The sequence below is a fragment of the Bactrocera oleae genome, chromosome 5, assembly GCF_042242935.1.
Source record: "Bactrocera oleae isolate idBacOlea1 chromosome 5, idBacOlea1, whole genome shotgun sequence".
Lineage (NCBI taxonomy): Eukaryota > Metazoa > Arthropoda > Insecta > Diptera > Tephritidae > Bactrocera > Bactrocera oleae.
In genome coordinates, this window is record NC_091539.1 from 44,128,040 (window position 1) to 44,272,218 (window position 144,179).

Here is a 144,179-nt window from a genome sequence, read left to right on the forward strand (position 1 = left end):
ACATTTATCAATGTATCTGTAGATATGTATATAAGTGCATAGTTATGCAACAATAGAAATAATATACCATATATGCTAAATTGTCAACCTAAGCGCATATAATTTTACAAGTGCCCTTGCCCGAAGGACATCCCTATGGAACTCACTTACGCATCTGATAATAAACATTTCACAAATAAATACTGATCCCTATAGTGAAATCTATCATTTTAAAACTTATTCGTTTGTAACTTATCAGGCGGTATTACAAGTTTACCTTCATCCTTTTTCACAAATAAGACTACGTTCAGACTCGACAACTTTTGTTGCGATAACCCGAAGTGACGTGAAAAAGTGAAGAGCCCCGAGTTACTCGTGTTCAGCTCAATATTTGTCAAAACAGATTTTTGATGGTTTCAAAGCACCTGAAATTCAACATCAAGCGGTTTCTGAAACCACAAATAACTTGCCATTAGCCATACAATTCCGATCTCCGAGACGGGGTAGAAGCTTCACTAATCTTACGTAACCAACATAGTCTAATATAATATTTTACATACTTACATCCATCATATCAAACGTGAATATAACCTATAAACCGTGCCACACGAGGTTGAATGCAGTATTTTCAGAATTTCAAAAAAATCTGGTCAATATCAGTTTTGCACAATAATTTTTAATCTTCATATAATTTTCAAACAGCTCAATTATCTAAGCAAGACTAAATTTGACTAATCGTCTTTCGTGTTCAATTAGTGCTTAACTAATAGTTGACGGCCGTGTATGTAATTCTTAAATCGACTTCTTATATAGTTATAGCTGTTACTCTGAGATTTTACATTATAAGGTCTTTAATATTTAAATACCACGAACTAGTACGAATTTATGCTAAATTTTCCCAGTTCTGAACCATATTTTCCTAGTTTCACTTCAGAGTTATCATCATTTGTGGGTTAACCACAGGAGACATCTGGCGTTACAATGTTAGTTTGAACAATCATATCGTTAGTTTGCCATATTGTAGATTTTCTACATATACATACATATGTATGTACGTGCTCCCGAGCCGTAGGAAGTGAGTGTATTAGCGCTTTTAAAAAGCTACCCCCTTTTGTCGTTGTGGCTTTTCACAGATTGTGCGTTAATCTTTCATGATTTAATGTTTAGGAGAAACTGAAATATTTCATAATTTTACTACAAAGCGACTTAATAGAAACTTGTTTAACTACCATTAAAACATTAAAATACATCGATAAAAAGACGACGATAGATTTGCAACGGCATGTTAGAGTATACAAATTAACAGAGGTTATTCAATTTTAAACATTTTTAACAAGAAAATTCCTGGCTAATTTTTAAACCATTTTTTAAATATTTCATCGAAAGGCTATAAAATATCTCAGCTTGCTTGAGATGCTCCTTAAGGGGTAAGGACCGACCTAACTTTGGAAATATATTTTTGGCATAGGGCAAATGCAATTGAATTTCTTTGTTTCAGGTTTTATTAAACTATAACTTTAGTGTATAAGAAATCTTTTATATTAACATTTTGAAAGAAAATAGTTGCTACGGAGGCAAACTTCGGAATAACATCTTTCAAGAGGGGCTTGACGAGCCACGATGATTTTACGAATTCGTGCTATCTAAAACAAAACAAAACACAGCATTTTTACTTGCTTAACAATTAAGTACCTACTAAGAGGTGTGATGATAGCCTTGAGTTCCCTGACCTTCTGACCCAGGGTAAATCTGAAGAGGTCCAGGGAATTTTTCGCTCTTCACCACCTATCATTGGTTGTAGGAGTTTTAACTGTACCCTGTCCGATCGGGATTCATGCAGTAAGATTGAATATCTTGAAAGAAAATGATAAGAATCATCTTTAAATGTCCCGCTTTTGATAAATCAAGGCAAAAATCTCATACTTTTCGACATTTTCTCTTGATTTCACAAAGAACTGTACATAACAGCCTAAGTGTGATCCAGTTATCTAACCTAACATAACCTACGTTTCAAACAATCTTTCGCAAAATGGTTAGTTATGAACTTTGCATACCTTTTTGTGAGGTTCTAACTGCCTCTTCGCATATACCCTTAAACTAATTTATCTAACACTTCTCTCTATATAATCCAACTCAGTCAAAACAACTTGTTTCCTTAATCCAAACATTAATCTAATAACAATTCATCATTTCCTACCATAAGCTAACACCTAAAACGAGCAAATGGGCTTGGTGATTCGAACATACAGCCTATCACTTTCACGTGTCAACCTCACCTTCACGTGGTACCCCCTGATCAATACGAACGAGGCTCTGACGGCCGAGTAAAGGCGGTATAACCTTATCTCCAGTGTTGAGGTATATCTTTTGCTCTGCAAGCCAAGCGGCAAACCCGCAGCCCCGGAGCCAAGCTTGGATGCAGAAGGCTAATCTCCTGTTGATCTTAATCAGATTACTAAAACCAATATAAACATTTTTACCACCAAAATTTTATTCCCGAATAAACCCCTTTTTATATAAGATGACGTTTACACACATTACGATAGACATGATGCCTTATGTGACATTAAGACATACATACAAGTGAATAACTTGAATAAGTTTATTTTCTGTAAATTTTCCATTTAAATGTATTATAATAACCATTTATATATAATGTATATAACCGCATCACATCGTAATATACATTTTAGCTTATATATTTTTATTTAAAATTTAGAAACATTCAGGATCATAGTCCAAATAATCATTTTGTTCAAATGCGTGGTTCACTTTTTTGACGCACACTAAACCAAATGACAAAGTTTTCAAACTCACTCTCTTTTTCTGTACAATATATGCCATTGTACTTTTCGAATCTCGTCCAGATGTTGCTTCTCACATTCACTCCTTTTGGATATAATTGTTTCAGCCTGCATTATAAACTGGCGCGCTCTCAGTAACTTCAGTGCTCACCGCTTAATTCGATAAGCCACATATTGTATTTTAATTTGTTTCGCATTGTCCCACTGTTAAATTTGACATTCACTGATTTTCGTCTTTGTGACATGCTCCTTTCTAATTGCTTAGTTAATCCATTTTCCGCATTTGATTGTTCTTCAGCTGTTTCCGGCTCATAGCCATCTTCACTAACCTCACTCTCGCCGAATTTTGATGATTTGGTAACTGGCGGTAATAATAGTTTCTTGTGGCGTCTTTTATACTTAACTGGTTGGTTATCCATTTGAGATTTGCATGTTTGCACTTATTTCCATGTGTGAAGTACGATTGCTCGGTACGCTTTTTCTCCGAATGAGTTAATTGTCTCACATACTCAGGCGTTAATTCAGTGTATTTGATATCAACTTGATCCCCGATGTCGAATTCTAACTCGAAAGTCTTTGTATAAATACTGGATTAGCCAACACGCCTCTAACTAACTCTAACCTGTGACTTAGCACAGAATATTTATCCATGATAGCGCCACTCTCAGCTTTTTAGTAAGGTGTTGCAAAAATCTTCCTATTTTGAAAGTAAATCGTAGTGCAAGATAAACTTATTTTTAAAGCTCTGAAAACCGTGTAGATAAACTCCGTAATTCAATTCATTTGTAATTTTCACAAATGCGCAGTTTTACCCAATTCCTTATAGAAATATCCGCCAAGGTAGAGAACTTTGAGAAAAGAAAGTGCCAGCTTCTGCTGGAAATTTTTTTGCCAGAAATAAGGGCTGATCCATTTCGAGGTTTCCTACTTTTTTAAAGAAAAAAACACAGAAATTTAAAGTATAATGAGGGTATGGTTAATTTCCATTCGAAAGAACATTATTTGGCAAATTATCCGCATGGACTTTAGACTTTACATATCCCCACAGGAAAAAGTCTAACAGTGTGATATTCACGATCTTGGCCAATCGACCGGCCCAAAACGTGAAATTATCTGCTCTCAATAAAGCCATTGATTGATGCGATGTGTGGGGAGAGGCGCCGTCTTGTTGACACCAAATGTCGCCGAGATCACGAGCTTCAATTTCAGCCATCAAATAGTCGGTTATCATGGCGCGATAACGGTCGTCATTGATGGTAACGTTTTGACCGGCATCATTATTGAAGAAATACCTACAAACCACACCAAACCCTTGTTTTTCTGTAAAAATGACAGCTCTTGAATCAGGTTGCTCTTCGTCCAAAATGTGACAATTTTGCTTGCTTACATACCCATTGAGTCAGAAATGGGCCTCATCGCTAAAGAAAATTAGGCTCGAAAACGTCGGATCTTCTTGATACTTTTCAAGAGCCCAAATGTTGTTCAGGCATATATCTTTCCATAATAAAATGCCAAAGAATACTGAACAAAAATAACATGACAACTTGACACGACTCATGCGTGATCTGTCACAAGAAGATTTATTTATATATCTGATTAAAAAACTGAATTTGTATCGTGTATCGGGCTGTCACAAATATAAGAAAATAAATACTCATTAGTACGAAACGAATTACAATATTATTTAAAGAATAAGAAAACTCCATTTGTTTACTACATTAATAACAAAAACAACTTCAAAAATATGGAGAAAGGGTTAATTTTCACTGCACCGAAACCATAATACCCTTCACAGATGAATTATAGCCTAAAATGGTATAAAAAGATTTTTATTCTGATAATAATCTATGCCAAATTAATTTAAGATACCTAAATAATAAGAAATAAAAAAGTTTCCCATACAAGTACTTGATTCCGATCGTTCAGTTCATATGGCAGCTATATAGTTGTCCGATATCGGCAGTTCCTACAAATGAGCAGCTTGGCCTTGGTGTGAAAAGGACGTGTACAACTAAAAAACTAGTTCGCGTATATACAGACAGACGAACATGACTAAATTGTCTAAGCTCGTCATGCTGATCTTTTATATATTTAATTTTTAGGGCTTATAACGTTTCAATATGTTCTGAGTATAATTAGTTAGTGAACGCAACTACGCCAATTATTGTAATTTAAACTCGACCATATATCGCAAACCTTACGTAATTCATCAGACATAATTTTTGGACGAAGGTTACTCAAGTTGAATCCTCATCAGAGTTGTGAAAAATATAATATAGCAATATTCCCGAAATAAACTTCCTACTCTTTTGAAAAGTCTATAGAAACCACCTTACTAGAAAGCCCCAAAGTTTCTTGATCTTATACTATGCAAAACTATTAATGGAAAATTTAGTTTTGTTTAAAAATTCTATATTTATAATTATGTATATGGTATAGAGATGTGAACACATGGATTCGAACTTGTGAAAAGTGATAGCAAAAACTTTGACTTTTTGACACTTTTCTGTGCATATTCTTTTTTTTTTGCATACAATTCAATTTTACATTGAAAATAATAAGAAAACATGAATTTCAATATTCAATGTCATATCGTTTTCAGCAGCTGCTTTCACCTTGACACGCCAACGCCACAACCCCAACAATTTCGTATTCGTTGCACGTCAGCGCCGTGGCTTGCAACAGAAAGTTTTGGACACTTTGTAGCACTTTGTTACGTGCAAATTGGTAAATTTTTCACTGATCGCCAGAATAGTTTGAGACAATTTTTATTTAATACAATTTTTTACAAAATTCAACGCACATTCTGACTTAGTGGTTGCTCGACATAAGTATTGGTATATGGGAATTGGAAATATTAAAAAAAAAAAATCCGATGTTATGAGTTGCTTTTCTGGAAATTTTGTATTTATTACATATGCAAACGTACACATATGGTTTAATTCGACAAAGACTGCAGGTATTATATATATTATATAATAAAGAAAGAAAACACTTCAACCTATCAATCTATTCAATCTAATTCGCTTTTCTAACTTATCAAAATAAAATTTTCAAACATTCGTATACCCAATTTCAGTATATTCTATTTGCCTTAGTGTGTGATCTTAACACATTGGCTCTGGTTAGATTGTGGAAGAGTCATCATGCAACATATACTCGTATTTTGATTTTTAGCTACATACATAAGTGGGCCATCTTCAGATCCGGTATGATCTATTTACCAATCTCTATATATCGTCTTAACTTTTCAGTAAACATTTCGAGTTATAACTTCTAGAATATGGTTATTTCAACTCCAAAAATATACGCTATCGGCTCACAATTTTAATAAATAAGGAATACTGATTTTATACGATATATTTTTATACCCTAAACAGGGTATATTAAGTTTCCTACAATGTTTGTAACGCCTAGAAATAAACATCGAAGACTCTATAAAATGTATATAAAAATTATCAGCATGACAAGCTCTAAGGCAATGCTGCAATCTCCAAATAAATTGTTGAGATAGGATCACTATAGCATACAGCTGTTATATAAACTGAACGAACGAAATCAAGTGCTTGTAAGGAATCTCTTTTATTTGTAAAGGAAATTATAGTTCGGTGTTGTGGCCGAAGCTAACGTTTTTTCTTGTTTATAGCAATTTGGTTAATAAAATTCTACAGACTTCTATAAATATTTCACAGATCCCATCTCACAAATTGCGCGAAAATTACGATACGCCCAAACTTTGCCCTTTCTTGGTTGTTTGTTTTACTAGTTGAACCCATCTAACAACTAAATTTAATATTAAAGCGTGTATATTATGCACATGCGTGTGTTTAACAACCCCGTTGACCTAGTGGACGACAAAATTCGCAAGTCCTGCAGCATGGAAAATATATGTTAATGCACAAACTTAAATAACCGACGGCAGCTTCATTAAAATTGCTTAAGGTCAGTATTTGACAGCAAAGAATCAGAACCACCTAAATTTGCTCGGCAACAACCTCATAACAAGTCGCGACGATCATTGAACAAATAACTTAACATAGCAGAAACCAAATACACGGACTGTGGGGTATAGGGGTTGGAAGAATGATTATAAATGGATTTTTAATTACGCTGATGTTAGCATATTTGCAGGCGCCAACGCATAGAGCCAACTAGTTAGATAAAATAAACGTGAGTGTGTGAACGAAATTATGTTCCCTGCATGAAACTAGAAAGGCAAATATTTAGTTCAAAAAGTAGGGCAATTTGAAGAATTACACAGAGCATTTATAAATTTTAAAAATGTTTTAATATAAAATATATAATTTCATACGATAAGAAAATTAAACAAAGCATATGTTTTATTATTTAACTTTGCAAATTTATTGTACTTTCGTTCTATTCAAATTTTTGGCCGCCTCGATCTACATAAATAGGAACTATAGCAAAATATGATAAGACTGATCAGTAACCCATCCTAGGATATCACAACGATCATGGAGAACAGGAAGACCACAAATTGTATTACTGCTTGGTGCTTTAGAATGAAGCGACTCCCAATTAATTGCATTTCTCTACAGGGTATGTCTGTGCGAGTAGTTTTAAATCGAAAATTGTGGGCGCAATAAAGCTCGTATTACGCGATGGTCATTATACGTGGAATTAATTGGTGGGGAAAACTGATTATTTGATGCTGAAAATCATGTATTTCTGAGCAATGAAAATTTTAACATGAAAATTTCGTTGTTTGCCTAACACGACAGTGGATTCGAGGAGATTTTATGCGGTATTTGCACAAAAGCTCTTTGCAGATTCAGACGGGAGACTAAGTGAGTCGGTATATTTGCTCATCAGTTGTCTGTGCTGTTTCGCGTTGGCATTAAAATTAAATTAGAGCGTAAAATGCAAAAGGCTTTTGGATTGGTAATTAAGTTTTAAGTTAAAGCATTACGTACTTATATAAGTATACTACAGCTGGTATTAATTCGTAACAGCTGGCGTATTGGTTGCGGCAACATACCGGGGAAAGGAGTTAGGGTGTTTGAACTTTTCATTTATATTTATTAATATATAAATTTCAGAATATCATTTGATCTTATATACAATACTTATGTAAATGTGGAATAAAAACTTACCAAATTTATATATTTCTTTATTTTTGAATTGTCTTACTTACATAAAATTATTATGAATTTTGGAGCTTTATATATGGAAGCATATAGTAGCCGATGTTGAATCCGATTATGCTTTGAAATTAGTTAACAGTTCTTAATGGCGGCTTCTGAAATATGCTTTCTTCATATGCATTCTATTAGTTTTTTGCGACTATATTAGTGAGCATATGCTAATATGCAATGAACCCGACGCCTTATACCAGGAAAATATCAAATCTTTCCGCATAATCAATTTGATAATAGAAAAATCTTATTCTACCCTGAACAGGGTATATTAAGTTAACCACGAAATTTGTGTCACGCAGAAGGAAATGTCGGGGACCCTATAAGATATTCATATATGTTGGACCAGCGGGAGTAAATTAACTTACAGATATTTTCAATTTAGCACTGGTTGCTCTTAAAAATACAGATCAGGTCAGAAACGACGGCAAAGAAGTCCCATATAACCTAAAAAGAACTACCAAGACAAAGAGAACATGAATAATGTACTAAGAGCACCTACAAAATAATCACACGAACAATACTACCGATGGTATCGAGTTCATCTCAGAACCATCGTATCATTGGCAATATTAATTTTTGAATATAATGATGCAATATCGCGGTCATATACGATAATTAGATTATTTAGCCTTTAATTTTATGCATTTAACTGTACAAGCCGCACAAAACTTTAACGTTCCCATAGTAATTGAAATATAGCCTCCACAATACCCGAAATTATAAACGACTACGATGGAGGAGAGTTGTAGAGGTATACAATTATGGGTTAAGCCAATAATTAAATCATCTTATATAGAAAACTTTCTGCAACATTAATTTCTTCAAAAATAAGTCCTTTATTTATTAATATTTTACCTTGACACATTCTTTATTTTATGTACTATCAACTAAAAATCTTAGTATTTTTTTTACTAGCCCGAACAACCTCGGCAACCACAATGCACGCATTCAACAATTCGCCCTTCCTCTAATTTCGATTTTGGTACTCGGCATATGCAATTTGTACCGAAGTTTGTATCACGAGTTTGTATGCAACGCAGACAGCATAGATTCTCATAGCCTGATTTTTTCCATTTCGCAATTAAATTCGCATCTGCTATTTTCTCTTTTAAACAATAATCGTACAGCTCTCGGCTGATAGCTTTACGTCTATAAAACAAGTCATAGATGTAGCGAGACTTTTGATGATGTATTTTAAAGATGGGCCATAATGATTCTGTGATACGTTTCCCTTCATGAGGTTCCGTCTCAGCTAAGAAGAAATAACACAAAATTAACAAATTGATGTTAAACGATAGAAATATATACCTTCACGCATTTTTTGTTCCAATTCTTCCAGCGTCGGTTCGATCAGCTCCCAACCATCTGGGGGAGGCTTTCGACTTCGACGCACTTTCGGCATATTCAAATCTTATATACTTATATGCTTAGAATATAGTTTTATCTTTGCTATTATAGAACGTTTAATAGTATTTTAGAGTTTTGCACAATACGCTAAATATTAACAGGATGCGGGACGAAATCACAACGGAATAAACAGCTGTTTTCAATCATATTACAGCTGCCACCTGTTTGTAATATCTTCATAAATGAGTGATGCCGTATAGACATATTTAAGCAACTGTTCCTAGGCTAAAATTCATTATTTACTGTCCAGTCAGTAACGGCTACCGAAATCCCAATACTTTAGAAGAATTGCTTATGACTTCGTTTACATTGAGGCGGCAAAGCAAAGCAAAATTTTGGGCAACTCTCATTATTTTACACTTTGCCAAGCAAAGTTCAAGTTCTTCGTGTTTATTAAAGTGAAACATAGACACCAAAACGTTCAACTTCGTTGTTAAAATATGCGCTGTCAAACAAACCGAAAAAACTCGTTTGTTATACGTTCAGTAGCCGTGTTGGGTAATTAACCAGTGATTTGATAGGTGTTTATGAAAATGTTATTTTGCAAATAAACTGTATTTATGACGATTATAACAAATAAAAATTAATATTAGATATTCCGAACATAGTATAGTATTATAGTATTGCTAATAAATTGAGATTTTAGGCATTAAAATTGTTTATTAAACAATACTTAGATTTGATTTACAAATATTTAATTTAGCATATTGTTAGTTTCTCAAAGACTATTATCGACACTAAATATTGGATTTCACAAAAATAACGAACCAATTAATTCGATTTTTATAGTAAAAATAAGTTGTTGCGAGTCAACGTTGTTACTTTTTAATCGTGCTCACAAAAGTTTCTTTATTCGGCTTATTATTGTTCTATATATAAATTTGAAACTGGCAATCCTGACGTTCTTCATTGGGATTAGTTAGTTAGGACTACAACCACAGTTATGACAACTGTGCACAAAAAAACATACATTCTTTAAATGTCAACAAATGTATAATGATAAAAAAGCAAATTACCTCTTTTATTTTGTTTTTGGATTTTAATTTAATATGTTTTGTTTGCCTAAGCTTATTTTTCGTAAATAAAAGATTTATCTCCAAATCCATCGAAAAAACTGAGATAATGGGTAGGTGATGGTGAAAGAATTTAGTATTATACTGAAATATGTCAAAGAATATACAACTAATTTGTCGAGTCTGTTTGAGGAAATGTAAAAGCAGACATGTTTCACTATTAGAAGTTTTTCAAGTGGACGTGGAACAGGAAACTGTTTCATATGCCGAGGCCTACAAGAATTGTACGCAGCTGGAAGTTGAAATTGGCGTGGATGGCTTACCCGAGTGGCTGTGTAATAGCTGCAGTCGTGAGTTTACCAAGTAGCAATCCGTAATAATTTAAAGTTAATAACTAATATAATATTGTATAATATTTTCTAGGCGACCTTCAATATGCCTATGATTTTTATATCAAAGCAAAGAAAAGCGTTGAATCACTCCTTATTCAGATAACAGCACAAAGGGAAGAAAATGCACGACGGGTGCCATCAGCATCCGAATTTGAGTTACCCGATAACAATGAAATGTTGGGTTATACTCTTGCAGATGCCGTTATAATTGATGCATGTAGTACGCAAATCATAAACTGTAACAAAGATCCGCTGGAGGAGTCAGACAGTGACAATGTTAGTACAGACGTTGGTAATCTTAAAAATATTGTGTTTTCGCATACAAAAGCAATATATAATTTTATAATCCATAAGGAAGTAAAAGCTGAAATCGAACCAACTAAAAATAAAGCGGAATCGCCCACCTTATCTCATACCTTCTCTGACTTCATTTATGACAGCGAAGACGAAAAACCTCTAAAATTACTTTTGAGTAAACGTTTGGAATATAATCATAATCATTAAAATATAAATATAATAAAACTGAATTTCAGCTGCTAAAGGTTGCAACCAAACTGAAGTTGTGAACTTTTTTGAACATGATCAGCGTTCATTGGATGACGATGACGAGTTCATTACTGAAGAAAATACAACTAAAGAAAACGTTACTGATTCAATGTTTTCGCCAGAAGCACAAATTTTTCCCAAAGGTTGCAGTATTTATTAATTTTCCTACTTCTTCATATAATACGAGGCATTTGTGGAAAAATACTGATTTATAATTGTTATTCTGATATTTTAGGACGAATCAAATGTGCCATTTGTGAACAACGGTATTTTACTGCAGCTGGTCTGAAAGCTCACATGGAAGTTCATTTAGCGAAAAGTAGCATAACAAAGAAGAAACGTGGACGAAATAAACTACGTAAAGCACCAAAAACAGTTATTAATGAAGACTGTGAAGACTCGATTTTGAAACCAACTAACGATGGTGAAACACCTGCAGCCGAAGAAGCAAAAGAAGAACAACAATCACATGAAAAACCGCGTAAATGGAAAGAACCCAAACCAAAACGTATGTTTCCGTGCCATGTATGCGGTAAACATATGATATCGGCTTCCAAGTTGCGCTACCACATGGTAATGCACACTGGTGAAAAGGACTACCTCTGTACAATGTGTCGTAGGTTAAGTTTTCTCTTTAGTTTATTTCTATACTAAACACAATATATTACAGCAAAAGCATACTCCACAATTTATGCGCTCAAACATCATATACGTACACATACTGGCGAAAGGCCATATGAGTGTAAGTTTTGCGGTGATCGTTTTCTGCGACCAACTACGCTGAAAAGCCACCAGCGTCGCCACACAGGCGAACGTCCATATGGTTGTGATATATGCGGTAAACGCTTCATACAGCACTCGTCGATGACAACGCACATGAAGCTTAATCATATGGACAAAACTATACAATGCTCGCACTGTGATAAAAAATACGCACGTCAAACCGATTTGAATACGCATTTACTTAGTCATACGGGCGATAAACCATATTCCTGTCAGTTGTGTCCCAGCCGCTTTGTGCGTCAAGCAAATCTCAATAAGCACATGAACCAACAGCATGCTGAAAAGGCTAATGCATCTAAGTTGACGCAGCTAATTGATGACACAAAATCGGAAGGTATCAAGAATAAGTTTAATTCTTATTTTAATATGCATATATTGTTGCTTATGTTGCAGCATTGGAAAGTGTTGATATTTCACAAAAATCGAAGGATTACACTGTTGATAAATTAACAGATAAAAGTATGCTAATTGAAGAAGTTGCAAGTGATTTTGGGGATAAGTGTTACAATTTCAACAAGTAAGACACATGCTCTTTAATTATACATATATATTTATAAAAATTATTTGTTTAAAGCGCTTCTAATGCTGAAAATTCATCGAAAGTCCAGCCAATGCAGGCAACAGCAGAAAAGGATTTTGCCCAACTTGATAATGATGATTTAGTGCCTTGGAGTTGAGTTACTAATGCATAAAAAAGGACTTAAATATTTACATATATATAATGTATTATTTAGTTCTCAAAAAATCTACATATGTACAACAGTTCCTTAATAAAGCAAACAGTATTGCAATTAAAAAATTTTCATTTATTTTGTTTATATTTTACCTTCTTTGGCCAAATTCTAATAGGTAGAATGAATATATGCTGTCAAACTATTCGTTATCCTCTTTACGCCTTGTTCGCTTTATCATTACTATTTTTTTTTTGACAGTATAATTAAGTTCCACTTTAGTATTATTATTTTGTCCGTTATAAATTATAATAATAATATCATACAAATAAACGAATGGTAACATAAGCTCAGAATCACTGCACTATACAGTACATCTGTGTATACATATATGTACATATATACCAAATGAGTGATACATGTATATACAAGCAATTTTATAACGAATGCAAGTATATTTATACATATTTACTTCGTATGTGCACCTTAAAACTGCTCCGTCCGACTAACTTTTATTTGCGCCTAACGTTGCGCAAAATGTGCAGATAGTTGATCTAGGTTTGTCGCTTGAAATCATATTTTCGCAGCGATATTGACTGGAATAATTTGCACACGGTCTGTCGCTATTGCCTGTAAAATATGTTTGAATATTTTATTAAATTTTACTATTTTTTTAAGTTTTAGTTTATTTTCAAGTGCCATATACGATTTCGTTACGTGCCTGTCACTATAACAGCGTCTAGATGCGCTATGTAACTCTTAGCCAGGCGTAGTATTTCGATCTTTGATAATTTACGATCACACGGTTCGGTAGGTATCAAGCTGCGCAGCGTTGTAAAGGCGGAATTAACACTAGAAATATTTTATAAACAATATCAGTTAAATAAATAATAATATTTTAAAGAAATTTTGCTTTTGTATGTACAAAAATGGGACAAGTTCGGGAAGTGTCTGCGATAGTAGGTCGAATCATAAAAAAAAATCGTACCAAATAAGGTTTGTCTATAATCGCATTGAAGGGAAATTTAATTTATTTACAACTATACCATGAAGATGTTCGTTTGGGGCTTATCAATACCTTATAGAGATATAGGATACAATTGGGAATTAATTGGTCTCCACAACATATCTTCAGATAGTGTCCTAAAGCTATCTGTTGGAGACTAATTCATTCCCAATTGTACCCTAATCTTTAAAGATTACATTAACAAATTCCTATAGCGAAGCTTTTCGACAAGAGTTAATTTGACAATTAATGTTAATGGGTTTCTAAAAATAGATCAAAATGTCTGCATTAAGGACAAAAAATATGTGTAAGTTATTCAAAATAATAATAAAATATAAGAATACTATAAAATGTCTTAAGGTTAGGCTTCAAACTGTTAGAACAATTGTTTATTTAAAACTATTTTGAAGTATTTTGAATCAATTATACAGAGGAATTTCGTAAAGTGATGGTTTGTGAACATTACATTGGATACAACTCAGAGAAAAAGATCCAGTATTGTAAGTGAGCGACATAAAGGCACCTTTTGAAGTTCTCTGGATAACATATACATACTCTTACATTAATTGATCCCCAGATTATTGGAAACTGTAATGTAAACGAATAAAAGTTTAAACATTTTTAGTAAACAATATTGCTGCCGCCACTGGAGGAAACTTTTTTACCTAATAAGGTAAGGATTTTATCTAAACATTGCGCGTACTTATTTTGATCGTTTGGCAGATAACTGCGCCCATGCTAAGGACTTAGTTATGCTCTAACAGTATGACAATGGCAGGAATACACCCAAGCTTCATGAGAAAATTGGGACAATACCAAAGAATCTAAGCAAACTTGGTTGAGATTTCGGTATCAATTACTACGGTACAGTGTAGCGCATTTCCTGCCTTGGTAATTACACTGGTAAACACTGTTTTTGTCGCACGAACTTTTTGATGATTTTTGTTTACGTTGGTGTACCATCCCAATTAAGAATATATAGTAATTTTGTTTGAATCACGTCGAGTTTTTTTGTGACAGCTACATATTCATTTCTGACGTTATATACGTGTCTTTTTATAAAAATAATTCATTTATACAACTGTATAACTATTGCATTCGACAAACTTACATCAAATATCATATACGTTTGTTAGATCGTAAACATGCCACGAAAGTGTTCTTACGACCCCGACAGTTTTTGTTAGAACGAAATCGATCAGAAAATCAGGATTCTACTCCGGAACTTGTTCTAAGCGAATCAAAAATTAAAGAGTGAATATTTGTAAGTCAAAAAATATGTAAACTGATAAAGAATAAGTAAGAGCTTGGAAGAAAAACTGAACGATCAGGAAAAACTCGCCTAAAATTGTTTTGTGAACGTTGTGTAAAGTTTTTTAGGAAATCATAAACCGGAATGTTACAAAGACTTAAATATCTGTAATGTAATAACTCTCATCTCGATTTCTTTCCGGCAAATTTGGGACTGTAAGTGATGAACAAGGCTAGAGGTTCAAAGGTTTGGTGCTTGAAAATCTTCGATTGACAAAGAAACAACAACAAATAATATTTGAGCGTTATGCGTCAAGCAATCCGTCTGAAACGGTCGGAAATATGGACGAACAACTCTTGGTTCCAACATTACGTCACACTCGTTCTTTGCGACTTTTTTGCCAAAAACTCGACTCATATTTTTCCGCAACCGCCGTATTCGCCTGATTTGACTCCGTGCGACCTCTGGCTATTCAGCAAACTCAGAAAGCCAGAGCGGGTACAACGTTTTGACACGATTAAGGAGAAAAAACCAAAACGAAGTATGTCTTGAAGGCAATACCGGAAAAAGACTGTACCGAATGTTTCGAGGCCTGGAAAAAGTGTTGATAAAAGTACATTTTATCGGAGGAGGATTACTTTGAAAGACATGCAATTTATTTGGAAGAATAAATAAAGAATATACATTTTATAAACGAATTCACCTCACTCTTTGATCACAGTGGTATATATATTTTTAAAATATTCTACCAATAGTTATATTATATAATATATTTGATAATGATTATAATTAAATTTCAAACAAATCAACACTTTTTCAACTCACAACCTTTGTGTACGACTACGCTCCCGTGCATTTACTTCTTGTCGTGGTCTTCCCGATTCGCTGCCGTTGGAGATATCCGAGTGCGCAGGACTAATACTCTGAGGCTCACACAGCATATCCATCACCAACGGATAATGCAATAATTCGTAATCCATAATTCAAAAGAATGGTTTATGAAGAAATAGTATGATAATACACTATTTTAACTATTTATATGAATAAAGAAGCCACTTGTTTGGTGAGCACAGTTTTTACTTATTAATTAGTGAACTGTATCAATTTTATCAATACATTAAATATATATATATATGTATACTATTTTGCACATAAATTGAAATGCTTTGTAAAATTTCACTTCCAGTCGAGTTAATTGACACTGCTGGACAATTAGTTGGCAACTAATTGTAGGAGAACGATAGAAATGCGCGTCCGCTCTTCATGGCGATGTTCTTTTCAATGTTTTCCACTTTCAGCGAACGGTCTTCAACGCTTACGAATGTGCACTTGTGTGTGCGCATTTTTTTTAACTAATGAGTTAATGATCATCGCTGATCTCTTATTTCAGAAATTTCCTTCTGCACCTCCCACCACTCAGCCGTCTGCATAGTTGTAGTGCCGTTAGTGTGCCGCTTTTAAAATTAATCATTTGAGCAACAGTAGCCGTGGATATGCGAGTTTGATGTGGTGAGAGTACATTGGTGGCGCGCTGTCTGTGAAATGAATTAAGTCGTTAGTGGCGACAAATTGACCATAAACTATTTACGTATGTAAGTATACCATTTATAATCATGTGTACAAACACAACAATGCTGTGTACAGGGACATGCCTATGCACTTGTAGGAGTTTACTGCACACAACAAAAGTCTAAATATTTGACAACAACTGGAACGGGCTGTGAAAATTCTTTGTTCTGTATTAAGATTCCTTTATAATTTTCTCTTTTCCATGCTTCAACATTTGGTTTGGTACTTGTTTTGCGGATATGGGCACAGCAGGCTACCCGCCGCACTTCCTCACACGACCCCCATAAACTATTTAATATACTTAACAGCAACAACTGCTTGAAGATCCACTTAAGCCTTAATCCCTCATTTGCGCTCTTGATTTTCAATTATTACGCTAAATTAAATTGCGTTAACTTTTCGACAGCGCTTACTGTTACTCCTACATATTTAATTCTAAGTAGTGTTTGTGGCTCAAGCTCTTCCAGCGCGTAGCAGCATGTGTATCGCCATTAATTAAAAATGAAGAGTATCTCTGATAAAGTGCTGATAAGCGTGCATAAATAAAGCATTTATTCCTTAATGAAGTGAGAATTTTTTTGTGGTGACGTCAACTTAGCTCTTATACTTAGTTGAGAGAATGTTAGTTTTCTTCGATTGCCCTGTCCCAGTAGGGGGCGTGCCCTTTTGAAGTGGACATGAAAATAGTTTGTTATGACATGTGTTTGCACGTGCTGAGGAACATAGTTAAGTGCAACCAAGACGGTTGTTATTTTAACAATTTGATATTATTAGCGTTTTCAAAATTGCACAATACTATATACATATATACTAAGTAAATATAACGCAAATAAATATTGTTGTTTTCTTTAGATATGTGATTTTCAAGAAGAAATGAATTATAATTCAATGTTATGGCCAAGAGTTTAGCTTTATTGTAAAGATAATGGCTTGCCATTATGTTTTAAAAATTTTTTCGAGGCGTCAATCGTCTCGGGCTGCTCTACAAACCTACAGAAAATAGTCCAGCGGGGTTAAATCGCACGATCTTGGAGGCACTGTCATAAGCCCACGACGCGAGATAATGCATTCACCAAAAACTTCCTTCAATAAATTGATTGCTTCGTTGGCTCTGTGGTATGTAGCGTCATCTTGTTGGAACCAAAGGTCACACACATCAACATCCTCCAAAAAATCTCGGGCACGAAAAAGTCATTAATCAGGGCTTCAATATGGCCGTTTTCATTTTTGAAGAAATTTGGACCAATGATTAATTCCGCCCATAGAGCACACCAAACAGTGACTTTATAAGGATGTATTGGCTTCTCAACAATGGCTTGGGGATTATCATCACTCCAAATCAGACAATTTTGTTTATTAACATACCCATTGAACTAAAAGTGAGCTTCATCACTGAACACAATTTTGTTGTGAAAATCGGGATCGGTGGCCATCTCATTTGGACCCATTCATCGAACGTGCGACGCGCTTGATGGTCTTGCATTGGCTTAAACTCTTGCACGGGTTGGATTTTGTAAGCCTCTAACCAAGATCCTTCCCCAATATCTTCAATGAAGTGGATTTTTTTTTGCGCATGGCGAATGGACTCATTTGGGTCTTCTTCCGGAGTAAGTGTGAAATAGCAAACCAAACTGAGTATAAATCAAATATGTTAACAGCTGTCTGAAAGACAGATTCCGAAAGAAATATAACCACATTGAAAACTACACGTCTAAAAAAGAACACCCTTTACATACAATAGTGCAGCTGCTGCAGTTGATTTTGATAGTATACTCTATTGGCTGTAAATCTATAAACTTAACCTACAGTACTAACCTGAACTAGAATACTCTCCAAGGCGAATTACGTGTTTATTCTTGATTATTTCCTGATGGGAAAAAATATAGTTGGTGTAAAACAATGGCAACCCCACCAGACTCAACGATCATGCATTTTTTGCAGACTTTCTCCGTAATCGTACCGGAAAAAATATTGTACACTGTTCAGCAAAATCACAAGGCGCACTAACGCTATGTAGAAAACTTTATGACAAGTCGTGATATTTTGTTTGGAGATCAACATGAAATGATGAAACAGAGTGAATTAGTTAATATCATTGGCCTCACGAAGGAACCCATAAGCACGGATCAAACACAATAAGAACGAGTTTCTGTGAGGATCTGTGACAGAAAGTAAAACAGGGATCCATGGATTCCAATCGGTTATCTGGTAAAGGTTTCACATGTAATCGACTACCCCGAACATGGTAAAAAATTATTGATTGAGCTCGACTCTAAGGCTGCATTTTTAAAAGATTTTTAACACAGATACTTTTGCAATTTGCAAGAATTATATGCGTATGATTCCATATAGGTATATTCATGTTGCCGTATTTTCATTTAAATACTATGTATATAGGGGTTAGGAGCAGTACTGGACCTATTTTGACTATTTGTGGCATCAGGCGTCATTATTATTAGGAAAAGATGCCTAGATGTAGGTAGATTAATAAAAGTATATATCACAAATTGGCCGATATTTTTAGTATAAAGTCACCTATGTGTGCGAAGATCCTCATATTCGGTACATAAGGCTTGAACAATTATGGGACGATTTCGGTTTATTATGTTATGAATATTTGAAAGTCAGAAAAGCAATGCCAAATTCACTAGCAGCGAACTCTAACAAAAAATAATACAATGTGTTGCCTGAGCGTGAGCAAATCGGTGCCCTTTTCTAGTTTTTGCTCTCCTATAAACTACGAGTTGTCGGAACAAAAAATGCTGCATCGGAACGGATTCATATGGGTACCTACTTGTGCCAACAATTATATAATATCCCTACAAAATGTCGCAATCTTCTATGAGTATACTTATGTGCACGAAACAGCACAAACAGCAAAGTAACATTTGCATAATTCATTCATGATTACGACGATTTTCACTATCCGATGATTCATTTGTTTCTGTACTCTCACAACATGCTACATTAAGCATAAGTAACAAATGTTTGCAAGAGCAAAAGAAAGTATAGATGCAGCATACTCGTATATCAAAATAATCAAAATAATAAGACGATTTGTCATGTCTGTCTTGAAGTAATAAGGTGAACTTTTAAATTATTAATTGTATAGATTCTGAGTCTAAAAAAGAAAAAAGTTGTGCAGCAAAGTTGTACGTAATATAATAACATTTATTTTAACACCATTTTCACATAAACCTCAAAGTTTATGTGAAAAATTTAATTAACCAGGTTTTTATTTAATTCAATCTATTTAAATTCATAAACAAAGAGAAAAAAAATTTATGTGAGATTCTGGTATTAAATATGCCTCTCCTATAAAACGATATTATTTAAAATTCCTCAAAGTACATACAGTCTCATTGAATAATTTAAGTGCTAAAATTTGTGCAGCATGGCGCTTGGCCTAATTTATAGAGGTAGTTTTCTCCAAAATAACTTCTTCTAACTAAATGAAAAGTCAGAAAATTGATTGTCTTCTATTTATTAGTTTTTCAAAAATACGATAGCATTGAGCGACGAGTATAAAGAATGTTTCCATCAGAATATTGCTACATATATGTAGTGTTATCACCAAAAACTCGAATTGACTTTGAAGTAGATATCTCGAATAATTAGTTGTCCATTAAATTGTGACAAGACAACTATGTTAATTATACACTTTTTCCAGAAAATATTTCTCGCTCTTAACATTCATACCACTTACAAAAATATTTAATGATCGACTCCGCACGCACATGATCTTCCTTATTTGTGTTTACTTTATACAGTTTTAGTGTTATCGAATATTTCATTTAAACTATACATACAGACATACCACAATTCTTTCATTATCAGCTGACAATTACTTTCACAAAAATCCGGTGGTACTCTGCACAGTAATAAATACAAGATTTGCGGAAACAGTGTCGTTCAGTAATTCATCATATGATCACACAAAATGAAATTTTTTTCTTTCGCATCGATCATATTTTTTAGCTGTTGTTGTTTTATTGCTACCTCAGAAATTTTTATTAATAACAATTTAAATAAAGATTCAGGTTTAAGGGCCATAATATTTCGGGTATCTTGTAGAGGATGGCATCATAGCGGTCACTGCCTTGGGGTGAGTAAATGAGTTGTGCATTAATTCGGTATCTTAACCTGTTTATGTTTGCAGCAGAACTACAACCGATTTCATGATGAAACGATCAACAAAAAATTTATGAACCTGAAGACGAAGAACAACGAAAATCCTAAGCCCATATTTAAGTTTTAATTGTTGAAAGTAGCAGTGACTAAATATAAGAAGTAATATACCGCAAATAGATATTTGGCTGCATTCTCCAGTTATTTAATCCGTTTGTAATTTTTGGTAAGAAAATTGTAAAGATTTAATAAAATGATCCAACTAATTCAAATGTTTTGTTTTAAATACGTCGCAGTAAGAAATAATTCCTCTTGAGCTCTTTTGCAACTTTTTATTTCCTACTTTTGTGGCTTTTGTTGGTGAGATTTTGTGAACAAATATGCTATAATCCTATTACATAAATATAAGGTTGCCGTATTTTATGCTTGCACAAGTATGTAAACAGATGTGTTTGAAATCTCAACTCAGTAAAAGGTTTGAGTAAAGCATTTTACTTAAAAATCGGTTTTCAGTCGTATTAACTTATCCCTGAACGTTTGATTTCAAAAAGAGGTAGCAAAATAATGGTTAGACCGACCGAGTTACTAGAGAAATGATTGGAAAACTTGAAAAAGTATGTAATTTGTCTCTGACCAATAAAAGTGGTTGCTTGATTCTTGTTGCTTTGGACACAATGGTTCATTTAAATTGTAAAGAACAAATTAAATATCGGACCACAGCCGCGCTTACTTCCTACCAATAGGAAGTTATCGAAATAAACCTCCCCAGAAATAGTTCTTTTAAGATGTGACCCTTTTTTTCTAAAAAGTGGGCTATAACTTTTCAAGCGCTTAGATATCGAATATGATCATCTCAGACTTTATAGCAAAAATATCGGTCAATATATTAGATAATATATCTAAGTAGGCTATCTTTACATAATTGAGATTTAATTTAAATTTTCAGTTAATAATGTGGCCTATTGGGGAGTTCCCTAGCCCCCATATAATACAATATAATGATTTTCTATTTTCCGGCTTGACTTTGTACCATATATAATATATTATATAATATTATAGACTGATGTAACATCTCTCAACAGAATAAACTCCAAGTATTGTATTATTTTGTATGCATTGTAGTTTGGCGCCAAAGATTTGTCTATGATGTTTGTTATTCTAGTATAAAATCGCATGTATGGGGCCATGTGTGAGGCTCCTGATGACTACTTACTGAGCTCGCTAGCCTGTACTTTAGTTCGAGTGTATATACGTTAGCGGTTCAGGTTGTAATTATGTATGTTTCAGCCAGCTGAAGTGTTTTAGTCAGTTCTAGATTCGCTACGGAGGAGACAGAGGTAGTATTGTTCACTAAGAATCAGAAAACTCCAGAAGTTATGCCACCGTTATTAAATGGTACCAGGCTTACAATAGGGGATAGAGCAAGCTACTTGGGACTAATTTAGACATGAAGCTTTCATGGAAAGCAAAGTGCCTTCCGAGCGGAGATCACAGCAATTAAAAGAAGACTTCTTGTTCAGACAAGTAGTGTGCTCACAACGAGGAATATACGATCATGTACTCGTATATACAAGTATGTATATACGCATACTAGGAACGTGATATAACGACTATTGTACAAGCTGTTAGAAGGTAGAAGAAGAAGAGGCTATAGAACATCTTCTATGCAAATGTAAAGCTCTCTATAGAAAAAGAATAGCAACCATCGATCGAGGGTTTCTTGATGATATTTCGGAGATTGCTCAGATTAAACTTTTTGTACTGATGAACTTCAGCAGAAGCACGGACTGTGTTAGAGACGAGAAAATTATATGAGGGGATTTTAGTCTCGGTGGTATCACAATGGGCCTCCTAAAGGTTTCAAATTTATAACTTACGGCAAATTTCGGAAGCGCCACACTGTACGTCATTGTCAAAAAGGTCATAGTCGCCTTAATAGCAGCAGAAAAACTTCAAGTTTTTAGTATTATTTTTACTTACGTACTTTTATTTACAAAATTAAATTTACAGGCAAATGTACATCGAATTAAAGAAAGTTAATATTTTCTGAACAGTACGCTAATATTTGCAGTACAAAATTTACACGTTTTTTTATATTCTCTATATGTATTTAACAAATGATCCATATGATTATACAATTACATACACTTTTAGTAACTCTTAGTTGGTAGTAACTTGTACGTGACGAGTTAAGAGCTTATATTTGCATGTTAACCATTTATAATTAATTTTTGTTTTAAATTTGCTTAAAACGCTGAATAAAATTCTGTACAAAAACGTAAAGTAATCGTTTAAAAATTAAGAGAAGTAATGAGTAACTAAAAACCACATATGTATATGTAAATAAAAATGCTTAAATTAATTATATATAGGATTTCGTAAATTATTTATGCCAAATAATAATTAACAACATTTATAAAGCAGGAGAATTTTGACAAGTAATGCGCTTTTGTCGCAAACACTATCAGTGTTGCAAGTAGGTCGAGCTTTGCGATTTTTTCTTTAAGATTTTTAACCTTAAAAAAATACAATTTAAATAAAGTAGCTATTTAAACACCACAGTCAATTAATGTTTCATTCATAAAGGTATATATAAAAGGAGTAAACAATAGTATAAAGAAAGGAATTTGTATGTACATAAAATACAATAGACGTTGTAGTTGTGTTGAATTATTAAAAAAAGTTGAGAAAAGTAAATGAAGTAATAGCCATTATAAACACTAATAATAATATCAATTAAATTTTTTAGCTGTGCGCCTCATTACAACGCATTCCTGTATCTACGCTGGGAAAATCTGGCGCAACCAAAATTTTTTGCACAAGCTTACATGTGAGCTTACGAACACATGAAAGTTCGTTTGACAAGTTATGTAAATTTTTTATTCACTTGCTATCACCGCTAAGTTCGTTGAGAAAAGATACACTCTTAGGAATATAACATATCTATTGTGTGTATTTATGTTTTGTAGTTAGATTGTATTTGACTACGCTTCAGTTTTATCATTCTTGCCGGTAGTTTCAAGGTTATGTAATTGGCGCATAAGCATTTCATGAATGTTGCTTTTGGCGATGCGAACATATCGTATGCATTTATAAGTATTAATTTTCTACATATTACAAGTTTACAATAATAGTTTTTGACGGTTTTTCGTATATGTTTCAGCTGCCCCGCAATGATTTTTGTTTGATATAATGGCAATTCCAATTTCAACTAATTTATGAGTTTGCTAAAGCGATTTCTTATTGTGTATGTGCGTGTATGTAAATGTTGTAAGAGTATTGAACATGGGCAAAGGCAGTTTTTTGTGATATGACGACAGCTGTAGCTGCTAACTGGTGTGTATTTAGATAAGCGCTGTGATAAGCTTGGCCTTGAAGTTGACGAATTTCTCGCTGGTTGCCGCAATACGCTGGAAATTAAGATAAATTTGGTTTAATACTTCCATTTCTGCTTTACAGCGCGATTCGCAGGATTAATTAACTTACCAATATCAAATCTTGTATCAGATTGGCCAAGCCTCTGTTTGCCAGCACAACCAATCGTGTAACCGGTCCGGGAATACCTTCCGTGTAGCCATCGGCAGCACGATTCGCATCACTATCACCATCGGCATCACCGCCGCCGCTCACACTGTTGGCGCTGTTGGCCGCCTCATCGCCAGCTTGAGTTTGAACACTGCCTGAGAACAGCTGTTTGGTAGAAAATATATGCGTTAGTAGAGTAAGAGTTAACCGCTGTCTATGTAGGAAGATGGACGGCTATAATATTATATTTTAACTCACGCGTATGATGTCGAAGAGGAAATTTCCCGAACCACCATTAGGTGCGGCATTACCAGTGTTGCCGCTTGAACCGCCCGCTACTCCGGCTCCACCGAAGCTCAGGAACCTTTTGAACAAATTACTTTTGAAATTTTTTCATATTGGTTAGTGTGTTTTGTGTTACCAGAATTTCTTTCATGCTTTTTTGTAGATGTATGAAGTTTGATGTTTAGGCGTTAATTGTACGTGTTCAGCCAATTGGTTTGATCAAGTGTACATACATACTTATATACAGTTAAAGTAAATAATTAATGGTGAATACAAGAGCTGAACTGCAAGGTACATATATTATATATGTAGGTTGTTTCTTTGGAGGTATAGAAATTACTAAAGAGATAGCGCAAACCAGCTGTCAAAATGAACTCATATGCCTGACGTTTGCAGCAGTATGTTTCGGCGAAAAAATGCAAATCGGAATAACATTTGAAAATTGCTCTGATTTGTTTCCAAAACTCACCGACAGATCATCAACAGCGATGTTCCAAATTTCCAACTTAACGGAAAGGTTAATAAGCAAAATTATATTTGTGGAATATCTAAGAGACCCTTGAGGCTTTCTTGCATCAGGAAAAAGGTATGATTTGCAAACAGAATCCCTTATTGTTCTTTAATATTTACAACTGGAAACGCATCTATGTATTAGCGCTATATACAAATGAACCACAAGCTTTTGGTTCCCCACGTCAATAGCATTCTTATAAAAACTGAGCAATACCAGCAAGACTTTTACTTCAATTCCTAGTGACTAACTTTATGCAAAAGAATGAAATCAAGAAATAGATCTAACAATTTATTATGAGGGTCCTGTGGTTGTATCAACTAGACTATGTATAGTAATACTTAATATCGTAAGATTCCGAGCTATTGGTAAATAAATTTTTTCTATAAATGTATTTCACTTTAATCAAAAACTTTTAAAGGATCACACTTATTAACTTGTTATTATTATTTTCGAGTGAATTCAGAGCCTGCCAATTTCTCCAGCGGTTCGAATGTGTTAGATCAAAGCTGAATTGTTCCCTCTCTAAGTAGGGTCAGCATGTACTCAGAGTCTACAATAGCTCTCACAACATAACATGCAGTTCGCTCACTTCAAATACTCACCATTAATGGAGAACTCATAAGACTTACCTCTTGTTACGGTCATCTAAATCGGCTGCGTCCTCATTGGAGTCCAAAGTAAGCTCATCAATGGCCGGGGATTTCGATTCGGTCAGACGTAGATCATTATTGACGGGCTTTGAGCTGTCACGAGCTTCGTTGTTGAAACTCAACTGAATGGGCGCATTGGGATCGGTTTTGCTTGGTATCGGCAATTGTGCTGGTAGCGATGACGGTGTTTGCTGTTGTTGTTGTTGGGCAATAGCTTGTGCCGCAGCCTCAGCTTCCTTTACTTGTCGTGCCACTCGTATTGTCTCCTCAAGTTGTTTATTTATGGCCGATAAATCGATTTGTGTATCGGTTGCACCATTCTGGGTTTTGTGGCAAAGATTTTCAACGTCATCGCAACACCGTGGTTCGAATTGCGTTTAAATTACGTAATAATTGCAAATTTTTTTTTTTGGTAATGGCCAACCCAGTTTAGTTGTTTTTTTTTTTTTTTTAATTTATTTTATGTTGTGATCGTATATTTATTGAGTGATTGTGGCAAGAAAGTTAGCGATAAAGATTTATCGAAGTGGATATTTTCCGAATGTGGTTCGTTTGAATTTGTTTGATTTATCATGTTTATTATTTGTTGTTTGTGGGTTTTGCGTGTACGTGTTTTTATTGTAGTGTGCAATGGTTTTTTATCATAGAGAAATAGTAAAGTGTGATAGTGAGAGAATATACAAGAGCGCGTTGAAGGATAGGTGTATGTATATGTGTGTGTGGCGTAATTTATGATGCGTTTGTTGTGTGAAGTGTTTGTCCAGGATAAGTCATAGATATAGTATGGCAAAAAGGTTGTGTAGAACAAGTTATGAAAGTGGGTGAGATATTTGATTTAATAAAAGCATTAGCAAAGTGCAACAGTCATAAGTGCAAATACGAGCAGGACAGATGTAGTGTTTTGAAGTTTTAGCGTACAGTATTTACAGTTAATAAAAATAATTTGTGAACGGTTTTTAAAGATGCACGTGCAAGTGATATTTTTATAGTTTTTTTGTGGAAATTTGTAAAAATTTTGCAATTTATAGTTTTTGTAATTTTATTGCAGAATATTTGTTGTTGCCATTTCAAAGTTCCAAATTAAAATGCACAATTTCATTTGAAAATTTTATGCGTTTAATTTATGATTTATTCAATTTTTTTTTTGGGTGTAGGTGTGTGGGTGTTTGGTGGATTATTTCACAGTTCGAATCATGGTATGCGTAAATATGAAAGTAAATAGAAAGAAAAAGAGAAAAACAAAAAGCATGAGAATTATGAAATTTCGTTTTAAGCCAATTAATTAACAAAATAATTTCCATAGATGCCTACCATTTATTAATATATGGAAAAAAAACTATGCCACATATGTATAACATAAGTGCAAATATATATGACAGTAGATGATGAGTACTAGCTTCAATTAACTTCAAAAGTCGGAGAAGCACTTTAAAGAACGCTTGATAAAAATGTTTTTTTTCTTATATTCAATCAGCGTTTCTCTTCATAATCTACTGTTATAAGAAATTTCGTAGGCTATACAGTAAAGCGATTCCTTGCAAACTTTTTAACTACACTAAATAAGTCTGTAATGTAACCAAGCCACGATTTTAATATTTTTCTCTGCAGAATTTTCATAAATTTCTGTAGTGCTGATAAGCCATACATTTACATAAGAAAGCTTGTCGCATAATTTTTATCATATATTTCCAAAGTAAATTTTGCTAAATATACAGACCTCATTGCGCTAAAACTTTATTCCATTAATACCTATCTTTTTAGACTGAGTTCACACACGAAAATTTTTGTCACCTAAACTGTACTTTTTGTAGGTAAGGGGACGACGAGGAAAGACATTCGTGCTTTAGTTCGTAACAGTTCGCTGTTACGCAATTTGACATTCCTTTTCATTTTAAAATACTTTCCATGGTTGCAATTGCACTCAGTTTTAAATGTATATTTTCAATATGTTCGAAATTTTGATTTTAATATCTACTTTTTGTAGTTGTATGTAAATATTTTTGTGCACCGTGTATTTGAAGCATACAAGAATTTGAATAAGTGATATGAAAAGGAATGCAAAAAATTTAATTTTTAAAATTGCCGCCCGTGTGATTATAAACAATAAAAGTCTTCGTGTGCAATCTCGGTTTAACTATACTGAAAGTTTCATAAATATTCAACAGTTTTTGGGAGCGACAATGCGAGATAGTGAAACATATGGAGCGATACAAGAGAGTATTTGCGTGAGAGTGAAAATAGGGAAAATAAAGTTGTCAGTTTTGCAATAATTATGACAATTCAAATGACCGTCTTTTATGAAAGTACTTATAAAATGATTAATGAAAATTTACAACACACGCTCGTACATACAAAGAGAACAAGTATAGATGCTGCTAGACACGCTGGACATGTATTAAAGTTAATAAATAGTTAGTTAAAGTGAATGGTGGAAAAGACATTCAAATGAGAATTAAAGACATAGTGGAAGAGTAAAAGAAAATTATGTAAAGTTAAAGTAAGTAGTTTTTATTTTTCACACATTAAAGTATATTCATTTAGTAATTTCTCTCAGTGTTAGACTGACAGTTGTTGCGTCTGTTGTAGCATCGACCGTCTTCATAGTTACAATTATTATTTTCCATGCGTTTTACGTGTGTTGTTGGTTTGGTGTAAAGTTGTACGCTGCCTTGCAATTGTTGTTTTGTCATAATTTTTGTTGTTTAGATGCATATATTAATTTTAAAAATTTTTATACTAATTTTATGTTGCCAATTCGTTTTAGTTGTTGCCAATTATTCGTTAACAATCAAATTCAAGAATTTTGCATTTCTGTTAACAATTAAATAAAAAAAAAATAAAAGAATTTGAAAAATTCGAATTTTAAAATGCATTAAAATTAAGTATTTTGCAAAATAGTAACGTTTGCGTTACATAGGCGCACGCCACTGTCAATTCAACCGTTAAACGAAATGTCAAATTGACAGCTGTTGCATTACATTCCGCACAAAGTGTATGCGCCCTACACTTGCAGTACATTTTTTACATAGTAAAACAATACTTAATCGCACACGCCCACTCACATTTCGTGCTGCCAGTAGATGTCGCTACACCGCTGGAAGTGTCTGCGCTGCCCACCTCATTATTCTCATCATCTTCATCCGGCGCAAAAGTTGGCAGCTCAATGGAGACGCGTGTACCACTGCCGTTGCTGGAACTAAGGCTAGAGCCACTGCTGCTGCTACTACTGTTACTACTGCTGCTACTGCTGCTACTGCTGCTGTCATCATCATCGTCAAAATCGGCGTCGAAATTGGTGCGTGCGCGGTTTGCGGTGTTACCTTGCACGGCGGTACGCAGTACAGTGGGCCCCAATGTGCGCAGTATTTTCGAAATTATACGATTCACTTGATCATCGATTTGCTACAACAACAGCACAGTCAGTGACGGTTCGAATCGTGTTTTGATTTTTGGTAAGAAACATAGGGTATATTTTTTTTAAATTTCAAACAAGTAATGAAAAGATCATGCTTAGGTGCCCACTTTTTTCTCGTATGCGGACAGTTAGACCAAAGAAATAGTATGTGCAAAATGTAGGTGCAATTATTGTGTATATAAAGTAGAGGAGACAACCGTTAAGACACGAAGTTTTTAAAAACAATATTTACGAATGAGACAAGGAAGGTGTTAAAAATATTTCCCTTTCTCAATGGTCACTAACCATATTAAGAATTTTAATTTTACAATGCAAAATCAAGAAAACTTTTCCAAATTTTCAATATAATACATATTTTTACCAAATTTTGCTTCTTTCTGAATTATGAAAACTCTCATGCCTTTTGCTGACGATTTTACGGCAATGTATGAGGATGAATGATATACATATATACTATATAGTTTTTATATACTTTCATGTATTTTAGTTACTGGTTGGTTACGAAATATTCAGAGGTTATATTACTTATTTACTTAGCGCTGCAAATAATGTATAGTATTCGGCAATTATTGAGATTCATAAGATTTATTTTTTACCATATATAAAAGGAAAACCTTCAAGAACAATTTTTATTAAGACAGTTTTCTAAATTTAAAGTTTGTTGTCTTGTTGGGTGCGAGTTCATAATATTTGTTTAACCAAAAAAATATTTGAAAGCCTTCAGCTGTTTGTTAGCTTAGCAATCAATTTAGTGCTGAAGCGATGTTTTATTGACCATTTGTTATATTTTGCAATACTTAAAGTGCTGAAGGACTCATTAATTTTCTAGAAAAGCATTTAATAGCGGCACTGTTTTCATTGATATTCAACAAAATGCTAGGACCATTCATATTTATTTTTGGTTGGTAAGGCAAGATAAGCTTAAAAAGTAAGTTGTAGAATTTGTATAAAAACTTCTTCCAGAATTTTCATGAATACTTAATGCTACTTGTTACAGGATCATTCCTTAAGATTTCTTGTTAGCTCTACAAGTAATGTAAGATGTTCTCCAACTAATGTAAGATTCCTTTTAACGGCTTTTTAACCAAAAAATCTGGTTGTGGCATAGCTGATTATAGAATCGTTTTCTGTCTGTCTTAAGGAGCTATGATTGATTTTCAATACCTTTCCTATTCTAATTATTTTAAGTCATATAAGTAATAATTTTCATTGCAAGAATATATAAATTTTTTTGCAGCACGTACATATATGTATATACGAGTATAGGTTATTTAGTTGAGTATTATTAGTATGTCAACGTTACGTATATAGGTAAGTAAATTTCAATGCAAGGATTCATATGTCTACAAAACGGCAATGCCTTCAATTTGTGAATAAAACCGGAACTGGTGCCACATAAATGTAAAACACACACAAAAATGATCTACGATGAGTGCACAGGAACCTTAATGAGAGGACAAACTAAAACACCAATAACTCACGGTCTTTGTAGGGAGTAATAAACGATGAAAGTGCACTGAAGATAACGAACTTCTTCAATGACACAACTAAACCAACAACATAAACAACCATATATACATATTTATATATGTAACTATTTGTATATATGTTTGTATATCGTTGGTGAATTGTAGATGTGGTGAGAATATGAAACGACTACAACGTGGGTAAATAAGAATATGTAACGTACGATATTACAATACGATAAAGTTGCTGAGAGGAAATTGACGATCGTGGTGAACTAGCGAGCTACTTATTTATGCACTGATGCATTTAGTTTGTGGAATGTGTTGCTGTTGTTGATTAGCTGATTTCGTTGTTGTTTTTTTTTCTCTATACATTCGCTTGTGTAAAGATATTGTTGTTGTTGTTGTATATAGTTATACTAGCCAATTACATAACGGAAATTTCCAACATGTGTTCGCATTATTGCTGCCAGTTATATTAGTTGTTGTAGTGATTTAAGTTTTGTACTTGTGATAGTTGCTGATAGGTATTTCTTGTTTATTTTTCTATGTTTCCAATTAATTGGCCACCGGTAGAAGTTTAGTAATATTCGCAGTTGAATTTAACGCCGATGATTGTGTTGAAACTGCTTTTAAAGGCGTTGTTGTGATTGGTATTGTTGTTGTCGTGAATTGTGGTGTATTTAGATTATTGCTATTGGTAATAAGAAGATTTGGTGAATTCAATAAACGATTTATATTGTCGACTAAAGCAACAAGCTGTGATCGATCAACATCAACAGCCAACGGCAACGCATTCGATGATGATGGTTGTTGTGATGTGGCGGGTGATGCTACATCACCCTCAAATCTACCTATATAGGTGGCAGGTATTGTAGGTGTTGGTAGTGTTTCGCTACCAATTGTGTTTGTTCTGGGTGGTGTATTTAAAATATCGGATATTGATGGAGAATCGGTAGGATATTGTCTTGTTGGAGCGGTTTCGGCAGGAGCGGGAGGTGTGGGTGTGGTGACGGTGTTAAAGGTATTTTCGGTGAACTCTGTGGTTGGATTGACAGTACTGCTATTTATTTCGGTTGGAATGACATTATTTCTACTTTGACTTTTAACTCTAGGTATAACAAGAATGGAATCAACAGTTGTTGAGGGTAATGTTGTTGGTGAAAGGATCGTTGGTGTGGGCGTAGGAATGGTAATTGGGCTAGTTGCGCTGGCAGTGGTGGTTATTGTACTTGGTAAAGTGGTGGGAGTTTCAACGGGCCGACTGGTAGTTGTTGTCAATTCAGTTGTTGTCTGGGTACTGGTGGTTGCCACAGTTGTAATTGTGGTGGCGGGCGTTGTTGTTGCGATTGTTGTAATTGCTGCTGCTGTCGTTGTTGATGTTGATGCTGCAATGCCAGTTGTTGCTTGCTCTAAACTCACATTATCTGAAGCAGCTGGTGGCGTTTGAGTAGTAGAACCACTCTCTGGTGGAAAAGTTGGCAAGGCAATGCTTACACGCGAGCCACCATTTCCATTTTTCCCAGCATTTGTGCTGGTACCGTCGCTATTACCATCCCGAGAACTAACATCATTGCTGGTGTCATCATCATCTTCAAAATCGTCATCGAAGTCTGAACGTTCGGTCGTGGGTCGATTGCCGAGCAATGCTGGCAGTAAACTCGGTCCGGCAACACGTATAACCTGGCCTATAATGCGATTAACTATGTCGTCGATTTGCTATAAAGGGAAGGGGAATAGTGCATAAATTCAGAAAGAGCAACAGAAAAAAAGATACTACTTTGTGAGTCGGCTACGGTTTGCATTTCTGAAGATGAACGGAATTTGGATTCTGGAATGAGTTCGTTGTTATTATAATCCTGGGTCGATGCGTATGTTATGAGAGAGCGAGAGCGCTTTTGATTATAAGCCAATTAGGTTATCGTTTTAAATATATTTTTATAAACCAATTTTTTTGTTTTGTATGACAACTATTTGATGAGAGTTTTTTTTTAGTTCGCTTAGCGGAAAGTAGTTATAGTTATATAATCGAAAGTATATTTAAATAAAATAATATAATATTAAAAGAAGCTCGTCTAGCTGAGCCAAAATTTCAACGGAGTCGCGAATTCATTTTTACTTGGTTAATGGATAAGGTTTCTAGCTCTTTCAATATATTTCAACTATATTTCCAACAAAGAGTGTTATTATGAGCACATTATAATTTAATGTGAATCATAGTGCCTACAAAATCGACTTACATAACTGTAGTTTGTTGTGTAAAATGTAGCAAAACTTGAAAGCAGCTAAGCAAAGCATTCAAAATTTTAGCATAATTATATATTTTTTACAAGCTTTGAACAAAAGCGTGCCTTTCCAACATACTGTAAGTAAGTTCTAATTCGCATCTATTGGAAATTAACCTCAATTTCTTACAAAAACAAAATACACACAGAAATTGCGCATTTTAACTAATAACACATAACAAAAGTCTTAAAAATCCAAAAATATAATGGTCTGTATATACTACGAGTACTTGGTATGTTGTTTGGTATGGTGTGTGTGTCAGAGTTGGTGTTGCCAGTATTTTTATTGACACTTCCTTAAAGCTAAATTATGGTATTAATACTTTCTGATTATTCTCATTTGAGCTTCGTATTTTAGTCTTCCTTTTCAGCACTCAATTATTGTTATTTCGCTCAAGCGATTTTTTATATTATTCAGATTTTTTCTTTCGTCCAAATTCAGCATCTGGCACGAATACTGTTTCCGGTATTTCATCTGAGTCGTCTTCAGTAGCGCTTCCGTCAGCTCCATTTTCATAGTTAAAATCATCGGTATTGAAGCCGGTGTCATTCGTATTTGAGTCAGCACTATTAGCATTATTATCATTATCATTCTCTGCATCATCGTTTAAATCTACCGCAGCAGTATTGTTGGTACGGCGCCCAGCATTCAAGGTTGGGTTGAGCACAGTTCCCAGTATTATTGGGCCCACTTCTTGTAGTAAACGATTTACAAAACGATTGACCTCTTCATTAATGGTCTGCATGTAGAAGTGAATTATCCATATGAGTTGAAAAAAAATTAAGAATTAACATGTCAAATCTTCAAAACTAAAAGCAGGAGAGGAATTGGGGCCTTTAAGGAAATCTGTCAATTTCGGTAAAATCTGTTTTTGGTTTAGAAATATATTATTTTTAATATTATATGTAAAATATTTCATTTTACGTTATTTTTGATGTATATTCACAAATTCTGGTTTACGCTGTCGTTTTGTGTCTTTAGTGTTGTAAGAATAAAGAATATTGTTTAAAATATATATTTTAATAATTATAATTAGTTATGTCGCTAAAGTCCAACGGAAATTTTACAAATAATACTTTCTTTCGACTTGAATGAAAATCTTCAATCCGCTGATGAGAACTTATATATTACATACTAGACTAGAAAATTTCGTAAAAACCTTATATTTATTATTAAGAAAATAGTGTCTTTTACGTCTGCAGGAGAGCAGACTTCTTACCAATGTTAAAAGTTCTATGTAAGATCGAAGGTGCTAAAGAAGGTTATACTAGCTAAAGAGCTTGAACGTGTACAACGAGCGCCTCTTATATGTATTTGTGACATTTGAAATTCTGGCAGGGTAGTGATTCTGAGTAGTACTATGTCTCATATATAGATACATATATCTCAGAATGCAGACTCTGAAATTTTTGTGCAGCCTTCTTTCAGATTATTCGGATCAGTATGTACACTAGAGCAACTCCTTCGATTTAATGTATCATTCAGAGAGGTAAATATTCCATCAGATTATAGAGTAAAGCTAGTAAGAAATTGGTTAACCTCACTTTATAAAGCAGCGAGCTTTTCTTTGGTAAGCTTCCTACCACATAGCGTAATCACAATTAGTTGCAGGGCCTAAAAGTCTCCAGTCTGGGGTACGTTGTAGCTTTAGAGTTTCGTCTGCTCAATAAGGCATATTTTCCGTTATTGGTACTTATGCGCTAAGACAAAAACCAATTCTCTGTCTACAATCAAAGATGTTTCAGAAATGGTGAACACATATTTTTATATACATATATTCAGAATAAAGTGAATTATCTGTTATTCGTTTCAGGAATTATAGTATCACTAAAATTAAGATTAAAATTTTCCAAGCATAATCTCCTTACCGGGTACAAGCCGTAATACCTGACTTCAATACTAAGAAGTAAATTAATAAGGGCTAAAAGAGCCTCGCGGCTGCAGAATCTATTCTATTGAAAAAGTATTTTTCTAGTAGATGCTCTTCGAAAATATAACTCGAATATTTAAACAAAATAAACTTATTGTCAGATAATTTGTAAATGTTTAATATATTTTTATTATCCTTGTAACTATAAACAATAAAGGAGCAAAGAAGAGTCAAGTTGCTTTAGTTAAATGAGTCTTCACCTCCAAATAAAACCTGGAGTTACAAATTTCACACGCGACTAAGTCTCTTCTCTACGCTTACTTCCGGGTTTTCCCATAAATTATGCAAGTAAAACCTACTTTATCTTATATCAGAAAGCTACATACTTACAAATTTATATAACCACTGTATTTCTGCTGAAAGGAGTGTTTTTTGTTTATACGCTTATTCTCGTCAGGTTCAAGCTCACGAGCAAGCACACCTCGTTTTATGACACTACGAGTATTTCTACTTATTTCCTTAAACTTATAGGGGGATCATCAGCACAGCGATTTTCACACATCCAATGCTTATAAAGGTAAAAATTATATGTACGTAATATGTTTAATGAAGAATTCAAATAACATTTGTTAGTATGCTATTGGAAAAGTGAGCAAGTGAAATAACTATTTGTCATTCAGGCGCTAACAATTGACAAAAGCTGTCGTCACAATTGTCAATATGACAGATACGTCAGTGCGGACAGTGCTAGTTATTGTTGTAGATTATTATTTATTATGCGCAACGGAATGCGTCTGTTTGGCCACGACTTTACGTAAGTAGACAAAGAATTAGTGAAGGCGATGCTTTGCTTGATGATTCTTTCATGTGTCTTACATACTATTCTTCCTATACAGAAGTTATACTTGTATAGATAAAGTTATAAGTAAATAAGTTATGCATGCTTATTAAAATGATAAAAATGTTGATTTTTCAAAAGTGTTTGATGAGCAATATACTTATGTAGACATTTATAGATGTCTGTAGTTTATACCACTGAAATATTAAATGAAAGTATCAATATACCTTTGTAATGTCGGGAAACAGTTCACGCAGTAGACCAATCGTTCGTTTATTTCGTTCAGCAATTATTTGTTCCTGATCTTTGGCGCCAAGTGTCAAAACATCTATTTCCTACAAGGTAAGAGGTAAGACGTAAGTTAAAACTTAAAAACAATGAAAGAAATAATATAATAGTAATTGTAATATTTTTATTTCTGGTTTATATTGAATATGTATTTGTCTATCGAAGGGAGGAATGAAAAAGTTCCCTTAGATCGGCAGCTTTCATAATATAATATAAAAATTCATAATTTTAATAAATCAGTGATTTATCACTTTTCGTAATCACCGATTACACCGAATACATGTTTTTTTTTGTTAATAAAAATTATTGTTGTTGTATACCAATAGCTGCTCTTATCATTTCTGCTCATTTAAATGCACCTATGTTTTTAATGAGAAAAGTTTGAGCGAATGAGATAATAGTTCATTGAGAGAGTACGGTGGGTATATAGTTTGGGCAATTCAATACAAGGACAACGTCTTCAGCTAGCTCTACAGCATCTACCTTCTAAAGGAAAACTTTTGTCATAGTCGCTGATATTAGAGCACTTTGATATATGGCTGCCATACAAACTAAACGATAAAAATCAAGTCCTTGTACAGCAATTTTTTTAGATTGATGAGATATCTTTACGAACTTTGGCCAAGATTATTTTCCTAGACAGCGCTAAAATCTCTGTACAAATTGTTCGATCGAAATCAAAAAATCAAGATAATAATCATGTTATTATTCGATGCAGCCGAATAAACACTTTTCTTGTTTCTTTTAACATCTGTTGCACTTGATGGTAGCAATCAGTTCATTTAAAAGGTCACGTTTCTTGGTTAACAGCTTAATTGAATCATTTATATATAAATAAGTAAATATATAAATGTATATCGTATATAAATGCGACTGCATCAGCCAACTAATCGGTGTATCTTGTGACACACCAAACCAACAAATTGTTTTGAAAACAACAACCTCGGCAAATACCACTACGTTGTGGGCAATCAGCTTTCAAGTTCATTGAACAGTGAGACATTGAGACTCTCCACATTGTTTAACAGAAACAAAACAATAGTCACAATAAAATAGTTAAATAATTTTTATATATTTATAAATGTTATATGTGTACAGAAGTCACCTTTGCAAGGCTTTTTAAAATAGCATTTCGATCAACATTTATAGCTTATTCTAATAGAAATGTATATTCATACTGTTGTCATTGAGAAATTATATCGCATCCATTATCGGGATGTTAGGCGCTTATTCGCAAAGGAACGCTATAATAGCATTGCCAACTTTGAAAATGAACACTTTGACAGCTGGCATAGCGCAACTTTAATTTATGAGGTGCATTTGTGGGTAATAATTTGCAAGTTTGCACCGCTGATTAGCGTTAATTGCATTGGCATGAGCTGAGCGCACGAGATAAAAGAAAATTTCGCAATGTCAAATTTACCACAACTTATTAAAATGTAATCTTGTATAATTTTCTATTGGATATATACAGTGAGCCAAATAAACAATTTAATGTGGCATCAACTAGTTATGGATCACTTCAACGAGGTTATAAAATATTAGAAAATTTAATATTATATCCCAATTATACTGATAATAAATTTTTGCATAATTATACAAATATCCAAAAAAAAAAAAAATATTAAAAAAAGTTCAGTTATGTTTAAATTTAGAGCTGGGTACGAAAATTGTAGAGTAAACTTATAAGTAAATAAGTTTGTCACGAAGTTTGTAATACCCAGAAGGAAACGTCGGAGACCCTACAAAAAATATATAATATATTAATGATCAGCATGACGAACTCATTCGATTTAGCATATACGCAAACTAGTCGTTCAGTTTTTGAGATATCGATCTGAAACGTTGACACGTCTTTTTCCTCTCAAGAAGCTGCCCATTTGTCACACAAAACATTTCTTTATATGGAAAACTTTTTAATTTGACAATCTTCACGAAATTTAGCATGACAATGGTATAAATTGTTCAGATCGGACCACTATAGCTTATACGAGCTGCCATACAAACTGATCGATCAATATCATGTTTCTATATGAAAACGTTTTATTTGTGAAGGACGTCAAGTTGCTTCATAACCGATGTTAACGTTTTTAATTGTATATAACATAACATAACGTAACATAACAAAAACTAACATAACTTAACTTAACATAATATAATACATAATTGATAGCATAAGAAATTTTTATGAAAATTGTTAATCAGCCAATATATATTTTACTTTCTTAATAATTCAAAATGTATTATGATATGTATAATGACGTAAGTACCAATCGAAAATACGTTAATCAGCACAACTCTGTCAACTGGTTAAAGCTGAATTGCGGAAGTGTTCAATCGGAGTTTATAAGTTCCAAAATTTTATTTCCTCTATTCAAAAGGTTACCCTTAGAAGCAATCAAACCCAAAACCGCTGGCAGTCATGCAATTAGCCGATAATCTTCGTATCAGAAAACCTGCTATGCCAATTTGCACACAACAAACAATTTACTTTTAAAATATCTCATTGCAAGCATACACATACATATATATATATATATATATATACAAGTATATACACATGTTTAAGCAAGTCTGTTTTATGCCTTGTTAACGATGTCAAAGTGTCATCAATTTTTTGATTTACTAGCAAAATCAATAAAATTGAATAACACCATTTATTTTAGGTTTTTCTATGGAGGAAGTTTTTTTTAGCTATTAATTTAAAGCGAACGACTTTGACTTCAGCATTGGCTTTGGAATGCGCATTGATTTTAACGCCGACTCTAATATTTGTCATTAGTTTTATTCCTCAACACGTCGTTGCCGCTGCCATCGTGCGCATGCGTGTATATTTAATCATAAATATTTATATACATGTACATACATAGGTATAATATGGCTCCATAGTACCATCACCGATGACTGTTTTGTTTGCTTAGCGCGCTCATTCCAACAGTAAAGGTAACTAACTCGTCCACCTTAAGTCGGTGAAGGTCACAAAAATTGTTAATGCAATAATTTTTATCGTAAATCCATTTCATTATAATAGCGCTTTCGGCAATCAACAATCGACATGGCATTCAAGTGTGTAGTCAAGCCCAAGTTGTGTCCATGTATTGTGTGCATGGTGTTTTACATATGTAGATACAAGATTTGGATATAAAACATACATATATATTAATTAATAAACAGTAAATTAATGTTTTTGTATTAGAGAGACTTGCAACATTGTGCGCCGCTTGGTATATTTAACTTTAATATGCCTTTCTTTATGCATTTGTGTGTATGTATCTATTTTGATTCTTATTGTGCTAATGTGTCTATAAAAAGCCAAAGTGGCAGGCTTAGCAATTAGTACTGTCTTATTCCAATTAAACATTCTATAATAGTGTTTAGTGAATAGCGGTTATTAAAAATACCGCTTGCTGGGTTACTCAAGTGAGTAGTGGCGATTACTATACACAATATTGTTGTCGTCTATACTATAGATATGTCTATTTATATACAAAAGTGTTTGATCCTAAGCATTTATCAATGATTTGAAGTCGTAACACTTATACAATTAGCGAGAACATGTTTAATTAGTTCGTCATTGAAAGCAATTTTTATTGTGAATTATTAGATAAAAAAAGTTCACGATATGTACTTATTGTGTTTGTGATGAAATATAAAAAATACAGCTGAATTATATTAAATGTGTAGGATGAACTAATTTGAGGAATCCGATATTCATATCGTAGTGTAGGAACCAAGAAAGAAAGTAGTGTTTTTAGAAGTCTGAAAACTGCTTGAAATCAGTTTAAAAACATAAATCATTCGAAAATCATATGAAGTTTTCATAGTGCTTGCTTCTCTGTTTTTATTTCCCCTTAATATTGCTAAATAAATATATTTTTCGTGGATTTATTTATTATTAAAACCAAAATCTATTTTTTCGAACAGTTTTGGAGGACTGTTCAGAAGAAACAAATTTTATTGTACGAATAGTGAATTCCAAATTAATTATTAGATGTAAACTATCCTAAGTTATTTTGATATAATTTTATTTAGTATATATAAGACCTGCGCTAAATATTTTTCAAGGAAATTTAAAGAAAATATATTTGATTTTCATTTTAAATTTCGCGATTGAGTTTTTTTTTAACTTGTAACCTTGAAAAATGTTGCTGCTTTAAGTAAACGCATATTTTAGTAAGCTTATAACTATATATAACATATTATAACTATAATAAAGCATCGGGTATTGGAAGTTGATAAGCTTACTCATTCCTATGAGTTATATAGACTACACATGTAATTACAGCAATTTAGTATGTGAATATATACATATTAAAGTACAAACACAGTAGTATGAATTATTAATCCCTGTAAAAAAATTTATTTTTATTTATACAAATTCATTGTGTTGTCCGAAATCCATGCGCAATAGAAGTATCTTTAGCCAGTTGAAAACTCCGGTAAATTAAACGAACTTAATTAGAGGCATTTAAATATGACTTCCAAATTGAATATGCAACATGTGTAATTATGCAATATCTGCTGTGAACCTTTATTTCTGATTGTCAGTGTATAAACACAGATATATTGCGTTGTCAGTTTGAGAAAAACTTTGACTCGTAATTTGCTATAATGCCATTTAATTATTGAACACAAAATCACGCGTAGATTGGAGTCGGTTGCGCAGATTGAAACCAAAGGAAACTTTTTGTTTTTGTCTGTGCAGATGTTGTTTATTATTTATTCACAACATGCGAGTACTCGCAAAGGTGCCCATTCAAAATGCATATGCATTAGTGAACAAAAACTTAAGTGGAGCAGCTAATGAATTGTATTTCTATTGTTGTTGTTGTGTTTTTTTTTTGTACGATTTGTAATTGTAGTGGACTTTCAACTATTACGTGTATAAATATTTTTTCTTCCATTTTTAATATGTCTGACACATTTTGTTTGATTGAAGCATAATTATGATTTCATACGCAGCAGTTTTGTGTGTGTGTTGGCGGCGAAATTGATACAAATTGCAAAATCTGGTGAAATAAGAAAATGTGAAATAGAAATTTTTGCAAATTTTGAAATTTTTATGCAAAATAATAATATATTTTAAGAAATATTACTTTTTAGATGAAAAATATATTATTTTTAGATGAAAATTATATTTTCCGTGCGACGAATGTGCCAGTTAGCATGAGCTAATATTCGTTAGAATTAAATTACCTAAACCAAAAACTTTAGTGTGAAGTCGTACACTAAATTATACAATCACTTTTCTAACATCAGAATATATACAATGTAATACTTGATTATATATTTGCAGACTAAGCGCACGGTTGAAATTGTAATGTGTTCATTAAGGTTATTATTTGAATTTAAATTGAGTGGAAAAGTGTTTTGCATTTGCAAAACTGTACTGTGCGCATGCGCGTGTGTCTATTTCTATTTCAATTGCTATATTTCTTACGAGACGTGAACTGGCACATAATCAAATTTCAATTATGCCGACGTTTTGTTTATTTATTTTGTTCTTTTTTTGCAGAAAAGACCAAAAAACGAATTAAAATGTAATAAATGTGTAAAAAACATTATTGAGACATGCATGCAAATTATCGGCTCCAGCAAAGCAGTTTCGTGCTAGCGTAGACCTCGAATGTTGCGCACTTACTTGTGCAGTTGATGTGTCTGGTTAGCTTAAAAGGATATATACATATATTTATGAATATACACGTATATATTAATATGTGTCGATGTCTGCATGTATTTGCAAAGAAAAAAATTGTGTGCAATTGTATTTTTTATGACATTTGACATGCTAAATGGTGGTAAAGTGCATGTGCTATGATTAGAGTCAGAAGAATACTATTTATTCCAAAAAAAAATGTGGGTCATATTTTATAGAAAAATTATTTGCAATTATATTTCTTGTATCTTTTAAGCAAGGGGTGGAATGTAGTAAAATTAAATGAATTTTTTTGATATGTTAAAAATATATCTCAGTTTAACACCTGGAGTATCTTTTGACAACTTCCAAGCAGACTCTTTATTGTTAAAGAGTTCTAAAGCTCTTTAAATGTTTTGAAACTTTGGCTCCCCGAGTTGTAACACTTGACGCATGAAGCGGCAGTTCCATACTTAACAAATACGTCCCCAGCGGCCATCTAATTCACGTTTACATAACTGTAGCTGAACAGTAGCGACGGACAATAATCAAGTGATATTCAGCGCGTATAATTGCGATACCACATCTGCAGACGCTCATGAAATTTGATGAATTTAAACGCTCTCAACCCGTGACCAGCAAACGGCGCGCCAGCCATATAAAGCCAGCCAAAAATTGTATGCGAAATTCGCAATTGCTTGCTGTAATGCAACTCGCAAGTAAAGCTCTGTACCTCAATATATTATATTAAATCATAAACGCTATTATTTGAAAAAATTGTTGGCTTGCGCTCTTCGACAAATTACTGCTAAATCATAAAGACAGCAAAGCAATGCGGCGTACAGCAACCACAAGCGAAAATAGAAAAATACGACATGTAAAAATAGTTGCCGAAATATAGCTGCGAATATAAGCTATGCCAACAAATGCTTAACAAGTTGTCGTTGCTGCTTCAATTGCCATGCACTTTGCCAAAGTGCACGTACTTTGGCTCGAGTTCGTCGCTTAAGTCTTTTGTATTGCTTGAAGTGTGCTGGTTGTTGACTGATGAAGGTGACTTTCGGCGGCACTTCAGCTTGTTGCCACAGCTGTGGAGGCATCTGGTGTTGATTGTCTTGCAGACAATTGTGTTTGTTGCTGTTGTAAGGTACTTTTACTATTTTTAATATTCTCTGTTATTTAATAAATTTACGGAAATTGTATATCTACTTATATAGGAAAGTATCTTAGTAGGTGAATTCAATGAGTTGATGAATAAAGTCAAAATTACTTCACAGACCTTTACTATATTTAGTTCAATTCGTTTAATTTGGCGAGGCAACAAAATTTAAGTGTTTGGAACTCGATAAAACTTTTACAAACCAGAACAAACTCTTAAATAAGATATCCGTAAAGAAAAAAAGGCCCAAAGTATTACTACATAACTCGATATACTATCACTTATATCAAAAAACATACCATCCGATGACTAGGTAATTAATAAAAAAAAATATTTTATATTAAAATATCTGCAAACTGAAGCATACTTGCAAAAATAATAATAGAATGTTTAGGTATTTAATATCTGAGAAATATTTACGAAACAACTAATTTAATAGTCTTCGGAGACTATCGCACTTGATATCTATTTATTATATAGCAAATTTTTTAACAAACATTTTACCGCTAAATTTTTCTGTTAAACTGTTTACCTCTTTTACAAATCCGAAATAATTTTGTAAAGTTACTAGTTACTATGATACTAGTTCCTAGGATTATCGTCGACTCTTTCTTAAAACTGATAATTCCGTGCAATGGCCCAGTGTCTACCATTTTGTATGATTTCTTTTCGTTTTTTGAAATACTCAAAAATATACCTTTTTAATAAAAACTGGATGATATAAATTCGACTTATGTGTTTACTCTCAAAATAAACTGGTAAAGTTAGACCTGTTTTAGAGCTTTAGACTAGCATAACTCCTTAAATTGACGGCTCATAAATTAAATACTTGAATATATTTTTGACGATGATTTACTCATTTACAGATTTGCTAGTGTTTTAATAGAAAAAATAAAAAAAATGTTTCTTTTTTTAAAAGAGAATTTCCAATTACAGAAGATATAAATCCTAAATCGGGAAGTAGTTTAAAAAATGTTTGTTGTGTAAAAAATGTTTGTAACTGTAGGCCTTTCAGCGCTCTTAGCACTTATTCAGCTTAAGATAATGAAAGCTGAATAGAGAGCTGAATAACAAAGCGCCTCAACATATAAAGTTGGAGCTTCAGTATTTTCGAATACTTTGAATACACTCTATTGCATACTAAAAAAATATCAAGTAGTCTTTAAAGAAAATCCGCTTTAACTCCTAAGCAATTAAATGTAATTTGCAAGTCTTTTGCTGTGACTAGATATAACGATTTGGTGTTTGAGTTAAAAATTACCAACTTCAATCCCAGTTATGACAAATAATGCCACAGTAATTGCGAGTTTAATATGCGGCATCATATGTGAACTATTCGCATAAACGCAACTCGTTGTTATGGCATTCTACTTTTAGCTCTCAAGTCAATATCCGACTTAAACTAGTCGGCGCCTATAAGTGTAGCTATTAAAATAGATTTAAGTTTATATATGTATCGATGTGCATACACACACTGATCCATAATTTTAGTTGGTCAGCAAGCCAGTCGTTTACTCCTGTGTCCAAGTGAGTGACGCCGATTGTAGTATTTAACTATTTGGCTCTTACTGATTGTATAGGAGATTTTTGAAAATTTTTTTTTCTGGTTTTTTATTGCTTAAACTAAAAAAAACTGCGGGTATTAACTTTAAGTTGTTGCTTTGGAGGATATTCAGCCAGCAAGATACGACCGGTATGTTAACACGACCGCCGTCGTAGTGCTTACATAAATACAAAAATACATATATGTTCGCGTATGTAGCGAACACTCTCATTTTCAGTATCTCGCTAACTGGTTAACTGGGCAGTGTCTCAATGTGTCATTTCCGCGCATATTGGTTATTACACGCATTGAGCAGGTTTTGCAGGATTTGTTGGCAACTCGTTTTGCCTATATGTGACTGCGAACCTGGATACCCACATTTTATACAGACACAAAAGGCGACAATTTCCAGTTGGTAGACAATGAAAATTCGATTACATAGTAGGAAAAAATAAAAATACTAATAATCGGTACGTGTGATTGTACAAAGCGTGAAGATAAGGACATAATATGAGTCATTCAATGTTATACATAAGTGAACATATCTGCTCATAGCAACTTAGAGTAATGTAGTTAAATATAGTTGGGTTACTTGTGTAGTTTTCCAAAGAGTACGAGAACGAGTGTCTTATACAAAAGAGGGCCAGAAATGGCACTATTGGAAGAATTCTTGTTGGACTTAAAATGAAAATTATTCTTGGATATTTAGTTTTGTTGCAATATCAAATAGGGTTGATGCGTGAGAGATTAAAGCTAATATTAAGCTTAATGTTTTGCGCGCTAGGTGATACCTTTAAGTTGCCATACTAGTAAATATGCGAGAATGTTGTCAGAATAAATTTGATAGTTGAATTCCTCTAAAAAACCAGAATAAACATGATATTGCATTATACATATATAGAAGAAAAATCGTAATAGCTATTTCTGCTTCGAAATTTTCCAAATGTTGTTAATTTGTTTGGCAGTTGGCTTAATATACATACATATAACAATGACCATGTCTACTAGCTAAAAGATTGTATGAAAGCGTATCAAATATGTTTTGCCATATATACCATATAGACTGAAGTTTAATTTCCAAGAGTAGACGACACTAAAATTGAATCAATCTAGCAAGCAGTTGGATCTAACCACCAAAAGTTACTTGTATAAATTCAACAGTTGTCGGACAATTGGTTGTTGATATAACAACATAAATTTTAAGAAAATATTCGTATATGGTTTGCTTAATTCACATCACCATCGAGGGTGATGTACCTAGTGAATATCCAACCGATACTGTTACGTTGGAGATCATCAAGAAAGTCAACACAATTATGTTGAATATATCGTTTATGAATATTTGTTTCCACAAAAGCTCTGTTTAAAGTTCTTTGAGAGTTCACTACAAAAAACAACAAAAAATGTATGACTATATGAAGAGTTTAATGCCAATAGCTTGAAAATGGAAAAACTTTAACGAGAAATTATTCTACATAGCCTTATTTGAGCGATTGAAAAATGAAATCGAGAAAGAGCCCTTTTTCAAAGAGAAGAAGCATTGAGTCAAAAGCCACTGCAAATATGGCGGAATTGCATGAATAGGGCCCCCAGCGAACAGCGTTGACACTTAAGAGGAAACTTAATTTAATAATATTTGGCAAAAATATAAGTATAAAATATTACTAAATTTCAATAGCCCTATGGGTGGTATTTTTCTATTTGCACAGTTTTTAAATCCTACGCCTACATGGATTCGAAAATAACCTTCAATTAGCATTTCCATGAATCCTTAATTGCAACTTCATCTGAAACAAACAACCTTCCTAAGCCTGGAACTTAAATTTTTATGGTTTTTACATATCCTAAATCAGTCGCTTTGAACTTCTCCTCTACATAGAATATTTTTATACTCATTCATTGCTTTTAGCTTTGAGATTAAATAGAAGACAGGTATTTAACTACATATCCTTCGAAATTGCTACTAAAAATTGTGCTTGGCAATGGAAAGCACCGAAACTGATCATGATTAGCTTATGATAATTTCAAAAAAGTTATTCCTTTTTCTGCTGCCTTTTAATGAAATTACGGAATTGTTGGAAACTAAACCACTCCGCGATTATTTTGTTCACTTTGCATATCTAAAATAAGTGCAGCTTCGTGACAACTCCACTTCACCTTTAAACACTTATCTAATAGCAGCAGTGGTAGAGAGCAAAGTAAAAGTTGGAAAAACTAACCAAACATGCAAATTCGTGTACTTTCGGTGCTTGTTGACATTTAGTATCATTTTAAGCAATTAACGTACAACAACAACGTACTTATATAGCGTAGGAAATGGGTTGTAAACAAAATTCACACTTTGCACAATTCAAGCAGCACTGCAGTAAGTTCAACTCACTCAACATAAACAACTGCGGTTGCTGCCTTCGTACGTGCCCACTAACACATGCATAAATATTTGCTGGTTCAGTTAGTAATGACGACTGCGGCGCTGATGTAACCGATTCGCTTGCATTTATTCAATCTGACAATAGACTTACCTTGCCATCTGAAAGCGGAATCTGTAACACATCTAATTCCTGGTTGCCGGCAGGCAGCGGCACAGCGGACACGAGCACTACGGCGGCGCTGCACAGGCAGGCGGCGATTGCAAATAAATGTTGTTGCCTCATAATGTGTGTGTGTGTGTGTGGTTGAAGCACTATTTGGTGGTGATGGTTGACTGCAAGCGGTTAATCAGTATATTCAGGGCTACGCTAGGAGCACTATGAAGCGTTTGAGTTGACTAAAATAAACTCTGAAAAGGTAAATATAAGAAATTAAACTTTTTATTACTGTTGCGTTATTTTAATATAAATATATATGGTTCATTATAAAATCCATGTGGAATAAATAATTAATATAATATTTGTTGGCATTGGTTGAGAAATATGTTTCAGTTTATTTTCATTATTGAAAATTTTTATTATACTTGATTTTATGTAGATTGAAATAATTGTATGACTTTGTTAAAATTGTATATTCATAAAGTGAAGATAACATGTTAGTCTTTGTTAAATTATGTAAAGCATGACATGTCTTGAATTACCTATGCTAACTAATAAAACACTTCTAATAAAATGTATAACAACATACAAATATGTTTCGAAATAGTCAACGTTTAGAATTGTTATGTTCGATTGTTTCTTTGAAGGTATATCGGAAAGTTAGACGTGGAATTCAAATGTCGAAATTTTCACAATAATTATTCCTCTCAAAACTTGATCGAGCTAAGTGACAGATCGATGGGAGAGTTACAGATATTTTTTTAGAATCTTTTAGTTCGCAGTTAGAAAATAAAGATCAAAATTCAGCAGCAAATAACTGCTAAGTATAAAAGGGGAGTATAAATTTGATGCACTACCTACAGGGAAGTCAAGAACATAGCCTACAACCTCTTTTCTATACAATAAATGGATTCTTGGGCTTCGGTCAGAAGTATCTCAATTGCGACAGGAACATAACTGTGGCGAATTTTGAAAAATATTTGTTTTTATTGTCTAACATGATTATTTTTAGAAGGTATCCATCAGTAACATCAAGTAGGACATAGTTGAAAGTAGAGTTTCTTGGTTGCCCTTAAGGCCATGGTGTATATTTATCAAATTCATAGTTTAATAAACGAACGAACGTTTTAGAGTTGTTTGCGAAGAGCTTTAAATTATGTTAAGCTCAGTGACCACTCAATGTATTGGAAAAAGAATAGGCAGCCATTAGAGACAAAGGTTGACTACCAGAAGTTCATGCACAATTTTCACAGCTAAATGATAGTTCGGTGTAAAAGAGTCACAGATTTCATAACAACAAGATTGTTAGTAACCACTTGCATAAACTTTGGTTTGCAAGTCTTATAAAAAAGCTTTATTTCTTTTGTATGCATTTGTTGTGCATTTTTGCAGAGTTTCTTATACATTCATTTATAGATAAAACAACAAATATTTCATTGAATTCGGAAAATTTACTAACTTCTTCACTAATTTAGCCAGATGTCGACCTTGAACTAGATCACCTGGCAGTTTTTTTTTAGAAAAACAATAAAGCTCTTTTTGAAGTATTGTAAATGAAGAAGACCTGAACATTTATTAGAGTTTATAAACAGGTTACAGTTTACTCAGTATACTAAACCTGATATTCACTACCGATTGTTTTGTTTTATATTTTGAAACGAATGTTTGAAATTTATGAAAAGATTTTATCAGAAATATTCATAAGGTAGAGCAAGTACCATTCAAAATGCTCTTAAAATGTGCCGTTATGCCGCAGAGCATTAACTTTTGCGTCTGGGAAGGTCAACACTGAGCCGCAATATATGCACAACATATTGGTATATATTGAGAAGTGGTTATGTGGGTATGTATAGTACAACTTTTATTATAGAGGTCTGTGCATCTATTGCTTATGTTTGCTCGAATACACACAACTATACGTACTATATGGTATACATATATGAACCTATGACTATTGGATATTGCTTTGACAAAATTATGCAAATTACTTTGTCAACAAACACGTATTCACACGTACGTACTATGAATACAATTTGTATTTGCATAATATAAAGTTCGAAACAAGTATCTGTGGTTATGGCGTTTGCGCATGCGCCAGACAACTTTGTGTCAAGTTCAACGGAAAAAACGTTAGGAAAACGTTATTAATTGTATGTGGAATTTACTAATGTACAGAAGAAGCAAATACATTTTCCAACTACATTAGGGTTTAAAGAGTCGAATGGAATTTTCAGGAGTTTTAAATTTTTAGAGGTATTTTTAGGGGTTTTATTTACTTTGAATATTAATGTTTTTAGCTGAAAAATTTGAAAAATAGGTTACAGATTACGTATATGTCGAATCGTAGTAAAACAAAGCGAAGCAAATTGTTGGCAACTCTAATCTTTTTACGCTTTGGCATTTGACATATTTCTATTATTTGCCAATATTTTCTACTAGACTATTTGAAGATCTATTTTTGTTATACAAAAATCAATGTACTTCGAATTTGATTTTCACGATATGGCACATAAACTTGCCTCCAGAGACTTATCGGATGTTAAAGAAAGATGCAAGAATTTTCTTTGTTGTTTAGCAGAGCAGATTCAGTAAATATGGAATTGTAAAAATTGTTACTAAATTATTATTTTTTGGTTTATTTATAATTTTAAATTTATTATTAATTCAATAATATTTGTTGATATCTTTTAAAAAATATTTTTTCCATCGAATCCAATGAACCTTATGTAAATCTAATTTATTTTTTATTTTAATAAATAGTGGAATTTATCGGGTTTTTTGGTGTTTTAGGGAGAAAAAGTTTTGAGAGTTGACAACACCGCATTCGCTTGTAGTATTTCGTCGATAGTTTGTGTGTTTCGGACCACCGCCAGTTTTAGCTGCATGCATAAAATAATTAGTATGCATATATTTTTTTCGGCTTGCGCCCCTATCATTAGTCGCATAAGTTTTTGTTGTGCCTTTGCATTTTTTTAAAAGCCTTCCGCTTAAAAGCTGAATCAATAAATTATGTCTAGACTCATTTCTGGGGCCACTTGCTTACTGCAACTTATATAATGCACAAAAACTAGTTAACTTATAGTTATTTAATATATTCAAATCTGAAACACCAGTTTTGTACGTTTTATATTAATTTAGATTATATTGCTTGTGTAGCAGGTATGCTTTTGCGGAATCTATTTCTATAACAACTTAGATGAGTTTATAACATAAATGAAGAGAATTCAAAAGTTGTTTAAGCCAATTCGTTAACCTACTAAAGCAGACGTTATGATATTTTTTTCTAATTGGACTGGTTTAAAGTGAATAAATTGTCAAAAAAGTCATATAAGTATAAAAAAGTAAGAATGAGTAAACTTCCTCATAATGCCCATTAAGGTGGAGCGAACAATTTTTTTTTTGTTTTTTGCTTAGCCTGGGGATAAAATCTGTAGATTATAATAAAAGAAAATTTTTTGACAAAAAAACAATATTTTTTAACATCGAGAGGCGGAAAATTTTATTTTTGGTTTAAACTCTACATTTATATAAAAATTACCGAATGTGACGGTTTTTAACCCAAAATTTATTTTAACGCTTAAGGAAAGCATGTTGTCGTTTAAGATTTTTTTTAAAACTTCAATAATGACCACAAAACATTTTTTTAGTTGATAACTTTTAATTGGCCAGAAAGAGGACTCCCTACAGCTTCTAGAACAGCTATCAATTTTTTTTTACGAAATAAAAATTTTACCTCGAAAATTTACTTTAAAACTGAGCCTCTAGATGTTAAAAAAAATTTTATTTGGTAGATTCGGGGGAAAAAACACTAGATTCGTAACTGGTGACGCTTATAGCTGCGCTAGATGTATCGAAGATTTTCTCCTTTAATTTATGAAGTGTGCCGGTTGGAAACTTGGTTACGGCTGTTGGAAGACGACAGCTATGTGTAAGAAAAATATTTCGATGTTGTTTGAAACAGGGATCTAATAACTGCATTCTAATGGTTACCAAGCTATATTTAATCCCTAACAAAATCCGAAAAAATTGCTTTTTAAATCACTTCGAGTTAACTTGCCAGCACCAAAATAATCTTCGAAATCATTGTTATGTCTATAGAAACCTTTTTCCGAACAGTTTTGTAATGTAATCATCAAATTGATATCTAAGTACTACACTACAGCGGATGCCACACTTTTTTGAAACTCTACAAAATTTAGTTTGCTTTTAGAGTGAGTGGGAGCGAAACCAACCCCCACCAAAATCATACTCGAAATTACTTTTACTCTCTATAAAAATGTGTTTCTAATAAAAGATTACAATTTAAGCAAACATTATATATATTTTTAGAAGAAATGTGTAATTAACTGTTTATAATATAGTGACAGACACCACTCTAACTTATTTAGCCACTGTAGTGTTGGAAAGTAGTAAGTAAATATTTTAAATATTTGCGAAAATGCACCTTGAAGCAAAAGTCGTTGTTAAACAACTTACACGTAAAAAATTTCAATTGTGAGTGTACAATAAATATTAAAACTATAAGTATAAATGTATATGGGTATACCATATTACACAATCCCTATTTACAATTGTATGTTAATGGATTATACGAAACATTTGATGACCTCCATCGCATGCAGCAATCTATGAAAATCAGCAGACAAATAAAGAATAAAAAACACTATTAACCTTATTACTTAGCCATTATTGGCGGGGAATTGCTAATGACAGTATCAATGAAGTAATCGGGTTTCGGTGTAAAGCTGCCAGACGCGGACATGAAAGTGAGCGTGAAAGAGCGCATCACTTTCTCAGAAAAAGAAAAAGCAGGAAAATAGGTGGCTAAACGGAATTGAAAAGCAAAACAAAAAACGAAAATAAAAAGAAAATTGTTTACGGTGTGCGTTCATAGACTCCAGAGGCTGTTTTTGTTGCGCATGCGCGCTGGCATGACTGCCGAGAGCGGATGGATGGTTGGCTGGCTGGGTGAATGGCTGAGCTGTTGGCTGTGCTCAAAACCGCTTTAGCTGTTATGTCATAGCTAAATGGTTGCGCACGCTAATGTTTTCTTTTTTCTTTTTTTTTCTTGTTTTTGCATTTCGGTATGGTTTACTGTTGTTGTTATGGCCTCTTTCATACAAATATTTACACTTTCATACACTTACGTTTATACTCGCTGATATTTTGTTTTATTGCATTTTTAACAGCAGTTTTATCTTCAACCACAATCCAATCACGCTGCTGCTCACTCTTGGCTGTCGTAAATGACACAATAACAACAAAAACAACAGCGAATATTTTGAATGGTGTTTTCCAAGCAGCAAAAATGACTTGGCAACTGTTGCGAAAAAGTGCCTGCTGTCTTTAGCTGCTTCTTCAGGGAAGGGTACGAATGCCATACAACTTTTGAAATTCATTTGCATGATGCTGGCAAATTTACTCTGACACCAATATGCCAATATTTCGAGCCATTAATGTGGGTTGAGCGCAACTAATGTGCATTGCAACTCTTGCAAGACTCAAAATAAATATATAACTCTTGTTCGTAAAAACTGTGTGCAGTGAAGAGAGTATTGATTAATTTATTTCATTTCGTACATTCTGAAAATATATCTACATTTGTCTTACTTTTACTTTCAGCTCTTCGTCAGTATGCTCAATGTGAGCGCAACTGAATACAACTGTATAATTTTGTATTGCGGCTTTTGTAGGCACGCAACTTACTCTCCTGTCGTTGAATTATCTATTATTTTGTATAAAATTTAAAACTTGTGATTGTAAATACTTGTTATTAAAATTTTTTTATAATTTTTTCAATAGGGAATATATGGATAGTAATTAACCTTTTGGTTTTTCTTGAAATTAATGAAGAGCTTGATTTTCAATATTTCTTCTTCTGTCATAGTGATCTTATCAACTTAGTGAAGAGGTTTTTCAAGTTTCCTGTTTCTGAAATGCACGCTGATCGAACTTCTGAGATCAGCTCCATTTCAAAGAAAAGATCAAACGTTATCGCTGGCTGTTATAAACAATGCTAAAATAGCCCTAACAGCTGCATTTCTTGTAGCAAATATAACCTTTCTGGCCACGTTGTTTGACATAATCAACCTTCACGAATTAAGATTACTTAATAAGGAAAAAAATCTTTTATGAAGATCTTTGTCTCCATTTTGATCAGTCAGTTGGAATGGCAGCTATATGCTAAAGTGGTCCACATGCAACAATATATTCGGAGATTGTAAAGTTCAAAAATATTTCCAATTTCTCCTAAACTCGCTGAAGTTTAGCTAATGTAAGTAATAGAATTTTGTATTCTACTTCTATGAATCTGCTTAAAAATAAAAGATTTTATTAATGTATCAGATTGTGCTCGCTGTTGAGATATAATCAAACTTTAGGAGTTATGAAACAACTAAAATTACGTAACACTTTTATCTTCTTAAAAGAAATAATCATTTTGCGCTGATATAATATACATTCTAATTCGAATAATATGCAAAGAAAGAAAATCAGTTAACTCAAAATCACCAATACTCTTATTGCATAATAATTCGATATATAAATAAATTCATTTATATTGAAACTCTTAGAGAATTTTAAATTGCGTGTCTTTTATAAACAAAAGAGAACAATTTTATGGCAGTCAAAAGTCCGAAACTTTACCAGCTAAATATTTTTATACGTGACCCATTCAAATATTTTCTTTTCAGGCATTTATTTTGACTATAGCATATGCACTTTGTACTTTGTAAATTTTTATTACTTGATAGAAATTAACACTTTTAATCTGCTGGATACATTAACATTTCGTTTTTTTGTTTTTTTTTTGTCAAATTTGTTTGTGAGGTGTGGATAAGATAGGCTTTATTTATGAAGAGAAGTTTTCGTTTAAACAATTTTTATATTTCAGTTTAGGTAAAATAATTTTATTCAGAGCTTGATTCTTTGATTAATTAATTACTATTATATTAATACTTTTGACTTCGCGAAATTGAAAGGGGGTTTCGAGTGTCCAGAAAAGTGCAAAATTTTAATCATGCTTCACATTCGTATTCTTAAGTATGAATTGTAATTATTCTCAAGACAGTCACAACAGAAGCTCAGAGTTTGAATAATGATTAATTTATTTTAAATTGCAAAAGTTCTCCATTTAATTATCTCAATTGCTTGTCATACGTTTTATATGAAATTTAAACAGATTTATTACAGACGTGAAATTGAGTAGAAACTTATAAAGCTTGCAAATTAACCAGCAGTGAAACTAACTGGTTGTAAACTGCCTAAAATCTAGTAAGACAACTATCTTTTTTTCATACTATTCATTAGTTACAAAGCGATCTTTTTTGATGTGTCAACTGTCAGATTTAAAATATAAGTATATCAGCTTCACAGTATGCACAAAAAAGAGTTTAGTTTGTTAACTAAAGTAATTAGTTTAATATAAAAGGTAAAGACGATATGGTTATAAATACACAAAAAAAACTTCTTAAAATATATCTGACTATAACTTGTTGTTGTATTGTGTTTAATCATAGAGACCAAATACATATAAGAAATCGTTTTGTAACTAATCTTTCTCTGACTTGCTCTTTCGCAGTACGCCAAAGCTAGTGATAAACTAGTATTTTTCAGACTAATTCTGTCAGAAATTTTTGCTTATAATCCTATATTTTTGCTGACCAGTTTGAAGTTTCACTGCAGGGTGCAAATAACAATTTCGTGGTTGTAGTTAAGTGCTAAAGCTAAGCGGTTCGTTAGAACTTTGCCCCGGATGAAAAATTATTAGCCACGTGGTGGAGCGGTGAGTGGAGAAAAATCAATTAGTTAGTTTAGCATGTTAATCCAATGGACTAACAAGTGATGCATTCGGATATTTTGTGGTGAATGTTAATGCAATCATGTATGTAAGTGCATTTACAAATACTTTTTAATTTAAACAATCAAACATTTAAAGTTTTACTCTATTATAGGTGTAATTGACAAATGAAGACAATCAAAATATCATTCAAATTAAATTATAGTATTTTTTATTGCTTTGTATTTAAAAATTTAAATTATCAAATTTTAAAACTTTTTTTCTAGAGTTTTGTATGAACGGAAAATAATTTAAAACCGACATACATATTTAAAAGGCTTAGTGGTTACCTAAATTAGAGAACTTATTGAAATAAAAATAGTTAAAACGTTAACTTCGGTTACGCCGGAGCTATAATATCCATGAACTTGATTTTGATCGATTAATTAGAATGGCAGCTATATGCTATAGAGCTCCGATTTAAACAATTTCTTCGGAGATTACATTCTTGCCTTAGACATTAACTCATGCCAAATTTCTTGAAGATATATCGTCAAATAAAAAATACTTTATTCCGATCATTCAGCTTGTATAGTAGCTATATGGTATAGTGAATCGATATCGGTGGAGCAGCTTCAAAATTTCAGATCGACATATATATTAGAGGGTTTCCGAAGTTTCCTTCCAGGTTTTACTTCGTGGCAAACTTAATATACCCTGTTAGGGGTATGTATACAAAGTTTTCGAGACAACACATGACGTTCCATTTCTGTTTCTACTTGATAACAGGTATTCTGTTTAATTGCTATCTTAAAATTCAGTGTAATTAACTTTTGGCTAAATATGTAATCCTAAGCGCATTAAGACACGACCGCCGTCGTGTAAAGGTCAAACGTACTCAGGACCAGTGCTCATTCTTCGTTCCGACTAACACAAAAGTAATATGTTGTAACGGTGGTTGATAGTCTAATGACAATGATAAGCCTTCTTTTCCGAAAAAGTTTCTTCCAAAATCAACATGTTCGGATATTTTTGTCGCGAGTTGTCTCAGAAAACGAGGATTTACGGTATATAAAATCGTTACCAACAGCTGATGGAATTTCGAGACGATTTTTCTGGTCAGAAATGCATTCAGAGGTTTAAGATTGTCTTCTAATAGTGACAAAATCAAACACTTTTAGCAATTTTAATGAAACTACAAAACAAAAACCTCAATGATAATTACAAAAAAAAACTAATAAAAGAATTTTAGTTACCTAAAACTCTTGCTTACTAAAAAATACTGCATCCTCGAAAAGTATTGTAGTTATGTGTCTGATAAATTGCCATTAGTTACTTCTATAAAGAAAACAGGTTTTTTGTCGAGTACATAAATCTTTAACTTTGTCGGATTTTAAAAGTTAGGTTAGTTTTTGAATAGAATACGAAGGATCACACTTGCACAGCTAAGAACGCCGGTTCGTTGTGATGCCAATAACTCTTAAGGAGGGTTTAAAAAGCTCTTCTACGCGTTTTGAACCCACGAATTAACAAATACATATACTTGTTAGGTCCACAGAGGACTTTCTGGTTGCTGTGGAAATATGATTGGTTTAGGGTAGGAGTGTCTTTGCGGTTATGAAACCAAGACAAATGCATTTAAGTCTAAATCAGCTGATAATAGGAAAGTTATAACTAGAGATAAAATATAACTTTTAGTAAAGTAATTTAAGTGGAATCAATGGGTTATATGGCTCTTAGGTGTAGGTAGCCGTTTCTTAAAAAAAAACTAAAATATCTGTGTAAATACTTTCGCTACAAGAATATATGGCAAAGATATGTATATGTTTTTATGATATTTTTATTGATAACAGCTAGAAAAGTAATACTGAAACCCATTATAAATACGATAATATTGATTAAATTAATAAAGGATAAAAAATAAGAAATACCTAGAACGAAAACGTTTGCTGTTTAATGGAGATGATGCATATATGTTTAAGTATAAGGTTAAAAAATTCCACATATACATATACAGCCTTGCAATAGGTTGGCACAATATAATGCACTATAATAGAATTTTTTCAAATTTTTTTGGCACATAATCCTTATATTTTATAACTTTTTATTTGGATAATTTTCTTTACAATTCCCATATCCATCCCGCAATATTATATACTGGCAAGGCATATACATATATAACTCTAAATACGAAATAGGAAGTGAAGGCGAAGGAAAACAAAAAATAAAACTGGCATACCACTATTAATAAAATGCATATAGTTATGAATTGTTTCTAGCACGCACGAAATTAAAATACACATATTTATTAATTCATATGAAGTAATGAATTTGCCATGAAATCGAATGTTAATAAATATGAAAATTCAAACACGTACAATTTTAGCGTTAAACGCTTTGGTTGTTTGTCGTTCTGCAGCAAAATTTGTCAATGGTTCCAAATATTCGAAAATAACTGCAAATTATCCACTCAATAGCAGGTGTACGTGCTGCTCGAATCGCTGTTACTGCAATTTATTGTTAATAATATAAGTTTTTAATTAAATCGTAGTTCTAAGTTTGCAACACTTTTCAATATTTTTCAACAACACGCTCAATATTAGTTACTGCTGATGTTGTATGCTGCTTACTATGTATAATTATTATGAAAACGACTAAATTAGCGATTGTAAAACCACGACGACAACGGCGAAGGCGCGTCTAAATTCCGTGTCTTGGCAGTTGGGCTTGCAATTGATTACTAACGTATTTTTATCACACGCCAACGGAATAAAGCTCAAAACGCCACACAGTTAAACAAGTCAACGAGTGGCGACGCCACCACCGCCATTGCCGTTGAGGCAGCTCACGAAAAGGCGTTGAGACTCGCGCCTGCAAGGTGGCAGGCTAGAGACCACCGTCAATCAAGACAAGTGCTTTGAGCCAACATGAGAGCCACTAAGACAGGCTAAACGTACTTGGTTACGCTCATGGCTTAAAAATTCGCTCCTAAAGTGTTGTACAAGTATATGAGCAAAAACGGAGTACTAGTTCAAGTGTGAGGGGTTGTCATGTGCGATGTTGTGCAGGTGATAATGAGGGGTTTGAGATTTCCGCTGTCACTGGTGCTGGCACAATTTTGCTTAATGTTTGAGTGACTGAGCAATTGAGAGTGATAATTACTGGTGTTCCAAAATGCCTAAACTGTTTGAAGTCTGATAGTAACGATAAGTATTATCTTAGCTGCTTGTTTCTCAAAGCTTCAGCGCCAGCGCGGCTGCCAAAAATAGTGGAAGAGCATTGCAAAGAGTACTTTATTGAAAACGCTAATAAACTAAGAGATCTCGGTAAAAAATAAAAGCGCGTCAAAAATATTTTTATACATATTGCACAAGTGTGTGTTAACGCAGTAAATCCACACCGTTGGTGTAATTGTATTAATTATTATGTTTTTTTTGCCCACATACACTCGCAACCTTCACACAAGTCACTCGTATCGAAAGCGAAAGTGAACTATACTCAAATCCAGTTTTATCAGCTGCTGCTTTGGGTTAGATGATTTTTTTTTTACTATTTTAGGCCATATTTAATATTGCTATGTTTGTTGCTGCCCTTTGTAGCATTCGTTACCAGAAAAATGCACACACACATACGCGTTCGTACGCACAAAATAAAGTGGCGCAAAGTAAAAGGTTTGCACAGTTTTCGTTTTATCTTTTGTATTTTTGGAGGTTTTACCATTCGCCTCGTATTTAGTTTTATTAATATTGTTTTTATCATTTTTTCTTTGACTATACCTTTTTTTATGACTACTTACTTATGTTGCTGATTTTTATTAGTACTTGTCGACAATGCTGACATGGTTTAGCTCAAAGGAAGCTGATAAACAAATAGAAATAATAAGCTGAATGCATAGAAGCTGATAGACAATGATCAAAAATAAAAAATAACAAAATAGTATCATGTGCAAGGGCATAGAATGCATATGCAGTCATATACCATATATGTTTACCTATGATCAGATTCGTATTTGTTGACTAATTGCCTTGGTGGATAATGAGTTCACATTACATTCCTGTAGGTTAATTTACTTTTCTTAAATTTTTTTACTTAAAAAAATAATAATATCCTTCGCAGGTGCATTTCTTGTAGCATAAAATGATATAAACAGATCTTTATCTTGATTTTTATTATTCAGTTTTTTTGGCAGCTATATGCTATAGGGGCTCGAATAATATATTTGAAGATTACAGCACCGCTTTGGATAATGATTCGTTTGACTTTGAGAAGTTATCTGGTCAAATAAAACATTTTCTTGTACAAATATGTGATTTTGATCGATTACATCTTCTTAGAAAGAAAAGACGTGTGTGAAATTTCAGCTCGATATGTCAAGAACTTAGGGACCGGTTTGCGTATACATGGATAGGTACATATTATATATACCATATAGGGTCTCCGACGTTTCCTCCTGGCAAACTTCGTGCCAAACTTAATATATGGCACACAGTAGTAGTTGTTGTTATTGTAGCGAGTACCTAAGCCTGTTTAGGGAAATTACAAAACCAATCACTTTAGCGTTAGATCTAGGAAACGGACTGTTTCGACTGGGTTGGAACAAAGGAAAGGGGTGTTCCGAGAGTGATTTTCGCAGGGCATGCAAGGAGGTGGTTAGTGTTATATGGATTGTTCTGTTTAGTATATCAGGGTCTAGTTTCGATAAGTAGGACTCCCAGTCTGATCAGTGCCATCCTCTACCTTCATCTCAAACCAATCCTTGTGTAACACTTGAAGTTCGGCCTCATTGGTACCTTTGTTATATAAAAATTTTAACAACAATATGTTTTTTAAATCAATGCAAGCAACTTAATGGCATAAAAAATTACATTCAATTGGTTGGGATTCAAGCGAATTCAAAATGAGGTTTCTCAGTAGTATTTCCGCAGCAGGAAGAACGATTAAATATTAAATTAATTGTTAACAAAATTGCAATTTTAGTTATACTGTATCCATATACGACAACCAATGAAAAAGAAAGGAAATTTTACAATTTGCCAAAAAAGAAATCGCTAAAAAAGTGGTATCCGAAACAATAGCGAAAACAATCGCAATGGCGCAATAAACATCCTGACAAATATAATTGTGGCATCAAAGCTGCCGCAACCCAGTTAGCCGTGTCTGCAACACAGGCATTGGTTCAATTTGATAGCCGAAAAGTTTCCGCATTTTTGAATTTCCTTATGAATTGCCACACTGGCACTTGCGTTAGTTGCCATTGTTACCTTCGCTCTTACATTGTATTTTGAAATGTATGTACGATAGTGTAGTTTGTATTTGTGGTGGTAATTTTCTGCTGAAAATTTTCTTAGTGAATTGGAAACACTTGCTGTCAGCTCTTGTGTGCTCCTTCAGACACCGTTGAACATATTTCTGTTTTTGTGTAATTATGATTATCATGCTGTTACTGAGCCAGCAAGAAAACTGAATTGAAACTAAGTTTGCCAAAGCAATTGCTCTGCAAGCCCTCTAATACTAGCCTATGTAACATTACGGTTTCGTAATTTTACTCCCCTGTAAAATGAATTTACGGTGTACACACTTACAAACAAATGCGAATTTATATTCACTTAAGAGTCTTTTAATAACTTTTAGACCTACAAACCACAAAATTGTGTGTGCAATATAAAAATCTTAAACACAATTGCTTTGTTGAGCCACCTAAACTAATCATAAATCATTGCGCTTTAGTATATCTTTTTCATGCCGAATTTGAGAGTACGGTTTTGATGGGTTGCAACAAATTGCTTGGGTGAGTGTTGGCGAATACTTGCGTAAAAATTTTATAGATAATATATTACATATAATTTTTTTGTTTTTTTTTTAAGCACATACAGTAAAAGTATACTGGTATACGTATACTATAATATAATTCTCTACCAATCATTCACTGTATAGCTAATAGTAGGGTGGAATTGTCAACGGAGGTGGTATTATTCAATTTGTATAGCTTACTCTGCGAATTATGACCCTTTCGATTACTAGATGCGCGGTTAGATAATTGACATCTTGGCCTAAAACTTTAGTGAACAGTTAGTAATAATATAAAAGACCTACTAAAAGTACGATCATGTATACATATTGGTAATTAACATACTCTTGCATACGTGCTTCTCCCTATGGACAGAAAAAAGTTTCAAGAGAAATAACTTTGTAGGTTATTCTTTATTCATCGTCTCTTCCAAGCGGAAATTGCCTGACTTGAACCGTTTTACACTCTGCAGGAGCAGACTAACTTTTAACGTAATTAATAAATCAAGAGTTTTGACTCAATACAAATTTTTTGTTTTCTTTCTATTTCGCTAAACAACATTCCTCTCTTTTTATATTACACTGCGAATTTCGAAGAATTATTTCCACTTTTTTCGAAGGGAAAATATTTGGTGTTATACAAGTATGTGCTACATATTGTTACATATGTGGTTTTAATAAATTTTGAAACAACTTTCAGTCTCAAATTCTTCACATATTTTATCAATAACTTGAAATTTTTTCATAAGAGATATTCTTTATATTTTCAAATATTGTATACCGTCAGACCAGTTAGCAATTTGCAAAATTTATAATATATAATTAATTTCCAACGTAAAGGAGTAATTTTATCCTCTCGCAACATGTTGCAATAGAGTATAATAGTTTTGTTCATCTGTACACTGTTCCTTGGCACTAAGATAAAGTTCGTATTACGGATCGGCTGAATCGGATCTTTGTCATCCCCACAAAATTCCGTTAAAACTTTAATTTAATACACGGAATTTCAGAAAAATTGGGCGTGGAATTCGCATATCTCGAAAAACCACCCATTGGTGTATATGTACCAAACTTGCTGAGGACAATCATTCCGGTACCTGCTCAGACAAAGTGGAAGTCGAAGCGTGTAACCGAACACCTATATCTGAAGAATTACTCAACCCAATTTAGTGCATAAGACTTTCCTGACATTCTTATATTATTAAAAACATTTTATATCGGACTCTAACTGTTCAAGCCACAGATACCTAATAGTATGTGGACCAAAGTATTTATTTCTGACTTTTTAGCGAAAACATGTGGGATATATTATGCGAATTCAGACAGAATCTTTTCTCGGTAATATTGTGCTCTTGTGTCCAAAACAGGTAAAATCGTTCAATAGTTCCCCTAGCCCCAAAATATTTTCGAATTTTCGGTTGACTTTATACCATATACAATGAAACTCAGAGCACATCTTTATGGTCAATACTATCCATAGCCCCCTACCACTTGCCTTAACCACACCAACTTAAACGCATTATGGTATGTGCGGCTCATATCTTTCACTTTTTGGCTTATATTAGGTTAGGTTGGCTAAGTGGTCGATCTTAAGAGGGATGTCACTTGCATAGCTTGGAATTCCGATGTTTTGTATTACCTCAAACTATAGATCATACGACCCTTCCAAATCGATAAAAAGCTTTGAGCCTATCACAAATTTGTTGAGACGGCCAATGTCGATTTGGCTTACTTTAGTTTTTTTATCGGAGGAAACTTCGATACGATTCGATACGATTCGATATGAACGATATATATATATATATATATATATAAATTAAAGATTTTCAAATATATATGTATATAGATATTTTTAATTATCTTAGTTTTACTTTACTTTTGCCTTGCCATCTTAAGAAATATATAAATTACAAAATTCCTTAAATTGGGCCTCATCCTGGCCCACTTTCAAATGTTTTTAGTCATTCCTTTCTGGAAAAAATTTTGGGCCAACGACCAGGTACTTTAGAAATCATGAAGTAAGATGACAAGTAGTCTTTCTAGAAAATTGGGTACAGTCGTTTTAGGATTTCTGTACAGCTATAGCTATAAGGATATTAATGAAAATAATGCTAAAAGTTAATTGTGATCCCTTCATATTAACGAATTTCTAAATGGATGGTGACCATAAGGAACTGTAAAAAATCATCTTCAAAACTAAAATGGAACTTTTTATAATCTTGGAGAAGATTGCTAGTTTTGGTTCAACTAACGGTTGTTTCTATTACCTAAAACTAATCGAGATGACGAGACGAGTTGAATTCCGAGTGTCTGTCTATCCGTCCGTCCGCAAGCTGTAACTTGAGTAAAAGTTAAGATATTGAAACTTGGTACGCATGTTTCTTGGATAATTACAAGTAGTCTTTCTATATAACGGTACTGTTAAAAACTTCTAAAAGCGTGAAAAATCAATTAATAAATAAAACTTAAAACTAGGATTGACAGCTGACCCATTTAAGAAGTAGAGGAAAGTAGAAAATATATACATTCAAATAAACTTGGCAGAGAGTATATTAATATGCGAAAAGAACTTGATAACTGGTTGACATGCTAATTAAGTGCAATTGCAGCACATTAAGCACAAACAATGAAAAACACCATAATTTGTTATGCCATGAATTTGTTATTGATTTGATTATTATTTTTTCTAATCATTAAAACAAACATCCACTCCATTATGAAGCTATATGCACGACAATCAAATTTTGACAACAACAATGTGTATACAAGTGTAGCGAAGAGCCTTGCCGCAGGCAGCCGAACTTCCGATCAACCCAGCACGCATATAATGGACGCGACAATTTACTGACTACGAGTAATTGTTTTGACCTTTAGACGATTGTTCGAGACCGAATATCTCACACAATGGTTCCGTATTGGATGTTGAATGCTGGCTGATCATTGTTGAGCTGTCAAGTTGTTGAGTTATGTTGACGTTAAGAAGTTGCCTACGTTTAGTTGCGCTACGTTTGTGTTGACTTTGTTTTCATATGTTTTGTTCGACAACATTAATCTAATTAACAACATAGTCAACTACAATAAGAGCATTAAGAATTAAAAATAAGAGTAATGTAGGTAAGTACTTTACCAAATCGAGGATTACCTGTTATTATAGCTCATAACATTTGATTGCTCTGGACGCGCGTAGACGCTTGTTATTATGGTAAATACATACAGCTGTCCACAAAAAAATAGGAGTGCCAATATGCAAAATGTATGCTGCATAATTTTTCTGAATGACATGGAATGATGGGGTACAATAGCGTTACACATAACGGAATATTGGCATAAAAATATAAAACAAATTTTTATTGTGATAATCGTTATTCTAGTACAGCTTTGTTAGTTCTAGGATACCTTTGTTGTTAGTTTCCACAAAAATAGGAGTGTTTGACATTTCCTTTTTAAAATAATATTTAACCTAAAATGTATTGATTTAAATTAGAAAAGCAGTTTTTATTGGATTATTATAGGAATAAAGATGAAACAACTGGCCAAAAGCGCAAAATATCTATTAATGCTTTTGCGTCAGCCAAGAGCAAAAAAGAGGTTTGGAAATTAATACCATTTGAACGGGGCCACTTTCTCATGGACTCTCTGATCGTTAAGTATGCTGCTCTGTTAAAAAACCCGAAGCTGTGCAATGAACTATTTTATTATTCTGTTAAGTTAAGTTAAGTTAATTTAAAATTTGAAAATGATCTAGTACTACGTAAAATACTCCTACTTTTAAGTGGAATTAGTCTTATAATAAACTGTGATATAAAATTTTATTTACGTTTAATATTTGAATTGCGGTTTTAGAAATATTTATTCATCATTAGCGAATAAGTTGTTAAAAATAAATTTGAAAAAAAAATTTTTTTTTGAAAAATTAAAGATTTGTTTTGTTTAAGTGGCCACTACTATTTTTTTATGGGTAACTGTAATTGCAAATATAAGTAATATAGACTAATTTTTACATTCTACAATAGTTTAAAGGTTATAGTACTGAAAAAATAATCATTAAATGCTTGAAACCGGAAATGGTGAGAAATTATGATTCCTATATGAAAATTAAGTGCGCAAAACCCATTTCAACTCCACTTTAATACATTTCGAATATTGCTGGAAAAAAGTGACTTCGTTGAAGTGTATATTGACCGGCGTAATAAAACAGATGCCAGCACATGCAAGTTGAAGGCCGTTCAATGGAGTAGAATACGCTAGGTCCACAGGTTCAAAGAACGATCTCACTTTTACGACCAATGAGTTATGATTTGCTTGTAAAATTAACGAGTTCAACTAAAAATACAAACAATAAATTAAATGAATGAGCTACACCCTAGGGTGCGCTGTGTTTGAGTTATGGTTACAATTCAGCGCTTCACTTGTCACATTTTTATATGGTGGCTCAGTTACTAGCTCATATATAATACTATTAAACTTTAGTAGCATAATAAAACTTCGAAAAGTATCAGTTTAACCCACATACCGTTCCTGCCAAATTTCCTGACAGCCAGTGCTAAATAAATATTCCTTCTTCTTATCTTATTTTTAGTTTAAAATACAATGTATTAAGTATTCATTATTAATATTATACGCACAGTACAATATTTTCACTCGGAATCAGCTTAAATAACGTTTCTATAGGATTAATCTGAAGATATTAAGTCTCAAGGTTTCCTTTAAACGACTAAACTGTTCGAGTCGTAAACAAACAGCTGAGAACCATACACTAATTGATATATGGAGATCAAGCTTTACACTAACATAAAAAAGGTTGTACCAATCTAGGAAAACAATTTGTATGGATTCGCTTTGCGCGCGCAGTTTTAATGTCAATTTCAAAATTTATTTAAATATCACGATAATGAAATGAAAAGCGGTTGCGTTTTTTTTTTTTTTATACTCTCGCAAGCTGTTGCTACAGAGTATAATAGTTTTGTTCACCTAACGGTTGTTTGTATCACCTAAAACTAATCGAGTTAGATATAGGATTATGTATATATAAATGATCAGGATGAAGAGACGAGTTGAAATCCGGGTGACTGTCTGTCCGTCCGTCCGTCCATGCAAGCTCTAACTTTTATCTCTGGGATGGTATGATACGACTTTATAGGAACCGCGTTCAAAATTAGTCAGTGGCGTGGCACCGCCCACTTTTAGGTGAAAACCCATATCTTGGGATCTGCTTAAAAGATTTCAACAAAATTCGGTACATAACGTTATTTTCATATTTCTATGTTATGGTGCATAAATTAGAGAAATCGGACTACAACCACGCCTATTTTCCCTATAACACCATTTTCAATTCCACCTGATTCTTTCACTTTCCACTATGCATATTAAGCAATAATGATTATATCGGGGTAAAACTTTGCGTGAATAATACGTTTAAAGTATGCCACCTTTTGACCAAAAATTGTCTAAATCGAACCAAAACTGTTCAAGCCCCTAAGTACTAAATATGTGGACCCCAGTGCCTATAGTTGACTTTTTACCGAAAATATCGGTCAATGTGTAAGATATATAATTGAAATTTATATAATAAAATAAATAAATGAAACTCTCGATAATAGTATTTCTTTGTGTCAAAAATGGGTAGAATCGGATCAAAATTTCCGTTAACATAAAATTTCGCCAACACCTGCAGTAATTTCCCGGGCTTTGATCCTTGCAAGTTGCGAGAGTATAAAATGTTCGGTCATATCCGAACTTAGCCCTTCCTTACTTGTTTCTTTCTGGCTTTAAACATGAAATCTTTCAAACCCTATACGCAATTTCAACAAAGTATATTATTTACTATAACTGCTTATTGTTCTGTACACCGAAATATGTTACGGAGAATAGCTTGTAATGTTGATGACTGCTTTCATAAAATATATGTATTTCACTGTTTACAGCTACCAGAATTTCTAAAAATTGCATCTTTTAAAAGAATTTATTTTTTTGCTTTATTTCATCATGATCGGAAGATGAATGTCAGCGAGATAGACAGATTTCCACTTTTCGAAATCATTTTTGTAGTACGATGTGCTTTTACTTCAAAATAAGTCACAGTCCTATTCCATGCGTAATCCTGTTGCGGCCTGTTGTGTCTTTTCACGATTTGTATTTGGTTCAACGATGCAGTTCATCCATGTTTTGTCCGAAGCAAAATTTTACCGAAGAAAAAATGTGTACCATGTACTATTGAAAAGGCTGATGAGAATCATCAATTCTTTGTTGGTTTTTGATCGTTAGTGAGCTCGCTTAAAACCACAGAGTTTCTGCAAACATTAATATCCATAAATGATGTGTCTAAACCATTTCTTTAATATCTTTCTCGTTCGATTGAGAAAGAGTCACGAAATCAAGTGTTCCTTGGTCAAACCGGGAGGACGAGTTCGTAGATGGGCGTAATCGGCCACTGCCACGCTCACAAAACGCCATTAACCTATAAAATGACATAACTAAGCTGCAATTTAGGATACAATGCTGTTATTAGGGTTTGAAAACCATTAAAAGGTGGAAGTGGCTAAAACCCTTAATAAGAGTATATGTATCTTATAAACCATACAGGCTATACCACAAATTTGCACAGGACAAATCTGATGATAACAATATATAACGGTTTTGTTAAAAAGAGCGATAAATCATTAACTAAATGCGTCACGAACATTAAATTTTACATCCAGGACGGCACAAGAGGGCTTTATATGAACTGGCGTCAAAATTGGTCAATGGGCGTGGTGCCTCCCAACTTAAGATGAAATTATATATCTTCAGACCTGGTTAAACAATATCAATAAAATTCGATATGTAATATTATCCTAATATTCCATCTGATTCATTTACTTTCCAGTATAAAAATCAAGCACTAAAGAATATATCGGCATAAAACTATGCACAAATAGTGCTTTTAAGATATGCTATCTCAAGTCTATGGAATCATAAGTGTTCAAGCTCCCCATAAACCGAAAATGTGGAGCTCAGTGCCTAAAGCTGATTTTTTGTTGAAAATATCAGTCAATGTGTGAGACATATACTTGTATTTGAAATTTGGAGAGAATCCTTTCCTGATAGCGATATATCTGTATATCGAAAATGGGTTGAATAGGGAGAGTAATTCACTTAGCCCCCCAATTATCTAATAGAAAGATGTTCGAACTTCCGGTTGACTTGCATTGATTATTAATGGAATTGATCTAGACTTTGATCTCAAGTTCGTATGCCTAATATAATGAATTCTGATCCTCTGATTGACGTTTCCCGCATCAACTCAATGATGAAACGAGAATGATTTTAATATAATTTAGCTGACGCGAAGTAAATTATGACAATAAAACTAAGTGAGTCTCTGACCTACAATATAACTAAATAAAATACCAAATTTGATTTTAATCCGTTAACGATTTCATCCAAAAATTAATACTGAACTCTTTCACAACATTTTTTAATATAAAGTTTTGTCAACACCTGAAGGTATTGCTCCAGATTTGAAACCTGCAAGTTGCAAGAGTATAAAATGTTCGAATACATCCAAACTTAGCCCCTCCTCACTTATTTTAAATTTAAATATTGCATCACTGCTCAACTATTTAGATCAAGTATACATTTTCATTTGCTAATTAATCGCTAATTATCGTTCCAAATCAAGTGTTAAAGTGGAAATGTTAAAAATAAATACCTATAAATTATATGTATGTATGTATTGTATGTGTTTAATTAAAGATACTGCGAAGATGATTTTATAGTCTAGTTTTATTAAAAAATCAAAAAACCATAAATTCTTCGACTCCATACAAGGAAAATTTAATTTAGAAATAAAGCATACGTTGAAAATCCTTATATGGCTTCTCTTTGTTTGCATAAAACACTGTAGTTATAAACATTCAAGGGCGATAAAATTTCAATTATTTTATATATGCTAATACGTGTTCCAGTTAAGTATGCTTAAGTGACCAATAAAACTTTTATGTTATGTTATATGCAACCATATGATTTATTGGCAACCTTCAAACTGATAAAAAACAATTTCTACTTTTTTCCAAAACTCTACCGCTTATGCAAATGCATTCATCAACAGACTTTCATTGTTGTGTGCACACCATAAACGGCGAAATAAAAGACTTCCGATTCGATGTCTTTATTTTTATTGCAGAAAATGGTGTTGTTTAAAAAAAATAACTGCAGGCCAACTTTTTGTTGCCGCAACACTACTACCTTCACACTGACCATTGCTGATTAGCATGTTAGCAAAACGACAGGTAATTTTCAACTGCAAATAAACTCAACGACACTTAAAACTTGTCTGCAACTAGAAAAAACACACGTAACTTAGTGGAAAAGATGAAAAAGTAGCACGCAAATAAGGTCTTATCAAAGTATAATTCACTTGCATGTGTGTTAATCTGTGTTTATGTGTATTTATGTGTGTTAACCTGTGTTTATGTGTATTTATGTGTGTGGCAATGTGTTTGCGTGCGTCTAAACGCGGTGTCATATCTGCGCTGAAGGATAACCACTTTGAGATACATTCGCTTGCAGCAGCCCCGCTATTACGCGGTTATCGACCATAGCAGAGCAGCGTCGAACGACCAAGTTGTTGTTGTTATTTTTTTTGTACGTACGTTTCGTGCACTTGTTTGTGTAGTTGTGCGGCTCACATATTGTATACATGCCTGTGTGTGTGGACTATGAGCTTTCAGACCAATTGTTCTATTTTCGCTGCTGATTTTTGTTAGTTTGGCAATAAACCCAAATACATGGAAAATTAACAAATTACGTATCCGCCACACCGAGGCCTGCAGTGCGCTGATGCAGCGTTTGGCGTTAAGTTTGGCTGAATGCCTGACTGCAGCTGCGTTGCGCAAATGTCTACGAAACAGGCTTGAAATCGGTGGAGTTTGCAAAAAAAAAAAACAACAACAACCATTTGTATACAATAGTCGCTTATATTATACAAGACGTAGTGGCAAAAATCAAACCCAAACCATTGCTTTTGCTTTTGCCAAGTAGCTGCATGTTGTTGCAAATCAGATTAAGGTGAATTAGATTGTGACACTGCTACTAGTGTATGGCGCGACTAACACGTAAACAAACACACGCACTTTGCATATTCAAATGAGACGCATTTGTGCAAATTAAACCGTTTCGCCGTTTCGTTGTTGCCATGGCACAATGTGCAAATTGTCGAAAAATAATAGCAAAAACAATAAAAAAGTGCATTATCTCATCAATGGATTTGAGATAGAAACCGCAAAGTTGAGGAAAAACCTAACACATACAAAGATTTAGCTATGAAAATAAGTCACTCTCGAAGCTACTTGGTGGCTAAATACTCGTACATATATACATATGTGGTATTATTGATTTGGCTGTGTGACGCATTGCTTGACTGCTTTCATGTTGTTTTTTTTTTTTCTGTATTATTTTTGATTCACGTCATTTGGTGTACGTGGCGTTTGTGTAACCTTAACCTACGTGCCTGGTGTAGTAGTGTAAAGTATTGTCATACTGCACCTGCGACACGAGCATCCAGTCTTGCATAAGTTATATAATAATATATCTGTGTGCCAGGCTCCTTTCATACTGCCCCAAATACAGTTTGTTTTGAAATTGTTTAAAACAATTATAATCGAAAAAGGATGCCCCTTTTTCTTATTGAAACACACACAAATACATAAGGGATTGTATTCTATTGTTGTATGGCTGGAGGAAGCCATCAGGCTTACAGAATTCGCAGTTGCAATGTTTTGCTGGAAACAGTGATACCAGCTCTGCACAGTTTGATAGTTGAATCAAGCTACAAATACCTTATGGTATAGGATGGTGTTCGCGCTCTTCGAAATGTGTAGAAAAGTTCCTAAGTACCATGTACGAGTTAATGTAAGAGTACCTCAGCGTTGTAACTAATTGAGCTGCTGCTGGATTTAATTACTTTGGATACAAAGTTCTGGAGACACCACTGCCGCAGATGGTATACATTCGCTTCTGCCTGAATTATTTAGTGATCAACCTAGATAGCAAGCTTTCATTGCAGCCAATAATATCGAGGAGAGAGCAAGAAAATGCATTGATTACCTTTTACTGTTGCAGAGGAACCGTTGTCAAAAGGTAGAATGTCTCACCTAAAGTAATCATGGTCATCATCATCATCATAATTTTCTCGGCGCACATACCATAGTATGGGGAAAAGTTGGTGGAGAAGTGTATTGCCCGGAAATCTTTACCAACATAGGTTTTATCTGCTGAGTTCTTGTCAAGCCGAGATTATTGCCACTAAAGCAGCAGTAGATTTACTGTTGCGCACTGCAGCCTCCTTTAGAGAAGTGACTATCCATTCTGATAGTAGGGCGGCTATACTAGCCTTCAGCTCGCTAATCATGCATTCAATATTATGTATGTAATACCTAACCTTGTCACTAACGGCATCGAGTCACTTCTTGATAAAACTAGTATGGGTACCAGGCTAATACGGAGTTGCCGGTTACTGCGAATCTGATGTGCTGACAAAACAATAAATCTTAGCCCCGCTAATTATTGCGCACTGTCTTTAATAAGCAAATGATAGAACCTGTTTCGATTCTTCAGCAGTGCTTAGGGTAGGATAATTATTGTTAATGTAAAGTATTTCACTAGGTTCGACATGATTTTTAATTAGATAAATTCTCCTAGACGAATTGAGAAAAAATTTTAATTATCTTGAACGTTATTTCCCATATCAAAAAATATTGTTAAGCTTGATGATCTTTTTATTGATTAAAGATTTCAGAGGTAATAGTTAGTACAACTTGAGTGAGCATTATTTCTTACAAAATAATTTAATATGTTTTATGATTAAATATTTATTACTATATGAAGTGGGCGCTAGCAGTCTGGAAATCGCTAAACACCATTGTTTATTTCTCCAGCTCTGTAAAATATTTTTTTATGGCTTAGTGAAAAAGTAAAATAAAGAATTACTTAATCTCGATTTGATTCATAAAATTTATTTCACAACAAAAAAGGAAAAATATATATGTGAATATTTGCAAAAATGCAGATCTGCTAATGGACAGCTGATTGTTAGCTATTTATGATTGTATGTCAACGATCATGTTGTGATAATGTATGTACATATGTATTTCTTTTAGGAGTGTTGAGAAATGTGCCAAATAATAATTTGCGAAATGCTGAGATCAGATAAAGACCGACCACTGAATAATAATCCAAGTAAGCTTTCGGCAAAACCAATAACTCATGTTATTAGTAGTGCTAGCGCCAAAAAAATTTTGAAAAGCTGTGAGGAAAAAATGAAATAAGAAACATTAATATAAACAAATAAGGAAGGGCTACGTTCGGTGGTAACCGCTTGCAACTTGAAAGAACAAAGCCGGCTTGTTACAATAACAATCATTATATGTAGTATAATATAATTTCAGATATTTTCGGATTTAACCGATGTATATGTTATATTATATTATTCTTTCAATTCAATTAAGATAACTCACATAATGATCGATATTTGAGGGATAAAGTCAGCCGGAAGTTCGAAAAGTTTTCTATTAGAAACATGGAGAGTATGAGAATTATTGATCCTTTCAACCCATTTTTACTATAGAGGCATATATTATCAGAAAAGGTATTTCTCCGAACTTCTATAATATATCTCACAGGTTGACCAATATTTTCGTTAAAGTTCGCTGGGTCCTCATATTCGGTATCTGTTCAAGAGTTTTGGTCCAATTTGGACAATTTTTGATCATATAGTGGCACACTTCATAGACAGTAAGTTTTATTTCAGCATTAGTGAATAATGTTACGTCACCTATATATATATACTGGTAAATATATATTATATATTTATAACCTTATGTCTAACTCAATTAGACTATTATATTGTAGTATAGTAGTAGTGTGTAGCAACATGTTGCAAAAGTATAAAAATTAAGATATCAATAAAAATATTTTCAACACTAATTTCACAAGAGCCACCAATCATTATTTATTTTGCATTTTATCGCATTTGATTTCGGTTATGGTTTGGCAAATGGCAGTGACAAGACAGCATGCAAATCAATTAGCATAGAAATGAGTAAGCAAATTTATTGCACACATTTTTTGGAAATAATATTTATATACACAGCTTTATTTTGTTTTATTTCATTTGTTTGGGAGATAGTTTTATTAATGATGTTTTGCTTTGAAGGGCCTTGAAATTGGTTGGAGTGAAGTCCAACAAATTAATATTAAAATAATGTAATAGTGGTTCAAAATAAAAAAATTGTAAATTAGCCAATTTTTCATTTGCATAAATTTTGCCAATAAATGTCAAACTAACACATAGATTTGTGTTGGAATTAAAGTGAAAGAATCTGGTTTATGCGCTCACTTATACTGAACGAGAACGGCGGAGCCTGCTAGTGCAGTCCAGTTATGACCTCTTACAAAAATAGCTTTAGTAAGGCCAGTCTTAAATACCATTCACATTAAATACAAATAACGGGTTGGCTAAAATTCGTATTATTTTAATGTTTAAAGTTTACGACAATTCGATGCTATTATGCATTATACTTGCCATTAAGGACGATATTCTGATTATAAAGGTCTTCCAACTTTTCGATATAATTTTTATAACGCAATTAGTGTAAATAGGCGGGAAGTTTGAATTTTTGATATTCTGTATATGGGGGCTAGAAGTTACATTGACCTGACTTTATCCACTTTTGACATGATGACATATTATTACCAGAAAAAGATTCTCTATGAGTTTTCCTCGAGATGAGTGAGATTCCCCACTGGTTGACCGATATTTTTGTAATAAAGTCTTCCGGTTGTTTAAAAATGTTTTTATTCGGTATATGGGAGCTAGAGGAAGTATTCACGTGATGTCACATATTTTAAATAGAAAAGACTTTTATTTTCATAGTCTGTAAATTCTCAGTCATAGGCTCTGAGTTCCACAAATTCGGTATCTGGCGGCTACAATAGCCCCGATCTCTACGGATTAAAAAATTGGGATTTTTCCGAAGTGTGCGTAATCTTAGTCAAGATAGTGATGTACAGCAAAATTTTGTTGAAATTGGTCTAGTAGTTTCCAAAATTAGGGATTTCACTTAAAAGTGGGCGATGTCAGAACCTTTTTTTTATTATAACACCTATAGCACCAGCAGTATGAGGGATATGAACTTGAAACGAATTTGATTAGTGACTTATCACTCTTTAACTAGTTTTCAACATAACTGTTTTATGGGGAGTGGGCGGGGTTATCATCCGATTTCAACCAGCTTACTAAAAGGATATATCCTCAGAGAGTTTGATTGAAAAGGCTTTAGTGGTTTGTGAGATATGTGCATTATTATTAGAGGATGGGTATATGTTCACTTTCTAAAAATTTTCACACCACAGATGTCTCTCCTGATCTCAATTCTCTGTACCAAATTGAAGTTATATATCTTAATTTGTGACTTAGTTATAGCATTTTATAATGAATCGCTTAACGCTATTATGTGAGTATGGCATTGGTCCAATATTCCCTATATGTAATACCAACCTTCGCAAAGTGCCAAGTTTTTCATCAATAAATTTTAATTTTTACCTTTTAGTTATCGCTTGTACGGACAAACGGACTGACAGACAGGTTTTTCCAGTGCTCTTTTTATACCCTGAAGGGGATATATGTATTAAGTTTGCCATATAGTTTGTAACACCCAGAAAAAAACGCCGGAGTAATCATGGCCGTCTGTCTGTCGTTTGTCTGAATAACTGCGAACTGCTGATAACGGACCACTATAGCAAATAGCTGCCATACCAACTGAACGATCAAAATCATGTCCGTGTGTGGAAAACTTTTTTATTTAAAGGTTATTGTCCAAGGCAACGAAGCAGTCTCCAGATTCTTTAGATCGCACAACTGCATATAGCTGCCACACAAACTGAACGACCAGAATCAAGTGCTTGTAAAGAATCTTTTTTTTTTTGGAAAAGTTTTATAGCTTCAGTGCAACCGAAGTTAACACGTTGTCTTGTTTTAGAATTGTGAAGTTTTATGTATTTATTTGTTATTAACTTCAATTTATTCGCTATAGCTGTTTCTTTACATTAAGTTAATTTTGTAGCATTGTAAGAACAACTTTATTTATTTAGGTAACTGCTAAAGAAAATAAGTTAAACGAATGTAACAGAGCCGACAAAACTTGACGCGAAATGCATCGACTTTCTAAATAACATAATAAATTATAATCTTCACCAAAATCGCGTATGATAAATGATAATTTGTAAACTTAACCTAAAAGCGAACAGGAATGCCAACGAAAAGTGAACATTTAAAGTTTATCCTAAGAAATATGCTTCGGTCTGCCTCGGTAAAAGTTGTCGTACTATAAATTTTGGTTTAACCAATCTAATTACTCTTAATATGCAAATTTATATTTTATACTCTTAGTTTATCAACTGACATTTAATGTAAATATAAATGTATGGCATTATATAATAATACGTGATCAATAAGCTGTGACAATTTCTTGAGCTTATATAGCTATATATAATACATAAGTACCATACCTAAACACCATTTTGATATATGTATGTGTAGATTAAATTATTTTACGCTCTAATTACTTCCCTGAAGATCGGAGTTTGCATTTTGATAACTGCTACATATTATATATTCGCTCATATAATATTTTGAATAATGCATAATCAAAAGTTATATTTTTTAATATGAATTTAAGTATGTCGTACTCAAACAACTCATAACAAAGTTATTTGAATTAATAAGCGTTTATAAAAGTTGATGTTCGTGAGGGATTTCTTGATAAATATAAACACGTTATGATAAAGTACAATAATAAGAACGAAATAGCCATGTAACTCTTTTACTGTTTTATAATACATTTATACATGGTATATATCTGTGTCTAAAGCCTCAGAAACCACTGCTGTTGCTGAAATATTCACTATAGCATTTACCACTGAGAGCGTTCTGCAGAAGTTCATATTTCTATGAAAGGGTTGCCACCTGTTTGAAAACTATATATAATACATACATATACTTAAATTATGAACGTGGACAGGGAGTGTGTCAGTGGACTAAGCCATGCCCGTCTGTCTGTCCCCCTGCATATACGCAAACTAGTCCCTCAGTTTTTTATCTAGACCAAGACAGCGATATACCTTACATACAAATTGATGGATCAAGTTTTTCAAACTTTTTTATTTGTAAATGGTGCTAATATTTCGGCGCAACCGAGTTAAACGTTTTTCCCTGTGATACCCTGAACAGGGTATATTAAGTTTGTCACGGTGTTTGTAATACCTAGAGGGAAACGTCAGAGACCCTATAAAGTATATATATACTTGTATGTATGGTATATAAATGGTTAGCATGACGAGCTGAGTCAATTTAGCTATGTCCGTCTATCTGTATATACGGGAACTAGTCTCTCAGTTTTTCAGATATCAAGAGAAGCTGCTCATTTGTCGGAGTCGCCGATATACAAGTATACCACATATAGCTGCCATACGAACTGAACGATCGGAGTCAAGTGCTTGTATGGAAAAATTTTTCATTTGACGGCATATCTGCACGAAATTTTGCATGGGTTGTTATCTAAGGCAATAATGCAATCTCCAGAGAAATTGTTCAGACCGGAACACTATAGTATATAGATGCCATAAAAATGAACAATCGGAATCAAGTTGTTGTAAAGTATCTTTTTTTTTTGGGAAATGTATTATAACTTTGATGCAACCGAATTAACATATTTTCTTGTTTTTTCTCAGTTCACTATTGTTAATCGTATAGACGATGTTTTCGCTAAGATATATGGTAAATATAGATATAGATATAGATATAGATATAGATATAGATATAGATATAGATATAGATATAGATATAGATATAGATATAGATATAGATATAGATATAGATATAGATATAGATATAGATATAGATATAGATATAGATATAGATATAGATATAGATATAGATATAGATAAAGATATAGATATAGATATAGATATAGATATAGATATAGATATAGATATAGATATAGATATAGATATAAATTTAGATGTAGTTATATACAGATATGAATATTTTTTAACTAGGTATATATTATATATTCTACTTCACAAATCTTATATCGTATATACATATGTATGTTGACAATTAGGAGTAATTCTAGTGCAAAATAGTAGATAATGTAACCTCGGTATTAAGTTTTATTCAAACGAACGTCCAAATGGCAATAACCCTTTTTTCAGTGCACTTTATACAAGTACTAGAATTTAGGGAGAGATCCATTAGTTGATTCCAAAGTTCCAGTACATAATGCAAATGCATTATGTAGTATATATTAAAATAGAGATGATGCGATAACTCAGTTAACCTCTGATAACCGTGTAATTTTTATGTACTTGTATTTCAAGAAAATTATGTTTAAACAAGTAAGCAGATGTGAGTATTTATGTATTCATATGTATATTTCGAAGTAAATTTTTATAGCTTGTTGATTGTTTTGTTTTGTTTTTTTTTTACTTTTTAAAATAATGTATGCATGTAATATAAATTTATTTTCATGGAATTCCACAACGTCGGCGGTGGTGATTGCATTTACGTTGCGCTACCATGTAAAGTACGATCTGTTCGGCATATGGCTCCGTTCCATTGTGAGAGGTGGCGGTGTCTGTGGTTGTATTGTATGCTAACTTGGTGGAATTGCGTCGAAGATTGTTGGTTGTTGTACTTGTTTGTGAGTTTATAGATGAGTTTAGTTTACTGAGGTTTTGGCGATAAACAGTGCGTATTGTAGGCGCACTTGTTGTTGTTGTTTTGATGGAATGATGTCTAAAATGTTGCCGATTACCACCGGATTCAGGGTTTTCAAAAAGTTGTTGTTGTTTTTTCCGTTGTTGCTCACGTATAAATTTCATTAACATGACATGTTCGTTTGATTGCCGACATTCGTTATCACCGCACTTTTGCTGAGATACTTCCGTTGTTGTTGAAACTGCAGTTGCCTGGTACATCAAACATTGCAGTAATATGAAGAGAAATGCGTATTGCATGTGGTACAGTATAAATAACGGCATTGTAGTGTGTGGCACTGAAATAAATATTATTTACTGTTTTGCATCACTGTGAAAATGTGACTGTTCTCGAATGCCGCTGTAAGACAGGAAACTTGTCCCTGCTCGTACTACGCTTATCTTGATGTAAAAAGTAAGGAAACACTTAGTTCGAACGTAGCCGGTTATATGTGGCATGTCATACTCGGTAAATGCTAGTGGGGGGGATTTTATCAAGCGATTTCGATCATTTTAGATGAAACATGCCACACATTTTATAAAAAAAAGCTGGTTCAGTAGTTAGGGAGGTAAAAAGGTCCATATAAAAGTGGGTGAAGCTATGCCATTCTCCAATTTTTCCATAGATTCAAATCTGTGGACCTATTTTTTTGTTGCTTCTGATATTACAGTTAGACACTTATTACGCTTTCCACGACGAAGTGGGCATGGTTGGTACTCGATAACCCAAATTTCACTACATATAATGGAATAATAAATAAGTTCACAACAATTTTGGTTGATCACCTTCAGATGTTTGTGAGATATGTAGAACCTAATAAAGTAACAGTTTTGAAGCAGACATATCACAGAGACATCCAGTAATCAATTCATATCTTCATCTGGGTAATTTCGATATACATTCATATCAAACCCTAAATGTCAAAACCTACATTCAAATTAAACTTTTAGTAAAAATATTAAAACCACAGCAAATGATATCAGTCCGGACATGGAACAGCATTACGATTTACATTCATACACAGTGATTAGTAAACCCACTACAAAGTTAGTATATTTATATAACACATTCCCAGTTGCAATATAGTCCTTATCTTCTTTCCTTTGCTAATTGCGTTTTATGCCAATCCACTTCTTACATCAATTTCAAACGTGCTCTCTGTTGGCGCAACCGTTACAGTGGCACCGGTCGTAGAAATTTTAGCTAAGTTACTGACTGTTGTTGTTTCGTATGTTTTTGTAGTTGAAATTGCTGCTGAGGTATTGATTGTTGTCGTTTCATATGGTTTTGACGCTGGTTCTGTGATTTCTACGGTTCCCTTTGCAGAATCGGTTGTAGTTGATATTGCCACTGGCGTTGTTGTAGAAACTGTTGGAGTAATATCTGTAACGGCATCTTCTTTTGGTTTACCTCCACCTCTTCGTTGTGGTCCAATATTCTCCCACTCTCGTATGCCGTTATTAGCATTGCCAAAGATTGTAGTTTGCCCGAAACTCCCAGCTTCATAGCCTGCACCTTGTAGATCTTCTTCCTTTAGGCCGGGATCCGAAATCATTGATCTGTGGTCATGATGACATCTATGGTGATGCCTTCTGCCATGTGGATTATGCCAAGGATGGTTTACGATTATTGCATCCTCAGATAATGCCACATTTACACTTGGCGCTTCTAAAGGCACAGTTGCAGAATTCAATACGAATGGTGGTATATTACTCAGTCTATTAATCATGAATTTTTCAGAATTGTGAAAATTTGGTTGTGCAATTACAAAATCTTTATTGGGATCATATCCGTATCGGTCTTGAAACCGATGTCTTTCCCAGGGATGTCGATCCAATTGTGTTGCCATGTATCCTCCATTCATGCCGCCAAAGCTAATGGCGTCTGGCGGTTGCTGACTTTGTGGGATCTTGAAGCCATGTGATAGAGTGTGAAATATGCGCACACCTGTGGGTTGCGCTGATATGTATTCAAGGCCCCCGCATATGTAATATAACAATACTGTTGAGAACAACGAATTTCGAGCGCTCATTTTAGTTGCCGGAATGTTATTAACACGAATGATTTGATTTAACTAAGCTCAAGTGCTACATTGGAAAACAATTTAAAATATAATGCTTATCAATTTCTACGGCACAAAATGACAACAACAACGTTCGGGTTATCAAAAAAATTATTTTTAAATCGAAATATTTAGTATATGTGCATGTGTTTATTGCTGAAAGTTGATAACATTGAAAGAAATTACTTGCGTGTATTCTCTCAAATGCACACTGGCAAATCAGCTATTTGGAGATTATCTTGATCTTTTCCCTCAACCACCTGGAATCCAAAAGTATGTCCACCACTAACAGTTCTTTACGACTATTTTCGAAAAGTACGAAGTCTAGAAACACAGTGGGTGTTCAGGGCTGTTTCACAAAAAGACACAAAAGTATTTTGGAGATAACAGTATTAGCTATAATATATAGCTCCAATTTAAACTGACCGATAAAAATGAAGAAAAATGTTATTTTATAACCTTTTATGCTGTAAAAAAATGCACAAATGATGTACCGGAAGGAATTTATTTGGGTGTTAAATTACGATATTAAATAATTTTTTGATAGCAATAATTAAATCTCATCTTACTTAAATACCCTATTTATTATTCGAAATTTAAAAGCAAATTGTAGAAAAAAATCATCAGCATTTGCTGATCGATTTCGCTTTATCCGTATTGAAGCTAATTGAGTGTTCGGAAATTGAGCATTTGTTTCCTAATGCTAGGTATGGTCTGATCCATTTTCAGAAAAATTCCGCCCTATACGAGTATATTTAGTTTACAATGTTATATGTGTGAACCACATCTTTTCTTTGAATTTCGCGGCTATGTACAAAGCGCTACAGAGCTCGTATCTGGCAACACTATACATAATTTGAAAGGTCTTGATATAACCTACAAAACAACGCTATGCATGATTAGTTTGGATATTGCGTTCAACAGTTATAGACGTGTAAACATGGAGTTCACTAACGCCGAAATTCGCGCTATTTTAAAGTTTTCCTTCGTTAAAGGCAAATCCGCTAGAGAAACGTTCCGTGAGATTAATGGTGTTTTGGGGGATGGTACTCTATCACTTCGAACCGCGGAGGAATGGTTTCGACGATTCAGAGCCGGTGAAAACGACACCATGGATAAGCCAGCCGGCGGAAGACCTGTGACGACAAATACCGATCAAATCATGGAATACGTCGAGTTAGACCGGCATATGGCATCTCGTGACATCGCCCAGGAGATGGGAGTTAGTCACCAAACCATTTTGAACCATCTGCAGAAGGCTGGATACAATAAAAAGTTTGATGTTTGGGTGCCGCATAATTTGACGCAAAAAAACCTTTTGGACCGAATCAACGCTTGCGATATGCTGCTGAAACGGAACGAACTCGTTCCATTCTTGAAGCGGATGGTGACTGGCGACGAAAAATGGATCACATACGACAATATCAAGCGAAAACGGTCGTGGTCGAAGGCCGGTGAATCGTCCCAAACAGTGGCCAAGCCGGGATTGACGGCCAGGAAGGTTTTGCTGTGTGTTTGGTGGGATTGGAAGGGAATCATCCACTATGAGTTGCTCCCATATCGCCAGACGCTTAATTCTACCATCTACTGCGAACAACTGGACCGCTTGAAGCAGGCGATCGCCCAGAAGCGTCCAGAATTGGCCAACAGGAAGGGTGTAGTGTTCCACCAGGACAACACCAGACCACACACTTCGTTGATGACTCGTCAGAAGCTACGTGAGCTCGGATGGAAGGTTTTATCGCATCCACCATATAGCCCGGACGTAGCGCCAAGTGATTACCACCTGTTCCTGTCCATGGCGAATGCCCTTGGTGGTGTGAAGTTGAACTCAAAAGAGGCTTGTGAAAAGTGGCTGTCCGAATTCTTCGCAAATAAGGAGGGGGGCTTCTACGAGGAAGGTATTATGAAGCTGCAGTCTAGATTGAAACAGATCATCGAACAAAACGGCGCATATTTTAACTAAATCCGAACACTTTTTATAAAGCATTGAATGAAGAACAAAAAAGCGGAAGGGAGATGACAACCTTATAATTGCTGATAAGTTGAAATTATGCGGATCTGTAAATGCGTGACTAACCAATGACGATCTTAATCACTATGCATTTTTTTAAATTCCATTAAACAACTGCGGCGAGTTTTGTGAAATATCAATCAATTCGAGGAATTTACTCTGTATACTCTTTCGATTATTTTCTTAATTCTCAATGACAGCTGTTTGTTTTTGCTGCTGCCACACACAGAGTTATTCTCAACACTCATAAATGAAAATGTGAGCCGAAAGTGAGTACGCTATCTGTTTGCTTGTAGATTTATTCTCTTGTTGTTTTATTTACCAAGAACGATGTAACGAAGGAAAAAAATTGTTTTGTGATATCAGGAAGTCTGATATATGTGAAATCATCACTTAAGCTAAAAAATAGTGTTATGCTTCGAACTTATTTACATACATGCTTGAGCATTTCTGCACTCCCAGATAATGCTAAAAGAACTTATTATCAGAAGATTCGTGTTTTTTACTCTGATGTCTTTTACTCACGCTGCGTGTTTTAAAAAGTAGAATTTCTTTGTTAATATAACTGTGTTTTGTTCTAAAGTAAGTATAACGTTATACTACAAGTATGTAGTTCGTCAAGCGGTTAACTTGGCATACGCGTCCCTTGCTTAGGTTACGTATTTATCCTGGTTTCCTCGACGAAAATCCCACTTAGCCAATTTTCGACTTGTCTTTTGTGATACTAGGTCACTCGCATATCAACAAATCGCTTTTGCGCCGATAAGAAAGTGTAGCCCTTAGAACAATTAGCCGCATAACTCTAAAATATAAAATTTCGAAACACTTTAATACTTTTAACAATTCTTATCGAATTAGATGTGCGAAAGATCTCGTACCCTACTTAGATTTTTATAATTAGAGAGAGTATTTATTTTTTGTTTCCACCCGAATATAGGTCTCACTTATTGCGTTTTATTAACGGAAAGCTGGACTGTAAGGTCTGCTAAGCTGTATTCAAATCTGATAGCGAGGCGTGTTGTATAAAAATAATGAATTTAGTGTTATTCGAATCGACAACGGAACAATATGAGAGCACGGGCAAGAATATTAATATACAAATATATAACGGCTGTGTTTCTGTTATGCTGTGCATTCGCAAATGCTTTTACGTTATCCACTGATCGGTCATTCCCCTCGTATCGATGGACATCTAATGTAAATGGGGTTGAAGACACACGACAAATAAAATGGGCACCAGTAGCACATCCACCTAATTCTACACGACATATTCCAACTAGTCAATCCGGAGGTAAAAAACTGGCAAAGGCATTAAATATTTAGTTATACTATTACATAGCTACATTTGAAATACATATATTATTTTAACAGAACCATACATAGAAAAAGAGAGAATATGGGGTACACAACCCCATCCAACCAAAATTGACGTGGAAATGCGGATCCTCCTTCAAACTTATCCTCGTACTACACCGAGACACAATGTTTTTCTGATTAAGAACTAAGTAACTTGGAAAAGAATGTGACAAGTGGGAGAAATATAAAAAAAAAATCGGACAAGAGAGTGCATATAAGTTTATGTTTATATATAAAACATCTTATTAGTGCGTTTTTGTACTCAAAAAATTATTTAGTAACTCATTAACAATACTTAAATCTAAGTCAAAAATCAAAATATTCTAGTATTTATTGTGTATATACACAAATGTCTACGAGGTTTGTTCAAAAAGCAATCGCGAGTTTTGAGTTTTCGCGGTCTACGTGTATTCGATTTTCGATTGTTTTGTTGCATTAAGTTGGTACTCATATCCCTTACTTAAGCTGACAAGGTCGGCGACTTTGAGCGTTTATTTTATTTTTATACTCTTTCAACATGCTGCTACAGAGTTTTGTTCTCCTAACGGTTGCTTGTCTCAACAAGCGTGGTACCTTCCATTTTCAGATGAAATCACATATCTCGACACCAACTCAACCGACTTCAACCAAATTTACTACATCACATTCTTACAATATTACAGTGCGGAAATGGAGGAAATCGGATGCCAATCACGCCTATTTCCCATATAACACAATTTTAAACTCCATCTGATTCTTTCACATTTCAGTATACAAATTAAGCACCAATTAATATATCCGGATAACAGTTTACGCGAATAGTCCCTCTAAAGTTTGCCACCTTATGATCAAAAGTCGTCCAAATCGAGCCAAAACTGTTCAATCCCCTAGGTACCGAATATGTCGACGCCAGTGCTTATAGTTGACGTTTTACCGAAAATACCGGCAATTTGTGAGATTTATAATTGCAATTCGGAAATAATGCTTTTCTGATGATAGTATGTCTGAGTGTCTTGGCTTAGCTTATATTAGGTATATGAGGACCTAATATAAAGATTTTCGAACTTCCGGGTGATTTTATAACGCATATATCAGTCAATATGTGAGTTATCTCAATAAGAATGAAAGGTATCTTTGTGCCTAAAATAAGTAAAATCGGGAAAAAAATTGCCCTAACTCCACTATAATTAACCACAGCATTTTCAAACATCCGGTGGATTTTACTCCATATAAGTTGGTAAAGGTATGTAAACTACTTTAATGAAACTTAGGGAGTATTTTATTTTATAATATTATATTGCATTAGCAAAAATAGATATAATCGGGACAATACTACTACATACCTAACATAGGATTTTCAAGTTTTCGGTTGGCCTTATGCCATATATATTAGTCAATATGTAAGATATCTTAGCCAATTAACTGATTAATATTAGATATACCATAGTTCAACGTATAATATTGGATATACTATAGTTTAATGCCGAAAATATGTGAATTCAGTCTACGAATTTTCCCAACTCCCAAATACTACTTTATTTTCGTTATTTTATTAAACCTTGTGCCCTGTATAATAATTTCCGACTTTCCACCTGACAAAATGTGTAATACTTTAATAAACTTAAATAATGAATTGCGATCCTGTGGTTGACGTTTCTACATCAACTCCTTATTTTTTAGTTGAGTTTATATCCCATATATCTCATTTAAAAATGATTTTAATACAATTTTAGCTGGCGCCAAGTAAAATATTGTATTAAAACTAAGTGAATCTGATTTATAATATAACTTAATAAAATACCAAATTTAATTATAATCCATTTACAATTTCATCGAGTAATGGATGTTGAATTGTTTCGCAACATTTTTTAATATAAAGTTTTTCTAACACCTGAAGGTATTTACCCTGCTTTGATCCTTGCAAGTTGCATGAGTATAAAATGTTCGGGATCACACCAACTTAGCCCTTCCTTACTTGTTGACAGCCGTTTTTTGGACTCCTTTTGGTTCGTCTTCGATTTTTGATTATTCCAAAAAATGTGTGAAAAACAAAATTAAGTGCGCGGACGCATTCCGAATGTTGACTGTGGAGAATATGGTAAAGCTACCTTGGGAAAAAACAACGTTTATCGGTGGTACAAAATGTTCTCAGAAGGTCGAGAAGATGTGAACGATGAAGCGTGCCGGAAGCCTGAACATGTCAATAACAAGCGAAAACATTAATGATGTGAAGAAAATAGTATTGGCCAATCGTAGAATCTTCGTTAGAAAAGTTACTGGGGAACTAAAAATTGCAGGGGCCTCGTGAATTACGAGTTCTTGCGAAAGGGTTGTACCGTCAAAAGACAATATTAGCTGCAAGTTATGCGCAATTTGCGCGAAGCAATACGCCCGAAACACTCGGATTTGTGGAAGAAAACTAAATGGCTTTTGCACCATGATAACGTCCCTGCTCACGTATAGTTGCTTGTGCCGCAGCCACCGTATTCCCCAGACATGGCCCCCTCTGCCTTTTTTGTTCGTAAAACTGAAGAGGCGCTAAAGGATGACGCTACGATTGTGGAGATAAAAATGAGTGCTTTAAGTGCTTTAAGGATTTTTTATTTATGCTAATAAGATTATTTACATAGAAGAGAATAGATCGTATGCGATTTAGTTTTCGAGAAAAAAGAGTCTTACCTTTTACCTTGAGACACCCTAATGTGCATACAAACAAACACGTGTAGCTAATAAAAGTCTTATAAAAACAAATGAATGTATGTAAGGATCTAGAGGTTGGATATTTTATACCAAGAAGCACATATGGAAAAGTTGTTTGCTACTTACCCAATTATTTAATGGAAAAATGAAAGTGGATCGGTTATACCACTTTAAGAGGTTATCGAAATATTTATTAGCTTTTACATGTACATTTTGTAACAAAAGAACAGCGCCTAGAAGACACCGAGCGAATCGATGATGGCTAGAGACTATGGCAGTTTCGTGCTGTTATTGTTTTTGAGAGAGATAAAATAAAAAATAAAACTGAGAACAAAGCAGGTGACCCAAAAAATTAAAACCAAATGAGTTTTATAAAGTTTACAAGCAATAATCGTCTTTAAAAGGATGTTTTATTGTGCTGTACTGAGTAATTTACATAGGAATTACAAAATACGTTTACTTATATTCTAATTAAAAAAAATACTTTGCCATCATCCACTGAGTAAATATATTCAATCGAATAGAAACTACAGCTGACGTTAAGGGATCAGCGAAGCATTGCAGCATTGCCGCAGGTGCAGTGGAGTGTAAAGCCCAGGAAACGAACGACATGCAGAGCGCCATCCATGGTGACCAAAGTAATGTCATCGGTAATGGTTAAATGTTGTGTAAACGTTGTTGTAGTGCCGCAAATATACATCTTATATATAGTTTATGTTGAGCGCCAATAATAGTGCAGATGCTTCGCTTCATTGACCATCACGCATCCGCCGTAGAAAATGTTGTAGTCGTATAAAATGATTTGTTCCGGAGTTAACTAATTTAGTGCCGATTTGTTGAAGAACTGTCGCAGGTCAATTGTAAATAAGTTAGTATTAACAACCATTAGCTTTATACGCTAAAAAAATCGGTGCGTTGTGTGTCCTTACGTGTTACGAAAATCGGCCGTCTTACCTCCAAGCAACTATTTACACGCGAATTCATGCGATCCTGGCGCAAAATGCGTAAACCGTTTCTGGCCATTGTCGCCATTATATTGATTGTCCTCGCGCAGGTTATTATCAGTGCGCCAGTACGCAAGTCCATACGTGTCCAACTGAATGCCGACTATGTGCGTGCCATGGGTGCTTACAAACGCTTAGAGCCGAGTTTGTCACGCGAAGAACTACGTGTGATCACCACCTTAGGAATTTTAAATGGCGCGCGACAGGCTGAACAACTCATGGAACGTAACTTAGTAGACATAGTGAGAGGATTGCTCTTTGAAGCTAGTGAACTAAATGATGATGAACTCGTGGCCAAAATGCAAAATATTGAAAAGCAGCTAGCACGCGATTATCGTGCATTATTGATACTCACTAGTGCCATGGATTTGGTGACCGGTGAAAAAGATGTGTTCGACTTCAAAGCGGATATGCAGCAAACGCTCCAACAAATTCGAAGGCAATCAGTGGGCGATGTTGATGATGAAGCCTCGCAAGAGAACATCGAGCAATATGGTAAAACTGTTGACGAAAACAATGTTGCAGAGCGAGTTGGAGCTTTACGGCGACAGATTTTACAGCAAGTACGCGCGATGAAGTCGCTTGTAAATGAGAAAGTTACACAAACCTTGGATTATTTAATTACAAAGGCAGACAAGGGTAGCTTGTTGGAGCAGGCAAGCAAGAAGGTCGTGCGGAAACGGAATGTCGTAGAAACACCTGAGGTGCCGGCTGAAGTCCGTATGATCGAGTCCATTTTGAACGAGGTGAATTTTACTTGCAGTTAAAAAAAATTTTGGATACTGAAACCATTTGAATGAGGTTCTGACTTTTCGAACTTGAACTAGGGTTCCTGCACATTAATTAATTGGTTGGTAATGCTATGTAAATCTACTTCCCATCTAACGCAAAGAGAGAAATCAAGTATTGTCCTATATACAGTACGTCAGTCTCATCCAGTTACCGTTTCGGAGTACATTTGACAGAAATATGTATTATGTAGTGACGCACTGAACGTAGATGTTTATGGTACAATTACTATGAATGTTGTATTATATCAATTTTGACCGACTGAATTTATAAAACATAGTGTATCTATTTCTGTCTTTTCATTTTTAGTCATAGATGCTAGAAAGCTTGAGTTGGGTTACCAGTTGCCTGACTTGAAGATTACTATTTTCTAATTGTCAGTTTTGTCATGAAATATCTTCCGAAAAAGATTCGTTATCCACCTGTGAATTACAAAAAAAAATTGTTTTTTTTTTACATATATATCGATTGCGCTTACATAAGTAGTTGATACGGCAAATGGTTTCATTAGAAAGATTTTTTTTTAACTTCGTGTAATTTTTAATGTTTTGCAAATGCTGTTTTCAAAGTCGGGGAGGAAAATTTCTCCGAAACGGCTGGACCGATCGACTAGAAATTTCACACGACCATTTCAGATATATTTGTCAGGTATTGATGGAAGGAATAAGTGTTTTGATAATAATTTCTATTTTTATCCTTTTCACAATAGCTACTTATTTTTTGGGAAGCCGTCATTTTGTGAAAAATCTAAATTTTGGCAAGCCCTTCGATTATTATTTGGTTTTTTCATTTGAGATAATTTTAAGCATATTTTTCCTCACTGCCAGACATCTTTTTTCGGAGGTCCTCGTGGAGATTATTGAAATACATTATTCTATAAATGTGCGTTAATTTAATTTTTTATCAGTTAAAAAAAATTCCTCTTAAAAACGAAATTCACAAAAAAAAACGCGTTTTTCTTTCTGATTTACAAGTGGATAAAACCCTTCAAAACTTGTAGGTCCTAGAGAGAGCAAAAATAATATAATGAAAAATACTCCAGTGCCTATGATATTTAAAGGGCCGTTTTATTCAAACCCAGGAGGACTTTCGCAATAACCTAGTAGATGCACGTCTTGACAATCAAAACAACGAGCTCATAGATGATTCGCTTGAAGAAGATTTTGCATTTCCGTCAAACGCTAATAGAGTGAGTATTTAAAACATCGTATTTAATTTTTGTTATTGTTGTAGTGATTATGCTTTTACACTAATGACGTTTGGTTTTCGCTTATACTAACCGCATTGGAATGCGCTACATTATTTAGAAAATAATTAAATATATACAATTAGAAAAAAAAACTAAAGCTGTAATAACTTAATTTTCATTAAAACTCAACATTAAAGTCTAAGATAGTCATTGAAAATCGCAGCAATCAGAAAATAAACAGTAAACCTGCAATCACAACAACATCTGCGACAACAACAATACGAGCAGCAAGAGCTATTAAGAACCTCACCACAAGAGCAGCAATCGCTGCAACAACAACAACAACAATCTCTCCAAGCACTGCCATAATAGACGTAGATGGACTCAAACTTGCCAAACAGGAAGATGGTGAAAACTTCCCGCCAATAGCACCGCTGCCTCCGCCAGCAGGCAATTTGGATACCGTCGACGATTTCCCTGATGCTCCACCGCCTCCTGATGCTGGTGGGGGCGGGTTGGTAGGAATTATAACGAGTTTAAGTGGAGTAAGTAAGCCAAACCATTTGGACTATTTAAATGTTGTTTAAACTTTTCCATTGTTCATTAAAAGCCATTTGTTGACTTTCTAGGGTGAAGGCGGGTCAGACATCGGTGCATTAATTGGAGCATTAACTGGCGTAATTTCTACTTTATTTGGGGTTAGTGACATGCACATTAATTGTATACATTATTATAGTATCCATTACTTATTTAATTCATGCTTTATATTTATTACCTGACATTCATTTTTTATTCCAGCCTGGCGGTTTAGATATTGAATCCCTCATCAGCACGGCAACTTCACTCATTTCCGGTTTGCTGGCGGTAATTGCATATTCGACGCATTTATTATTAGTCACACTCACGATTTCAGACTTAAAAGTTAAATTGTTTTCTTTAATAGGGCAACAAAAACTTCGGCACAGTGCTGGGTATATACATAGGTACGGCATTTGATGGTCTTTCCGGCGGTGGTGGAGCGGTACATATACATATATGCATTTTAATTTTATTTGAATTATTAACTAATCACATATTTATAAAATATTTTAGGTAAACAATGGACAATTTATCGGAAATCTGCTTGGCACTGTCTATGCTCAACTCAGCGCAGTATATATTTATTACGATTTTTAAAATAGCAGCTATTGCACTCGTAACATTTATTTACATATGCACCGCTTTCGAGCTTTAACTAACTCATTGCTGTAAATAATCGCACGTTAACGCAAGTAGTAGCTTTTCCATTGTACTCAATTTCTTAAGCTTTTAGCACGATTTAGTTGTAACAAAAATCTTTTAAAACATATTTTTTTCATTTTTCCGATTTTAGGATCCCGAAGATGATGACTTACGCCCGAACCCCTTTCTTTTTGCACGAAATCTCATTAGTAGTTTTATAGAAGCGAAAAATCGTAAAGAATCCGATGAGGAGGGCGATGATGAGCGTCGCTCTGATTCACGTCATTCGCATGGCGATAAAGGCAAAGGAGACGCGGGCGGTGGTTCCGATTCGGGAGGCTTTATCAAGCATATTGCTTCGCATATAGTGGGCGGTCTTGTCAATCTAATTTTGAATGCTTCGTTGGGCGCTTCGGGCGGTGCATCGCATGCTTCCGCTTCATTATTTGGCAGTTCCAGTCATAGAGGCGGAGGTGGTCAAAAGCATTGATGCTTTACAGTCATACTTTAGTGTAAAAATTATAATTTTTTTCGACCAGGGACTTTTCGTATTGTTGTTGTTGCTGGTATACATAGCGAAGCAATGATATTTGAATTAGTGGCATTAGTGCAATTACGCAATGTAGATACTCATTTAGCTTCCGCGTATGCTTTATTATTATTAGTAGTAATATCTACTGACACGTGTTGTACTTCTATTTATCGCTATACTTGTATGTTTGTATGTGCTGGCGCAAAGTTCGGTATAACTTAATTTAGCATTATATATATTATAATTGTAAGTAATAGTTATTTAAGTCTTTTTCATTTTTATACATTTTGGATAATTGTATTCGACAATAAAACTTGACTAGAAATTGCTCAGTTATTTCTAACTATCTCTTAGATATACTTCTCAGAATAGTTATAATTTCAAAAATAAACATTTCAGTAATTTATTATACCGAAATATTAAAATACTTAATAAAAATTATATTACAGAATTTAAAAGTAATCTTCATAATACTGCTTTCCGTCAGTCGATTTCACCTACATCAAAGTGAGAAACTGACATGGTCATATATAGATGGAATAGCAAGCTGTTTACCACCCTTATGAGATACTAGCTAGATAACGTGGAACTCAATAAAAGTTATGCTATGCTTATTTCGAACGTGTGGTTGTTATACATATTTCCCTATATAATTTTTTTTTTCTTTTTGTATTTTTAGTTTAATTATAATTTATTTTCTGTTTAGCGTATTAGCTTTATTGAACATTTTCTTAATATACAATATTTGGTGTACGAATTCTTGAACTAAAACAACAACACTATTGGCATTCCACGCACCTGAATATGTAAAGTAATTATAAGTTAAATTTATGTCAGTTTATCTCTTGTATATCTTAAAGTTTGCTCTTGTGATTGTCATAGGAAATTGATAGGCAATTGCAACCTTTTGAATTAAAGTGGAAAATTTGACGGTGTTATAGGAATCTGTGAAAAAACAAAAAATTAGCCTAAATTATTCCCTCTTATATAAGCTATCTGCCAGTGACATTACTATCAAAAATGGGCCAGACGTTTCAGAAACTAGCGGGCAAAAACAGACCTGTCTGATAAAAATTGTAAAAAATGTATATGTTTAGTACAGTGTATACATCAATCTGCATTTAGTAAAATGCTGATATTTTTATAAAGCAAACAGAAACTCAATTTTAATTTATCTCTATTGATTGATATTCTCTCTTATATAAGATTCAACTGTATATGTTTATACCCTGAACAGGGAATATTAAGTTTGCCACGAAGTTTTTAATACCTGTATATAAATGATCGGCATGGCGAGCTGTGTCGATTTAGCCACTTCTTTACTTAACAAGAAGGTGCTCATTGGTCGGAATAGCAGATACCGGGCAACTATAGCATACAGCTGCAATACTAGTACTTTATTCGGAGTACATTCCATTAAACCCGACAATAATATTTTTGAGAATAAAATTATTATTATAAAACAATTCCTAAATCAAAATAGTAAAACTGTCAATGTGTTTCAAAATAAAACAATTTTCATAGCTATTTTCAGAAAGCCAACTTGTGGAATCAACGTCATAACCATAAATGTATCCGACTCCATGTCTAAATTACTCGATTGAAATTTGGAAGTACTTAGCATATTATAGTTTGGTGCCAAAGTGAATAAAATTTGTAGAATACATTCTTGTTCTCTATTGTAATTACGTACAAAGCATGTATGTAGCGTACTTAATTTTATCTTAGCAACGCTTTTTGTTTATTAATATTTTGCGGTTTGTTCTTGCGTTTTTTCCATTCCGTTTCGTACGAAGCTCAGTTTCTCTCTCACATTTTAAACATTTTGTTTTGATTTTGAATTTTCTCTTCGGCATATATATGTAAACATATAATCGTACTCATTTACTTGCTTATTCATACCACGCACAACTTTCTCTAGTAACTGCATGTGGCTATTATCACCGCTTGGCTGCGCATTTCTGACTTACTGCTTTTCTCCATTCGCATTTCTTTACCTTATATTCGTATCTGTACATATGAACACATATGTATACCATATATTAATAAGTTTATAGTAGTGTTATTGTAAATATTTCGCTTCTTTACAAACTTATTCATTCAAATGAACACGTTTGCTTTTTATTGGGATTTGTCCTCACCTGACATCGCTTTCTATGAGTTGTCGCGCAAGCGCAATTTGTTGTGTGCTGTCGTAGCCTCAGTTATATATCGGTCTTTCTCAAGTGACTACGACATCCCAAACAAACTTTGACATGACACCAGCAAATGCAATCGTTAATGAATTCGCCCAAAATCAGTTATTTATTTATAAATTCGCGCATTAAAGTGGCGTAAAATCAAACGCGTCGTTTTTTATTTATTTTATTGTTTTTGCAAAACTACATTACGGTATCGTTTCATTGCCATTAATTCGTTTCTACGACACCTGAAGAAATTGGCCAATAAACAATATTCAGCAATATTGGCGAAATATCGGTCAACGTCTTTAGCGTCATCCAGTGATTATCGAATTGTGAGCACGAAAATCTATGCGAATAAATTCCATATGCTCTAAGAGTCATCAAAGTGTGTTAGTTATGTGCCGTTTGTTGTGATTATAGTTGTGGAGTCTTTAGCTTTGTTGTTATTATTGCATTTAGGTTACAAAAGCATTTTCGCAAATTCGCAAATCATTTGGTTCGGTTGCAGAAATTTTTGTGATTTTTTATTTTCATTTATTGTGCTTTTATTTAGTGTTTTTTTGCTATTAAAATTTTGCAACGGTAACGCGCTTGGTTAAAATATATTAGTAATAATAAATAAATAAATTTGTGAACTAAATTGATTCAAAGAAGAACTGTCTCGAAAGAAGCAACACCGATGTGAGTACAACTCTTATTGTAAAAATAGTTTTTTGTATGCATAAGTGCGTTCATAACCTATATAAGTAGCTATATGTTTCTATAACTTAAATTGTTCTTCATTTGCGTGGAGAAAATAATTCCAATAATAACCAACGGGTTTAAGTTGGACAGTCATAAATTCTTTTTCGGTATAGTTGCATGAAAGCTTGGATTTTCTTTTGAAGTATGAACCCAAATTTCGCATTTTATGTTACCCTAATATAATTTTACGCAAATGATCTTTAATACTCTAACAGAAGGGGACTATTTTTGCATGGGTATACATTGTGACCAGAAAGTTTCCGGAAATTGAAAATAAAACGACAAATATTTAATCTTAATCAATAGATGCGGTATTTTTGCAAAAAATTCAGTTCTTTTGGAACCAGCCATGCATTGACGCGTCTCATGCCAAAATTATCGATCTAAATATTATAACGGCCGATGGTTAGCTTACATGCTATCTCTCTCACACTTGCATGATGATTTTCCAGCACGATTTCCTTCAGCTTTTTGATGGTATCGTCAGTGGTAGACGTCAAAGGACGACCGGAAGGAGGCATGTCTTCGGCGGTTTCTCGACCATCCTTAAAGGCTGTGCATCGGTCGAAGACTTGGGTTTTCGGTTCACCATAAACCTTTTCTAATATTCGCAATGATTCCGCACACGAAATTTGGTTCGAAACACAAAGTTTTATGCAAATTCTTTGTTCAATATGTTTTTGCATTGTAAAAATCACAAAACACTACTCGACTGATTTCAACAGCTGCTGCAAACAAACTTGTTGACAGATCGCGCTAATTTTTGACATAGTAATTAAGGACAGTGCTGCCAACTAAACAAAAAATGTGCTGAAATATATTTCGCGCGGGCAGTTTAAATGACAATTTTAGGAAACTTTCTGGTCACAATGTATAATTCGTTGGAACTGGATCATCTTGAAAATTATACAGAGTCAGTACTTTGGAAATGATTGGTCACATATGTATATGGTATATATATTAGAGTGGGTTAAAAGCAACGAATATTTCTTTTCGCTTGGTATTCTGAAAATATGAACTCTAAGTTGTAATGGGAAGGTCCTCCGCTATACAGTTTTCTATTTTTTTCTTATTATCAGATCGAAAAATTCATATCTCGCTTCTAACCTCTTAAAAAAGTATTTCGTTTTATGAATTTAGTAGGAAATTGAATGGTCTTCAAAAAAGTTATCTTAGTAAAAACGATAGAGCGTGTTTTTTATACTCTCGCAACCTGTTGCTACAGATTATAATAGTTTTGTTCACCTAACGGTTGTTTGTATCACCTAAAACTAATCGAGTTAGATATAGGGTTATATATATATAAATGATCAGGATGAAGAGACGAGTTGAAATCCGGGTGACTGTCTGTCCGTCCGTCCGTCCGTCCGTCCGTGCAAGCTCTAACTTGAGTAAAAATTGAGATATCTTTATGAAACTTGGTAGACATGTTTCTTGGTACCGTGAGACGGTTGGTATTGCAGATGGGCGTAATCGGACTACTGCCACGCCCACAAAACGCCATTAATCAAAAACAAATAAATTGCCATAACTAAGCTCCGTAATAAGATACAAGACTGTTATTTGGTACACAGGATCACATTAGGGAGGGGCATCTGCAGTTAAAACTTTTTTTTTAAAAGTGGGCGTGGTCCCGCCTCTAATAGGTTTAATGTGCATATCTCCTAAACCGCTAATGCTATAATAACAAAATTCATTAGAAGCAAATGTTTTTAGCACTTCTATTGACGGTGTGAAAATAGTTGAAATCGGGTGGCAACTCCGCCCACTCCCCATATAACGCTACTGTTAAAAACTACTAAAAGCGCGATAAATCAAGCACTAAACACGCCAGAGCCCTTAAATTTTATCTCAGAGATGGTATAAATTGGCTTTATAGGAACCGCGTTAAAAATTAGTCAGTGGGCGTGGCACAGCCCACTTTTAGGTGAAAGCCCATATCTTGAGGTCTGCTCAACCGATTTCAACCAAATTCGGTGTCATAGATTCTTTCACTTTCCACTATGCAAATCAGGTAACAATGATTATATCGGGGTAAAACTTTGCGTGAATAATGCAATTAAAGTATGCCACTTTGCGGCCAAAAATTGTCTAAATCGAACAAAAACTGTTCAAACCCCTATGTACTAAATATGTGGACCCCAGTGCCTATAGTTGACCTTCTACCGAAAATATCAGTCAATCCACAAAGAAATCTCAAACGAGTATACCATTTGACTTTTCGAGAGTATAAAATGTTCGGTTACATCCGAACTTAGCCCTTCCTTACTTGTTTACTAATAACAATGTATCTTTGTGCCTAAAATGGATAAAATCGGATGATACCTAGGCGGATTAAGAGCTCATACTTGGAGAGGTGTCTTAGAACCTATTTGTCAGTGTACCAAGCGAAAACAAATACCAAAAAGTCAGCGATAGGCACTGAGGTGCTTATATTCGGTATCTAGCGGCTTGAGAGGTTATAATCCAATTTTGTCCATTTTTTGATGAGCTGTGCCATACCTTGAAGAAGCTCTTTCTGTAAAATTTTATTCCGATATATAAACTTGATTTATATATTGTGTTATATGTGAAGTAGTCGTGGTTGTCTGACTTCTCCCATTCTCCAACTGTAATATACTTCGGTCAACATGCAAGTAAGGTTAAGTGGTGGTGCCATTGTCTATGCTTTTACCAATTCATATCCATGCTACGTAACATATTTACTGCAACCCCTCTGGTATTTTCCTTTAATGAATTTACTTACGTTTATTAGTTTTCATCATAGTTTTTCTAAGTCGGGTGCGTATGGTTCTTAACCGATTTATCCATTTTCACAATGAATGGTGAGGAAGTCTCTAGGAGTAATTTTTGCAATTTCATTGTTAAAGTGTAAGTAGTTACGAGTTAGATATGCACAGAAAATCAATAAGTTGACGCCCACTTAAAAAAGAATAATATGAACCACAGTTGCCGTAGCCTTCTCTGATTCTTTGTACGAAATTTAAGTTTTCTGACATAATCTATGACTTAGTCATTGCACTTATAATTGTTCGATTAATGTAAGGTTTTACTTCTTCGCCTCAGAGTGCCAAGGAACATATGCACCAGTTTCATCAAGATATCTCAATTTTTATTCAAGTTATCATTTGCATGAACTGATCAACGCATCTTGATATACATTATTCTATATCTATCTCGATTAGTTTCAGATGTAACATGCATAAATTAGGCAAACAAAACAATTAAATTAAAATTTTTCGAGAGTGTAAAAATATTGTATATGAATTCGACTTTCGTTATTAGACGAAATTGTAAATCGATTGCAAATCATCGTTGTTAGGTAACCGATATTTAGTCAATAGCAATGAGAGCCATTTATTCAGTATCAGAAGACTTGAAAAGGTATAGTCCGTTATCGATCACTTTTAGATACAAGTGGCAGAGCAAAAGGAACAATAATTGAGCTAAGTTTTACTCCTATGGCGTGATTGATGTCTAATTAAGAAAATTCTAAAAGAATAATCTACGCTAGTTAAAATGGTGGTAAATATGAAGTAGGCGTAGTTTTATTCTGACATTGCCTATCTCTAAACAATGATGCTAAGGGTTACCTAAGTTTACAATGATCAGCGTGACGAGCTGAGTGGATTTAGCCATGTCCGTCTATCTGTCTGTACATACGCGAATTAGTTAATCAGTTTTTGAGATATCGATCTAAAATTTTGCACACGTTCTTTTCTCAAAATAGAAGCTGCTCATTTGTCGGACCCGCCGATATCGAACCACTATAGCTTATAGCTATATATTTTTATACTATTTTATGCTGTAAGAAATTCACATAAAGCTTCTGTGCAGCTGAAGTTAACGTGGTTTTATGTTACTTTTTTCCGAAGATATCAATATTTGTGCTGCAAAGAGAATTATTTGAAGTCACTTGCATTAACAAAAAAGCAATAATTTTTATTGACTTTTAATCAAATGGTTTTACTAGTTTTATTGTTGTTGTTTAATTTGCTGAGGCCAATTACGAAAAGAGCAATAAAAACCAGCGAATAAATAACATAACATAATGCTAAATGTAGAAGAGACAAAGCGTAGGTAGATCTTTGATGAATATAAAATATTTGGTAACATCTGTCTGTAAAAAAATAGTTTTGGAATATTGTAGATTGGTTAGCTGAAGGACAGACATTTTTGCTAATTTAATACAATAGCTTTTACCAAAACTAAAGTTAATGCACTAAATAAAATGCAAAAATGCTTTATCCCAATGACATTTCAAGAGCAAAGTTTGTGAATACGTTATTTTGCAGAGATAATAAATTAAATGAAAATTAAACGAAGGATACATGAAATCAAGATAAAGCTTTAATTAAAAATGATTGGCTGGAGCGCGAATATTTTGTGACACATCATTAAATTATTTAGACAGGGCTAATGAAAATGAAATGTGCGTTGCCACAGAGCTAGTAGGAGGTAATCTGAGAGACAACTCAAGGTCAATAAATGTAAGCGCAGTCAATAATATGACTTTCTATTTCGTAGGCAGGTGTTAAGAATCAACAAACAAGTTGCTTCTGTGAAGTCAGGACACTGAAAATGCAATCGTATATCATCTCGAATATTAATTACCATAACATAGTTAACAACCATTAAATCAATGATTATTGTAAAGGTCGAACTTTTGTAGGTACTGTATTTATATGCATATATTTTGCAATGTAGGTATGATGGAGTTTGGTACTCTAAAAGATTAAAAATTATTTCAATACTAAGAAATGCTTATATGTATATTACTGGGTGCGATCTTCTTAGTCAATATTCTTTGTCCTCCATCTAGGGCTGAGATTTGCTTAAGAATCACTGTTTTTCAAAATTCTTTAAAAAAAACTTCAATAGTGTGTTCAGTAAAGGAAAATTTTGTGAGGATATCAAGGAGATTAACTTGCTCCGAACACAAAGCCATTCTGAAAACTCTGTCTGTTTCAGTCATTTTAAATATTAGGTAAAGTAAAAAGTTCGTTCCGTTTTTTATTGATTTTTCAAAAGATGATAACTTTGTGTGCAGGGAGAGCCAGGCCTCTCTTGAGGTTAACTTCTCACCATTAAGCGCGTTCGCCATGGACAGGAAAAGATGGTAATCACTTGGTGCCAGGTCCGGACTATAAGGCGGGTGCATTACGACCTCCCATCCGAGCTCCCGGAGCTTCTGACGCGTCACCAAAGACGTGTGTGACCTGGCGTTGTCCTGATGGAACACAATTCGGCATCTGTTGATCAAAGATGGCCTTTTCTGGATGAGTGAGTAAATAAGTCTGTAATGTAACCAAGCCACGATTTTAATATTTTGCTCTGCAGAATTTTCATAAATTTCTGTAGTGCTGATAAGCCATACATTTACATAAGAAAGCTTGTCGCATAATTTTTATCATATATTTCCAAAGTAAATTTTGCTAAATATAAAGACCTCATTGCGCTAAAACTTTATACCTGCCTTCAAGCGGTCCAGTTGTTGGCAGTAGAGGGCCGAATTGAGCGTTTGGCCATAGGGGAGCAGCTCGTAGTAGATGATTCTTTGCCAATCTCATCAAACACACAGCAAAACCTTCCTGGCCGTCAATCAGGTCTTGGCCATCGTCTGGGCCGCTTCCCCGAGCTTTGACCACGACCGTTTGCGCTCGATGTTGTCGTAAGTGACCCATTTTTCATCGCCAGTCACAATCCGCTTCAGAAACGGGTCGATTTTGTTGCGATTCAGCAGCGATTCGCAGATGGAAATTTGGTCCATCATGTTTTTTTGCATTAGTTCGTGTGGCACCCAAACATCGAGCTTCTTTTTGAATCGAAGGTTATGCAAATGGTTCCAATCGGTTTTCTGCCTTATCTTTAGTTCCGCAGCAATTAAATAAGTGCTCACGTGACGATCTGTTTCCACTATTTCCATGATTTTATTGCAATTTTCGACGACAGGCTTCCCGACGCGTGATGCATCTTTGACATCGAAATTACCGGAACGGAACCTAGCAAACCACTTTTGTGCTAGACGTTCGTTTACAGTGTCGGGCCCTTAAATTAAATGAATTTTTTAAGCCGCTTTGGCTGCTTTTTCGTCTTGATCGAAGAAAAACTGTAAAATATAGCGAATTTTCTCTTTACTGGTGTCCATCTTTGATGAACGCTCACAACGTACTAAGTCAATCAATCGAAAAACTGTCAAAGACAAACTTTTAGCGGAATAAAGACGTTTTCAGCGCCGTATAGTATGACATGGCGTAACACGTAACACTAATACTATGGATAGATAAAAACCGAACATTTACTTTACCTAATATGTTTCATTGGGAAAAGGAAGTGGAGGGGCGTGGTTAAATTTTTAAGGATTAAGAATAGTTTATATCGATTTTCGGCAAAATTACGAGTTCTATATTTACAAAAAAGTTATGGTAATGTTTTAGGCAATGAAAAGGTCTATGGTCTATAACCTGTAAATAAGTTTTTTGGGTTTCTATTTTTATCTCGTACAAAAAAAAATTTTTCTTTCACGAAATTTAATGGAAACTTACCATCATATGTTTCATGCATCTCGTGAATACATTTTTCTCCAGTGCTCGAGCACTGAAATCGAGTTATCGTGTTATGAGCAAAAGTACAAACTATATGCAAAGTTTCTTCATCAATTCGTCTCTCTCGAAAAGATATGCGAAAATTCGCAGTATCTTTCGCTCCCGGTTAAACTGTTGAAATTATTAACGGTTTTTGAAGATGATATAATGACATGAAAATTGAGTTGTCAAAGTATAAACCGACATTTAATGTTCAAAATGTATGTTAAAGTTTTTGTTTGTTGTTTTGTTACCCAACTTTTTATAAATAAAATGTATAAAACATAAGAGTGGTGTTAATAATTTGATATTCCAAAAAAATAACAGAAGCTTTATACTTGTTAACTAAAAGTGGAAAATTACTAAATAAAAAGGTGAAAAGAGGTAAACAAAAACACAGTAATTGACACACTTTAACGCCCTTATTTAAATTAACATATTTTTATATATGTATTCAGTATATAATATGTATCTATGTTTGCCAGTTTAATCTCGGTTGCTCCAGTTGTCACTTGATGTCTTTTACCAATTTGCCATACTTTCGCTTTGAAGGCAACGTCATTTCGCGAAATTGAGGTAATCACAACGACCAGCATAACTATCAGCCTTTACCATCTAACACACACACAGTTACATACATTTTAGCGTATGCACATTCACTGAAGTCACTCATTTGCTCAACGACCTTGAGACCATTACCGGTTTCTTGTTTAGGTTTGGTTTTCGTTGATAGATGGTAAAGCTTATATGCGTTGGTAAACACAGCATATTTTTGATTATATTTATATTAATGTGTAAAGGTTTGTGTATGGTCTGCTCTTTTTGCGGTTCAGATTAGTTCATCTATCGCGCGTAATATATATTACACCATTTGTTCATTAAGATCGGCGTGTTAATCGATGGGATATTTTCCAGTCGTGCCTTTGGTTATCTGTTTGTTGCGTGGAAGAGGTTCATCTACATTTTATAGTCGTCTTGACCAACCGTTGATGGTCTTTTCAGCAAGCTATTGCATAGCTATAGAATTAAAAACAAAATTAAATTAAAAATTAAATACAAATTTAAGTTGCCAGAATAGGCGACTTTATTTTACCAAAACGGTCCAAATGGAATGCGTTGAATTTTATAAGGGTGTATATTTTTCTAAACATAAGGAATCCCTTAGAGTCACTTTATTGATAGTTCATACTACAAAACGCCGAATTCTTTTATTCTTTCTACTCATTAAGTTTTTTGCTTGGTAATTTGCTAAATTATACTAAACATAATTAACAAAACACCTTGTATTTAAAAATATTTTGGTACACTTATACTTATACCTAATTCATTTAAAATTTCCGTTTTAACAAAAACAAAGTTTGTAACACACAGAAGGAAACATCGGAATACCTTAACAATTATATATAAAAGATCAGCGTGAAGAACTGTGTTGAGTTAGCCATGTCCTCCCCTCGGTCTGTTTGTCTCTATATACGCGAACTAGTCCCTCAGTTTTTGAAATATCGAACTGAAATTTTTTCCACAAAAAATTACTCATTTGCCGAAGTCACCGAGTTCGGGTAACTACAGCATTTAGCTGCTACACAAACTGGACTATGTTCTTGTATGCGAAAATCTTTTATTTGTTAAGATATTTTCACGGAATTTGGCATGGATTATTATCTAAGGCAACGTTACAATCTCCGAACAAATTTTTCAGTTCGAACCTCTATAGTAGGTAGTTGAAATACAAACGATCAAAATCAAGTTCTTGTATGGAAATTGTATATTTGTGAAGGATATTCTAGCTTCAGTGCAACCGAAGTTAACCTTTTTTGCGTTGTTTTTGCTTCAACGTAATTGTATATATGTTTTCTCAGTGCGTAGTTCTTTTACCATAGAATAGGAAATATCTTTATTGTCTTATAGGTATAAGATATCAATAGATATTATTCCGTCGGTATAATAAATATTATTAATAATTTATTTCTATTACTGTGATGCTCCAATCTGGATCTTCTTTTGACAGTCTTCTTCTTTTATGAGTTTTCGTGTAAATTATGCAAATTCATATTTAGTAACAATATCATGATATTGCATGAGTGTGTGAAATTATTTCTCTCTGTCATTCATTTGATTTAAAAGTTTAACAGTTTAGGCGTGGTTGGGCAACACCCAGTCGTCTATGTTAGTTTTTGACTGCCTTTGGAGTTGAAGATGGAGAAATCGTCGAATCGAAGGCGTTATACTCCGAAACATGATTAACCATTATGAAACTAAATGAATACCTACAAAATTATCAAATATTCATCTCTGTTTTATTTATTTGAGCTGTTGAAAGCTTTGTTAAACTATGAATTAGAGTTATAATTCTATTACATAGGTTTTACCACGACTTATGGTAGTTTTGTAACTTGAAAGCAATTTTTTGATCATATAACTTTCGTAGGCAGATTATTAATCGCAGGGTAAAATAAAAAACGAAGCTATGATACACTTCACAAATTACAATAACTTGATGTTGATTGGTCAGTTTGCATGGTAGCTATATAGTGTTTGGATCTGAATTTTTTCGGAGATTGCACCTTTGCCTTAGATAACAATCGATGCCAAATTCCTTGAAGAACGGACAGACGGCCGAACAAACGGTCATGAATAAATCGACTCAGCTCGCCGTACTGATCATTTAGATATAGTTATATATAAATATTATATGGTCTACGACGTTCGCTTCTAGGTGTTACAAGCTTCGTGGCACACTTAATATATCCTATTCAGGGTATAAAAATAATTAAAATTTCATAAAACTCATTCGACCAACATATTAAATATAAAACTCTCTAAGCTTTGAACTGATTATTGATTGTCTTAAAAGCCTTAAATTAAATTTTTGAAATCAACTGCTTCATGAGATCTCACATAGCAATGTTTGTGAGCGTTCAATCAGATATACGAGAAGGTCAATAAAAAATATAAAGTAGGGTCATATAAACGAAATGAAATCGTGAAATAAACACTCAATGTGTTTTTGTCTATTTGCCTGGAAGTGCTTCGTGCACGAACAACTTTTGTTGGATTCGGCTCACCTGGACAGATCCATGCAGCTAACTGCTGTTTACCTTCGGACTCACATGCATAATTATACCATTCATTACCTGTCACGATGTCATAGACGTGTTTCGAAGCGCCGCTATCGTATTTTTTTATAATTTCTTTTGAAAAATCGATACGAGGTATTCCTTGAGATGATTGGGAAATTGTGTGGGATCCAACGTATAGCAATTTTTTATACAATCAAATGTACATGTAATATTACTCGTAAATGTATGCTGGTTCCAATAATGCCTATAGTTATTTCAATCTCATGATCTGATCTCTATCTTGCAATATCAGTTTGCGCACTGCATAAATAGTTTTCGGAACAACAACTAATTTTGGAGAACATTCACGAAATTCATCTTGGAGTGATCTACGACCTTGATTGAATTTAGCATACCATCGGAAAACTTGGGCCCTTGATGGAGCTTCATCGTCAAAAATTTAATTAAGTTGATTAAATTGAATTAAGTGCATGGTTTGCTGTTCGTGATTTAATTCCATTTTTTGGCCGAGATGAATATTTTAAGTTACTGTAAACAACACAAATAGCGCTCGTATGTCAAACGTTCAAATATGTATAACATCAAAAATTTGAAATTTTACGATAAAGTTGTGAGTTGTTATATTGGACAATAGGTTTGACAAATCCTGAAATATAAAAGCAACCTACGAATATAACGAAAGGCAGCGTATAGTTACCATACAAACTGAACAATCAACATCAAGTTCTTATGACGGATGTTTTTTTTCGAGGTGTAGAACTTTAAGTTTGCATTACTGTTCAAGATGGCGACCGATTTAACGGCTGTTAAGTGATTTATTCTTAGTTTGGTTTGGCAATTCATCCTGAATAGACTCACGCCTGAACGACGCTTGCAAATAGTGTAATTTTATTTCGAAAATAATGGTTTTGTGCGGAATACGGATCGCATACACTACGTTCATTGTATCGTATGATGCGATGAAGCGCACTTCTGGTTGAATGGCTACGTCAACAAACAAAACTGTCGCATTTGGAGTGAAGCTAATCCTCAAATGTATGTCGAAACACCGTTACATCCAGAAAAACTAACTGTTTGGTGCGCTTTATGGGTTAGTGGAATCATTGGTCCGTACTTCTTCAAAAACGATGATGGCTAGAACGTTACAGTCAATGCTGATCGGTATAGAGCCATGATTAATAACTTTTTCCTTCCTGAATTGAACAACCATGTTGTGCAGGAGCTGTGGTTCCAACAAGGCGAAGCAACATGTTACACAGCTCGTGCCATAATCGATTTATTGAAAGACACGTTTGGTGGCCGCCTAATTTCACGTTTTGGACCTGTGAATCCAAGATCTTGTGATTTAACACCTACTACTAGACTACTTTTTGTAGGGTTATGTAAAGTTATTGGTCTATGCACATAAGCCACAAACGCTTAACCATTTAGAAGACAACATTCGCCATGTTATTGCCGATATACGGCCACAAATGTTGGAAAAAGTCATCGAAAATTGGACGTCCAGATTGGACTACATCCGAAATCATATATAAAATGTAATGCCACAAGATTATCTTTCGGATAAATAAAATTCATGTCAATCGAATAATCTATCGTTGTTTTATTGCAATTTAAAGTTCTATACCTCAAAACCCCCTTTATGAAAAAGTTTTTATTTGTGCAGGGTATTCTAGCTTCGGTGCAATCATAGTTAACTTTTTTTCTTGTATTTTAATGAAATTGAAGTAATTGTCTATCTTAACGTATATCTTCGACAATAAACGTTCGAAACTTTTTTGATTTGAAACCCTGAGAACTATATTTTTCCCCGAAATCACACACTGCGTTTCTTTAATATGGCTTATTATAAATCACCTTGAAAATCGAATAACATACTAATAATATTCTAAATATATGGTTCAATTATGTACATATATACGCATGAAACTTGTGCATTTATCTTAAGCTTTTACTTAGGCCATACAGAAAACTAAAATTTATGCCGAATCAAAGGTGAAGGTTTTATTCGCCCCATTACATAGTACAGATGTTGTTGTATTGGTTGCCGCCTTAGCGACACAAATCAATTAGCCTCAATGATTTAAGCAGCTTGAACGAGGCAAGGACTTATAATATTTTCCATGTGATGTTGTTTGGCGTCAAAGTTTTAATTGAATTTAAAATTATTGGAAATAGTATATACACATTTACAAGGAAAATTAGCAGCGAATTTGCTAGTATATAAATTGCTTGATGTTGTTAAAAATGGTTTTATTTGTTTTTGCTTTGCCTAGATAACTAAGTGCTTCTGTTAGTAATTAGTAAACCTAAGAAATTTATATTTTGTACACTTTTGTGATTACAATTGTTTTCATCTGAAAATACTAATTTCCAGTAGATGACCATATAGTGACATTATACGATAAAAGAAATAGAAAAGTTTTTGAAGTAGACCTACATTTTTAAGTGAGCTTCCCCGTACTTTCTGCTTAGGACTGGGTATATAACTAATCTATATATAATTCCAAAAACCAGCTAACAAGTTATTTCAATTTTATTTTTTTTTTAAACTGTAGAATAAAAGGTGTAGATTTTGGCTTTTATAAGCTTTCCATCTCTATTGCCAAGTGTACCAGAGATCTCCAGATAAAATATACAATGTTTGTGAATGGATAACGTTCTTAGTTCGTATAAGCGAGGTACTCATCGCGGCTAAGCCCCATTTCGATACAAAATACCAATCGTACTACAATAAGTAAGAAAGGGCTAAGTTCGAGTGTAATCGAACTTTTTATGCAAGGATCAAAGCCGGGAGAAAATTCTTCCATGTGTTAAAAAAATGTATATTAAAATAATTTGCGAAATAATTTAATTTAAGAAAAACATGTACTATTTGAAGTATTGCCCACTTGAAGTTATATCATTATTCCATTTTTCTGACAAATTTGTAAATTCCATCACAAAAGAACTGCGCCGCTTTGGCGACCAAGAATTAATCAAACCAATTTTTGATGTGAATCGTATTCCAGTGAGGGCGTTCTGCATCGACCGGAAGAAATGATATTCTGAAGGCGCAAGATCTGGCCTACAAGACGGGTGAGGAAAAAATTCTGTCGCTGTTTTCAAAATAGTTTTAAAGTAGCCTTGCAACATGACGTGGAACGTTGTCGTGATGGAATTGGCAATCGCCCGCTTCAATGTGATGAGTGGTTGTCAGCAACGTTTCCCATTAAAGATTTCATCTGGTTTTAGAAGTTAATAATACAGAGAATTATCTGATATAAAGAATTACCTTGGCGTCATGGATAATCAGTTTTGCCGTTAATGTGGGTTGTTGTAATGGATACATTTTTCATCAGCAGTCAGATCGCGAGGCAAAAACGACTTCTTTTCGATCTTTCTTTTCGTAACGTTCAAGCAGCATTTCTGACAGGCAAAATCACCTTTCATCGTCTCTTGGCTTCATTACATATTATGGCATCCAATTTCCTAGCTTTTAAATGTATCCGGCTGTTATTAACACGCTTTTATTAGCTTGGGTTGTATGTATGTAATGGAATCTTAGAGCTCAATTTTGACCGGTTTCCAGAAGTCTGATCAACTTGAAACTTTGCACACGTGTCAAGGACCAATAACAATGCAAAAATAATTAATAATAAAGTTAAAAGTAATTCTTAATATAAACAGACCGTAATATTGACCGAAAAGTGTGTTTTTAACTATGTTTATTAGATGGCAGCTTAAGTGACTCCCAAAGTTATTGTTTTTTAGACTTCAAATTAATGGCATACGAGTATCCTGGAGAAGACGCACAAAAACAGTAACTTTCCAATGCATGTCCGAAATATTAGAACAATGAAATAATATAATAAAGTATCTCTCGGTAAACCTCACGAACAATGGGTGTTGCAAACAACCGTTAGGTGAACAAACCAATTATACTCTGTTGCCAGATGATGCGGGTGTATAAAAATGGTATTGAAAAGTTAAAAGATCACTCTAATCATTATATCGCCGTGCAAATATGTTGAATAGTAAAATCGAGTTTTGCTACAAAAATTGTATTATTATTAAAACGATATGAACTTTTCAGGTTACCTGCTAAAATAACTGCTAAAATGTTGTTAACTATTTTTATATTTAATTGCAGCATAAATCCAATGCATATTCACCAATAAGAACTTGAGCAATTTATTTATTTTTAGCGCTTGCACACAACTCTTAAAAACTGCATGCAGCGGAGTTAATTTTTACTAGTTTTTATAAAATATTACAAGTTAAGATGCATACACAGACATGTAAATCACCTGACAGGTTTTCTTTGTTACAAATATTGTCCAAAGGTGATAATCCACTGTGGTATTAAGGCAAACAAGCAGCAGGTAATCAGTGTCATTCAAAAAAACAGACATTGATTGTTGCAATTAAAAAGATTAATTATTTTATGTTCTTCTTGTAAAATTTTCAAATACTATAAAGGCTATAGAAAATTGCTAAATTACTAAAATTTAAATTTGAACTTTGTTTTGGCGTGACAGATAAAATTTAAATAATTGTTGCGCCATGGACTGACCCTATAAAGTTGCCTAACTGACCCACAAAATAGAGCAAATGCTTTAATGACATTTATCGAAGAAAATGAAATAGTATTAAATTTTGATATCGCACTTCGTATTATCGAAGATATATTGTAGTAAAATTTTGATCGCGGTCTTGAATATTTTAGTTAAAGTAATTTCTTGACAATATGCGATGATTAGTTGTGAGAAAGTGCAAAAGTTTATTCTCCACATTTTTTCAAATCCAATTCGGTTGGTGGTTAGTAACCTCCAAATAGATCACCCAACTTTTTGATATAGGTTTGATGCCTGTTAGATACTACATTGCAGATCTCCAACCATTTTTGAAAATATACATGGAAAGGCTATGCGTCTCCTTTCCTAGGAATTGTGTTCAATCGTCTGGCTGTCACTGCACAATTCGTTTTTTTTTGTAGTATACTTTTTTACGATTTTTGATGGTTTATGTGGTCTTATTGCCTGTTCAGAAGTTCTTATAGCTACTATGCAATAACATTTATTTACATTCTCCCAAACATGTTTAAGTTGACTTTCTCATAGATTAAACATATTAAGACCTTTTTGTTAAAAGTTCCGACATGGTTATCTTTAAAGTATATGAAATAAGGCATGGTATAGAAAAATGAGAAAATAATTATGTCCAATTAGTTGTCTCAAGATAGAGTAACAAGAGTATTTAGTTAGTTGACATTATGTTCCGCGCTGTTAGTATCAGGTGAATTCTGACGATGATAGAATGGTTCTCAATTTAAAATAAAGATGATTTTTTTTTAACTATGTGATTTTAAAAACACATTTCGGGCAAGAATATTTAATAAATTCCAGCCGAGAGGCTCAATTTTTGTTTCTCTGTGTGGAAAAAAAAAATGTTAAATCACAATATCTTGGAGGCTACGCCACAGGCTCACCACGCGAGATAATGCACTCACCAAAAGTTTCCAAAAACAACTGAATTGCCGTCTTCTCGGAACCAAGGGTCTTCCACAATAATATACTCCTATTTGACACGAAAAATTTATTAATCATGGTTCTATTGTGTTCATCAATGATTATATTATAATGGCCGGCTTCATTTTTGAAGAAATATGGAGCAATGGGCCTGAGGGAATGCCCATAGAGCACATCAAACTGTGAGTTTTAGAATATGTAAAGGGGTCTAAACAATGGTTTGTGGATTATTATCACTACAAATGTGACAATTCTGTTTATTAGCGGACACATTCAACCAAACGTGAGCTTGATCGCTTGACAAAATTAATTTGATTTTGTCTATTTACAATACCAATCTCCCTAGAGTGTCAGGGAACACGTGCACCAAGTTTCATCATGAAACTTTTATTCTAGCAATCGCCTGCATGAACGACGAACGAACGGATAAACCGATATCCGCAATACTACTGTTCCCGCCATCCTGATCAATTTGGTATCTCGATTTATTTCAGATTGGACGACGTTCAAATGAGGTTTATCGCAATAGTTGATAAACAAACCATTTTAAAGTAATGTTTGGGCATATCATCTACACAAATTTGTGTTTGTGAAATATCTGTCACTCACTCATAGCAATATGTTCCATTCTGACATCGAGTTTAGCCAAAGTATCAGAACACTAAAATTTTAAAACTGACTAGTTACGTGTAACTGTTTGTCGTAACAGTATACAGATAACCTGAAATTTTAATGCAACCCATATATTCTTACAAATTGTGTGTAGGGCGCTTTCTACATTAGGTTTAATTAAACAGCAAACCAAATTTGTAGAAGTATTAAATATGCTGTTTTTCAGTTCATAATATTAGAAATTATAGTACAGCAAACCGTCAATTTAATATAAAAAAAAATAAACAAAAGTATATTAATTATATAGATGAGTTCCAAAGGAAAAATTACATAAAAAGGAAAACTTATGTAAAAATTTATATAATTCAAGCATGTACTTTCATGCTCTTTGTTAACACTCTGCAGCAATTAATATAAAAATTGGTTCAGCCACTTAACAAATCACTCTCCCAACGTCATCGAGCTGACCACGAGTGAGCTGTGAGTGAACTCAACAAACTGTGACGCTCTTGAGTCGAATAGCCAGTTCCGTTCTCTGCTTTCGCTAGTGAACACTATTTTAAATGAATTTCGAGCGTTGCGCATGCGCAGCACAACTGCTACTGAGCCAAAGGCGCAATACAATCGAAGAGCGGGTTTCAAATTCTGTTTGCTTTTTTGTTATTTTTTCACAACTGGCACTCTTTTACACCGCTTCACTGCTCTTCGGTTAAATTGGCTTTAACTCGACTATAATCAGCTCGCAATTGAAACTGTGTCTGCACACCTACCTCAACCTACCCGAACCAACCAACTTGCAAGCGCGTTTGTGTATTCGCCCATGGTAAGTTACGTCGGCGTTGCTCTTTGGCAAATTTGTGCTCCCCTTGGATGCCTTGCAGACTGCGCAAAGCATTAAAACTACGCCAGCTACTGCCAGCCACCAATAACCAAGCGCAGGCTGCCAATTGCCAACCAACACCAGCTACCAATGTAAACGGCCATCGATACACACACACACACTTACACTCACAATAGCATATGAGCATACGTAAATACGAGTATGTAACAAAAATGCTTTGCATTGTAAGCAAACATCCATTCACATACACTGAGTTGACTTGCAACGCTTCGGCTCTTGGCCGACTAACTTGCCTTCAAGGTGTGCACTGTTGTTGTTGTGCATTGTGTTTGGGGGCTGTTGTAAGCGATTTTGGCCACTGCTAAATCACCGAAGTCGCTTTCGTCTGCAGTCATTTGCTTAAAGTTAGTGAACGCGCTAATATCGTGTGCGTCCTGTTATATCGCTAGTGTTGCCGTAGCTGTCCGTTGTGCCGACGAGTTGAGTGTGCTTTGATTTTGTGGTACGAGTGTTCAGTTCATACAAACATTTCATTGCTTTCAAAACATATTTTTTGTTTGACTATACTATAGTCTGGAATGCAATCCATATTGGAGCAAATAATTACTTTTGAATTTGCAAATTATAAGGCTTCTGAAGAGCTTTAATAGTTATTGTAAATAATTACTTGCTACAAAAAATTTTGGACTGGTCTTTCTGGTGAAGTGTAGAGCATGTAAATGGTTATGCATGAAAAGTGAAGGTGGTGAATGTTGCAGAACTATATTTTATGTTGTTGTCATTATTATCTTTATATAAAAAATATTTAAATATAACTTTTGTACTGAATAATTAATTATACCAGCATGTGTTCCCTCGTATTATTCTTATTCTTATGAATAACTTGCATTTCTCTTACATAATAGTTTGTGAATTTGAAGTAGAATTATAGAAAGCGTTAGTTTAGCGATTATTTCGTAAAACATGTTGTGAAGTTGATTCTACATAGTTCTTAAGAAACTACTTGGAATAGTTCTAAAAGTTAACTTAATATTTATCTATATTCTACAAAGAATTAGTCCTTAAAATGTCGATCTAGAATATACAATAGAATACAGCGTTATAGAAATGATTAAATTCAAAGAGGCAAATGCTGAAACCAATAAATTTAAGAGGCTTTAGAATTATAATAACGGATAGTCCGTTAGCTTATAACTGCGTCAATGTTGATTACTTTATGTATTAATTCTTAGGTATTCTTCTCGCCTAAGAGCCATTTCTGATTCTGATTAACCACTTCAAGTAAATACTTTTCCATCGATTTCTTTAAAATTTGTAACTTTTAGAGTAAATAGCTGAAGTACTTGATTTTTTGCTTTACTATTTCAGTAAGCAATTCTTAGATTACTAGAACAATATATGTATACCTAAATTTATAAATTTTTTAAAAATATATATATTTATTTAGCTATATTTAAAACTCAACTCAGCGTTTTATCTTTCATAATAACTTAGAATCAGAAGTGTAAAACTGCTAGGAAAGAACGATAAAGGCTTTGCTATGTTTGTAGAAAACGAATATAGTTCTAGTAACCTAAATCGATCTCAGCCACCTTCACATATGCATAAAGATATTATTTCTTAAAAAAATTAACATTTTACTTTATATATTTGAAGTTCTTAAACCAGCTAAAAATTGTATTAGCGCCTATATATGTGCTTTAAATTATTTTTAAATACTAGACAAAAAGTTCATAAAAAGAAAATACAATATTTAATCAGTCTTATCTAATTTTTCAGATTCTCTTCCACTCTCCACATTCGACTGCAGAAGTACATACACATCTCTGAAATAATAACGTCTAATAAACCAAACATAAACAGCCAAAAAATGCAGTCACTACGGTGCAGTTTGGGTCTTTTCCTCGTCTTTATCATTTGCCAAACTTGTCTGGCGGTGCCTGCCTTGCGTGTCAAACGTCAACCAGATGATCTGCTCTCACTGGAGGCGGAGAGTGCGGATGCAATCAATAGCGATTTGAATCCTATCAATGCAGAGGTAATATACGTTAGATATAAGAAAATTAAGTGGCGAAAAATTTGCTGAATACCTAATTCGTTATGCAGCATCAACATGCAGCAAGCTTGCCCCGTGGCAAGAGCCGCATGCTGCATAAAAGCTACAGACCATATTTTCGTTGACTGCCACAACTGGTTTTTCGACAGCTTGCTTTTTAGCTATTTGTTTGTTTGCAAGCAAGTGCATATGTATTAATTTTTCTTATAAATTTTTGTTAATGTTGTTCGTTGGGGATATTTGGGTGAATGGTTAGCCTTTGTCCGTGTTGTCGACGTCATCGAATATGTTTGATTGTAAAAGAAGGAAATGCTTAGCTCGTGGTTTACTGCTGACAAACAGTTACAATTGCGAATACATTTGTATTACGTGTAGTTGTAGAGTTGTGTGTAAATATAAGTACCTTACATACATATATATATATATATACGTGTAAACACTGTGTAGCACTCATTATTTGCACTGCAGGAAGTAAAAATCATTAATTTACATTGCTATAATGTTTAGTGCATTGCCGTAACTTTGTTCATGCTTTTCAAAAGATTTCGTGAAAGGAGTGTCATTTTTCCTTTCTTTCACTTCTTGATGATTACCAAAGTGCTCGTTGGATGGTTTTGAACTTTATAATATAAAGTATAAGCAGCATTTAATTTATTAATTTCAATACACAATGGTATATACCATATATATTAGGGTGTTTCACTAGAAACTTTTTTTTGATTTCTTTGCGGACATATGAACAATTGAGTGAACAGCTGATTTTATCGAAAAACTTCCAAAGGAAAAGTTGTAGGCAATTAAATTTCTGACAAAAAAGGTATATACGCTCTTAAATAAAAGTAAAAAATATATAGGTTTTAATGAAATTTATATATCTAAAGCATGACTCATTGAATTTAAATTATAATTATAAAATTGGAAATTTAACATCCAATATTGTATATAACTTTTTGATCATCATAAAAAGAGAAATATATTTAAATTAAATACTTTAGATAACAACGACATTTGGTAAATAAAGAATAATGCAAACTGATAATTAGAGCCAATTCAAGTCTACAGATGCTTACGGCAATTAAAAAGCTTCTTCAAGGTTAAACAGAATGGTTAGTAGAACAATCAAAGCAACTACATAGGGAGTGAGGAGTAAGACAATAGAAACATTTTGTAGTGAGACAAAAAAAAAATCGATTTTTGGTTTTTTTGTAGCAATTTTGTTATGACCATAGTTTTCAAGACTTTGAAAGTAAGAATTTTTACTTCTTGACTGTGAATAGTAGTAGAGTTACTGGTTTGGTACTAAGAAGATATATTATGCTAATCAATAAGTCATTCATTAATCATCTCAGTTGTTTTTGACAATATTGTAGCCTATTTTCATGCAACGCAGCACCTAGTTTCAAAAATTCAATTTCGAAAATTTTCATTTTAAAAAATTATAATTATTTTTAACTACGTAAAAGTTGAAAACATTTAGCTTTGTTATAATAAAAAAAAAGTATATGATGTTTAAAAGAAGTTTTCCAACATTAATAAATAATGACCAGAAAAATGTGTAAAATTCTATGATATACAAATATTTTCACCAAAAGTGTCTAGAATTACTACTTTCCTTCCATACTATTGTTCATGCTTGGTATGAGAATATTTACAAGTTCAAAGTCATCCATAATAGCGATCTATCTACTTTTCAATACCATTTTGCTTATATGAATTGTGCTTTCGTTCAAAGTAGTTTTCTTATTATCAGCTACTTCTTCATTGTCGTTAATCAATCCCAGCGAGTTGTTTCTTGAAGTGTGAGAACAAAGAAAAGGGAGGACAATACAGGACAATCAGAAAGTAAGATTATTTTAATAGTATTCCTTGTGATTTCTGGCATGGTGCATTGCTTCAATTGTGTGCTTGCGTGTAAACCATTTTGCACAGATCTTTCCTGAACTCAAAGTTCATGAAAGATATATATAAAACCTTCTCTTGATATCTTTAGAGTGTCAAACGATAACATCAGTCACATTTTCATGACATCAATAAACATAGACTGAAATGTTTTTCCTTCGTAGCAACCTCTTTTGAATGTTCAATGGCTCATAGGCTTTGTAACTCATATCGTCTGTACGGAATTTAGCATACCGCTAACGAATCGTTTTTCAAAATCTGATATCTCGGGATCCGTTTGTTCGACTGCTGTGAAATATCTAAACATGAGGAAATTATATCTCACTATAGTACAAAACAGATGCATTCAATTCTAGTGGTTGTCTTTCATAGAAAGCTTTCGAACTTTTGAGCCTGCCTAGTACTATCTTTTGATAAAACAAAAATTTGCTGACGCTATTCATTTAATTTACAAATTCTTTCGTGTATAGAATGTAGATAGTTTTTTGGATGGTGTACTCCTTATTAGTGTTCAATGTATTGTATATGTTTGTAGCATAATTTTGTTTTTAATTTTTCGTTTTGATGTTCGAGTACAATAGTATTTGGATACCACATGCATGGTTTCTATTACCTCAAAAACATTTTAGTCATTGCATTTCGCAATCACCACTAAAATCAAATTTATGGCGGTCTCGTAAATAAATCATTTTAACTAAGTACAAATGAAAGTCACGTAGTTACGTGTATGAATGCATGGAAATATTCGATAATAAAATAAAAATACTGAATCACATACAAAAATCAATCATAAAAGTCATTAACACTTGTTGGTCAAGCACAAAAGGCCACAACAACAATCAAAATAAATATGCGCTATTCCAATATATGGGTGGAAACAGTAAAAATATATACCTGCATTTTTGAGAAAAAAAAATTAAAAACAAAAAACTTTACAACTCACGCACGACCTTGACGTACAAAGTAAATTAACAAAAGAAGAGCAAAGCCAAATTACATGAATGCTTTGAAATTTAAATTTTTAATTCAACATTGAAAAACTAAAGTGTTTCTCACACCAGCCAATAAACTGAACGACATAAAAATTTAATCTAATAAAGGTAACCCGGCGAATTTGCTGTGCGCACATGTGTGTGTGTATGTAAATAAGTGTCTAAGCGTTGAGTTGACCATCGTTGTACGCAACAGCGACAGCGCCATCAAAAGCGACCTATGACAACAGGTACAAAAATCAAACCAAATGGCAAAGAGTAATGTACAAAATATACTAATGGTAAATACACGCAAAATGGAAAGTGAAAGAAGAGACACTTGTTTCTATAAGAAGCAGCATAAAGAGTGTAGACCTATTGAGTGTAACATGATTCAAGCGCATGAGTGAGTCCATTCGAGAGCAGTTAAGCTATATAGCTCACCAATATTTTTACCGCACCAACACCAAAAGCGTGTAAACACATTAAAATGTGACTTAAAAAACGGAAAAGCAAAAAAACTGTTGGCACAAATATTATAAGAAATCATTATGCAACTTTTTTATGATGACGCACGGGACAACAATAAACTCCCACAAAGTGGCTTCGAATACAGGTATCATTAAACAACGAGTATTAACAGCTGTAAAATATACAAAACCAAAAGTGTGTAATATAAAAAACGAAAAAATAGTAAAAAACTTATTTAGCATGGAATAATAGCTCTAACTCTAATAATATAATAACTCTAACTTTATAGTTTAATTACTCGTGCTAATATTTTTTACACAATAAATGGTTTATTGTCTTCTTTTATGTTTTAAATATCATAGTAAACAGAAGGTAACTGTGAAGTAGTTTCATTCCTGTTGCTTATACGCAGAGGCGTCTCTTTTATTTAGTCTCTGGTGCGTGCAACTTCTGTAGTAACAGAAAAACTCTTGATAGATTCTAACGGTTTATATGTATATGCGAATACCGCAAACAAAGCTTAGTAACAACTAAGTATAGTTAATTATTGTCTGCTGTTGATAGCTTAAATAAACATCCAATAACAAAGCTACCGAATATGTTGTATTTTTATATGGCGGATAAACTTAATGTTCGGCGCTAAAAATTTGTAATCAGTTTCTAAAAACTACATTCTTCAGCAATTACCACATTCTTCAGCAATTACCTATACTTGTAATAGTTCACAATGCCTCTAGGATTTGATACTGTAGGCTTTTGGGCGCCTTTCTAATTAGGTTTCAAGTTAAAAGGTCACTTTTCATTTGTTCTACTTTCAAAATAAATATAACTGACGTAGGCAAAATAGACAATACAAAGTCAATAATACGAGTATATATATAGTTAATACCATAATGTTAACGTATTAAGCGCAAGTTTCAAAGTATTTAACTAATTATAAAATAATTCGTCAAGACATTGGTGTGCTGCAATCAGAACTGAGGAAAATCTTAAATAAAAGAAATAGTTATTTACTAAATGCATAGTCTACCTGCAAATAAGGTTATACCGATTTTATTATTTAATATAATAATAATAAATTAGCTCAGCCTTACATTTTACGAAAAATTTTAATTTGGCGGTCAAAAATCATGTAAATTTTGAGCAAATGTCGAATTTTGTTTCCAAAGTGCCATTAGTGTAAATTTAAATTTTTTTTTGACAATCGCGGGACCTCAAATAAATCTTACAGATTTACAATTCTTTGTATTTTTTTGATTTTAAACTACGTAGAAGGCCACAATCACTGCAAGAGGTCCTTTTTTAGTAAATTGGGACAAAGTGAATTATACCGTAAATATTATATAATATATTTTTTTCAATCTTTTCGTATATTCATTAATTTTGTATAAATATATTCCCGAAATTGTCATGAAGTAGTTTCTTTCAAAAGAATTACAGAAATATTTTTTTTTTTTTGTTTTTAGGCGGTCGCAGTGATGTGCCCTTTATGTTAGTTATTATGCAAATCAAAACAAATTACGTATTGGGTAATTAAAAAAATATAAAAAACAAAATTAAGGCACAAAACTAGCACACAAAAAAAAAACAAGTAACTAATTACCCATTTAATATATAATTCTCAATAAATCAATGTCAAAGTTCGCACGTAGTACCGTGAAGTATTTTTAACGAGTGAAGGAAATTTATTATTTAGTGAAAAAACTGAATAAAAGCGGTTTACCTAACTGTTTTCTTACTACTTAAAATGCTTTGAAACCATATATGCTTTACATAATAATAAATTTTCGAAATAGTATTGGCCATATTAAAATCATAACATAGTATGGCACTAACACCTACTATTTCAAGTGTCGTTATGTTTATATTTTAGAAATTTACCCTTTATATAATTCAACTGAACACAATTGTGACTGAATATATTAAAAATTAATTTCTTTTAATATCTTTGCTTTGAAAACAAAACTAATACTCAATGAATAACGTAAGAAAATTTCACACAAAATTGATTTGTGTGATTTCAACAAGTCTTATTAACTTAATACGAAAATCGTTAGATAGCCATTTAATAAGTCGAAACATGCTTAATTTATGGAAATTGTGGAAAATCGTAGGTTGAACATCGACAAGCAAGTTAGCAGCTTTCAATATGCTATACTACTCGCTAACTCTGTTGGTATTTTTGAAAAATGCAATTGAAATATTTCAAAAATGTAATATTTTATAATATTTTCAATGTCAATTAAGTTGATTAAACCTCGTTACCTTCAAAATTAAATCATAGTGCAAGCTAAACAGTACAAATTGGTTGATAATTAAATTCTAACTAAAAGCATAATTAATGGGTGCGATTTATTAACTATGTACATATGTTACAATGACAAGTTAGCTCAAGCGATTATGGCATGAATAAATATTATAAATTAAAGCACCTATTTGTTCTATTTTATATTATATTATTATTGGCTGCCTTAACCAGTTTTATAGTAGACAATGATAGGTAGTGACATTCGCATCTTATTCTCTACATATCATGATATATAATTACATAATTGAGGCGCCAATAATCAGTTAAATGCAGCGTTGCAAAACAAGGATTTGTCTTAACTAAACCTATATAACAATGCTAATTTGTTGGACAATATGAAATATCTTTTTAAATTACCAAATATCATGTTTTTTTGCCGTTTTGTTTTATATCATATATTTCTTGTTGCTAGTGTAATTATTTATATTTCAACTAGGTCAAGTCGAACGCGAGTAGCTCACATAATATTACGAGTTGGATCGAGAAAAAAAAAACATATCTTAGATTGAAAAAGTTATAAAAACGAGCTTAAACAACCTAGTTATGCAGAAATCATGGTTTTTCTAAATAAATGTAAACTTGAAACCGGATTTTTGTAGCGTTGTCAGAGTTGAAGTGACATAGTCCAACTACAAATCGGTCACTCACCATTTCATTAAGTCAATTGGTGAGTTAGTGGTTACTTCGGATCTAACTACCAATAACTGCTTATTTAATGCAATTTAACAACGACTAAATGAACTTAATGAACTTTGAACTGAATGCAAATTTAGTTAAATAAATATAAACAATTATAGTTGTTGTCTAAAACGATTAGCTGAAAAGTGCTGCAAAGATTTTGCATTGATTAAATCTATATTTAAGCAAAATTGCGAAATTGTGCTGCGACCTTAATCGTTTAATACTTGGCTAGGTCAACTGTGTTGCCACTTGCATATCTTTAGCGGCAATTATAGATATGTTTTTATGTCTTTAGCAAAGTGCACTGGCAACGATTTTATGACAAAAATATTTGTATTATCTTTGATTAAGGTTTTTAGTGCTTTGCATTTTATAAAGCAGCGTTTTTGTAATTTAAGAAGACATAAGGCGATAGTTACACACTTACATATTTAAAAACATAGTTGAGCCATGTGAGTTCAATCCAAAGCTGTTTAGAAAACTATTTGCAAAAACAATACTTAACACAACTTTTGATTACGGTTTTGCAGGCAGTTTCAGGCGATGATCTCGAGCGCAACAAAAGAAAATTACCCGATGCGACTCTTGAAGCGAAAAACGCAGTGCTGGGATTTGTTTTTGGTGTAAGCATTATTTTAAAATATTTTCTACAAATATTTGCCTATTATAACAAACATATTAATAATTAATTTTATTGCGCAGAAAATCGACAATTTCCTCGACACCAAAACACGTGTCATCGAACAGCTGGATCGCGCCAACATCGAGAAAAACAAGCAGTGGGACATTAAGCAACCCGTACCCATTAAGGACTTCCAAACGCTCGTTACCGCCGTAGTTTCACCCAAAATACGCTCACTTGGAAATATTGCCAATGATTTGACCACTGGCGTGCTGACAACTATCACCGCTTTCAGCGGTTCTTCAGCGGGTAATGGCAATGCAAATGCTGGTTTGGGCAATATTGTCTCGAAGTTCCTTGGCTTCTCTGGCCCTATTCTGCAAGGCTCTGCAGCTGGTCCTGCTGGTGGCGGTACCACACCCGCACCAGATTCAGACGAGGCTGGCTATTAGAGATGCTGCAAGTGGCTGCTGTGATGTTAACTAAAATACATGTATACATGTAGAGACATATGCAAATATGTACTTATATATATGTAAATACATTTACAAATTCTTCTCCGGCTATACAGTTCAATACAGAGTTATTGTTAAATACGCTCTGCTATCAACATATCAATCCACACACATTTAAGAATGCACTTTCATTGAGAGACACACACACATACTTAAACACATGTACATACAAAGGCAAAGCGCGCACATATACTCATACATACATACATACAGCAAATGTAATACGCAAAATTTCAACTTTTTTATTTTTAACGCAGAATGCTATAAAGTAATCCATATAAATTTCGAAAATAATGTTTTCCTATTATCCTTGAACTTCGTTATGTACATAAAATACTTATACTCGTAAATTTTTTTGATTTAAAACTAAGCTCTCCTTAAACCTGATCTGAAAAAGATCTGCGTATGAACTCTTAAACAACGGTATATGAGTAATTTTATCATGTAAGCAACCATTGTCGATTTGATATTTTAAAATTTCCAACAATTCGAAAAAATATTTTATTTTATAAACTTTCTGTTTTTTTATTTTTAGTTTAATTTAAGTATTTTTTACGTTTCCATTATACATGATTGTAAACCATATCATTAATAACTGTAAATAATTGTACAGGATTTAAATAAATCATTCGATATATATTTGGTTTCTGAAGCACGTGTATTGTTATTTAAAAATAAACTTTCAATATAACAACCATAATAATTTTTTAGCTAAGAGGTACATGTTTACATAAGGGTACATGTCTAACATGTGTTTATTTAAGTTGTTTGAGAAAGTTTGTGAAGAAAAGCTAACGACAGAAGTTTCGATATAGTAAATTTTTTGTTAAGGTCTTTTTGTATAGCAGCCATATGCTATAGTGGTGCGATATCAGCTCCGACCAAAAAAATTTTAAGAAGAAAATTATGTGTGCACAATTTCAGATCGATATCACAACTTGATCGCGTGTATGCAGACAGACGGACGGACATGCAGACAGACATGGCTAAATCGACTCAGCTTGTCATGCTGATCCTTCACATAATATATATTTTCTAGGGTTTCCGAAGTTTCTTCTGGTTGTTACAAAATTCAGGATATTAAAATGTTGAGGGTTTGATATGAAATATTGATCAATTTGAAACCGTAGTAAAAGTACTACTATAAAACTCAGAAAAATATAACTTTTATTTTTTTTTTGTATATCGAATTCTTAAAGTTTAGAATAAATAAAATGTCAAAATTGTTTAAATATATATTATATTATATTTTATTTTTTGTATTTTATAATTACTTCGGATAATTAAAATTTTTTATTTATTTCGATTTTGAATGGAAACACAGTGAGGTTCTTTTCGCTCATTTTCAATATTCGTTGTCTCAGCCAAACTTAAATAATCTGAAAGTATATTTCGGCCTTCGGGTATCACTTAATCCATTTTTTTCCTCTTTTTTATGAAATTAAGCAAGAAAAGTTTGAGATGTGACCTTAATTTTATAGAGATAACCAACACAATCGTATTTGTCCAGATTTTCTCTTTTAACCAACATAATTAAGTCACAAGAAGTGCTTACTATAATTTCTTTCTAAAGAAAACCATGTAATGATTATATTGTTATGTTGTGCAAAATTTGCGGTGGTCCGGTTAAACTAAATCGGCAGTCAATAGTTTTGTGAAAATATTTAACAGACTACTGCTTCAATTTGGTAAAATTTCGCATAACTATTCCTTCTCAAGTTGGATATTTGTGCTGCTCGGCTACATAGCTAATGTGTATTTTCCTTTTTTTTTTAATTTTTGTAATAAGATAGATTTTTAGAATAATTTTCTCCTTCCCAAATCTTTTATAATACTTGGATAAAACTTCCCTTCTTTATTATATTTTGCCATCTATTTTAATTACAAGAATTTGCATTATTAATTTGTTGTATTTTCAGTTAACTTCGCTGAAGACCAGCCGTTTAATACGTCCCTCCCGAGCTACAGGTAACTCCAACAATAAGTATGACGATGTACCGGAATTCGATAGAAAGCAAGTGTCTTTGGACTTTCCGGAAGAACTTTTCAACAAGTCATTTGCAACTGTAACAAACATCTCTAAATCGTTCTCAAGGCTTATTATGGTATGTTTATAGACGAAATTAAAAGCTTGTTTACATGAATCTACATACCGACCTTAAGGTTGTTAGATAAAAGAAGCATTATACTTCCAAGATTTGACTTGAAATCAATATTGCAAATGTGTGGTAGCTATTAAGGCAAGCTTTTCAACATAAAGCTTTATAAAGCTCAAGACTCATATGCAGTTGTTGCGGAAAGCAATAGTAAACTTAAATAGCTGTTAATGAAGCTAGCTTTTAAGCTTTTCAAAGCTCTTTCAAAGCTCTTTCAAAGCTGGATTAATATAGCATATATGAGCTAACAGAAAGTGGGCGTCTGTATTTTTTGAACTAAATCCAAAATAAAGCAATTGAATACCAAAATAAATGCGTTAACGGTAAATTGAATTATACTTTTAATATAATATTCATTGAATAATTTACATTTAATTTTACTGCAATGTAACCAGTTAATAACCATTAGTGAAAGAATGATTGCATATTTTTTATCATTTTGCCCAAATATTTATTATATTGAGCCGTGTATCATTTTCAATTATTTCTCTTTATTTCAGAATTCTGCTCGTCGTTACTCACGCTTTGTTTTATTCTTTAAACCGGTATTTGGAGACGCATTGGTCGTCAAGGGTTGGGAAGATCCAACTACGACAACAACTACACCAAAACCGAAAACCACCACAACTTCAGCAAATCCACTTGATATGCTCAATGAAGTATAAGTTTTCAACGTTTTAAGTAAAGTTTAAGCGAGTTTTGTATTTAGAGTCACGAATATGAATTTGTTTTACTAAGATAATATTTATGGATACCCACATATTAAATATGTACGAATGTCAAGCAAATTTTAATAAAATTGGTATATGGAAATTGGTTTATACATTTATCTTTAATATTTAGTATATCAGAAATAATTATAATTTATGTTTGAAGCATTATATATATTACTAAAGAGGCCAGTCAGTTGAAAATTTCGCATCTCAACATTCAGTATTCAAACCACGTGTTCCAATGATCTTTAATTTTTTAATGAGATCCATACTATTGACTTGTTATCATATATTGTATTTTAGAGCAGCGAGCTCTCCCCACATTAATTCTTCCTTAATTAGTTAGAATAATGAAAGTACAGTGATCATGTCTCATCATTAGATATTTATTTTGATTCTATTCACCTATATTAAAAGTATGAGAAAGAAGAAAGAATTCAATTACATTGATAGAATTCAATTAGTTTAAAATGTTAAAACAACATTTGTTTTCCAACTATTCCTAAAGTCATATACGGTAGTGCACACGGGGTCACAATAGTAAGGGCCATGTGTGATTTAAAAAGTTTTAAAAAGAATGCGCTGTCTTGAGCTTTAATAGACTATCAAAAACGATTGAAAACGAAAAATAGACGCCTACCTCCCTTGTTTGAAAAAAAAACTTGGCAATCGGACCATATTGTTAAATTTTAATAAGAATGTTCATATTAATATATTACGCCTTCCTTGTTCTGCTTCAAAATCAATAAAATTTTGTTGTTGAGTTTTTAACCTTTATTAGGTAGATTTATGTTTCACCTAAATATACTAAGGTGGTTTGCTTTCATGTACGAGAAATTCGTTGCCTATTTAATGAAATATATCGCTTTCCACTCAATCACTGCACCGCAGTAAAAATAAAAATACTTGTAGATATTATATGTATATTTATGTTTATTTGCTCAATCCTCTACTGCATCGGAACCACTTCAGCATGCCTCAAAGCCCCGACCGCTTAAAATATAAGTATGTATATAAGCAAATAGCGGTGTAGGAATAAGTTTAAACAAAAAATAATATCAACATTTGTAAATGTTGGAAAACTGAAGATACAAAAAAAAAAAAACTAAAAGTCAAATAATATGCAAAGCAACACAAATTGTTATAAGAAAATTGCAAGTGGCCATAAACTTGCTGCGAAAACGGATGTGGAAGTGGAAGCTGCACGCCAGGCAGTTAGGAAGTTGGAGAACCGAAAGCAAAAGCGGCGACAGATACCAGCAGCTGACAGCTGCGATAGCCAATGGCAGACAGCACGTCCGGCGAATGATGGCATAAAATAGTTGTAGAGAGTCGTAGTGAAGAAAAAAAATTAACAACATCAAATTTAACTTCAAATTAAACATTGAAACTTGTATACAACAAAGTCAGCTAACCTAAGAAGGCACCAAGACAGGCTGCTGGCGGACTATGCCATTGGAGCCGGTGATACACATATACATATAAGAGTATAGTGGTTATATATATAAACTGACGTTGTGGATAAGTATTTGTGCAAAAGTTTGAGCGTAAGCTTGTTCACTAGGATGTTTAACATTAAATGAGTCAAAAAATGACAACAGCGGAATGAATAATATGTCAGCTGGAGACTGCAAGGCAAGCCGCGAAGAGCGGATGCGGTTGAGAGAGGTGTTAATATTTTATTAAAATTACAGTAGGAGAAAAAAGACACTATGATAATGTTACAGCGAGTGGATTTCATTGTACAGTGCAATTACTTACTGTTGTAAGATGTAAAAAATTTATGAATGAAAAACTAAGTACACAAATAAAAATGAAAAGAAAAGAAAGTAAAGTAAACAAGCGAGAAGACGTACGTCATATAGCCGGTACTCTACAGAAAAATAAAATACGGGTTTACTGTTACTTAAATGATTTTTTATCGAATATTACTACTAATTAAAACAAGGTTTTGTTACAAATACCATAATATACCTGTAAGTTTTGCGACTTAATGATATGGGTGGTTATAGAATCTATGTGATTGTCGGGTAACGGTTTGACGAAAACTAGAGAAAGTGTCAGATGACTACGAAGTTGTGATCAACCTACCAATACATTATAAGTATAAGCCAACAACACTATGTATGTTTTCATACGCATTTGGAATTTGAGGCTAATAACTTTGTGTTGACAAGGGTATAAAGTACGGATTGACTCTAGTCAGTAATGTGTAAATCTAACTGAGCTAAAAATCCTAACAAAACGACTGACTCTTACAAAAGTCAAATTTATAAGTCAGCGCTTTTCCTTTCCATTAAAAGGTATGCATATGACTATGGAATTTAAGAAATACTTAGTTAATGGATTTTCTAAGCCATGAACGTTTTTGGGTATTGATGTTTATAAATATTTAATTCGCATGTTCGTATGTTAGTATATACGAATTTTGCAAACTTTTTTCTTTAAGAAACTGGTCAATTTTTGGAACTGCCCATACCGCATCACTATATGTCATGATATAGCCAAACTGTTCAATAAAATTAAAGTACTTTAGTGGACAGCTTTTTCATTTGACAAGATATCTTCACAAAACTTTGCTGACTGAACAAATTCAAGGTAAAAATCTAAATAAAAGATCTTGTGTCCTTATTAATTAACCTTAATTACGACTCGAAAGTTGTTTATATAAAACAAGTGCGCTAAACTGAACTTCGAAGTAAAAGGTTTTTTGTTGGATACGGTTACGTACATTATAGGAAATCTGTGATAAAAGTATGCTTCAAGCTGGTGTTTCGGTATTTATATGCGATATCTTGCCATCGTTTCATCTAAATCACTTGCTTTAATATGTTTAGTTCAAGCGCATTTAACACCCCGTGTCGGGATTGCGGAGTATTTTAACTTTTATAGAAATAAATCTCAAAAATATCAGTCGAAACCCTCAGGTTGATCAATATATAATCGACTAAGCTACAATACCGCTTTTACCATTTATATCTAAAGTTTAGCTGCACTGATTATATTGTAATTAGTTATGATATATATGATATACAATATAGATATTTTTAAATTGTTCTAATGAACATCACGTTCGCAATCGATTGCTTATTGCAGCCGAGCCTCGGTTGACAAAAGCTCGAACGATTGGTGTTTTACCCTATATATATATATATATATATATATATATATATGCATATTTATATATTATTATATGCATATTTTTACACATTATATATATGCATATTTACTGACGATATTACTAATGTGAATTATTTTTCGATGTTTATTTAGGTATATGGTTTTTAATCAAATTTCTATTTCGCAACAATACAGTTTTTTAAAATCATTTCAATTATAGTGGTGAATAAAGTAGTACGTAAAAATAAAATAAATTTTGCGTAACGCAATATTCTGATTGCAAATCAAGGTACCGATATCAATGAGTCAAAAGCAAATTTAGTTAACAACGCGTTTGAAGAATATGTGTAGAGAGAGATTGAGAAGCGAAGCCTAACATTCTCTACACTTTTAACAACAACAAATGTGAGTACCTCCTCCTAAGTACCGAAAGGAATGTGAGGTAATTGAGTGTATTTAAAAATTGTGTTACCCGCAAATGTGTGTAACTTGTTTGTTTATTATTCTGCTTTTATGTGCTTGCTTGAATAAGCACGAGCAAATCGGCTTTGATGCTTAATCACGTGTAAATCGTATGATTTGACACAAAATCTGTAAGCACTGACAAAAATCAAAAAGGTAAAAATAAGGAATATATATGTATTCATTCTTAATTTAACAAACGTGTTTGATTGTTGAGCTTTTGCATAACTTAAATAAGAATGTATTCCTTCTTCTATGACGAACCTTCAACAACAATTCCTTGGGGTGGAAGAAAAAATGATCGTAGAATACGCAAATGATAAAACGGCTGACAGCTACTTACATTTTCACGAAATCTGGAAAAAAATTTAGTTTGTGCCTAACATTGTAAATAAAAATCTGTTTGAAAGAAGAAATGTAGTTTGAAGACAGGTATGAGGTTCATCAACGTCCCTTTCCATTAATCTACAATCTTTACCTACAGTAGATGACCGAATTCTTTACAGCTGGAATATTGGGAACCGTGGAAATTATCCTGACTGAAGAGTGGACATTCGGCTCCACCCTTGCTGTGAATTCTGCCGATTCTACTTTACCAAGTGTAATGAGTTTTCAGGAGCATTTAATATGTTACTCAAATCCTTCTTTCCAACAAATATAAGTCTTTTTGTCCTTACACTATTCGTACTACCCCAAAGTAATTCTTTGATACTCTCTGTGCTGATGGTGGTCAAAGAACTGAGAAATCACATCAACTGCTTCAAGCAGTCTTTGAAGGAACTAAACGGTCTTGGGCAACTTTTGGAAACGTTTTCATTGCAAACTTTTTGTATCACAGTTCTCTTCCGTCTATGCTTTCGTGTAATTCTTGTCATTCGGACATTCTTGTATAATATGTATATTAGTTCCTGACACCAAAGGAAAACAACAAGCCAGTCTGAGAAGTCCTATGAAGAGACTAATTTTAACTTTTATATGCGAAAGTTTACAAAAGGAGACGAATCGGTTGCAAACTTGTGCGGTCTAGTCAGCTGATCTAAGTAATCAGTGTTTATATTTTACAGCTATTCAGTATTCAACCCTACCCTAAGAATATTTGTGTGAGAGCAAGCATAGCTAAGTGCTTCATAAAGGCATGTGTTGAAGATTACTCCATTTCCCAATGCACCCTATAGAGAGTACTCTCTTTAAAGATTACTCGCCAAATTTTTTTGCTGGGTTGTTTTAAGCATTTACGTGCACACTTACCGCCTGACGCTCTAAAGTTAAGCATAATTCTCGCTAACACCTTAAAGCAGCAATTATTCGTCTCATGTCTTACTTATGTATGTATGTATGTAGACACAGTTAGCGTGTGCCAGCGTTTTATGAGCACTATGCGGATGGCTTTAAAATATTTAAGTAGGTGTCATTGTAGTTTTTTTTTTGTTTTGTTTGACAAAAGTATTTGGTTTTGTTCTCCATTTTGTGTGGCCACCTGGAATGTGTATTTTATTATTCGTGGTAACGGTTGTCTGTCGCTATGGTGGTTTAAAGTTTAAAAGCTTTTGTATTTACTTACCATATACTTGTATATGGCATTCGTTCTGTCGTGTTATTTAACATTTAATTCTTCAAACGGAAATTAACCTCCACATTTTCCTAAAAAAAATCTTCCCACGTAATAAACGTTCATTAGCTTTTATTGTTGCATTTATTGTATACTTAATATCTTGTGTACTTGACGCATTATCATTTAGGCTGCGTGTGAATATTTACACATTTGTTGAAAACATTTAATAAGAAAATAATTGACCCGCGTTCTCAATGGAATAGCAACCAAATTATTGAAGCACTAACCGATTGAGGACTGTAAATGTGTTAATATTTTTGAATACGATATTTTGTATATGTAAATTTGGAAATATTTTAAAACCTTCATTCGTAAAGAGTGACCAACATTTTTCGTGATTTTTTAAGTGAACCGGTGATATCTCTTCAACAGTTACGTTCAGAAAAAGTCATCTGTTTTCCTCAATAGTTCATATAACTCTTATGTATTGTTTTTGTACTCTGTTTATTACAATCAAGTAACTTTACCTGCTTTTGTAATGCGATTAAATGGCTTCAGGGAATGTATTAATAAATATACTTGTAAATATTTTTGGAAGTGTAGAACTTCTATTTCAAACTAGCTATACTCTGCCTGGTTTTTCTACGACAGAATGTCATACGACTTTTGTTTATGTGTACGTAGTACATAGATGAAGTAAAATATTGTTGGTTTTAACATTAGCGGAGCAATATAAAAAATTTCTTAAATACAGACTATACAATTTCAAAAAATTACCTTGTTGATGATTGAGATAGTCGGGCTTGTCTATATTTACATATATGTGACATCTTTGCTTTTAATGTTTTACTGACAAGCACTGCTAAAATCGTAGCCATCTTTACTTTTCACAGAAGGTTTTGCTTGATTGGGGAATTTGCTAATATCACTTGAATCAATTGTTTCTTCGATGCCACTAATTTACCATGCATAATTCTTCGGACAATGTTACCATATTCGGCCGTTTTAGTAAATTTGGAAATGCAGATTGTAGATATCGTTACAGCGTTGAATATTTGAGACAGGCATTGATATAGTCTGCTGGTGCCGATCGATGAATGACTAAGAATGTTTATCTATAATCACCTGCCAACAATATTAACACTTCTCCTTGAGTTAAATTATTACCACCTTAATAATATTTCACTAAGTAACTCTATATTTTAGAAACCCTATACGAGGTATTAAGTAAGAGCATATGAAGTGGCGGAACGTATTATGTTCTACTTGGTCATACCCAGCTCATCTATAGAACGGCAGTCACGTTAACTGGGTTCATTTATAAATCCATCGTTTTGATAATTTATGGAGGTTGACAATTTAGCAAAAATTTTTATCAAGTAAAAACCTCCTTTCTTTATTGACAGGATGTCAAATGCCTTTGACTTTGCTGTTTACGAATAAAAGATCTGCTTTACATTTTATGAATAGTTGCAAAAATCAATTTGTTACAATGGAAGATATTTTACTTTTATTATTTTTGCTGAACGAAGAGGAAACTTTCAAAAATGGGTATCGCACAAATTACTTAAGAAGATGCTAGTGATACATGGCGTGATACTTGTATTACGTTTATGCAAAATTTGTCTCTGTTTTCACAGGTTGTTATAAGCACATTTTTATCTGTGGATCGATAAGTTAGTATGACAGCTATATGTTATAGTAGTTCGATCTAAGTTGCCTTAGCCAATAATCTGTTCAAAATTTTGTGAAGATGTACTGTCAAATAAAGAAGTTTTCCATAGAAAAGCGTGATTTTTATCGAGCAGTTTGTATGGCATCTATACCCCGATATCGGCGTTTACAATAAATAAGCAGCTTCTTGAAGTTAAAATAATGTGACCAAAATTTCATATATATATATAAAAAACTAAGTGACAGATGGATAGTTAATTGACACAGCTCGTCACGCTTACCATTTATATATTATATATGTTTTACTTTGTAAGGTTTCCGCGGTTTCTTGCATGGTGTTACAAAGTTTGCGCAATTCGTGGGGTTTACGTTTGGAATATGTATTTTCTGCTTGTAAGATTCTGTAATCCGATTAAACAAATACTCTTTTGGACTATGTAGGCAACACTTCATATTTCACGGAATTTTTCGGAGTTTACGTTTTTCGAATTTCATTACAGTTGAAGAGCAGCTTAAGAGTTTTAATAAACGATTAAGCAAATATTATCTAAAAAGTTTACTGGAACTATTACTAAACTAAGCTCAAAATATTTCACCTAAGTTTTTTTAAATATTAAATTACGACTTAATTGACTGATATCTTATGAATCCGTCACCTTGTTGCTTTCCTTGCATAGTTTTCAGTTACTTATTGCTTACTCATCGCAAAAGTTTTAATGAACGACTGAATAAAAGTAAAGGGAATTGTTCAGCATGACCGCTTGTTGACCTCAATTATTTTCATACATACAATAAACCAGAGGAATGATAATATAATAAATATATATACATTTTCTAAACATGTGAGTGTGTAACTCCGGAGTATATACCAACACGAGCACATTTATCAAATGTTGTCATTTCAATTGCAGATATTTATGTGCACTTTGAACCGACTTTGAATGACAATTTTGGCAAGCAAATCTTTCATATTTAAACACCAAAAACTATGATTAATTTATTACTAAACTATGTTGTAAATGTGGTGATATAATTTGTTGATAAGAACTTAATTTGAAATGTTGGAGAGCATTGTCGGAAATTTCCACTTGTACATATCTATTTTACTAATTTGTATTACAATTTGTCAGCACTGGCATTTACCATAGACAGCTCCAAGCAGTAGCGTAGTTAGTGTACGTGTTGTGGTGTTAAGATTTACCAAATATTTTACAATAAATAATAGTAAACGTGAAATGGAATATATTAAAAAGACAAACTTGCAATATTTATCAAATAATTTGTTATATGTCAGACATGTTGCTGGTGCGTGTTTTTCAAGTAAGTAAATAATTAATTGACCAAAACATTTCTGCAAACAGTATTGCCATTCAAATGTAATAAGCAAAATGAAATTATGAGGTTATGGTGAATTTCAGAATAATGGTAAAATTAGGCTTCATTGATGTTAAATGAATATTCGGTTATTTAAAAGTGCTCGGAAATGGCAATTTATGGCGATGATCGCTGTGTTCAAACGAGTTAAGATAGTGATCTTTCATTATAAGTAGAACCAAAAACCAGTTGGTCGGGAAATATATTGTAATATATCATTAGCAAAAGGTAATAGTGGTTATAGTCGAATCACGCTCTTCTACATGTGTTTAATTTAGACTTGATACTTGTGTGATATCTGGAGTACAACGTGTGTCTATTCTTAGTGTTTGAGATAATGTATAAAAAGCTCACAATAACAGAAGAAAATGAAAAAATAGTTGTATGTCTGCAAATTGTGATTTTGAACCGAATTCGACTATTTTAAAAATATTTTTGGAAGTTGTATTGTTAATTCTTTTTGTTCACAAAATAGTTTTCTATAAAAATTCTGTTCGTATCACCCAAAAGGAAACGTCAGATGATCAGATGATCAGCTTGACAACCTGTGTCGATTTTGACATGTCCATCTGCAGTTTTAAAAATATCGATCGGAAATTCTCCCTAAGAAACTGCCCATTTTTCGGAACTGCCGATATCGGACCACTATATCATCTAGCTGGCATACAAACTGAATGATCAGAATTAGGGGTTTGTATAAAAAACTTTTTTTATTTGACGAGATATCTTTACCAAATTTGGTATGGAATTGATCTTTTGTATTTGGGAAGGGTATTATAGTTTCGGAGCAACCGAAGTTGAGGTTGCTTTTTTTTGTTTTTCTAACATTGTGCTTCAAAATTTAATTCCTTCAGATTTGTTTTTTTGCCTTTTGGCGTTTTTGAAAGACACTGCATGAAGGGTATAATTTTACATATATAAATAATAATCGGACTAAGTTTTGATATGCGAATAGTATTGGCTATATATATAATCTTTACTATATTGCATAAAGTAATTATGATATGGCACAATAACTAAATGCAACCATTTTGAGGAAATAATTCCACTGGTGAGTGTGAAATGTCCACATACTTGTTGATAACAGCAGATATTTACTCAAATATGTAGCGTATGAGTGTCATTCCTAAATGAGCATTTCAGCACCACTTCATTTCAATTGTCAGGCCACTTACCATTCGAGCTTTGTGCAAATGTCTACAATGCAATTTATGTTACAGTGCGTATACGCTTCCTATGTGTATTACATATATGTATTTGTATATATACTCCAGCTGAGAAGCGAAGACATGCTCGTTATTTGTCTGTGTAGATCATATCATATTCGGTCAGTGCTGCTGATGACTGCCAAAGATTTCGTGTTGCCACTTAGTTATTGTCTCAGCAATTAGTGTAATTGTTGTAGGTCTACAAGCTGCCGATAAGTACACATTTTCATCTTACTGTCATGAAATTGCATTAACTATTAGTTGTTGGTAAATAAATAAGCACACAGCAACAACGGAGTATAAGTAATTAAATTGGTGCAAACCAAGCGTAAATGTTGGTGATTTGTATGTTCAGGCGGCTGGAAAATACCCCACACCAATAAGGATTGTTAAGTGCAAGTATGCTTATTTGGTGCATGGGAAAATTGCTATTTTAAATTACTAACTGAATCAATTATAGCTTAGCAGCACTCGTGACCAGGTATTAAATCTATCAACCGCCAGCAAACTGAAATGTGTTTGGTTGGGTGCGCATGAGCTACTTATAACTGATGTGACAACGTTAGTATGCCCCACACTTACCATCTATTACTAAGTAGTGCATAAATAAGCAGCCGACAATGAAATTTAAACCATTAATAATTAATTGAAAGATATACATCAAAATTAACTATTTATGAGAATTAAGGCTCTAATAAATCTTTGGTAATAAAACTTTCTTTTACCTGGATAAAGGGTTTTGATGCTGGGGAATATACTAAATTAGTAGCTATAGGTATTAATTCTTATAATATTGGAGTATTTGCCATATTCAGTGTCCACACCTGGTGTTTAAACATTGTCGAAATACAATCCTTCCAACATTTATTCCTTACTATATGGAAGTATGTAGTGAGAGGGAACAAAATACTTACATAAAATTTATTACGGATTTTGTCCGAGAAAGTGAAAGCTTCAATAAATATTTTTTTATAGGTCTCTTGGCAATGCTATTAATCAAATATTATATAATAACATATTCTTTAATTTTAGCTTTATTAACTGTAACTTCAGTAACAGTTGTTAATTGAGCAAATCGAGGAAGTTTCTGCGTTTTTTCGTGGCGCCGACGAAAAATTGTGCCTTTAATACACACCATAAAACAATAGTCAAACAGTGAAAATCCCGAATCTACTTAAACGAGGGCAAAGACAATTTTATTGGCCTAAAAGTTGATAACACTTTTACACACTAGGAGCAATTTGAGGAGGTTATCGCCACCATCATACATAAAAACAACTTGTCTTGCAGAAAATCTATGAAATCGTCGAGAATAAAACATGTGGCTAATAATTTTCCTCCACAGATAAAATTGTTGTTGCATTCAAATTACTATCAAAAATAGTATAAATTATCCCAAGGAATAAAAAATAATTAATAATATTATTTTTCATACAGAATGTTTTAAAAAGTATGAAACCGCTTTCGACAAGCAGAAAATAATAAGCATGAATATTCGTAGTGTATGTTTAACGTAGTGTAACCTAAATTTTCCATTGCTTTTATACGAGTATAACGAACGGAAAAAGGGCAGAGCTCTATGAATTTTTTTTAGCATCACATTTTTACTAAAAATGCAATTAAAATAAATAGTTTTTATTTTGAGAGAGGATAAATTTGTTTTCATTAAAGATATGTTAGGGACAAGTGATGGAAATATTTAAGATTAATTCTTTTCTGAAATATGTTATTGAAAATACATTAGGGATGCATAAATTATGTATATTTTCTCTCATTAAAATATAATACATTTTTTCGATGTACACCTCCCTGACGCGCAAACATCCCTATGCCATGAGTGATCTTGCATCAAATTTATTTTCTGACAAATGTTGCGATTCTAAATATCAATTTTCTATCGATCCACGTCCATATCTGTGAATCTGACCCTATGTGGTGAATAGTCTTGTGACAGATATCAATGAACGTCCTTAATAAACTTATAAGTCTTCACCGAGGTGCGTGTAGCATCTGAAACAGTTAAGCCCGTGGCTATTCTGCAACTTTCGATGACTTTTTTGGACGACTACTAGTCTTTCAGGACTAAAAAATTAGTCTTTATACTCTGAACAGCGTATATTAAGTTTGCCATGATGTTTGTAACACTCAAAAGGGAATGTCGTAGACCCTATAAAGCTATGTTCGGCTGCCGATCGGTATCAAGTGCTTGCATTGAAAACGTTTTCTTTTTTTAGGTTTCTTCAAAAAATTTCTCAAATATTACTGCCCAAGATATCGCTACAAGCTTTGAAGAAGTTGTAAACAACACAACTATAGCACATATTTTATGTTTATTAGCCATTCAAACTGGCCTATCCAAATCAGAAAAAATATTTTTTTACATCTTCTTATGCTATAAAAATGCACCTGTGAAGGGTATTATAGCTTCGGTGCATCCGGCGTTTTTTCTTATTTTTGTTTGTTTTATAAATGAATCCTAGGGATATTTTATATTTCCCTGTAATTTTTTTATAGGAAACACTATTTTTTATTTCTTTCATCATGTTCTTCTCCACAGAAGAGTTTATGGCTTTTCCTATTATGACGTAACAAAAAAATTTTAAATTAATATATATTTTATTTTAGAATAACTTAAAAGATAATATTTACTTATTTTCTTACAAAAAACGCAGATTTGAATTAAGCACCAAATTGAGATAACAACTTGCTTGCTTTGAAAAAGGGTTGCCATTGTAACGTTAGTTGATCGGATCATATGAATATTGAAGACGTCAGTAGTATGAATGATATATTATTTAAGTATTTTTTTCCATATATTTGTGAACGATTTAGTTCCTAACTGTATATTTATACAGAATTATGCTTTTTTCTGAGCAGTGCTAAATTTTTTTACTGCGCTTCACTTTTTTCTAGTGTTATATTTATTGTAAAACGATTTGCAACCAATTAGTTGGAATCAAAACTGAGCAGCCTTTTAAATATATCTTTCTGTCATGCTGTGCTTTACAGCATTTTAGAAGCGCACCACAAAAAAAGCTCTAAAGTGTTATTCATCCCGTACAAGTTGTCACTTGAATTTTTTTTCTTTCAGTTTTGACTACTTACAATTGACGTAAGCACTCAGGCGTAATATTTTAAAACTTTCTGCACTCAAAATGCTTACGCATCCATCCGCTACTTTCAATTAAGTACTTTAACAACAAACCGGGCAACCAACCGCAACGTGGCTGGACTTCATTTAGGGTTACGTATACGCCTAAGAGGTCGCGTAAAGTTTCACACACACGCACTCACACTTCCTTCCATATGCACGAGGTTCGATTACTCAATGATTTGCTTGGATTTAGAGAGTACGTTTGAGTGTGTGTGCCTCTGCGTGTATGTGCGAGTGAGTGAGTTGCTGTTTCGGAAAATAAACTTTAATGAGTTTTTCGTTTTTCAACCGCAAAAACCATCGAAACCGAAATGCAGCAGAAAAAGTTTTTAAGCCTGCCTTCTGCGTATTGTACATGCAAGGGTTGTGAGTTCGAAATAAATGCGAACCGGTTATTTAGCATGTCAAGTCAAGTATTGTGCAGTTGAGCGTGTAGGATTACAATGCTTGCAAATAGAGATAAATGATTCCATATAAATATGAAAGTACTTGTACTTATGCAGAGGGATAAATTTAAGAGTTTGTATTCTGGTTTTTGGTATATGTATGTAGCAATTGTTGATAGTGAGTTATTGAAATACGCCACCAATCATGAGGAGATGTTACTAAGTACATTTTCAAATAAATAACTAAGGTCGTTGCGGCATACGGCATTAAACTATTTGTTATTCATAGTTAAATTAAAGAGGTATTAGATACTATTATGGAGCTAAACGGAACCCCGGCGTTAAACTCATAACCCTTTGCTAGATATTTAGGAGCCAATGTAATGTTTTCAAAAAACCCAACATTTTCTTGGACTTAAACTAAACACATTATTCAGTTAAGAGAATATTGATAAAGAGTTTCCCTGTCCAATCGGCGAAGTGTTGAAGCTTTTGGGTCCGTCCGCTTCAGTACGTAAAACTCTAAACGCATTTTTCTTAGAGCCGCCGAAGTTTTTTACGCCCAGAAGGAAACGTCGGAGACTCTGTAAAATATATATGTAAATGATCAGCATGACGAGCTGAGTTGATTTAGCCATGTCCGTCTGTCTGTCTGTATATACGTGAACTAGTTTTTGCGATATCGATCTGAAACTTTGCACTTGTTCTATCCTTCTTAAGAAGCTGTTAATTTGTCGGAATCATTTGTCGGCTGCTATTGGATCCTTATAGCATATAGATGCCACACAAACTGAACGATTGTAATCAAGTGCTTGTATGGAAAACCTTTTTAGTTGACGAGAAATTTCAAAAAACTTTACATGGGTTATTCACTAAAGTAATGATGCAATCTCCGAAAAAATCAATCTGATCATTATAGCATATAGCTGCCATACAAACTGACCAATTAATATCAAGTTCTTGTTAGGAATATTTTGTATTTCTGAAAAGTATTGTAGAGTCGATGCAAACGAAGTTAAAGTTTTTCTTGCTCTATTTTTCAAATCGTGCAACGATGGCTACTACTTGCTGGACAATAATATTCCAGTAAGCTATAAAAAACGGGGTAAAATATTTAACATTTTACAAAAGTTTAATATTAAACAAAAGCTCACACTTTACAAGCAACACCCGTTTTATATTTTTCTTGTCTGATAGCACGAGTTCTTAGAATCACCGTCGCCCTTAGAGACCCTCTTGAAAAATGTGCTTTCAAAGGTTGACCTAGTTGCCACCCTTGTTACCAAAATGTCAATATAAATATTTTTATACATGAAAGTATATATTTAATCAAATTGGGGAGGTAAAACTTCGAACCCATTTTCATCACCGCTAAAATAAATTGTAAAAGATATGCCATTTTTATGTCTCCAGGCTGGATTAACCCCTTTACAGAAGTTATAAAAGTTGTTGTTAGACAAAAGTTTAAGCTGTCCTTTAGTCGAAGATTGTCCACGAAATACCATTAGTAAATTCGGGAAAATCCTTTTTCTACACTTGAAGATGCGCTGTTAAATTTCATATACCATTCATTGCAATGCATGGTATAGAAATAATAACGAGAAACAAGCACAGAATTTGTGGCAGAAACCAATCAAGTGTAGCAGCAAATTAGTAAAAGTTTGTTGTGCAACATTTTTTGCAAATAATTTTTTGTTCTAAAAAGAATGGATACATATCTACTTTCATATTCAAGAAACGCAAGTATGTTCGTTTGTAAACAAAATTGTTGCTGAGGGATAAGACGAAAAAAATTACTATGAGATTAAGATATTTTTTGTACAGAAAAACTACAAAGTTTAGCAGTCGGTGGCGCTTCAAAGTAAAAATAATTTGCGTTCGGCTCGATTATATGCATGTGCATGCATATGAGTTAAAGCTGTGATAGCGAGTTTTCTTTTTTTTTTTGCATAAAGCCAAATGTTGCATCATTTGATGGTTATCATCTCGTCTTTTCTTTAATTACATTCGTGTCATTTTTTTAACGCACACATTTCCTTTGTAATGAATTGCAGACAGAAAAAATATCATAATGAAAAAAGTATATATGTATTATTAATACCACTGTATGAACGTCTGGCGGGATGCGCGAGCGCACAGCTGCAGCTAACACAGAACAATCAAAAAACTTTTGTTATATTGCGGTGGCAAGTCATCAGTGACCAAGAGGCGGCAATGAAAAAGTAACCAAAAAATGCTTAGCCCCGAAATCATGTTGCTGCCGCCGCTAACAAATGCTACCCAAAACTATTGCAATCAACAAAAACTGCGTCTGAGTTAACTGTTGCTTTGATTTCGCTTGTTGCGCGCCATTCGCCACCAACAAAATATCCCGCAATATGAAAATGAAACAAACAGAAATTACGTTGAAAAAGTAATATTTTGTCATTTTGGCACAGCGGCTGCAAAATGCGACACAGACATAGCTAAGCAGAAAGCAACCTTTAACGGCTGTTGTCTGTAGTTACGAGTAGACAGTGACCAGCAAAATACTGTTATGATGACCATGTTGGAGGCGATAGAAAATGTTAACGAGAAAAGAGGAACGGAGAACGGCGAAAGAATAACGGTGCAGAAAATAAGCGAAAAGTGGCAAAATTGACATTAACACTAAAGTTAGCTGCTATTACGTTTTGTTGTTGTTGGCCATATATGCACACAAATGTGTATACAAATTAAGTAGTTATAAGTCCGTGATCTCGTATGTCCAGTGTTGTCCTCTTTTCTATTAGAATTTTTTTATGTGTAGATCACAATTTTTTACTACAACACTTCCAACGGAAATGTTACTCATACGCACCGTCGCCAAAATAATAATTAAGAATTATGTTTGAACCTACCTGTGAAAATTTTAAAGTTGGCAATGAAGTTAGGCATTGCTTTGTAATCGCGATTTCGAAAAGATGTCGGTGGTGTTATTCCCTTATTATGCTTAGAAAGGATTTTAGGCATTTTCCTTTCCTTGGTGATATTATATATGAGTGTTTAGACAGACCTTTTCAGTATTTGAACATTTTGTCAATTGTAAACTTCTCAAGTCTAAAGTGTAGTCTTACTGATATTATTCTATAAGTTTGTAAGAGTTGGATTTCACACTTTCTCATATACTTTTTATAGAAGCCTATATGGAGTGGAGTTACCTACATCCTAGGTTTATATATGGAAGAAGGAAATTTTCGCAAAGAAAACGGCAAGGGTTGAAATAACTGTGTTAGGGTATGTGTAGGCTGAAAATATTGATTGTTATCATTTAATAGGTTAGAGACTTTAGAAAGCTGATTTCATCATTCATTTTGAGACTAAATTAGATTCTGCTTAAAACACATAATTTCATTAAGATAAAACACAAATGAACCAATAATGTACGGGCAAAGTCAACAAGAATGACGAAAAATATCTGATTTACATGGTGGTTATGGAAACGAATCGGACAGTTTCACATTTAACTGTAATCAAGAAACTCAAGCTATATTATTATTGATCACATTGTTACCAGTGGATCCAGCAGGACTGATTTCAGGAAAAAGTTGTGAGACGGAAACTAATTTATTATGTATATCAAATTTAAGAAAGTAAAAAACCGATTTCATACATTTTTGATACCAACTGCTTTTAGTTTTTTAAAAGTTTTTGAAATAAACTTTCTTGATTTAAAACGGAGCCTTGTCAATTACCAATATCAAGTATTTTTTAAACCTAATCACGATATCTTAATTCTTCTCCAAGTTAACGGCACGAACGGGTGGAGCAATCCCGAAGCGCAATTGTATTCGATATGCGTAAACCTTTATCTATCTAACTTAGGTTTAGATGTTACAAATAACAATAAAATGCACATAATTTTCATAAGTTAATAAATAGCTTTAGGCCAATTATGTATAGATAAGGCGAATATCCTTAAAATTCAACCACATCACTACTTCTAAAACTCATTGATAATTATTCTCTCGTTTAACATTGCTGGGGTTTAAGTTTTACCACCATTTAGCGAAATCAAATTCAAGATATGTTCTTTTCGCTACTTTAATATTCTTCAAGCCTTGAAAATTTGTTTTGATAGGAAGAGTTCTGACAGCATTTCAAGCCATCCAGGATTTTCTTATGCCAAATTAAAATCTAGGAATACATAATCAGTATGCGAATTTACCAATTATGGTTAGATGACTTAATTCAAAAAACGATGCAGCACCGAGGTGTGTTCAAAAAAATAACGGGAATATTATTTTTTAATTTATTCAGTCATCTACATTAATATTGTCGCCTTCCAAATAGTCCCTTTACGATAATTTGCGCTTAAGGTTCTTTTTATTTTTGAAAATCGGACAAATCGCACGGAAAGATATACTTGGCGAATATAGAGGCTAGGGCAACCAAGAATTCACAATCAAGCAACGATTTTTTGTGAGCTTTTAACAAACGAAAATCGCTTAGCTCATAAAAACTAGCTCGTATAACCTTAGCGGCTGTTACAGGCAAAGTAAGCAATGAATTCTCCAGATCCGCAAAGTTTTAACTGTTACAAACAAGCTAGAGAACGTTAAAAAAATAATTAACTTTCACACGAAGCAATTTTCATTGCAGATGGAAGCGTTATTTATTGGAAATTGCTTTCTGAAAAAACGTATTTTCTTTCTAAAGAAACATCGTCAGCACCAGGAAGAATATAAGGATAATGCTTCAACTCACCCATCTGAAAACAAATTGGTTAAAGCTACCGATGACGGATTGATTTGGGCAATGTAACACCAATGATTTAACTGATGTATTAAACGCTATTAGGCTTGTAAAACTTCGTTATAGAAATCGCCATTTGTGTAAAATTATTACTACTGAAACGGAATATATCTTAGATCTTTGAAACATATTAATATTTTCGATGATGTATGAATTTTTGGGTTTTCTTGTTAAAAACTGTCGGAAAATGCTATTATAAAATGTTGGAGAATTATCTTAAATTATAGTTCTGTAGGATTCGTTTAAAGAAAGAATTGAAGAAGAGATATACCAATCACAGAACTGATTAGGCGCGATGGCGAAAACCTTCTTGAACCAACATTGACCCTGGCAGGGGCAGTATTTCCTTATGTTAGACTTTGGTATTAGTTATTTAAATAGCGTTCAGTTTTGTTTTTCAAATTAATTTGCCAGTGTTCAGATGGAATTGCAGATATTACTGAAAGGAATTGTGATCACGATTTTGTAGATCCCAATACAGGCGACAATACGCATGATTTGTATTCTACTACTCTATCAGACTATACGGGGTATAAGCAATACGTTTCTTAGAGAAATGTGTCGCCTTATGTGTACAACATAAGATTCGTTTTATTTGACGACCACTGTAATTTTTACATATAATAAATATGCAATAAAAAATATTATAGTTTTAAGTTAACTTTGCAACTGATAATAATGCAAAAGCAATTATTCGTATAAAAATTATTTGGTGGCAATTATTACAGTTTTTGTTCAATGAAACCACAAAGAAAACTCATTATCCAAGCCTATTTGCCTGGGGGCAAATTCTGCCACCGACTAAAGATATTAATTTAAAAGCTGCCACGACATATCAAATGCCAGTCAGAGAGGTTAAAGGTGCATGTACACATGAACGCACACATTTTCTATTCAAAATAGCGGTCATCCAAACATGTGAAATGTGCCAGATGCAAATTCCGCCGCTGCACAAACAACAACTTAACAGCCGAAAATATACTAAAATTTTTTAATTAAATCAACGAAAATTAAAATATACAAATTTCTGTGCTTGGTTGCATTTGAGTGCAATTGATTTGCCACGTAGCAAACACAAGCTCCAACATATGTATGTATGTTCAAATATGTACGTATATAAATATATTAGAATGAAATTGCATTTGACTGTGCCACATGTTGTGGCGCACACACAGTCACATGTTGTGGGTGTTGGGTTTCCCGTTTTGATTGATTTTAGCGTGCGCCCAGCTTAATAAAAGCGTTTTACTGCATTCACGTACATGTACATATGTATTTGTGTTTATTTTGGTGCTCGTGCGCGTCCTTCAAAAATCGTTTAACACAAACTCAATCAAAAATTGGCAATTGTGTGCAGGAATTGAAATTTAATTTAACAAAATGGCCACTAAATTACGTTATAGACCAGACCGCTCAAACGGTTGAGGCAACGTACTAACATAAACGGGGGAATTGGTGCGAGCGGAATTGCAGCGGTTACACGGCTGACCGGATATGGAGAGCAAAATAGTGGTCAGCGTGCAACGCAATCCAACTGACGGCTTGGCCGGCCGAATGCCGTTACACTCGCAACAAACAGCAAAAGACAACAAAAACAAAAATGTTCACAGCACATTTTGCAACAAATCAAACACACTTCAAAAGTCATCAAGTCCGGGTGGACGGCTCATACGGACATCGGCGACCGCAAACGAATCGCTAGGCATGTGCGTGGCACATTGAACATACAATCGCGAGAGAGCCGTAAAAGCAACCCGAGGGCGGGTATGCAAGCGTAACATGCAGGCTAATATGGTACCGGACTAAAGCTAGGAGGTGCATGTGGCATGCATCATATTGCACATAACAAATGACCGAATAACTGTACGACTATGCGGAAAACAGTTGGCAATTGACAGCGAGACGGGCGTTAGTGGGATGGTGCACAAAAAGACCATACTCGAGAGCTGTGTGCATTCTATATAACAACACACATATAGTGCATATATACATACATATATGTGTGTGAAGGTGCATATGAACGCAAAATCACAAATCAGAAAATCACAAAAATTGAGTTAGCGCGCACTGGCGAAGTTGCAATGTTGCAGTTGTGGTCGCCAACGTGGGCAGGCCGTTAGCTGGTTAGCCGAGTTGACCGCATTAAATAGTTGTGCTCAAATGCCACAGTGGTATGTTGCAATATCCATATATGTATGCTGCGCGGTCAGTGGTTGGATTGTGAGTGTGTGTGTGTGCCGCACTGATGACTGCCGACTGCTGGACACTTTGGCAACCGAATCAAAAACACATTTATAATACGAAATGAAATGAAAATGAAAAGTTCTAAAATCAAATGCAAATACTTAGTGGCAGCACAGACTTACAGTGGCGTACATGTATATGCTTCAATTTTGATTTCTACTTTTGTAAGCGATTTAAAATGCTTAATATATATAATTAGTTTTATTCTGCTTTTATTTACATGTTTATATTTATTTTAATATTTATAGTTTGGTCAATATTATTCATACGAGTATTAATAATATTATATTGCAGCGTTTAACAAAAAAAATTTTCATACCTTTTTGTCAACTTTTTTTTACTCTTAATCTCTGAAACTGAGACGCAATTGCAGTCGGCGACGCTTTACCTCCTTTAGTTATTTATAAAATGTGCTAAGAACGCTAAAAGACATTAGTAATATTGCCAGATTCTCTGTTCATTACTTTCAAAACAAAAAAAACAAAAACGCTTTACCAAAAAGAGATCTTAATATTCTGCATTTCCTAGAAACTTCTTCTGCAATTGACGTCAAGTGGTTAGATTCATGCATTACACACGCTTCTATTTCGGTGCGGACACATATGAATTTCGTTGGAAGAATGACGGGAATAGAAAAATTTTGATAGCTGCCAGCGCATGAGTGTATTTGCGGAGAACTTGAAAAATATTTTCTACTGGGCAAATATGCTTATAAAATGTGTTTGCATGCTTCAAAAGCACACACACGCTCACGTAGAAATAGGTGTTGGAAATAGAATGGTCAGCAAATGAATTCACTTCTAAAATAATGCAAATGTATGCTCGCAAACTTACTAATATATATCACATAAATTAACATAAGTGCTTGTTTGCTTTAAAATTGAATGCCTGGTGGGTGAGACTATGAAAGGGTATGTTACGTGTAATAGTCGCCAAGACGAAAATAAACAAACTTTTGCTCTTTTGCTTTCATTTGTTTCACCAAATGAGTTTCAATTGCCGACCGTCTTTTCGCAGCTTCTTGCTTTGTGACGGTAGACATACATACCACTAATGTGTGAAGTTGTGTATTTAGCCGTTAATTAATAGCAAATTTTTAAAACGAGTGGTAGGTATTTTATACGTCTATCTTAAAAAAAAAAAAAAGTGAACCCTTCACAAATACAAAGCTTCCTTTCAAAACTTGATTTCGATCGCTCATTTCCATGCCAAATTTGATAAAGATATCAATTTAAATTAATAAGTTGTCCATACAAGCACTTGATTCCAATCGTTCAGTTTGCAAGGCAGCTATATACTATATTCTTATGTTAACGGGAGAAAAGGATGTATGCAAAATTTCTGACCGAAATCTTAAAATTTGAGGGAATAATTTCGGACGGACGGACATGACTAAAACTTCTATATATATTTTATAAGGTTTCCGAAGTTTCCTTCTTGGTGTTACAAAGTTCGTGGCAAACTTAATATTCCCTTTTCAGGTTATATAAACAGTATATAAAACCAGTTGTTGAAGTTGCCTGGGTTAAGTTATGCCGGCACTTTCTTTTGGATTATGCAGATTACACAAAATTGATTTTGAAACATCTGGAATCTCTTACTTTAAATCTTTCCGGTGAACTAGCAGATCTATACAGAATTCAATTAATCGACGACTTTTTTTCCATACCTTTTAAACAAAACTAAACAGTTTATGGAAATCGGTATATATGGGGATAATGGGGATTTATGGTTACCTAGAAATATGCGTCAAAAACTCACTGGATGCCTCTTGTCAAAGAGAGATAGCCTAGTCCACACACATCTCTACATTCGGTTTCCCCGAACTTTTTTGTATTAAGTTCTTTGAGAAACAAAGTGTACGCCAGTAAGCCTAGGAATACTCGCATTGGCGAGCTCAAAGTAAAAGTTCGTATAAAAATAAAAATAGCACATTTTATTTTGATTGGTAAAATAATTGAATACACTTCTTTCAAATGTAATTGATGCTTGTTTCTTCAAAGTTATATGATTTTTACATATCAAATAAAATATAGCGTCCAGTCCTTCCACAATAGTGGAAATGTTTTGTACCCGTTATAACAATTTTATTCTAAGTAAAAGTATAAAATTATAGATACAGATTTACTGTTATAAAGAAAATGTACAAAATATCGTACCAAAGTAACACACCAGGTGCAATTTCGTTTCGTCTCTTACAATGAAAGTTTGATAGAATACGGAAACAAAAGGATCGAGTTCAATCAATACTTTTTTTACATACAAGTTCACCATTTTGTGAAAATTTATTAAAAACAAAAACGGTACAGTTTTTTATTTCATTTCCGATGGCATGAATTCCTAGAATCACCATGGCCCTCTTTTAAGAAG

General features: G+C 33.5%; 6 protein-coding genes and 2 long non-coding RNA genes across 20 annotated transcripts; 5 read left to right on the forward strand and 3 right to left on the reverse strand.

Moving 5' to 3' along the window:
* Nucleotides 1-8,758: 8,758 nt before the first annotated feature.
* l(1)10Bb (BUD31-like protein) lies at nt 8,759-9,490 on the reverse strand. The gene is made up of 2 exons (XM_014240812.3): nt 9,251-9,490; nt 8,759-9,194 (listed from the first exon to the last, which is right to left on the reverse strand). Exons 1-2 carry the CDS (start codon nt 9,342-9,344, stop codon nt 8,854-8,856), a joined length of 435 nt encoding a protein of 144 aa, XP_014096287.1. The 5' UTR covers nt 9,345-9,490; the 3' UTR covers nt 8,759-8,853.
* Nucleotides 9,491-10,346: 856 nt separating this feature from the next.
* LOC106621821 (gastrula zinc finger protein XlCGF57.1) lies at nt 10,347-12,888 on the forward strand. Of its 4 annotated transcripts, none has more exons than XM_036366120.2 (8): nt 10,347-10,712; nt 10,786-11,042; nt 11,109-11,226; nt 11,288-11,443; nt 11,536-11,916; nt 11,971-12,417; nt 12,477-12,600; nt 12,658-12,888. In XM_036366120.2, the coding sequence occupies exons 1-8, from the start codon at nt 10,514-10,516 to the stop codon at nt 12,758-12,760; spliced, it is 1,785 nt and encodes a 594-aa protein (XP_036222013.2). In that variant the 5' UTR covers nt 10,347-10,513; the 3' UTR covers nt 12,761-12,888. The 4 variants fall into 4 exon arrangements, with proteins under 4 accessions (XP_036222013.2, XP_014096292.2, XP_014096293.2 ...); XM_014240818.3 differs by having other exon boundaries at nt 10,348-10,712; nt 10,786-11,030; XM_014240817.3 differs by having other exon boundaries at nt 10,786-11,226.
* On the reverse strand, nt 12,869-16,763 carry LOC106621822 (transcription factor 15). 2 transcript variants are annotated; one of them, XM_036366122.2, is made up of 4 exons: nt 16,615-16,763; nt 15,838-16,547; nt 13,476-13,606; nt 12,869-13,384 (listed from the first exon to the last, which is right to left on the reverse strand). In XM_036366122.2, the coding sequence occupies exons 2-4, from the start codon at nt 15,990-15,992 to the stop codon at nt 13,260-13,262; spliced, it is 411 nt and encodes a 136-aa protein (XP_036222015.2). In that variant the 5' UTR covers nt 15,993-16,547; nt 16,615-16,763; the 3' UTR covers nt 12,869-13,259. The 2 variants fall into 2 exon arrangements, with proteins under 2 accessions (XP_036222015.2, XP_036222016.2); XM_036366123.2 differs by having other exon boundaries at nt 15,841-16,547; nt 16,615-16,759.
* LOC118681450 (uncharacterized) lies at nt 14,317-15,817 on the forward strand. The gene is made up of 2 exons (XR_004977185.2): nt 14,317-14,433; nt 14,484-15,817. It is a non-coding gene; the product is annotated as an uncharacterized lncRNA (long non-coding RNA).
* A 3,472-nt stretch (nt 16,764-20,235) lies between the features above and the next one.
* LOC118681449 (uncharacterized) lies at nt 20,236-20,981 on the forward strand. The gene is made up of 2 exons (XR_004977182.2): nt 20,236-20,686; nt 20,744-20,981. It is a non-coding gene; the product is annotated as an uncharacterized lncRNA (long non-coding RNA).
* A 1,685-nt stretch (nt 20,982-22,666) lies between these two features.
* Nucleotides 22,667-57,318, reverse strand: LOC106621820 (uncharacterized). Of its 5 annotated transcripts, none has more exons than XM_014240815.3 (7): nt 56,867-57,256; nt 46,706-46,962; nt 35,786-35,893; nt 25,663-26,003; nt 24,493-24,613; nt 24,196-24,399; nt 22,667-24,119 (listed from the first exon to the last, which is right to left on the reverse strand). In XM_014240815.3, the coding sequence occupies exons 2-7, from the start codon at nt 46,835-46,837 to the stop codon at nt 24,054-24,056; spliced, it is 972 nt and encodes a 323-aa protein (XP_014096290.2). In that variant the 5' UTR covers nt 46,838-46,962; nt 56,867-57,256; the 3' UTR covers nt 22,667-24,053. The 5 variants fall into 5 exon arrangements, 2 of the variants coding, with proteins under 2 accessions (XP_014096290.2, XP_014096291.2); XM_014240816.3 differs by having other exon boundaries at nt 24,493-24,598; nt 56,867-57,250; XR_011396647.1 differs by lacking the exons at nt 22,667-24,119; nt 24,196-24,399; nt 24,493-24,613 and adding an exon at nt 30,789-32,283 and having other exon boundaries at nt 25,867-26,003; nt 56,867-56,995; nt 57,119-57,317.
* A 22,676-nt stretch (nt 57,319-79,994) lies between these two features.
* LOC106621819 (uncharacterized) lies at nt 79,995-90,486 on the forward strand. The gene is made up of 11 exons (XM_070110354.1): nt 79,995-81,415; nt 82,084-82,437; nt 82,518-83,724; nt 84,379-86,931; nt 88,056-88,163; nt 88,361-88,708; nt 88,793-88,861; nt 88,962-89,027; nt 89,107-89,184; nt 89,256-89,315; nt 89,536-90,486. Exons 4-11 carry the CDS (start codon nt 86,164-86,166, stop codon nt 89,872-89,874), a joined length of 1,836 nt encoding a protein of 611 aa, XP_069966455.1. The 5' UTR covers nt 79,995-81,415; nt 82,084-82,437; nt 82,518-83,724; nt 84,379-86,163; the 3' UTR covers nt 89,875-90,486.
* A 1,640-nt stretch (nt 90,487-92,126) lies between these two features.
* LOC106619318 (uncharacterized) lies at nt 92,127-121,962 on the forward strand. 5 transcript variants are annotated; one of them, XM_070110356.1, is made up of 4 exons: nt 92,127-92,780; nt 111,250-111,508; nt 118,387-118,479; nt 118,559-119,645. In XM_070110356.1, the coding sequence occupies exons 2-4, from the start codon at nt 111,341-111,343 to the stop codon at nt 118,928-118,930; spliced, it is 633 nt and encodes a 210-aa protein (XP_069966457.1). In that variant the 5' UTR covers nt 92,127-92,780; nt 111,250-111,340; the 3' UTR covers nt 118,931-119,645. The 5 variants fall into 5 exon arrangements, with proteins under 5 accessions (XP_069966457.1, XP_014092835.1, XP_036222008.1 ...); XM_014237360.3 differs by lacking the exons at nt 92,127-92,780; nt 118,387-118,479; nt 118,559-119,645 and adding exons at nt 109,744-109,972; nt 120,913-121,098; nt 121,650-121,962; XM_036366115.2 differs by lacking the exon at nt 92,127-92,780 and adding an exon at nt 109,803-109,949.
* Nucleotides 121,963-144,179: the final 22,217 nt, after the last annotated feature.

Excerpts from the sequence above, each read along its gene's own strand:
- LOC106619318 (XM_070110356.1), top strand. The coding sequence starts at position 111,341 with ATGCAGTCACTACGGTGCAGTTTGGGTCTTTTCCTCGTCTTTATCATT. Across the intron at positions 111,509-118,386 it reads TGAATCCTATCAATGCAGAG|GCAGTTTCAGGCGATGATCT; the intron begins GTAATATACGTT and ends ACGGTTTTGCAG. Across the intron at positions 118,480-118,558 it reads TGCTGGGATTTGTTTTTGGT|AAAATCGACAATTTCCTCGA; the intron begins GTAAGCATTATT and ends TTTATTGCGCAG.
- LOC106621819 (XM_070110354.1), top strand. The coding sequence starts at position 86,164 with ATGCGATCCTGGCGCAAAATGCGTAAACCGTTTCTGGCCATTGTCGCC. Across the intron at positions 86,932-88,055 it reads TCGAGTCCATTTTGAACGAG|GAGGACTTTCGCAATAACCT; the intron begins GTGAATTTTACT and ends ATTCAAACCCAG. Across the intron at positions 88,862-88,961 it reads TAATTTCTACTTTATTTGGG|CCTGGCGGTTTAGATATTGA; the intron begins GTTAGTGACATG and ends TTTTTATTCCAG.
- LOC106621821 (XM_014240817.3), top strand. The coding sequence starts at position 10,514 with ATGTCAAAGAATATACAACTAATTTGTCGAGTCTGTTTGAGGAAATGT. Across the intron at positions 12,418-12,476 it reads TGATGACACAAAATCGGAAG|CATTGGAAAGTGTTGATATT; the intron begins GTATCAAGAATA and ends CTTATGTTGCAG. Across the intron at positions 12,601-12,657 it reads AAGTGTTACAATTTCAACAA|CGCTTCTAATGCTGAAAATT; the intron begins GTAAGACACATG and ends ATTTGTTTAAAG.
- LOC106621820 (XM_014240815.3), bottom strand. The coding sequence starts at position 46,837 with ATGAGGCAACAACATTTATTTGCAATCGCCGCCTGCCTGTGCAGCGCC. Across the intron at positions 26,004-35,785 it reads TGTTTCCCGACATTACAAAG|AATGGTGCAACCGATACACA; the intron begins GTATATTGATAC and ends CACAAAACCCAG. Across the intron at positions 24,120-24,195 it reads TGATACAAGATTTGATATTG|CGTATTGCGGCAACCAGCGA; the intron begins GTAAGTTAATTA and ends CTTAATTTCCAG.
- LOC106621822 (XM_036366122.2), bottom strand. The coding sequence starts at position 15,992 with ATGGATTACGAATTATTGCATTATCCGTTGGTGATGGATATGCTGTGT. Across the intron at positions 13,607-15,837 it reads CGTAGTCGTACACAAAGGTT|TGTTAATTCCGCCTTTACAA; the intron begins GTGAGTTGAAAA and ends AAATATTTCTAG. Across the intron at positions 13,385-13,475 it reads AGACGCTGTTATAGTGACAG|GCAATAGCGACAGACCGTGT; the intron begins GCACGTAACGAA and ends CATATTTTACAG.